The sequence below is a fragment of the Excalfactoria chinensis genome, chromosome Z (assembly GCF_039878825.1).
Source record: "Excalfactoria chinensis isolate bCotChi1 chromosome Z, bCotChi1.hap2, whole genome shotgun sequence".
In the NCBI taxonomy this organism is placed as follows: domain Eukaryota; kingdom Metazoa; phylum Chordata; class Aves; order Galliformes; family Phasianidae; genus Excalfactoria; species Excalfactoria chinensis.
The window spans coordinates 12,612,670-12,756,848 of record NC_092857.1 but is presented as its reverse complement, the minus strand read 5'-3'; the positions used below and the strand labels follow the sequence as shown (position 1 = coordinate 12,756,848).

The 144,179-nt window shown below is 41.0% G+C and overlaps 1 protein-coding gene across 1 annotated transcript; it reads left to right on the top strand.

The window, feature by feature from the left end:
* Positions 1-39,616: 39,616 nt before the first annotated feature.
* Positions 39,617-131,079, top strand: PLCXD3 (phosphatidylinositol specific phospholipase C X domain containing 3). The gene is made up of 3 exons (XM_072359699.1): positions 39,617-39,816; positions 96,207-96,915; positions 128,046-131,079. The coding sequence occupies exons 1-3, from the start codon at positions 39,714-39,716 to the stop codon at positions 128,200-128,202; spliced, it is 969 nt and encodes a 322-aa protein (XP_072215800.1). The 5' UTR covers positions 39,617-39,713; the 3' UTR covers positions 128,203-131,079.
* The last annotated feature ends 13,100 nt before the right edge of the window (positions 131,080-144,179 follow it).

Here is a 144,179-nt window from a genome sequence, read left to right as displayed (position 1 = left end):
GTAGCTAAACACAGTTCTGTGAGCAGCAGAAAATATGCAGCCATGCTTTCTACTTAAAAAACATTATCTGTATAAACTATATTAAAGATTAAAATAAGTTTTGTTACTTGTATACACTAATCATATTATATACTTTGTGATGGCTGCTACAAGAGCAATGCCTCCTATTTTATTGCATTGGCCCACAACATCAGAGGTGGGTGTTGGTGGTATGGCAGTAGAGATTTAACTTTCCCTCCAGAACCTCATTACATGCTGTAGCTGTGTGACAGACGGCAGCAGAGGGGCAGTCTGACAAAATTACATCTGAATGGAAGTGTGGATGAAGCAAATGCATGTCACTGAATTCCTCCATGCAGAAAAAATAGCACTCATAGACATTCATCAACACTTAGGAACATTTATGGACACCAAACGGTGGATGTAAACAGTGGATGTGAGCATGGTGAGGTGGTGAGTGGTGCATTTCAGCAGTGGTGACAGTGACAGCGGGCCACCTCCACTGGTGCAGGTGTTTACAAGCACAGCATGAAGACTACTGTTCATCTCTGATGAAAACGCATAGCTAATGGTGGTGACTGTGTGGACAAATAGTGTTCTGTAGCTGAGAATTTGCTCTGTCAAGTAGTGTTATTATGCTCTTTATATTTGCTGTAGCTTCATGGAAACATACAAGGCATTACTTTTGGTAGCAACCTTTGTGCATGGGGCCCGAGACAATTCCTGTTCAGTCAGTATGGCCCAGGCAAGACCAAAGGTTGAACACCCATGCTCTAGTTCTCTGTCTTTGTTGAACTGTGAAGCCTAGAACTGGACACAGTATTAGTGATATGGCCACACCCTTGCAGAGAAGAAAGGGAGGAAATCCTCCTTCAACCTGTTGACCACATATTTTAATACACCCCAGAATACTATTGGCCTTCTTGTCCACAAGGGCACAGTTCTGGCTTCTGGCTCATGATCAAGCTGTTGTCCACAAGAACATCCAGGCCTTCCTCTGTAGAATTTCCTTCCAGTAAGTCAGCATGTACTGACTGGTGCATGGATGTCATCCCACCCCACATGCAGAAACCTTCACTTGCCCTTGTTGAAATTCATGGTGTCCTTTTCTGTCCATCTTTCCAGCCTGTCAAGGCTGAATGGTAGCGTAGTCCTCTGGTTAGTCACTCCACCCAATTTGGTGTCATCATCAGGCTTGCTGAGGGCATAGTCTGTGCCTTCATCCAGGTCATTGCTGAAGATATTAAATAAGACCGGGTCCAGTACCAACCCCTGGGGAACATGGTTACCCACAGGCCTCTAACTAGAATCTGTGCTGCAGATCACAACCACCTGAAATCTGTCAGCCAGCCAGTTTTTCAAAGAAAATATTTATTTAAACATAAATGATTGTTCACATTGCTTGAGCATGTAGTAGCTTGAAATACAGAAATTGGAATGGCAGAAAAGACAAATTAAAGAAAAATCTTTAATCACGTGTTGCCTTTTATCACTAATGTGTTCTCTTTGCTTGTGATGTTAAGGAGTTAAACCTTCTTCCATAGTCAGCTGTAGTACCTGTTGGGTGCAAGCTTGTGTCACTAGCTGTTGAAGACTAAATGTAGAACTGGGTGGGTGGGAACTGGATTATCCTATTCTTCAGTAATCTTAAGTGATCCTTCCCCTCTACTCTGCTCTGGTCAGGCCTAACCTGAAGTACTGTGTCCAGTTCTGGGCTCCCTAGTACAAAAAAAGACTGGGATCTTCTGGAGAGAGTCCAGCCACAAAGATGATAAAGGACCTGGAGCAGCTTCTCTGTGGGGAATGTCTGAGTGACCTGAGCCTGTTCAGCCTTGAGAAAAGAAGACTCAGAGGTCATCTTTTAAATGTTTATAAATATCCTAAATGTGGGAGTCAAAGGGACATGGACAACCGCTTTTCAGTGATCTGTGAGGACAGGACAAGAGGAAATGGCCATAAACTTGAGCATAGGAAGTTCTGCACTAATATGTGATGGGACCCTTCTTCATGGTGAGAGTGACAGAGCACTGGAACAGGATGTCCAGGGTTGCTCTGGATTGTTCTTCTCTGGAGATATTCAAGGCCTGCCTGGATGCCTATCTGTGCAGCCTTCTGTAGGGGGACTGCTTTGCAGGGGAATTTGGACTTGATGATCTCTGGAGGTGACTACAATTCAACCCCTACAAGTCTGTGATTCGGCAATTAAAGTGAAGGCAACTGCTATTGGATGTGGAAGTTTGTCATTCTAAAAACAGCAAAGTAAAAGAAAAAAAAAATGTGTCAGTTTTGATAGTGTAATGCGCACATTGGTTCAAGAGTGAATTGTCAGAGGACTGAGATGTTCTGTGAGAGCAGAGTGTGAAATTACTGAGAGGGTGGTCTGCCCTAAAAGAGCAGGTTGGTTCTTTTTGTATCCTCTTACATCACCTGTTCAAATTTTCTCTGAAAACATCATGAATAAACCACCACAGACTGAGCTACATCTACCCAGGTTACAACACCGACAACTTCCAGGACTATGAAGAATCACAGATCAGACAGTTTGTCCATCTTCTTACTCCTCAAGAGACTGTTGCAGCAGTGGTAGAAAGCTGAATGAAATCTTGACTGTGAGCAAAATCATCATGAAGTCATCAGCTCAGTATAGGAACCCCCAGCTGCTTGCTGTCTAGCACTTCCTTGCATCGTAGTACATGTTGGAGCAGAGCAGAGCAGAGCAGAGCATGCAGCATTAGACTCCTGTGATCAGTTACCAGGGGGTGAAAGTGTAAACTAGCTTGTCAGTCACAGAAACTGTATTAGGAAATGTTGAGTCAGATCATGAGTAAGAGCAACTCGTCCAGTGAGGAGACCAGTTCCACTGATCCAAAGTCAGGGGCTGTATGGAAGTGTTTGCAAATATGCATATGGGTACATGAGAACCCAAATCCCTGTGAATAGTGCCCCTTTTTCAGAATAATATTTCCTACTGATGTTGTGTCTGTCAGTAGGGGAGAATATTTTTTGTTTGGAAAGTACAACTTAGAATAATTAGCCTTAATTTACACTATTGTCTGTAAGCACTGTCTTATGAGTTAGTTAATAAAGACATCATGGATACCTTAATAAAGAAATTCAGTGCTTTCAAACACCAGCTACAGGATCCTGGCACGCCTGTCATACTGCCTGTTCATCATTGAAACACCAGATCAATTTGCCCAGAGAGGCTGGAAGCATTTAAGGCCGGGTTGGATGGGGTCCTGGGCAGCTGATGTGGTGAGTGACAGCCATGCTTGTGACAGAGTGGGTGGAAATGGATGATCTTTACGGTTCTTTCCAATCCAAACTGTTCTGTGACTCTTATTCTATTAATTGTCTCTTTCTGCTCATAAGAGGACATGCAGCAGACTTGCACTGTAATGAAAACACCAGTATCAACATTGCCAAAGGGCCTTGGGGTCACAGACAGAAAATAGAAACTTCCCATGACATCCAGGTGGAGTAGGCAGCCCAGTGTTATTTGTTTGTTCTCCAAAATCACCTGTGGTTCATGGCCATCTGCTCTCTCATACAAGTCGTGCATATGCTCTCTGCAGTTTGTGTTTATAAAACATAGAAACATTGGCGGAATGTCAACTTCTCAATCACACCAATACCTGGGTTTTACTGGTATTGAGCACTCCAATGCTTTGTGGAAGTCTATGTAGCAAAAAACACATAATTCCCAATGTCAGGCTGAAGCAGGCTATGGCAATGGTGCCGAGATAATTTTTTTGGTTCTCCAAAAGATGTGACTACAAAAATACTACGTTTGGTGAAAGGAGCTTTAAGAAACACCAACTGGAGTCTACAAAGCTTGACGGATTTACACCAGAAACTGTGGGCATGTAGTTCATTCCTGCCTCAGACAAGGCCTGCTCTGAACTTAATGCCTCCTATTTTATGACGTTGACCCGCAGCATCAGAGTCAGATGTTGGTAGTATGGCAGCAGAATTTGAACCTTCCCACCAATATCCCACTACAGTTTGTTGCCATGTGACAGATGGCAGCAAAGGACAGTCTGACAAAATGGCTTCTGACATGGAAGTGCAGAGGAAGAAAAGATGTGTCATCGAATTCCTCCACAAAGAAAAAATGTTTTTATGGTTTTGTTGTTGTTGTTTGTTTTTAAGAGAATTCTGCAGTATCTGAGAGGTTTCCAAGATAATCTGTTCAGGCATGGGCCATTCTTCCTGTTCTGTGATGTCCTCCTATTGGAAAAAGGTATAGTTGCAGAACATTTTACTACAGAAATATTTTCTATAGGAATATTAATTCAGGCAAAAGTTTTTTTTTTTTTTTTTTTTTTTTTTTTTTTTTTTTTTTTTTTTTAATGTTCATGCCTTATTAATACTGCATGGCTGTATTTCTGGTGGCAAAAATAACGAACTGTGAAAGCAAATCTAAGCCCAGTGTAAGGATGGGAATGAATCACTGACAGACAAAGGATGAAAGCACAGTTCATCAGTGTGACTTGGCATCAGCACCAGGAAAACACTGAGGAAAAATTATACATTTCAGACCGAATATTTTTGCCCACGGCAAAGAAGAGCGAAGCCTGACTGTGCCATCAAGTCCATTCCCCTGCCACACTCTTCTTTCCCATTCACAAGTCTGCCAGGCCCATTATGACACGCAGCTCTGCCCATTGTGCAGGCTGGAGCTCTGTGGTTGGAAGACTCCCTCTTTTTCCTGCCTGATGCTGTTACCCACAGCTTGTGCCTTTTGCTGTGGTACAAACACAAATCTTTGCTGTAACGGACCTTTGCCACGGTGTCTTTATGTGCAGCTGCTGAATTCCAGGAGATAAATCCCAGTGCTCCTCACCCGTGCTTTTGGACACTTGGTGAGGCTGCAAGGCCCAGCCTGCTGCTCTCACCTCTCTTGCTGTCCACCTGCACTAGTCATCGTTCTCCCACAATGAAGACAAATGACTTTTAAAGTATCCATTACATTTAAAAATCAGATTATGCTGACTATTCATTTTTTATATTTTATAATAATGCCATTTAAGATTAGTCACTGGATGAGGTAAGCCCAAGACCTGGGGAGTGCGAGGTCTCAGCACAATCACTCTGACCACCTGAGGAGTATTTCATGGTCCCTTGCAAAGTGGTGCTTGGAGTTTCACTGCAGGAGGGCCCATGGTGGTTTAAGGCACAGAAGTCAGTGCATCTGACTCATGGTGAAATTTCCTCAAGGAAAACCTTGCTGTAGAGCTCTGGGCAATCCTTAGTATCCACGGAGTCTTTCCCAGGCACAGCAGGGACATGAAGTGAGCAAACATGACAGGTAAGGAGAGAGACAGAGTGCTTCCAGGATTTCAGAGTTGGTGCTGTGCCTTCAGCCCTTCCTACAGCTGCTAGACACTGATCCAGCTGCAGCCGGGACCTTTCTGCTGCCTACAGAGTACAAGGAGCTCAACCCATGGCCACCAGCCCTGTGATGGAAGCCCTAGCTGAAGCCACGGCCACCGCAGTGAGGAGTTCTGTTGTGCAGGGCTCTCAGCAGAAGGGAATGTTGCCAAAACAGGATGATGTTTCAGTGCTACCTGGAATGTTTTCTTCAGAAAACACAGAAACAGTATTCCTCAAAATAATACCAGCTTTGCTGACTGCGAGCTCATTCTGCATCTGCTCAAGCTGCTGCTTGTGGCTAATCCTCTTCTCCACTAGGGCTGCCCAAGCAGGATCAGCCGAGCACTGTTTGAAACTTTGATCACTCGACCATCACTTCCCCAGAGGCATAGCTCAGGACTAATTTCCTCAGCCAAAACTGCATGCATTCGAGTCTGTATGTTTGTTTATTCCTCCACATAGATAATTTTGATTTATTGGCATTTAAAAGCTCTCAAAGTTTGCCATTCATCCTGCATTATTCTTGCACACACCCAAATCACTCCTCAATACCATGTCAGAAACATTCATGACAGTCTGGGGGAGGTCTTACTTTTTGTTTTATTTTGCCTTTCTGCTTTATACTGATCACAAATTGGACTGCTTGTTCATTTACTCAAGCCACAGTAGTTTAACAGCATCGCTAGGTACTTTGCAAGTGGATGTGAAATGCAAATGGAGCTGCTCTCTGAGAGGAGTTGTGTTCCCCATGCACAGCACCACTGGCATTAAGGGTGCATGGGTACATCTCTTCTTATTCTGATAAATGTTGTGTGATGGTGCTGTTTCCCGTTGATTGTAAGGAACTCTGTTATTAAGGAAAAACTTGTCTCCTACTTGTTGCAAGCAGAGTCTGTTTCACTGCAGAAGTTCTTTTAACTGCAGCTGCACGCAGACTCAGAGGGAGCCAAGGGTCAGACAATAAATACATCACTGAAAAAAAAGAAGAAAAAAAGTCTAATAATTTTGTTCTTTTTTGTATGGTGTTTCTTCTGTAATTCCGTATCATCTGCCTTGCAGCAGATGGTAATCAAATCACTGTGAACCAAAGTACAAATATGACTTTTTTTTTCTTCTTCCTTTTTTTTTTTTTTTTTTTTAACTGAATGGAACCCTTTTCAGCAATTTTTAGGGAGCTTTCCTTACTAAGAGTACAGAAATTGCTTTTACTTTATCCAATTTCACATCAGGACAAAAAGTAAATTTCATGCTACATGTCATTTTCAGAGGTAGGATATGAAATCATGAGCTACTGAAGAAAGTCATGTACTGTCCCTGTGCTTCGTCTCCTAAAACAACAAAAGAAATCTGAACGCAGAAAGGTAAAGTTTCATAGGAAAAAGACTCCATGGTTTAGGAGCAGTCCTGATGAGCTGAACCCAGTGTGTTCCCTGAAGGGGGATGATCAGTTCCTGCGTGTAGTTTTACTGGAACACAAAATCTTCCTTTCATTCACTGTGCTGACTGGCTGACTAATGGATATTAAGGCTGGAAGATAATGCTAGTTATTTAGTCTGACCCATATGTCATGTGCAATAAAGCTTCACCCTGGCCCGTTGATCTAAGATTTATTTTACAGGAAGATAGCCACTCTTGATTCAGAGAGACCAAGTGACAGCCAAACATCTCTGCTTCTCAATGCTTTGTTCCAGTTGTCAGCACCTTCACCTGTCAGACTCCGTGTCCTTGTATGTCTGAGGTAGAGATGCATTTCATGCTTTCTCATTATTCCTAGTCTGCAACAGGGGTGACTTGTCTTTGCTGACCATTGCATGTCAGCAAGTTGCAAAATGAGTCCTTATTCACCTTCGAAACTTAACATTTCTACAAGGCCTACAGTATTTCATCCCCCACATTGAAACCCGCATGGTAATTTTTAAAATGCTTTATTAATGATATAACCGACAGGTTATCCTGAGACTATCCAGTCATGATCGGAAGTTTGACCCTTGTCTTTGCCTCAGGATTAAATCTCAGAACAGGAAAACAGGAAAGGACATTTCAGATAAACCTGACTTTACTTTGAGAGCCCTGAAACTGTAGTTTGCAGGAAACATACAGACTGATCATTTCCAAACACAGTGGAATAAAATTCTGCAGCTGTCCCTATTGATTGATACGCTGATGAAATGTTCCATAGGTCACTCCCAAAGTAATGCCTCCTATTTATTTCCATGCTAAATACAACAGATACAGACAGCACAATAACAGTATTTGATAGAGCAAACAGCTACAGAACACTGTTTATCATCATAGTCACCACTATTAGCTATGCATTTTTACCAGCAGTGAAAAAGAGACTGCATGCCCACTTGTAAGAATCTGCAACAGTTCAGCAACTGTTCAGCATGTGCCGATGAATGTTAGTGGGTGTCATTTTTTCTTCATGGAAGAATTCAGTGACACATCTTTACTTCATTTGCACTTCCATGTCAGATGCCATTTTGCCAGACTGCCCCTCTGCTGCCATCTGTTACATGGCACCAATGTGTAACAGAATACTTTCAAAGCAGCCCTTGTATATATACACACTCTGCAAGAGGGTTAGGGAATGTGCCAGGCAAGGCAGCAGATGGGGTGACTTCTGATACAGGTGTTTCCCCCAGGCTTTGCTGTGCCTCTCAGCTTCTCTTGCTGGACTTTTGGATCTCTCTGGACTTCGTTGTCTCATTTGTCATTTGATGGCTTGAAATGGTGCTTTGGTCTTTTATCTAAATAAAATAAGAGTATGTTAATGAATGACTGCAAAAGACTGGGATCATATAATGAAGAGAAAAGATAACATTTGTTCTTGACTGTGTGGTCACACATAGATACATTAAACTTAATGCCTAAATACATAGGGTTGTTTGTTGTTCGGGTTTTTTTTAGTTTTCAAAAGATGAGCAAATAAGTAAATTAAAATAGGTTTAATTAAGGCCCTTGGAACAGACTGGGTGAAAGTCATCATAAAATTGCTCATGTTTCCACACAGGTCTGACATGTAGAAGTGTAAACTTTTTTTTTTCTTTTTTTCACTGAAATTCAATTTTTTTTTAAAGGGAAGTTTGATGTCCTTGATACTGTTTGTTACTTAGATGATGAGGCTACTTTTTTCTATGAAAAAGCATGAGTCCCACTTGTTTTCTGCTGAGAAATTACCATGGTAGTGCCATGCTGTGCCTACATGCATGACCAGGCCCCTGCTGCCAGTCTCAATGGATGTTGTATTTAAACCCCAAACAGTAGCTTGATACCACCAATGAAGGAACTGCTTAGCTGAAGAACTGCCCCCTCATGCTGCTTATCACCCCACCATCATGCTTTTGCCACTGAGACAGAAGGATGTGTGTCCTTGAAGGCTTCCATTGCTGCTTGGTGCAGAGCATCACCTGGGGTAAACAGCCCAAGCCTGCCTGGCCACAGGAGTGTGTGCAGGGACAGAGGAAGAGGAATGTGTGAGGCTGCACAGTGCAAGGAGTGAGGCACAACAAAGCCCTTGGGTTTAGTTTTATGTCTAACAGCCTTAGCGGTGAGTTTCAAGTCTGGGGAGAAGTTCAGCTTCTTTTATTTTGTCTTAGAAAATCATATCATAAGAAATTACTTAGTCTAGCTAGGATTTAATACAGCAGCTCTATTACATTTTATGTTGCGGAAAATAATGTTGAAGGAAGAACGTATTCAGTAGGAAAGAGGACGTGCCCTCTCCCAATGGCTGTCTCCCTCAGGACAGAGGACTGATTTTACCATGACTGCCTGTTCCTCCTTTCTCGAGATTCCATGGCTGTTATTGGGCCTTGCTCCTGGGTATGAATGCCAGACCTGAAAGCAACAAAATTCAACTCACTCCTTTCCCTCCTCCTTCTTCAAAGGTTTTGTTATTTTGTGAATTATGGCAATTACTATTTCGATTATGGATATACCTCTAAAATGTTATAAAACAATGTGACAGTGCAAAAATAGCGTGGCAGATAGAAAGTACAGCAGGATTAAATGAAATCAGTCACATTACTAAAGGGAAATCTCCTATGATTATCCAGCGAATAGAAAGTTCAGGGTTTATTCCCAATTAATTTGATGTACATGACATTCATTCCTTTTGCTGTACACACTAACTATTTCTGCATTAGCCAATAAAATTAAGCTATCCATAAAACTGAAGGCTCTGCTCTCATATACGGTTTAATATGCCAATAAGAATAATGCAATTTCCTGAAGATGAATGACTGGGGGCTTGCTGGGAGCTAATGGGACAAGGTGTGCACAGAAACAATCAGACCCTTCTGGTCATTAATCCCCAGGATCAGCATGTTCTGGTTATTACTGTGTAATTAGTTAATAAAGCCCCTTTCAACAGCAAGAGAACTGCTTTCTCTGAGCACAGTGTGCACAGCATATATGATGATTTATTCATTGTGGATGAATCCAGTTCTGGCTTTAGAGGATGTACTCTGCAAACATAACATCTCTACTTTAATATCTCTGTTGTTTTCAACACTGTAAGTTTTAAGGATGAGGATGAGAAGTGGTTATTTTCAACAGAAGCACATTTTTAGAAGGCTAGTCATGTTGGGAACAGTGTTTTGGTTTAGGTGCACAAAGTAGAGCTGAAAGAGTGGAAACCAGACTTCAAAGAGAAATTCACACATGTGCTTTGTCACATGTAACTTGGACAACAAATATTTTCATTTTCTGTTGGCTGGAAATCGAATGAGATTTTATTTACTACCTGATTTACTGTTTGACATATTTTGAAAATAAATGCTTTGTAGAGTAACAAGTCTTCAAAAGGAATAATCTTGGTCTGTTTTCCTTCAGTCTATAGATTTCATAGCATCTAAGTAAGAAATGTCAAGGCAAAGACTTTTGGAATTCAAAACAACACCGATGCTTTCCATGCCAGGTCACAAGGTGAATTCTTTGAAGAGGATATTCACATCATGAAGTCCAAAGAGGCCTTGTAACTAGGGGAAATTCATGTAACAACTTAAATGCATTTTTACAGGTTGGCAGCTTTATTGATGCTGGTTTTGTTTCCTGGCAGCACATGAACAGTCTAACTGGCTGACTTCTCAGTTCAGAAAGCAGAATTTTTCCGTCTCTCTGTGAAATCTTGATGAGTTTAGATCCTGGCCTTCAAGGTGCAGGTGGGGATCAAATCCAGTCAAAACTCTTTCAGTCCCTGATCAGTAGTTACCCAGTCTCTTACATGGTTGATTTTTATATATTTTTTCCTAAGATACATACCGCTGTCTGCAGCCTGAAATGGGAACATGGAACATCTTGCTGATACTGCTTGGCCAATGGAGTTGTTACATATTGATTAAAAAAAAAAAAAAAAAAAAAAAAAAATTAAAAAAAAAAAGAAATCTAAATTTACATGCAAGATCCACACTAGCCTATTTTAATAATAAATCTCTGCTGGAAAAGCAATGAAAATACTTTTATAGCCTTTTGTTGTACTAGTAATCTGAAGAAATGGTTGATTAGATGCAGTGAGTCCACTGGAGGTCCAACAGAACACTCAGATGTTGGAGCACCTGCTATACAAGTGGAGCATGAGGGATGGAGCTGCTTCAGCCTGAAGAAGGGAAGGCTTTGAGGACACTTTAGAATGGTAAGGCACTGGCACAGGCTGCCCAGAGAAGCTGTGGATGCCCAGTCCCTGGAAATAATCAAGGTCAGTTTGGATGGGGCCCTGGACAGCCTGATCTAGTGAATGGCAGTGTTGTCCATGGCAGAGGTTGGAACTGGAGATCCTTAGGGTCTCTTCGCAAACAAACCATTCCATGATTCTAGGATATGATTCTTTTCAAGACTTGGCTAGAAAAAGCCACGAGCTGTGTATTCTGACCTCCTAGGTGCTCTGAGTAGAAGGCTGCTCCAGGGACCTCCCATTACACCTTTTGGGCCAGACTACTTAACTTCTTTAAAGAAAGTCCAGGAACATCTCTGGGCTACACTTATTTGTCTCAGTTATCATGTACTGAGTTTGATGAACTGTACTGTTTCTTCCAGTCCTTTCCTCATAGTTTTTTTGTTTTTTGTTTTTTTGTGGTTTTTTTTTTCAATTTGTCTACTTTTTTCCCTCAAATTCATGTACCTTTTTTATAGTGTTCTGCTGCTGCCACGCACATTTTATGTATTACTGAGTAGGTTTCATGTTATTACTTACTGCTTAGGTTATGAGCAAGCTGCTGTGCTCCAGAAATTATAACTAATGATGTTGGTTGTTTTTTTTTTTTTTTTTTCAAAATTCAGGGAACATTTGTTCTCTATTATCTTGTAAGAAGCATTCCAACTCATTAGACAGTTCATGTGCTTTGAAGATATTTTAGACCACTCATTTTTCAGTCAAGAATACATTCTGAATGTTCAAGACTTCAAGCCAGTTACCCCTAGCCACTCAATAAATTAAATCAGTTGGCTGGTAAGACTTGTTTTCCAGAAAATCACATTGACTCAGGTTAATTATTGTCTTCTAATCCTTTATTGTTCAAACTACTATGATAGATTAGATAGACTCCACCTAACAGCATCCAGTGAAGATTCAATTAATAAGTTGTTTCTATGTCTACAAGTAAAGAGTGTTGGCTCTGGAAAGAGGAAGGATGAAGGCATGAAGCTTAGGAAAGGCAGAAAGCTAGGGGTAAGACCAAGCAGATATTAGCCTTTCGAAATGATCTTGTCCTCTGTAGAACAAAAACCTTCACCGTTTCGGGCAGAATAAAGAGCAGTAGTGGCAAATGTGTTGCTATGGCAGATGTAAGATGGCTCATTTTCTGTGGGCTGAATCTCCTACAGTTGATTATTTGATTTCCCACTATTTTGCCTGAGTTTGCTATCAAATTAACCCACCATCTGTCATCTTGTTTGCTCCTGCTGAAGGGTGGACATTCTTGCAGATTTTCCAGCCACCAGGTATTTTCTCTGGCCACTCCTGAATTTTATTCTTTAGAGAAAATCAACTGACAAGAATCTTTCCCAATAAACCTAATTCATGATTTGTGAAATTATCTGGCCCCATTGTTCCAAATGTTCATCCCTATATGTAGCTAGCTTGGTGTGCCTCCTTGGTTTTTTGCTGACCTGTGAAACATTTTATCACATCAGTTCATCTGCATCTTGCCCTTTTCCAGATACAGAGCAATAATCAATTACAGAAGGGATTAAATGGAAGGTCTTTATTCTTTTCTCTGCCTCCCATGGATTTTTATCTACCATTTTAAACTTTATTTCTATGTTTTCCTATACTACAAGTTAGATATTATTTATTTTACCCTTTCCTCCTTGTTTCTTTATTGTAAATCTAGTTTCTTTTCTTCATTTATCCAACATGAACTTCTGCTACAAAAAGTTGTCTTGACAGTCAATTTTTGATCATTCAAAACTTTTTTATAAAGACTGCAATGGCTGTACTTATTCCTTCTCTTTTGTCTGATAAGGTTGCATAAAGCTTTCTTCATACACAAGAACATTTTCCTTTTCATCAGTACTGGTACTAATCAAATATTCTTACCTTAAAGGATTCAAAACAAACTGGAACAGGTAAAATTTTTGGACTTTAAAAAATTTACAGGCAGGAATACAATTAATGAAACTGTGGGAAGAACAAAAACAACTGTTCAGTGCTAAAGTAAAATTTATGAAAACAGAAAGTTAGAAATAAAAATCAAAATACCATTTAGCACACTGAAGGAGAAGCAGACAAAGATGAGATCCAACAGCGTACCAAATAGCATCCAAATCAAAGATGAAAATGCCCGTATAGCAAACTGCCTAAGACAACAGTCTTATTGTCTACATATGTACTCTCCTAAACAATATAATGTCTTCAAACTATCCGTATTTGTCAAACATGGGGAAAAAAAGAGAGAAAAAAAGAAAAGCTTACCAACTTGTAAGCTTGTAAATTGTAACCCACCTCTCAAGTTGCTGTCCACTCTTCCGTTTTATTTCTGCTCTGAACTGTGGTTTCAAGTCCCTAAGATGAGCAACCAAAATTATGACACATGGTATAATTGTTCCACCTACCTTTTGCCTGCTTTATTCCTCTTAAACAGGTTATAAGGATTTTTTATTTATTTATTTTTTAACATTCCAGGCATGCACATACACCCACCCAGTTTCTATAATGCTAATTATATTAAATTTCTTCTTGTAAATGAGAAATTTTCAATCCTTATTTCTTCCTGCTGCAAGTCCCAGCAATTGCAATATTATCTTTCTCACAATTTCTGTCATTGTAGGTCAATTTATTCATGATTTGCTGGGTTACTATCTGAGTTAAATTTTTCTCCTTTGCATACTCCCCTATATTTTTTCTGAAGTAATAAGTCCATTACTGATCTGCTTGCCTTCTTTTCAATAATTATTGCTGCAGTGCAGGAGGTACTCATCTCTCACTCTTTCAAAAGAAAACCTGCTTCACTTTAATAAAACTATTAACAATGTGTCACAATTATTTTCTTCCTGTTCCTATCTCACTAACAGAGACAAAAAATGGATTTTTTTAATTTTTTTTTCACCTTGATCTGCCTAGTTTTGTTTCATATCACACTGGTCTCATGGCATACCATCAACAGAAGTGATCCTCTGGATGTCTTCGTTATTCTAATTCCTGCAATTGATATAAAAAGCCAAGACTTGTACTTATCTCCTGCAGGGAGACAATATGCACTGTCCTCTTGTTCTTCTACCCATTAGTAAAGGCTTCTTTTACAGAGTGACCTGGAACATCCAGTGGGAGATGGCTATAACCTTGGTATTGACAGTGGTTGTCTTGATCAATCTTAGGTATTGATTATCTTTTATATGCTTGAAGACCTTCTCTTGGTTGTTGCTTACTTCATTGTACAAGGATGCCTACCAGATTATGTCCCACTCAGCCGGGTTTTATTCCTTCATGGGGAGATTTCTTGGCTGCTGACTTGCTGACAGCTGGTAACCATTTGAAGCATCCAGTTGGGTTAAAAACTGTTTCTGTTCCTTATCTTTGACTAGCAGTCTCCAATCTGGACTGCACATGATCACGAATACTGGCGTATATGATAGAATAGTGGCATTTATCCAATCTTGTTGAAAATCCAGAATATCACCAAGAAATAGAAAGGACTTTGCTTCAGAATTCAAATTGATTGGTTTTTGGAAAGGTCATTTGACCTTGCCCAACACTGCCATATGCCTAGCTTTTTAGGGTGAAGGAGATTTTAAAACTGTTAAAAGTCTAAGCTGAAATTTCTTCACTGGCATGGCTCAGGATAAGAAGGTTGTAATTTTCCTACAGCTTGAGAAACATAAGGTGCCAGTGGGGTTCCCGCACAGAAACTTCAGAGCACATCTTTGTTATTTATGCCTAAGAAAACAGGGAGGCTAGCAGAGTCAAAATCATACCATATGAGGCTATGGTGTTATTTTGTCTTTATAGTTTGCCAGTGAATAACCCAGTGCAATAATAGGGATGAAAAATAGTGGAGCTCCATATATTAGCATAATTTGCGTGACTGGAAAATACCCTTCAGAGAAAACGCTTCCTTTAAAGAGTCTTTGCCAATTGCTCTTTAGACACACACAGGGCAGTTTTGCTTTTAGTTAATACGATGCCAGCTTCATGGAATTCCAAGCTGCACATGGGTGTATGAGGAAAGCTTTGGCCAATGATGAATTCACAAGAAAATAGTGATATTTCAGTGCAATCTGCAAGGCATGGCCACGAGCACCATAGGAAAATAGGTGAAAGAGTTGTGCACAAACAATTATAAACCAGTAGGACACCACATTACTTAGAAGATATAAATTTATATGTCAACAAAGCTTGATCATGTTTTGTATTTTGGGTGTTTTCACATGAGGAAAGGGTGTACAAACACCTAATTGCTATGACTCCTCAGATCTCCCTGTTCCCCAGTGCACAAGAGCAACAGCAGGTCCGTTTCCTTGTTGCCTGCATATCTTACGCTTTATGCATTCCTTGGGCAAAACAACTGTAAAAACAATTCTATTGGGAAACAAAAAAACAACAATGGAAATGGGTCCAAGGGAATTTCTGCTTGTTCTTAGCAGTCCGCTGTAAGTAGCAAGCTGGAGGAAGTGTGCCTTGGCGTTGTGATGTGGCTGAGGGGCTGGATATTGATATGAACAAGAGAAAGTCAAGATTAAGAGAAGTTGCTAAGCAACGAGGGGAAATTATTCTTGGAAATGACATTTGGACTGAAAAGGGCCAATGTCTGATCTCAGCCTTCCTGCTGCAGAGGGGTTAACTTAATAAGAGTGCCACACACAGCTATCTGCAGTAGGCTCTCCAATGTCTTAAATGGAAGTTACTTAATAGCAAGAGAACTAATTTAACGATGGAAAAGCTATAACTTGCAGAAGTAAAATGGGCTAAGATAAAACTAAGGGAAAAAGACAGGATAATAACTGCTTGCAATGAGGGAGGTAAAGCCCTGTCATTGCAGCAGTTTGAGTAAAGATAGCACTGTTAAAAAGAGCACATAACTGTTCAGCACACCAACTTGTATGCAGTATATTTACAAGCAGTATGTTAGGTGTTTCTTCTTAAGAATGGGATCTGACAGTAATATACCAGAAAATGTAACATCATGCAAAAAAAGAAATGAATTACAATGGATTGCAACAGCCACTTTTGGATTGGCCTTCTGAATTTGCAGTCGTTGTTAAAGAAAAGTATGTACTTCATTCCCAATGGCTAAGAGTGGGAGTAGTCACCTGATGTTATATATATAACATAATAGCACACTCACATACATGTATACATACATAGATATAGATATATACACTCAAATGTACATATGTATGTGAGTATTATTCAGTGTTTCAGTGTTGCACTGGCAAGAGCAAAGTCTTTGAAGGAACCTAGGGATCAAATGAGATTTTGGCAAACTCCTGCTAATTGCAATAGGAAACTGAGTATATGATATCTCAGGAATGAATTCATGGTTCCTACAATCGGTGAAGAGTCTCATATAGACAATCTCAAGATTACAGATATTAAATGCTTATTTCCAATGACTTTTACAATTAAAATGCATTATGGACAACAGTCCAAATAGCCAATGTCTTTTTTTATTACTATAGCTCATTTCATGGCTCCATGGTGGCAGAATTAGTTTATTCTGGTCAAACAGAAAAGTGTGAGAGAGCTGAGCCAAGTTCTCCTCCTCATCCTGGCAGAAGGATGCTCCAGGAAGTCCCAGAGAGCCAAGAACAGGGTCACACTAAGATCTGTAAAAATCTTCTTTATGCTGTCCTATGCTCCTCCATTCCTGTTTTAACCATCTTGTACTTCACGAGTCATTTAGGCCAAACTAATATATTGACTAAGTAATGTTAATATTTGTTCTAATTGGAACAAAGAATCTGGTTTCTCATCTAACATGGACATGCTGTGATATGAAAAGACTGGAACTTACAGACCATTTCTGTAAATTCATTGGAGAAGGTGACTTTTTTGTTATGAAATCAACACATGACATCAACAAGGAAAAACACATCCTTAAAAAGAAAAGAAGAATATTTTGGTCTTTTAAGTTTGAAGTTGATCTCATGAAATGTTTGTGTCTAAACGGAGTCTTGCCTAAGCATCTTTGCTGTCCCTACTGAAAGACACATTCCTGTGAGCTGGCACCTTTGATTCCTGAATTTCTTGCCAACCTATCTTCTACTTCAACCAACATACATTATACTCTTACATCTCCAATGCACAAACAAAAAACAAAACAAAACAAAACCAAGCTTCCCCCCCAAAAAATAATGCCAAGCAATGCATATCTTCTATCACATTTTCAAAGCATGTCAAAATTCTGAAACAGCACTGGCTATGCAACTGGAAAAAAAGTTGTTTCAAGCAATAAAAAAACAACTTTGAATCGAAAGAGCCTGTTTTGTATCTGCAGAGACCATTTCCCCCAGATAGATCTACCAAAGATTATTCCTCAAAAAAATGGAAATCAGCTGGGAGAAGTAAAAATGGATGGGCTTGTTTTACGTCTTATGGATAAAAAAAATGAAGTGTGGAAGTGAAATCTACTGGATATAAAATCTTGAAGGACATTGTCACCAGGAAAAACTCTATTCTTAATAAAACAGTTTTTAATGCAGAATAAAATTTGACAAGTTTATTTTTCTTTTTCTGTGTCCAGCAAATCCAAGGCAATTTTAAAAATAATATTACTCTTAAATTCTACAGCATGTAATTTAGTTGACTTCAAATTTCCATCTAAATGTTGCTTAGACATATCACAAATGCAAAGTTTCTTAGAAACAGAGTACACAGTGCTTACATTTGTGGAAGCAGCTATGTAATTGTAAGTAAATGGTAGTGCAGCTTAATGTAGTTATTCAGTCTTATTTAATCTTGTGAAGACATTGTACATATCCTTGTGTTACCAAAGTTATGAAGTTTAGTGAAAGAACTGTAGTAGCTGAAAATTCATGTGTAATTATAGCTTTCACAGAGTTAATCAATTTTTCCTTGGGGAAATAAAAAGAGAAGATTAAAATGCATGACAGTGTGAGTTAGGACTTCTTCTGTAGTGTTATGCTGTTCTACTTGAGTTCATCTTGAGAGAACAGTGTAGGTCAAACTTTGAGGTACTTACCACAGTGTGAGCATTATGAGATGCTGGATACTCTGAAGCCAGTTCGGTGGCCTGCATTTTGGCTCCTGCTAAAAGGCAATAAAATGAGCCAGCCCTAGATGCAGCACTGCTGGTTAGGATGTGCCAGCAGCAATACTGCATCTGTCTTCCCCTGAGCTTTAACACCACAGGAGATAACTCAAGACAGGGAGCAGCACCAGCACTGCCTAAATACAAACAGCTGGTAATTTTTACCAACAGAGTGTGCTCTGACCACTCCTGCTGTAGCTGGGAGTCAGATGTAAGTGGCTTAGCAGCGGGGTCAGGGGTCTGGTGCATTAAAGCTGCTGCTCACTCCAGGGAAATCTCCTGCCTCCAGAAGGGCAGCTTTCTGGCCTTTTCTGGCATTAAAGCACTGCTCCGAGTGTAATGGGATTGACCTGAGTTTGATTAGGTGTCTATAGTAACATCTGCAGTCACGAAAACAGACTAAAATGTAGGGGAAGAAAGGAAAAAATAGCAAGCTGCCAGGGTTTCAACTGTATTTTTCTTCCTATCTTTAGTCACTTAAAGCAACACATCTTTCTGGCCAGTTTAGCAGGTGAACACACAAGAGTGCATGTACCCTGCCATGCTGTGGCAATGGCACGGTTTGGCACTGCATGGTAGCCAGCACAGACACAAGGGTACCACTTGAGCCTCTCCATCAAGTCATATTAAATCCATAAAAACTATGAAATTTAGACAGTACAACAAAATTCCTCAGCAAATCTTGGATTTAATACAAGCAGAAACATATTGAAAACATATAGTCCAATAGTTGTTTTGGGTAGTAGTCTCAGAAGACCTAAAAATTTATTCAAAATCAGTTTAAAATGAAAATTAACATTACTATCAGGGATTGTTTATGTGTGAATAATGGGGATTTAAGCTTTTTAAACTGTCATTACAGTTGCATTAGTAGAAGGCTGCAAGCAACTATTTATTTCATCTGACAGCATTTACACTGAAAAGCATAATGAAATAAAATGTGTTTTAGATTGCTGAAGAGCCAGGGTGCCCTTTCTCCATCCTGTGTCCAGATTCCCAGAGCAACAGGCAGACAGCAGCCACAGTGGAGGGGCCCTTTGGAATGAGGATGTTGAACGGATATTTATCTGGCTATGCAAGCAATATTTGCTTCATCTTATCTGTTGGGTTTTTTTGTTTTGGTTTGGTTTGTTGTTTTTTTTTTGTGGGGGGTGGGAGGGGGGGTTGTTTTTGTTTTTGTTTTTGCTGGTGTACATAAACATCATGTCTAGGTGCACACAAGCATCTGCTGTCTGTTTATATGGTGGCAATGGCACTCAAGCAAAGGTTTTGGCTGCTTTTTCCCATGGAGAAGGATATAGAAGAAAAAAATAAAGAAATAAAGACAAAGAAGAAGAAAAGAAGAAGAAATACAGAAAAGAAATGGAAAAACTGGTGTCTGTTAGAGCAGACTCAGGCAGCTATCAACCTGCACAGCAGTTTCTTCACCTTCCTTGAAGGTGATGGAACAGAGGTCGCTGCCCGCCAGCCCTGCCTCTGGAGAAGGGAAGGGTCATCCTGCAGCTGTGCCAGCCAGCTCTTATTTCTGGGTACTGGAGGGGAGAAGTGAGACTGCAGGTCTTGCAGAGAGCATCCTTCTGCCATGTGCCTGCAGGCACAGCACAGCCCTGGTCCCACCCCACTTCCCAGTCACCACGTCCATCACGTTGAGATTCTAGCCACGGAATTTAACCTTTTCAAACTATCAAACAAGGTAATTTTTAATGAAGATTATTATTTTTTCTTTAATACCTTTAATTATTCTTTAAATCACAGTGAGCGCTGCTATGAGCCATAGCTGTGGTTTGGCTGGCTGATCATGGCCTCCTCCATCATAAGCATCTTGTGATAAGCTCTGCAACATGGCTTCCCTCCTCTAGTTTCTGCAAAAGGAACATGAAAAGAAGCTTTCTGCTCTGTTATACAAGTAGAGGTATGTTCGTATATGCCCCTATATGGTCATGTACAGGAAAAAAAATTAAAAAAAATAAAAAAGTCTTAAACCATTCTTTAAAACTCTTTTCAGAAAGAAGAAAAATGTTATAAATCCCAAACAGCTGGAACCTAAGAGGAAGGGAAGTTGCTCAGGCTGTTTAAAATCCTCAGTCTCATTTATGGTCTCTTTTAAAACAGGCCCATTGAATATGTGAGTGTTCTTAGTAATAAATAGATGAAATTTATTCTGCTGTCATATGCTGTCAGATTACCTCGTGGGAAAGATACTAGAATCTTAAAAGCAATCATAATCTGGTTATCAGTTACAAACTCTATTGATTTACTTTTAAAATGAGAGTGTAACTGAGAAGGTACAATATTTGCTTTTAAAAGACGACAGTTGTACTGATTTGTGTGGGCACCCGACAGAAAGCCTGTGGATCTGATTGAAGAATCAAGCAGTAAACGAGTCCTGCTTGTGCTAAAGCACAGACAAACAGCCTGGTGTGCTGTTTGTGATGGCTGTTTGTGTTCTGGGATCACAGAGGAGGCAGGGACTAATAGTGTTTTAGTGCTGTTTAGGGAAAATTTAAATGGAGCCATTGTGTTCCTTTACTGGTTAGAGCCTCATTGGGGAATTTTTTCTTGAGAAATGCATCTGCTAGAGAGCAAGGAAAGAAGCAGAAGCCTCTCACAAATGGGCTTTGCCTGTCAATTGGGCTAACATGAGCTTGTGCTACACAGTGAAGGCACAGGGGGCTACTTCATGAGCCAGGAACCTCCTCTTTAACTCCGGAGGCTTACTCTAAGGCATTTTTTCAAGTCACATAGGCCAGAGAAAAAAAATTGGAAAAGAACATGCACACCATTTAGAGAAATCTGCAAATCTATCACACTGTTCAGAGGCAGCCAAAGGAAAAGCCAAATGGATATACATATGTATAATCACTAAGTCTCAGCTATGTTTCTAGCTTTCTGGAAGAGGTGTACCGTGGCTAAAAACCAATCTCAAAGACATCAAGTGAAGACATTTTACAATGCTTTTCAATTTCTACATGATAAGAAAGGAACTAAAAGTGGAAAGTCCAGGATTCAGGATACAAGAAATCCAACAGTTAGCTTAGATCAGCGTTACAATTAGCTTAAATTAGAGTTGTAGGTATCAGTGAGGCCCATCCTGTGCTTTTCTCCTGAGGAAGTCACTCCATATTTTCAGTGATCCCCTGAAATTCAGTGCTTCCTAGTGAACCCTTAGTTATTCACATAAATTTTACTTTTTGAATTATTATTATTATTTTTTAAATGTGAGCATGTGGTATCTGGGGCTGCCTGCCAAGGGAGAAGATTTTTCTGCTGTCATTCGTTATGGTCTTTCTACTCCAACTGGAGAGGATACAGGACAGGCTCCTTTTCTTATCCTCTTATCCTCTCCTCTTGGGACCAACTGTGCTGTTGTGAACTTGCTGGAAGAAATGGGTTCTTGGTAGACCCTAGTTCTGTTTGAGAGCCTTGAGAAGGAGAAAGGTGAAGATACGGAGAATGCATCCATCAGTCACCAGGTGTTGCTGTCCAACCATGAACTCCAGCATTTCCATACAAACCCCAAGGCTGTCTCTAGGTTTCTTGAGACCCTATCAGACTTCTGAATTGCTGGATTTAGTCTTTATCTTTCTGTAACCATTCACTCATAGACAGGCACTGGTTGGTAGCACTGGGGTGGTTTTGACTGAAAAGCCAGCCCCCGGCTCCTCCAAGGGATGTGTAATTTGCAAACCCACTGATATCTTGTTTCACCTCTGAATTAATTTGTTTTACTAGAACAGATGCAATGCAGTGTTGAAACTGGTCTTTTATTATCCCACAGGATGTCTGTTTCTTGGTGCACTATTAAACATACACTGGAAAACCCTGAACGATCTCATCATTGTGCTGAGGAAATCTGTATTTATGAACAAGTTACAGGGTATGAGATCAAGGTGGGAACTTTTCTCTAACAGTCACAGGCTGCCTGCTTTAATTAAAATAACAAAACTGAATAAAGTCGTGGCACTTAAGAAAAGCTTGCCAGAAGCAAACAAGTGCACATGAAGTGTAATGGCTAATAAAAAGATAGACTGCTGACAAATAACAAAACTTCTAGCACTTAGATCTTATTCATTTCTGTAAGGAAGGAATATCAAAGCCAAAAACAGTTTGGGTACTTTCACTATTTCAGGCATACAGTTCAGGGAGAGCATAACTTACAGAGATTTATTTCCAACCTTATATTACAAATAATAGGTAAGCATTAAAGCAACCGGAATGGATTTGTATTTTCCCCATGTCTGGTTCTCCTTTTGCATTGGTTTCATACAACAGAACCCTTATATCTCTTCAGTATACCTGCACACACTGGAAAGAGTTTCAGATTGTTGCTTTTCGTAATGACCAAGCTTGGAAGGGACCACTGTAGGCCATCTGGCCCAGCCACCCTGCACAGGCAGCAAGACAGAACATCTGGCTGTCCTTTCCAGCTTCAACCATGCTGCAACTCCAGAAGGACTGAAGACCTTTGTTGTTCATTTCAGAGAAAGCCATAAAGCACTTCCTTCAGTTTTAAGAGGGATCACCTTCCCCTTTTAAACACCTCATGCCTCACGTAGGAAGGCAACATGCAGATAGCAACAGGCAAAAGCATGTGAATAGGAATTTGTATCCCAAATTCAAGAAGATGCACAAGTCTAGTCTGCTGATACCATTAAGTGCACAATTAATTCCATGAATTTGGTGTTATTGTTCATGTGAATGAAGTTCTTCTGTGACTCAAAAAGAAAGCAGATGTGTACTTAGCTGTTTTGATGCTACAGGGTAAGCTAGCATTTCTTGTGGCTCGGGGGGCTTTCTCTTTGATGCAAAAATTTGTACTTTATTATGTTTGGTTAAAACAGGGAAATAGAAGAACATGCCTAATATGGTACTGTTTGCCCTCAAAGACAGAATCATAGAATCATCGAATCATCATAGAATTATAGAATGGTCTGGTCTGAAAAGGACCACAGAGATCATCTAGTTTCAATCCTGCTGCTGTGTGCAGGATTGCCAACCACCAGACCAGGCTGCCCAGAGCCAGAGCCTCCTCCAGCCTGGCCTTGAATGCCTCCAGGGATGGGGTATCCACAACCTCCTTGGGCAACCTGTTCCAGTGTGTCAGCACCTTCTGTGTGAAAAACTTCCTTCTAATATCTAACCGAAACCTCCCCTGTCTCAGTTTAAAACCATTCCCCTTTGTCCCATCACTATCCACCTTTGTAAACAGCCATCACCCCTCAGGTTTATACACTCCCTACAAGTACTGGAAGGCCACAATAAGGTCTCCCCACAGCCTTCTCTTCTCCAAGCTATACAAGCCCAGTTCCCTCAACCTTTCCTCACGGGAGAGGTGCTCCAGCCCTCTGATCATCTTAGTGGCCCTCCTCTGGACCTGCTCCAAGAGCTCTGTGTCTTTCTTGTGCTGTGGGTCCCAGGCCTGGACGCAGTACTGCAGGTGGGGCCTCACAAGAGCTGAGCAGAGGGGGACAATCACTTCCCTCTCCCTGCTGGCCACCACTCTGTTAATGCAGCCCAGAACACAGTTGGCCTTCTGGGCTGCAAGCACACTGCTGGCTCATCCAGCTTCTTGTCCACCAGGACCCCCAAGTCCTTCCCCGCAGGGCTGCTCTCAAGGAGGTCTTTGCCCATTTTGTATAAGCACCCATGATTGCTGCGGCACAAATATAAACTGTATTTATTTATTTGTTTTTTGTTGTTGTTGTTGTCAGTGAGACCTCAGCTACAGCAGCAATGTCAACAGGAGTGTATAGCTGGAGTCTGGTAAATTCTAAATGCTTTTTTCATTCACTGTTTAACTAAATCCAGGCTTTTACCACTGCAAGCATTTACCACTTTATGAAGGACAAGTACATGCACACAATCTCAGCTGTTTTACATTCTTTTTAAATTAAGGATCAGCTGCTAATAATGAGAATTTCAGTAGCTAATAATAAAGAAATCTAAGTGGAAGCTCTCCTAGGAAAGCCTTACAAAACATCACAGGATCATGGGATTGTCTAAGGTGGAAAAAAAATGTCAGTATCATCAAATTCAACTATCAACTGAACCTACTGGCTCATCTTTGAAACTCCTCTAGGGATGGCAACTTCACCACTTCCCTAGGCAGCCTGTTCCAATGCTTGAAATATGTTACATCTGGAACAAAAAATCTACCAAGTGTACTAAAACACATAACTGAACAGTAACTAAACTACTCCACTGCTTGGCACTTCAAGTTCAGGAGTAAAATATGAGGTAAAGGGTAAGCTCCTAGTGAAAAGACGATGTTCTGCAGGAAGGTTTCACTGGTATATTTCACAAAGGATGAAATGCAAAATGAAATGAAATGAAATGAAATGAAATGAAATGAAATGAAATAAAATAAAATAAAATAAAATAAAATAAAATAAAATAAAATAAAATAATATAAAATAAAATAAAATAGTGATAGGTGGCAACTGTTGAGTACATACTTAGGCAAGTAGAGGAAAAAAACAAATGATCTGTGAGCTGTTGCAGCTACTGCTGTGGGACTGAAATTCAGCAGGTTGGCTTTGGAGTGCAACCACTTAGGCAGAGTGATTTGACAGATGAGAAGATGAAATCTTACTGGGTGATAGTAAGTGTGTGGCAATTTGGTAATGGCACTGTGGTTTGCCAGGCTGGAATAAAACCCTGATTAAGAAAGCCCAGGGAAGACCTGGTAGCAGACTCCTAGTACCATAATGGATCTACAGGAAAGTTAGAGAGGGGCTCTTCATCAGGGAGTGTAGTGATAGGACAAGCTGTAATGGTTTCAAACTAAAAGAAGAGAAAACGAGATACTAGGAAGAATTCTTTCCTCAGAGAATGGTGAGGCAGTAAAACAGGCTGCTCAGAGAAGCTGTGGATTTCTTTTTCCTGGAGGTATTCAAGGCCAGGCTGGATGAGGCCTAGGGCAATCTAATCTAATGGGTTTCATCCCTGTCCATGGCAGTAGTTGGAAGTAGACAGTTTTTGAGCTCCCTTCCAACTCAAACCACACTGTCATTCATTGATGCTACCAGGAGAAGCAGCATGAGCCTGATGCCACTGACCTGGCTCTGGAGTCTTCTGTGTGCCTACATCACCTAGTTTTGAAGCCCTCGCTACAAGAAAGACATCAAGGCCCTGGAGTGTGCTCAGAGAAGGGCAACAAAGCTGGTGTGGTGTCTGGAGCACAAGTCTTATGAGGAGCAGTCAAGGGAGCTGGGATTGTTTGGTCTGGAGAAGAGGAGGCACAGGGGTGACCCTGTCATGCTCTGTAGCTACCTGAAGGGAGGTTGTGGTGAGGTGGGTGTCACCTCTTTTCCCAAATAGCTAGCAGCAGGACTAGAGGGAATGGCTTCAAGTTGCACCAGGGGAGATTCATATGGGACAATAGGAAATACTTCTCCAAGAGGGTGGTCAGGCACTGGAACAGGTTGCCCAGGGAATTGGTGGAGTCACCATCCCTGGAGGTGTTCAAGGAATGTTTAGATGTTGTACTGAGGAACATGGTTTAATGAGAAATACTGGTGATAGGTGGATGGTTGGAATTAATGATCCTAAAGGACTTTTCCAATCTTGGAAATTCTGTGATTCTATGATTCTGTCATCCTTTCAATTTCAGAGCCTAATCCCCATGCAAAGTGGGGATCAGCCCATACACCTTTGCTCCATCCAGTATTTCTGGGCTGTAATAAACACCACTGTGTTTTCAGCAGTGGAATGAAAGCTGATATTTTGGAGGAGTTTATGGCTCTCTAGTAAGTGTAAATTAGGGATGAAGGATAGGTGTTGACTCAACGGAGCGTTTACTTGTTCTTTTTTGTAACACACAGGTGTTAGCATCGCACCTAAGAAGTGGCTCAGAGTCTCTTTCATAAACACCAGTTTTCACTTGCTGAAACTCAGCTTTCAAAGCAAATTTCACCTTAACTAAACCATTTTTTTTTTTATTTTTTTTTCCTTTTTTCCCCCGGGAAAACAGCACTATCTGTTCTGCTTGCACTTGGCAAGCCTCGGTAGTTTTATGGTTGTTATTTAGAAACGTGGTGTTTGCCAACACGATAACCATCATATATGCAAGTCTCTTTATTTCAAAGAGGAAATAACTTTCAAATGGCAAATTAAGTTTGGCAAATTGTGGCAACTACTGTAACAGTGAATCGTGGCTATAAATATTTTTTGCTGTGCCATTACTTTGTTTTCCATGAGAATCCCTGCTAAGCCAGCCCAGGGACAGTAGGCACCATGATCCCATGGTTGTGTCTTGAGGCAAAGCCTCCATAATGTACCAACACACACGTACCCCTGGCACCTGAACAACTTGAATATCTGCATCATTTTATTGATTTCCACTTCTCTGACATTATCTGGTCTGGTGTCCTGCTTGCTACTGGTGTGTGTTGGGTCAGGGAGCTCTTCCTCACAACACAGAGACAACCATAGGAATGTAGAGTGGCACAGGTCACTGCTGGCTCTGTTGCCAGGGAAATAAGAACATATCCTGCTCTTCCACCAGACATTGCTATCTGAGAGACAAACAAAATCTGTGCTCAGGATATTTAAAATATTGCTTTAATTTAACCAAAGTGATAAGGAAGCTACCCAATGTACATCTGCAGCAGCTTTCCTGGGGAAAAAGTACTTTTTTTTCTTTTGAAGGTGAAGGCTGGAAGTGCAGGATTACAACACTTTCTGTGATGGAGGAGAATAATTAGCCACAATCTGGATTTAGAGCATAAAAGCATCATAAACTGTCTGGAGGGTTATTAAACTTGCAGAGCAGTGCCTTCTGTTCACCCAAGTGTTGATGGAGTTTTGAAGAAAAACACACAAAGAATTCGCTACCAAAAGGTTGACTGTAAAAGGGAAGACTGGTCTTGAAAAGTTGTTATTTTCTTTGTGTTTGAACAGAGCCAGTGCCAGCAGCACAGGGCAGTGGTCATCCTATCTTCTGAGCTTTTCCTACTCTGAATGAAATCAGGTACAAACAGACAAACAGGTAGCTGCTCTTCTATAAACAAGGCTTTGCAGTGTGCAGCATGAGTTCTGCTTAAAAAAACAAACAAACAAACAAAAACAACACAAAAACCAAAAAACCAGAAAACAACAACAATAAAAAACACTTTCATGTATTTCATCTTTTGTAGAATGCATGTAAGTTGCTAATCAACACAGCATACCAAACATATGGGTTACACAGTGTTAAAGTTCATCACAACAGAGTTAAAACATTCATTGGAAAAACTTGTGTTGAGTTATTAATAAGCCTAGAGTTATCTAAACATTTAAAACCCATTGCCAGTACTGGCCAGTACTGCATTACATTAGTGAGGAGAGGTCCTTATTACCATGTCAGTGGAGAAACACTGAGCTAAAGAATTTATTATAGTAGAAAAATCAATGTCGGCCAATGGGTGAGTTGCAAGGAGAGGAAAAGGCAAGGGAGCAGTGAGGCAATTCTGGTCTGGATAGGCTGCCATGCACCTGTCTAGCCATGGCACGATGTTTTGTGGGTGCTGTGCTGCAAGTGGATTGAAAGGAGAATTTAAAAGAAATTACTGTTCTTTCTCCTTTCTCATTTCCTCTTATCTCCCAGAGACAGAGGCACTTTTAGCAAAGATTCATTGCCTTTTCAAACTTCTACTTTTAAATGCTTTCTTTATGAATTATGTGTACATGAAGTGCCAGAACTTCCTTCTATATCTAGCAAGACTTCCTTTTTTACAAGCAGTGGATGCACAGTAAAAGGATGTTCAGATTATTCCAATGTACTTTTGTGAAGATATTTTTTTCCAAAGGTATTGTTTCTTGGTCAGCAAACCATTTATCCACTGCCGGCAGACACTCAGCTGCTGAAATCCTTTCCTCTCACATTATTCTTAATTATTCTTCTTCATTGTCCTACTACCCACCTCTGTGCAGCAGAAAGGAGGTAGCACTTCAGTCCAGTCTCAGCTGAACTTTCTGTAACTTCCTGAAAGTGCTCAGAGAGCTTCTCCTAATAAAGGAAACTTCCAGAAGATTTTATAGTGAAAAGAGGTGGAGAAACGAGTCAGTGATGACACATCATGTCCCAGATGGACTCCTGTGTGCATGTATGAAAATGTGTGTGCATGGAACCTATTGCTCAAAATTCCTTTGCTTACTCTGAAGGCAGATTCAAAGCACTGCATTTGCCCTTTGGGATCCCTTTGGGTTTAGGAGGTTGAGGTTATCTGTGTACAAACAGGTCAAGAAAAATTTCAATCTAGGATCCCACGGTTGTTTTCAGGGAAGAGGAGAAATGCAGAAGATCAATGCATATTCCTGGCTCTCATTTGCAATGGAAAAAGTAGCTCATGCTTTTCCTTTTACTTCCACAACCCTGTGGCTGTTTAGCCAACAGTGTGACTTGCAAAGCTCTTGCTACATTCAAGGAAAGCGAAAACTGATGGTGAAGTCTGGCTCCCTCACATTTGGAGCCAAACCTCCTATTGACTTCAAAGGGACAAGAATTTTACTCGCTGCATCTCTTCTGTGTGCCACTCAAGCTGCTTATCACCCCAAACATTCACAAACCTCCCACTGTCATTTCTCTTTCAGCAATGGAAAACTCTTCCAGAAATGAAATTCTAAAAATGAGACTGAGTTTTGCTAGCTTTTTCACTTCATATGGCTGGTGGAATAACACATCTACACTCCTTCTTTTCAAATGGCATATGCTTAACACAACAGCAAGGAAATGTTGTTAGGCTATCTTCACCATGTAGCTACTGATGAATATGCTGCATCATTTCAACACAGAGATTTTCAACAAACTACTTATGCTGAGAATCAGTATGCACTTTCTCCCATTCATAAAAATGTATTGTTTGATCTTAACATACTTATATATAGACTTGCATCAATTTGTTGATGTTTGAGAAGATAATGGAACAGGATCTCCTGGAAGACACATGGAAATGTAAATACGCAAATAAGGAGATGGTCCTAGACAGTCAACACAGCTTCATCAAGGGCAGATCATGACTGACCAATCTGGTAGCCTTCTACGATGGAGTGACAGCATTGGTAGACAAAGGAAGGGCAACTGAAATTGTCTACCTGAATTTGTGCAAGACCTTTTGCATGGTCCAACATCACATCAGTACCTCTAAATTGGAGAAACATACATTTGAAAGGTGAACTATGGATAAAGCATTTGTTGGATATTGTCAGTAGCTCTATGTCTGGGTGGACACTGGTGATGAATAATGTCCCCTAGGGGTCTTTCTTAGGACCAGTGCTTATCAACATCCTTAGTAACAACTTGGACAGTGAGATTTCATAACTGTTCATAAATGTCTAAAGTGCAGGAGTCGAGTCAATTGGGATGGACTCTTTCAGTGGCATGCATCAGTAGTACAGGGGGCAATGGGCACAAACTGGAACACAGAAAGTTCCGTAACTCCCATGAGGAAGAACTTCTTTACTGTCAGAGTAACAGAGCACTGAAACAATAGAGAGTTTGGGGAATCTACTTTGCATAGAGTCCAATCTGGTCACCTACTTGTGCAACCTACTACAGGGAACCTGCTTCAGAATAGGTGTTGGACTTTATGATCTCCAGAGGTCCCTTCCAACCCCTACATGTCATTAGTGATCACATGCTCTCTCCTCAAGTTTGTTGATGACAGTAAGCAGAGTGGTGCAGTTGATATGATGGAAGGAATGGAAACCATCCAGGGGAAACTGGACAACTTGAACTTGTACCAATGAGAACCTAATGAGGTTCAACAAGACCAGGTGAAAGATGCCACACACAGGCTGGTGCAAGTCTTTATGAGAACAGACTGAGAGGAGAAATTATTGATAGCATCCTCCCCAATTGACTGTGCCCATGCTGCTGGTGGTGGCTGCCCTCATATCTGCTGTGGACAACACTGATCTCTTCCCAGAGTTTTCCAGTCTGGGGCTCCACTTCTGAGCTGTAGATACTTACATTACCAGCTTCTTTACTGCCATTTGAAGCTATTTTGATTTCATCCTAGGGTCAGTGGTATTTCACATTCACAAAGCTATAATTACCATGTGGAAATTACCAAGGATCTCTTACAGGGTGCAAATACAGCATGAGTACAAGCCAGGTTAAGTTTCTGATTTGTACAGCAGCAGAAATTGGAAATCTATCACCTTGCACACATATATTTCAGAATATGTCATTAAATTCTGTATGTAGATATAGTAATCAGTGTGGATTTGGGAGGTTGAATTCTTCCCCTTTTTGTTGTCTTGCCCACATGAGCCCACTTCAAAATGAGGAGAAGGAGATAATTCACCTTACACCACTGCCCTGCCCTGCTCTGCTCAGCTCAGCCCTCCTGAAAACCTGTGTTGGAAAGGAAAACAAACAAACAAACAAACAAAACAAAACAAAAAAAACATTCATGGAAATAACATGAAACTCCGAGTGCTGCAAAGGGTTACTTTTCCCCATTCTCCAGAAGAATGATGAGAAGAGCAACCGAGAGATCAGACATCAGAGCTGTACCCTGAGTTCAGGCTAGCAGGTCAAGGAAATGGGCTGTGAAACACTAGGGCTTTATTTCATTGAGCCTGAAAATGAAGTTCCCTAGTTGATCCTTCACTAAGAGCTGTGCTGCCAACCATATCCCATGGAGTCCAAAGGGACTTTGAACACAGCAAGTTGCCAGAGTGGACTTGCTGTAAACTCTTTCTTCAGCTTGATGGTTTATTGCACTTGCAGGTTGCCTAAGGAGAAGTCTCCAATGGCTTCTTTAACCTTGATCTTAACAAGAGTATTAGGCAAGCCTAGCAGCTAAAACATGTGGCTTTAGGTTGGAAATTGTTTTAATCCTAAGGGGATTGTATATTTATTAGGTATTCCTCATATCTTTTATTCACTCCGCATCATACAGATCATTACATTTGCAAACTTAATTATCTTTATAATCCAGAGCTGCACTGCATTTAATGAAACTGTTTTTAACATTTTTTCACTCTGGTAGAAGTCATGAAGCACAGCAATTAGGGCTCCATCCCGTAGGCAGAAAATTACTTTGGAAATTGATGCTTGAATTCCAAGCTTTAAATAGAAACGCTTCTGGCCTTTTGAAATGGTTCATTAGGTACAGGGCCGTCAGGCCATTAAGGTGTTAGGTGTTTAATTTAATTTTGTACATAGGTCAAGGGTGAGAAAGCAATTCAAAGCAGAGAGAAGTGAACTTGAGTCCATGGGTATCAGGAAACTGATGGCAGAGTGATAGGAAAGGTGACACCTGCCCCTTCACTTCATCATCTCAGAGAATGGAGGAGATGGGCAGAAATAACAGAATCACAAAATCATAAGGATTGTAAAGTATCTTAGGAGATCAAAACCTCCTGCTAAAGCAGGTTCCCTACAGTATGTTACACAAAAAAGCATCCAGGCATATTTTGAATATTCCTAGACAAGGAGAATCCACAACCTGTCTGGGCAGCTTGTTCTAGTGCTCCATCACTGACAGTAAAGAATTTTTTCCCTCTGTTAGTCTGGAAACTCCTGTATTTTAATGTGGTCCCACTCTTCCTTGTCCTGTTGTTGGACACAATTGATAAGAGGCTGGTTCCATAGACTTGACTCCTGCCCTTTAGAGACTTGTAGCTGTTGATAAGATTCTCCCTCTGTCTTCTCTCGTCCAAATTGGAGAGTCCCAAATCTCTCAGCCTTTCCTCATAAGAGACGTCTGGGGATCCTAATAGTCTTCATGAATCTCCACTGGACTCTCTAAAAGTTTCCTGCCTTTCTTGAGCTGAGTTGTGCCAAACTGGACACAGTACTCTTGAAGTAGCTTCACCAGGGTTGAGTAGAAGGGGAGAATCACCTCACCTTGACCTGCTGGCTACACTCTTTTTAATGCAACACAGGGTACCATTGGCCTTCTTGGCCACAAGAGCACACTGCTGACTTATGGCCAACCTATTATTCCACAGAACATCCAGGTCTTTCTCTGCGGAGCTCCTTTCCAGCAGGTTATCCCCTTACCTGTACTGATGCATGCAGTCATTCCTCCCCAGGTGTAGGATTCTGCACTTGCCTTTGTTGAACTTCATCAGGTTCCTCTCTGTCCACCTCTCCAGTCAGTGTAGGTCTTACTGAATGGCACAACATAGATCTCTGGTGTATCAGCCACACCTCACAGCTTTGTGTAATCAGAAAACTTGCTGAGGGTGCACTCTATCCCTTCATCCATGTCACCGATTAAATTATCAAACAAGACCAGACTCAGTACTGACACCTGGTGAACACAGTTAGTTACAGGCCTTTAGAGACTGCAGGCTTGATCATAACACTCTGAGCAGTGTCAGTCAGCCTGTTCTCAGTCTACTTCACTGTCCACTCATCTATCTCACACTTCCTGAGCTAACCCGCAAGGATGTTATGAGAGCCAAATTCAAAAGTCATAACATCATAAAAGGCTACCAGGTTGGTTAAGCATGATTTCCCCTTGGTGAATCCATTTTGATTACTCCTGATAATCTTCTTTTCTTCCACTTACTTAGAGATGATATCTAGAAAAAGTTGTTTCATCACCTTTACAGAGGTGGAGGTGATGCTGACAGGCCTGTACTTTCCTACATCCTCCTTCATGCCCTTTTTGAAGACTGAAGTGACATATGTTTCCCCCAACTCTTCAGGCATCTCTTCCATTCTCTATGACCTATCAAAGATGATGGAGGGTCAATCTCTGACCAGATCCTTCTCAACTAAGATAAAGTCTTCCTTTTCCCAGACCTTCTCTCTTCTCCAGGGTCTTACATTCAGTCTTTAATAGTAAGACTAGTTACTCCTTGGACACACTGCCCTTTGTGCTGGAGGATAGAGAACAGAATAGGCCATGCATAATCCATGAAGTGATGGTTTTGGACCTGCTCTGAAAGCTGGACACTCTTAAATCCATGGGTCTGGATGGACTGCACCCTAGAGTGCTGAGGAACTTGGCAGATGTGGTTGTCAAGCCACTTTCCATCATTCTTCGACAGTTGTGGCTAACCAGGGAGGACCCAGTGGACTGGAGACTAGCAAATATGATGTCCATATTCCAAAAGGGCTGGAAAGATGACCCTGGTAGCTACGGATCTATCAGTCTCACCTCAGTGCCAACCTGAGAAATTCTGTGATTCTATGATTCTATTCCTGAGGGGCAGTCTTAGCAGTAAGGACAGAAGAAGGCATTCTGTAACTGTCTTCTCAGTGTCCTCCATTAGCAGCGCACCTCCCTCACTCAGAGATAAGCTCCATGTCTTGGTCTTGTATCTTCAGCACCATTTCTGCAGTGCTCAGTGACTGCCTTCCCACACAGACATGTTATAGACTGCTTGGATCCTCTGGGCAAACTGAATTCATAACCTAGTTACTATTATTTGATTATTTTTGTGAGGAGTTGTGGGCAGTGGTGTTTCATGCTTCTACTGTGGTGCTCTGGCCCCTATCAGTGCCAGTATGACCGTTCCTAAATCAATCCCTTCTGCTACTCCCAAGCTTCAGAATCTGTCAGGCCTGCACTGCACAAAACTTCACTTGACTCTTTATTAAGCAGTTAGAGAAGTCATACTATCATAGAGTTCGTAGAATCAGATAATACGTTGTGCTGGAATGACTCACATGGACTGTAGAGTCCAATTCCTGGTCCCATACAGGATTACCCAACATTCATTACAGATTTCTGAGGACACCTCAGCCTGCCCCAAGGAATTATAATGCAAACTCCACCATCCTCTGCATACTCCACAATCTGTATCTGAAAGCTGTGCTTCCTTATTTGCCTTCTAATTATGTGACTATCTTCACAACATTCTACCAGTTGTTCTACTGAATACCACTTTTCAATGTCTTTTGATGATATACATTTAATTCATAGACTTGCCCACCTAGTTTTGCTTTCTTAGAGTGTCTCCTTGGCCCTGAAGATTTGAAGCACAATCCTGTGCTACATCCCTTTCCAGGAATTACTTAAGTCGAGTCTTCCCTCTAATTAGCCCGGGCTCAGCTGCATGTTTAACTTAATCTGTTGAAGTCTCCATCACATTGTTAGTTGGCTGCAATCAATTAGCCCCACAAACAGGTTAGATGAGATGCATTCGCTCTGTGTTCAGCTGTTAGTTATGGGGCAATTAGCGGAGACAAGTTGTGCTGTGTCTTCCAGATCTGCACGTTACCATGTGTCTAATAAAAGGCACACTTCCCCTAAGGCCATAGCATTCCTCCCTTCACAATATCCAGAGACAAGCAGAACAAGGTGCATAGGATCTGAGTGACCAATGACCTGCACATAAGATCCAGGATTCTTCATCATTTAGACGACATCCAAATCTCTGCTACCAGCTGGTGGAACTCTTGCCAACAGATACTCCTGGAGTCTTCTTTCCTGGGGAACTGGTCAAGACAGTGGCATCTGCCATGCCTTTTATTTATTTATTTATTTATTTATTTATTTATTTATTTATTTATTGCAGTCTTTGTTATATTCACATTGTTGAACCCTGCAATAACCTGAAGTACTGTTGTTTCCATTAGGAACCAAATTTGGATATGAACATTGTCAGTTTCTCATTCTCATTCGACAATTATTTTCTCTCCACTTCTAGCTTCTTTTTTGTTCTCTTGTCCTATTCTTCCTCTCTCACTTCATTCTATTGTGCTGGAAGGGAGAAAGTTTAAGGGAAAATTTTTATGTTGTTGTATAATGTACTCCCTTTAAGCAGTTCCTTAACATCATGCATCAGAGTCAGCCATACAGTGGGAATACTGACTCCCCAGAATTAGTAGTCACCTTTTTTTCTCTAGCATCCATACCTACCTCTTCCTACCTCTTCCTCTAGAGAATCCAGATGCATCACTCATTTCTTTAAGGCTGAAACAGTGCCTTGCATCTTTGTACTACATCATCTGCTAATGTCAAGACAGAGTGACCACATTGTTCATACCAATCATGGGGAGTGTGTAATTAGAAAGGAATATTACCTCTCATCCTCACAGCATGAATGGTCTTCAGCCTGTTAAATGCAGCTAGCATACCGATTCCATTCTAAAATCTCATTAGTCCTGCTTACTATTCCCAACACCACTAGGCAGTGTTTCATTACCATGCAAACAGCAAGAGCCTGTTTGGGAAGCCTCGTCCAGGACATTGAAATGCATCTTTCATAAAAAACAATGCCAGTTGCCAGGAGTGGAAGTGACTACTGTTAACACTCTTCAGATCCTGTTGGGAAGTCTCTGTGTCATCCATCATGGTTTCTATTTAAAAATAGAAAATACTTTTCTTCCCTAGTGGCTTTGGATGTAAGCACAGTGGAAGCATCAGCTATTAACCAAGTCATGGTGGTTCTCCATACAGGGAAACCATATTCCATTGAGTCCAGAGGAGTATTTTCATTATCTTCACTTAATTTTGGTCTATGTTTTCCACTAGCCAATGAAATCAGAATACTTTGTTTATTAGTGCTTGATATTAATTGCATAAGGACCCACTGTAGGTTTATTTGCTTTCTCTCTTTTCTCATTTATCCAAGTTTCCATTTCTTTTAGCCCCTGTTAAATAACATCTACCGCAGAAGATGAATGACTTGACTAATGTTTGCACTTCTAAAAACAATCTTACAACAAACAAATGAGAAGTAAATCATAATGCATGTGTGCTCTTCAGTCACAGTCAAGATCAATTACAAGATGTCATTCAGAATACCTTGATGGTAAAGAAGCAGTTATAGAATTTAAGAATCACCTTTTATAGTACCTTATTTCCATATTTAATTAATATTCCATATTAACAAATAAAAATTTGCTTTATTATTAGGTCATCTATCTAGAAATAGTGTTTTCCTCTTTTCCCTCAGTTGCTAAACACCTTATCATGTAGATCTGAGCTACATCCTAAATGGCCAATACATACAAAATTATTGCATCTTCTGTCCTTAATGGTCTTCTGTAAAATCCTGCAGGTAATCTCATCCATTTCTTTCCTGGTACCTTCACCAATTTTTCTCTGTATAGGTTTATCTTTTCTTACCACAATAGTCCTATAAGCATCATCAATGCAATTTTCTTCATATGTTTCTGTCTTTTAACAGACTTTACTTAGATGTTCCTCTTTTTTTTTCTCTGTTAGCTACAACCCCAAAGATAAAATCCCAGCATCCAGAAAGTCTAAATTCTGATGGAGCCCCATGTATTTTCAGTACTGACTTTAGTTAGACTGGTCAAAAATGTCCATTCATGCAACTTTTTATTCTTCCTTGCTGCTGCTGGAAAGCTTAAGAATCAGGAGTAGGGAGGAAGAAACTGGAGGAGGAGGAGTCTGTCTGCTGCTTTCAGTATTTTTTGATCAAAGGTAGATATTTTCCTACAGGTATTTTCTGATCACCTCAACACAATATTTGGTGGCAACATCAATGCTTTGGTGCTTGCTTCAGCTTTGCCTGTGACCACTCCACTGATAAATTAGCTCAGTTAACTCTTATTTTTGTTAAAGCCCACGTATAATTCTTGAGAATGTGCTGAAATTAATATACTGTTATCCAGCTTATTTTGCCCTGTGAAAACTTAAAAACCATGCAGAGAGCTGTTCATGAGTTTGGGCAGGATATTTTGAAACACTGTCAAGGTTTTTTACAAATGAAAAGCACCATTTCTCTCATCCTTCCCTGCACAGAAGTTGCGTATTATTTGTGTGATCTTATACCACTGTGTAGAAAATAGAATTTTTCAAGCTCTGCCATCACCACCCTCAGTAGTGCCATTACAGTCTTTACAATAATGCTGTTACCAAAACTTGCTTCTTTTTAACCAGATGAAAAAGCAGCCACCACTGATGCATTTTTAAGCAAATATCCGACGTAAGACATATGGTGTGGGATAACATCAAAACAACGTACAAAGTACAATGTACAAAGTACAACATTCTGTACTGCTAGCTGTTTCATTGTTTAAATGGCCTTTCTTAAGCACTAAATAACTCCACATGACAAACTTAGGAAAGAGAAGAGCATAAAACAGAACAAATGCTTTCTTTCAGAAGCCTTAGAAATAATCCTCAGAGAGGGGTAGCTATGGTGAAATTGATTTCTGCCTGCGTGCTGGATGCATGTATTATCACCATCTTCCAGCCTCTTCTTCTCAACTTCCACAATTTGGTTAATTATAGCAAAATACATTTCCATACATGTTGATTCTTTTATTCTATTTTAGCAGTAGATACAAGTATGCATCTTGGACTTTAAAGAAAAAATTTGCGTTAAGACATGCACAATTATTGGGTCCTCTGTGCATTATTGTTAAGTATAATGTACAAGTATAAATACATAAATAGATCATCCCGCATCCAATCCAACCTTGCACACTGAAAGAAAAAAGCAGATACAAAAGCTCTAGCCAATGAGTTTCTCTCCAGTGCAAAGTGGGGCTCTTACAGCTCTCCAGTAAAGTAGGCACCATGGAATGCTATGAAATATTTCTACCATTTTTTATAAGAAGTATAATACACTGAAAAATGACAGGGCTTTCATGTGTACATTTTTATTTTGCTCTGAGTTAGGCCGAAAGCTTTAGAGACTGGAAGAGATCAACAGTAGTTATTAATAACATGCTTAACCTTTCAAAAACCAATATACACTTGTTTTATGTCAGAAAAGATAGAACACACAGTGGCATGGATAAAAAATCAGCTATAGTTTTCCAAGTAACTAGTGCAATCCGTTACTAACTTTGCCACTTACAACAGATTTGATCCAGTCACGTTATTAAAAACACTCATTACTCCTCACTTGAATGATCTTTAGAAATCTGTAATCTTTGTACTATAATTTCATGCTGTTCTTTGGGGATGAATAAAGAAGTACCTTCCATTTCCAGGTCATTAGCATGTTTTATGTTTTCATATCCAAAATCCAGACTTTTTTTTCCCCCAAATTTACTAATACTGGTGATTTTGAAAGGGGCAAATTAGTGTACTAAATGGCATACAAAAATACTGAAAAATTAAACCCATTTACGTGATTGTTTGTGCACTTCTCCTTCTTTTCCATGTGGTATCAATTCACATCCAGCCAACCATCTGTTTGCATTTCTCCATGTAAAACCCACCTTAAGAACTGTTCCTATTGCAATGAGTGAGTCAGCATTTTTCCTTTAAAAAAAAAAAAAAAAAAAAGTCAGAAATATTCATTTCTCAAGAAATCTTTTATTTTGGGATGAAGGAAGAGGCCGTATTGTGTGTGTCTTTTGTTTGTCTGTTTGTTTGTTTTTGTTTCTTCCGCACACTTGGACCAAAAGAGAAATAAGAGTTACTAATAATTGCTCCCTGCATTTTTATTTCCTAAGCCAGCTGCTGTCAAAGATATTGAGGAACAACTCAAACTGCAGGACCACAGCTGGCTCTGCTAGGGCTTCAAGGTGAGGTGATCATCTGCACTGGTTCTTTTCAGGCACTGTTTCTGACAAGTGAACATCTCCAGAATTCCACACACATATCAGCCACTTTAATAAAACATGACCGCTCATGCTGAGGTCAACAGATCAAGACTGTTGTAACAGCTCAAGATGGCTCACAGAGCCTTATTGGCTTCATTAATTCATTGATCTGGAGACAGAAATATAAATGCTTTGCTAGCGCAAACATTTAAGAAGCTGCCTCTCAAAATAAAGACAGGTTGGGAATGAGAATGGATGACACTAATTTATATCTTCTTCAAAGGGCAGTAAGAAATCATAGCCAAAAGAAAACAAATCTCCAGAGTATTCCAGGAAGGAGTGATTTGTGTGTGTGTGTGTGACCAACCCATTGCAGTGATTTTATTATATACGAGTAGAGAAACTTGGAGCAGCCTCCCAAGGCCACAGTCCCAGCATGAAGGGTGTCTAGTCGTATTCTACAATTCTATCACTGATGGAGTGGCTGGGCACTCACCAGACTGCCTAGGGCACTGGTTACAGCCCCAAGCTGCCATAGTAGTAACAGTGTTAGGACAACGTCCTCCATCACACAGTCTGATTTCCAGTGGTTCCATATGGAGCCAGGAGTCGGACTGGGTGATCCTTCCGGGTCCCTTCCAAGTTGAGATATTCTATGACTCTGTGATCGCAGTCAGGGCCAGGGAGGTTATTCGGAGCCCCGGGGCTGCACAGAGAGCGAGGCCGCCGATGTCCCCACTGCCATCCCAGCAGCAGGGTGGGACTTTTGGGCCGAGATCCCGCGTTGGCGCCGAGGGGAGATGGTGACACGGCCCAGCCGGCGGCAAAGGCGAATTCTGGGACCGGAAAGAAGGAGCCGCGGCACGAGGTCTGCCGCCGAGGGCCCGGCCTGCGACCGCACCTCGTCCCTCGAGTTACCTGCGACGGGCCGAGGCTCCCGCCGCCGCCCCCTGCCCTCCGCGGGGACAGCCCGGCCCCGCTGAGCGGCGACGCGCCGGCCGCGCCAGCAGAGCACGGCAACAGAACGGCAACAGAACGGCGCTCCGCCGGCGGTCAGGGCCCGGCCGGGGAGGGGCAGCGGGCGGGGGCGAGGCGGCGAGGCACGGGGCGGCACGGGGCGGCGCCGGGCGGGCGGGGCCGGGCCGGGGCCAGGCGGGCTGGAACGAGCGGTTGCGGCGGCAGAAGGAGAGCGGTCGGGGTACGGCGGCGGCATGGCTTCGTCGCAAGGCAAGAACGAACCGCGGTTCGCCGACTGGATGGCAGCTCTGCCCGACAGCATCCGCAGCACCCCGCTCACCAACCTGGCCATCCCAGGTAGGGCCGCCCCTGCCTTCTCCCCGCTCCGCCGCCGCGAACAGGTGGGCCGCCGCCCGCCCTCTGCCCCTCGCGGCCGCGGGGGGGAAATGGCGGCGGGGCTCGTGGGCGCCGCTGCCTCGGGGGCAGGCCGGGCGGTCCGCGTCCCCCCCGGGCTGGAGCCGGAGCGGGAACCGCCGCCGCGGGGAGCGGCGCCGTGCGGGGCGTTTCGGCAGTGCCGGGCATCCCGGCGGGCGGTGCGGGGCCGTGTCCCGAGCGCTCCGTCCCGGCCGTCATACCACCGGCACGCGGCCCGAGGGTCGGCGGCGCTCCGGCGACGACCTTCTCACTCTCGGACTTTCTGTATTTGATTACTAATATTATTTTCCAGCGAGGTGCAGGCTGCGAGTTGACCTAGGAGAGGCGCTGGGTGGCCCCGGTTGGGTGGGTTGGGTGGCCCTGGTGCTTTGCCCGGCATGCTGGCCCCGCTGCCCGCCGGGCTCCGCAGGCGCTGAGGTTGCGCTCGTGTCTCTCGAGCTCCACCGGGGGAAGCGTCCACTTCTCGCAAGTTTTGCCCAGCAGCTCCTTGTGCTGCAGCGATTTGTAACACCAAAGACCTGTTTAAATCAATCGCGGCAGTTTGCTAGAACGTGTCTTCTGCAGTTATTTTGTTCAGACTTAAGCCTGCTCTTTTTTAAAATAAAGTGCTTTGCTTTCATAGTCTCTTGCGGCTCGTGCAAGCCGTGGCTCATCTTTTATGTGCTACACTGTGTTTTTTGCTGTTGGCTGGATATACTGTACGTAAAACCGCGTTCCCTCATCAGTGTAGGAACCCAGTGTCTGTAATTATTATGTCAAATCCTGTTGGAGTTATTAAAAGCTTTTGGTGTTAATAACTCTTCCTTGCAAGATGCAGAATGTTCTCATAGAATACTGTCTGTGAGAAGAAATGAGTTGGTTTGCAATTCACTGGGTCTTTACAAGTGAAATGTATTGTTTTAGAGTCTTTTTCTTGGTTTTCACGGAACTTGTGTGAAATAGCTTGTGAAGCCGATCGGTGCTCACTGGTTTCTTTGGCTGAGGCTTTTGGGGGCATCTCTTAATATGCACTCACAGTTAACTGTCTCTCATCCCTTTAGTAGAGTACAGGACAGGTTTCCCCAGAGCACTTTTATCAGAGCTTTGGTGTGGATCAGACGTTTTATTAACATGTCTGAATATTTTATGTTTATTTAAATAATCTCCTACAGACCCACTTAATGCTAGCATTAAGCAGTGGGCATGTTCTGCAGCCCTAAAGTGCAAAGTGACCCCTTAAATAGGCAGAAGGGCTTTTTTTTTTCACATAATAGTGAAGTACGCAGTCTTGCTTTTAGTGAAATTATCTTCAAAACTTCTTTAACTTCAGTGATATACAGGGAAGATCTTTGGAATTTGCCTTTCTATTGACATAAATTGGTGTAAACTCTATTTGTTTTTCTGTTTTCTTTCTAAAATGACAGTTTGGGTAAGTAGAGCTGTATGGGGATAGGGGAAATAGATTGGTCTGTCATGGAGCACAGGCACACAGGCTCTGTGGGCATAGCTGTAGGTAAAGTAGACCTGCCTTCTTGTAGTAGATTGTTACCATGTTTAAAATGCAGCACGAAAGTATACAATATTGGGGCAAAAGGGGTGGGATTCTTTTAATCCTTCCAGATGAAATAATGATTTAAACATAGACAAAGTTTTCAAGTTTCTTTCCATATGACCACATCTGAATGTTAGTGTTGTGTGCATGTAATAAGTACTGCTTCCCGAGTTGCTGATGTAAGGAATGTGTAGAATCAGAAATTTATTAAGTCAAATCTCTTAGTTTTAACATAGGACTTTTAAACTGTTTTGCAAACTAATATTTTCAAATTTTCAATTATTGTAGTAATGCAGTCGTATAACAATTTCTGTATTCTGTAAATAGAATTTTCTTTCTTTATTTTTTTCCCCTATAACAAAGGAAATTAACAGTAAATGATTTTATTTTATTTTGAGTAGGATATAAACTTTCCTTGCAGTAGTAGGAATACTGTCACTGAACTTAACTCAGCTGTATGGAATTCAGTTTAGAATCCAATGCACATGTGCAGGAAACCAGCTGTTAGCTTGAGAATGTCAGAATGAGTTTTCCAAATGGATGTATCATCATTGATCCAACACAGAGGATAATCCATTACATTATGGAAAATGATGTTGTTCTACTAGGAGTCATTGGTACGTTCCTCATTGTTTAGAAGGTGTGCCTGGAAGTGAAGTGGTGCACTGTGTCTGTTGCAGAAGAGAGACACAAAATACATAGCATCGTGTCATGATGGTATGTAAGCAGCAGTACTGAAGTGTTCACATAATGTTTAAAAACATGAATGATCTGTTTGTATTTAATGGTCAGTTGTTGAGCTTAAATTCTTGCTTCCATGGGCAGTGCTGGGTTTTGTCAGTATCCTAGCATATTCATTCACTTGTGTTGTTCTCTGCAGCTCAGGCCATGTGTTTTTCTAAAGAGAGGGAATCCAGTAGAGAAGACACAGCTCTCTAGTACAATGTGTGCCAGTTTTGTCAGTCAAACTTTTCCATTTGGATTTCTTCCAAGTATGAGAATGGCTCCTTATACCATGATGTTTTCTTCTTCGTCCCTGCTAGCTTCTATCTGTGTTGTTACATACTGCAAATGGCAGGTTTTCCTCAAGTGCAAAATACCAGTAATAACTGATAGCATACCCTGTGTAGAAACAATAAAATCTCTTATCAACCAGAAAATATTACCATTCATGTTTAATCTTCTATTGCTCTGACAGTTAGAACTGTGAAAGTGTATATTCAGTCTAGGGTTTGTCTGCTAGTGCTTTAAATTCCTTACATTAAAAGATCTGCCTGGCTAAAGGCATAACAGTCTAGTTAAAAAAAAGGTGGAGGACTGTGAGTTGCTGGTTGACTGTTTGACAGAGTCTCTTATGGTACTTATTAAGGTGTAGTTTTCTTGAATGGATGCACTTATTTGACCAGAATAAGAAACTGCTTTCTGTAGATAATTTAGGCTTACAGAACTGAAGTTTTTCAGCCTGCAAACGGTGGATAGAACATGAAGTGTAGAGTGTATTCTGTTGCACTGGTGCTCTCCATTTAATCTTGATTCACGACGTAAGCTGTGTGCAGTGCAGTAAAATAGGCATCAGTAGGCTGCATTTCCTCATGAACTGACCCACTTAGATCAATTAACTTTTTCATATTGGCAGTCCGTAGATAAGCATGTAGTTTTGAGTCTGAGTTTTATATAAATTATGTATATATTACCTTTCCCCCTAGTCCCGATTTTCCAAGCATCTGAGAAAGCCTTTACAAATAATTTAGAATGGAAGAAAGTGCTTTCCTCTCCAAGTAACAAATCTTTCTACCAAAGTTATGGTTAGCCTGCAATCAGTTATATCAGTAATTCTGATGTGCTAGGGACATGTGTAAAATCCTCTGAATGAATCTGACACCCCAAGTACCCTGTGAGTGCTTCATTCTGAGTGCTGAGACTCTGTTGTTTCATGTTTTTGTGCTGTCTTTAAGTAGGTGAAACCTTTGGCTTCAGCATGTGCTCTTGTTGCCTGAAGATTCACTGTAAGCAACAGTAAAAATTATTTTCATGTATTACCAGCTTGGCACCTGTGTTTGCTTAATATAGTTCCTTAGAAGGAATGCACAGGATCTGAATAGCATCTTTTGTTTCTCAGATAGGATTTTTTTTTTTTTTCTCTTTTGACCTATAAAGTTCTTTGTACATTGGCCAGAAAGCAATTACTAGATACAGCAGAGCTAATGTTGGCTCATTTTATATGAAAAGGAGCTTTTGGCAGGTGGAATTCTTTACTTTTTATTCTGCTATCCATATTTGGAAAGAGGCTCGAAGATCTGAAATTTGTATTCCCCACTTTCCCACCACCGTCATACTTAAAAAAAAAAAAAATAAAATAAAATTAAAAAAAAGCAGAACCTCACAGAAAATTACCGTACAGAAAGAGATGGTGTCTGTTGGTGCCAAAGATTTTCAGTAAATGTATATAATGTACAGGAAATGGCACTAAGACACTGGGGTAAAAACATTTTCAGTGTTGTAGTTGCAATATTTTGGCCATTTTCTGAATGACAGCACTGAAGAAGTAACATAATGACTTTTTTCTAGTAATGCTTTAAATTTCTCCCATTGTAATACCTTGCAGATGTTTGAGTGACTACTTCTTGGGCAGACAGTTCTCACTCTAAGCCCTACAGGGAACTTTTTCATCTTTAAATGGGCTAAAAATACTATCCTGTTGGTTACATGCATATGCAGCATTTTCATTTTTAAATGCTATTAGAGACCTCTTTAATTTTGAGTCTGAAAAGCTGATGAATTGGATGTTCTTAGTGTGAAGAGGGATGTATCTAGGAAGTGATTGAAGGCTGCTTCGTGCTTATTTGTCCACCAGTGGTCGAGTACCTTTGCTTTTCTTTCCTGGATCTGTGTTCAAAATAGTTTCCATGTTGTACTGTGAACTGATATTGCAGGTAGACATAAATAAGCTGATAAAGCAGGTTGCCCACCTAGCTTTTAGCCTACATATAAATACCTGAAAGAACTGTTTATTTTTCCAGCACAACCTGGATTCTGTCACTGCACTTCTGCCTGAAATAAGTGTTTTACACTTTATTTTCTGGTCTGAAAATGAATATCTTTATAACTGACATTCCTGACTTTTCCTTTGTTAGCTGATTTCTTAAGTGATGAGCTTCTTTTATCTTACCTACCCATAAAATAACCTCTCACTAGCCTTGCACATGCTAACGTTATTTCCAGTCTTTTCAGAAGTACTTCTCTGACATGTTTTCTGTAGCAATCACCATTACTTCTCCATGCCAGGATGTGTTTCTATCGTTCAGAGACTGAGACTGTGTGGTTTCTCTTACCACTTTGCAATTCAGGTCCTTCAGCTGCTTGCTCATTTAGAGGAATGACTTGAAATCACTTTTTCTTGGTTTTCCCAGTAGGAGCTTCTTATTTAATACAGCATTCTTCATCCCTTGGTCTCTTCTGTGTAGTACCTACAGGGCTGGCTTCTTCTCTTGCCTTCCGAGTATCCCACTACGCTGGCAGGTGCAGCAGGGGAAATGGCTGCATTGCCATCTGGAATTGTTCCCTTTTTTCCACCTCACTGCATTTGTTTCATTTCATCTCTTGGCTGGAAACTTACTGTTCTGTAATTGCATCAGGACAGCCTTTACCCTGTATCAAATTTTAAACTTTGCAAATGTTTTATTTTTGGTAACTTTTGGCAGTTAATACGTTGCAACTTGTACTGTGTCTTCCATGCAAAATGATACTTACTTTACAGGTGCTCAGATGCACTCAAGTACGAAAGTAATTAAAAGCACAAGTTCAAAGCAGGCCATGTTATGAAAACACAACTTTGAGTTGAGGGTTTATCCCTCTTACAACTCTTAATGTTAAGGAAAACTTCAGACTTGTACGGTGCTGCGTATAGAGATTAACTAAAATTTTAGCTATGTAATTACACATTGACTTTTTTATGTCTAATAAATACTTTTGTAATTCAATAAATAGGCTTAGGTTTAACAGTTCTGCTTTTCAAACCATTTCCAGCTGCTGTTTCCAGGGACGGTAACATCTATTCCCATCTGTACTCATTCAGAAGAGCTTTCTCACACTATCCTTCTGGACAAAATATCCAGGTTGAGAGGAGCCTTTTGAGCAGAGAGGCCTTGCAGAGACTGAAGGGCTGGGCAGTCACCAACCACAGGAAGTTCAAGGAAAGCAAGTGCCGGATTCTGTGCCTGAGTCAGGGCAGTTCTGGATATATGTACAGACTGAGGATTGAGACTTTAGAGTGCAGCCCTGTGGGGAGGGATCTGGGCATTCTGGTTGACAGCATGTTGAATCTGAGACAGCAGTGTTCCCTGGCAGCCTAGAAAACCAACCATACCTTGGGGTGCACCATGCCCAGCACTGCTAGTGGGTGAAGGCAGGCCTTGTCCCCTCTGCCTTGCACTGTGCAGCCTTACCTCCAGCACTGGGTGCAGGTTGGGCACCGCAATGTAAGAAGAACATAAAACTAATTGAGAGCATTCAAATGAGATCTATGAAGGTGATGAAGGTTCTAGAGAGTGAGAAGAGTGAAGCACTGCTGAGGTCCCTTGATTTCTTGGGCCCAGAGCAGAGCAGGCTGAGGGGAGACCTCCTGGTAGACTTCAACAGGCAGGTGAGCACAGCCTTCAGCTGCTAGAGTTTAAGAAGTGTCTGTACAGTGCTCTAAGACACAGTTTGGGCAACCTTGGTTTGAGACAGAGTTAGACTTGATCCTTGTGGATCCCTTCCAACTCAGGTTATGGTTCTGTGGTCTTGTCTTGCCTTCAAGGTGGGAACAAATTGAAGTGCTATGTTTGTGACAGCTTGTATGGTCCTTACAGTAAAGTTCGTGAGGAATTGCAAATAATATAATTTGGTAGAAGGTTGATTCAAAATCTGAAAATTTGGATTTCAATTTAAGCTTTTGCAGAGTTGAATGTTTTTTCATTTGATGTGCTGTAGCATGTGTTGGTTACATCTTTTTGTATTATTTTGAACATCTGTAGAGTGAGAAATAATAACTGTAAGGAAGTACTGAAATGCTGGAGTCAATCAATATAAACAGATGCACTGAAACACTTTTTTTGCCTTCTCAAGTAGCCATCAGAAATTGGAATTACTAGTGGTTTCCTCAGAAGTATTTCAGTGATAGACAATTTGCATTTATTTTCATGCATATAAATTGTTTATGTTTGCTCAGCAAGACCAACTGAGGTCGCATTTCACATATTTGTTGCAGGGTTTGGTTTCGTTATGGAGAAGTAATAGTTTTTGCTGAGGACTGGTGGAATAATGTGGAGCTCTGAAATAATTTTTTAAACCATTTTCAGTAAAAATATAAAATTGCAACTGATAATAACAATAATAGTAACCGCTCTCTAAGTTGTCACTTATCCAAAATGCGTGGAGCTGCGGATTTTTTTTCCCTAGGAGATAAGCGTCTGGTTCAAACAGGAGGACCTTAGTGCTGGAAGGTGCTGAGTGCCTCAGCTCCCATAGAATGGAATGGGTCTTCCATCAGCTCATGCCCAATTGTTCTGAAGGGACTGTGGTGTTTCTAATGTAGTAAAATGTCATATCAACTGTTAAAGTTGTTTCTCTTGGGGTGAAATGTAATATATCGTTTTATTTTTTTCCTCTTAAAAAACAGAAAATGTACATATTTATTTATTTATTTATTTTCTGACTGATAAATCTCAGTCATGGTTTTCACTATGATCTGATTTAGCAGAATCACTAGAATAGTTTTCTGATCCATTGCCAACTTTTAAAATGCTTCTGTTTCTATTAAATAATGTTTAATCTTTCATCTGTTAGCTTGCATACCTCATGCTTAAGTGCGTCATTTTAGTGTATCAACTGTCAAATAAAGCATTTCAGAATATCTGGAAAAGGAGAAAGGAAGGGAAGGAAACAACAGGTACCCTTAGCAGTGGTACCAATTTTGGCTCCCCTCTGTCTGTGACACTTAAGATGTCTCAGGTGATTGGAGGTGTATGACATGAGCTTCTGCTATAGAAATGGAAACCTATCAAGGAACTTTATTGGATTATAAATTTTGCTACTGATTTGAAAAAGTCAGGATAAAGGGCAGTAAGCTAACCTGACCTTTAAGTAACTTCTGTAGGCTTTTTCCCCCCAGTTTCTAAATCAAAGTGAAACATATTGAGACAAGTAGTATACATCCTGCTTTACCTTGTTGTGGTGCTGTCATCCAGAATGTATTAATGTTTGTTGTTGGATTATTTTTTTTAATTTTATTAAACATTTGGCAAGTGCTTATATTTTGGCAGGCATGCAACTTGCATTTATAACTATGGAAGGTTACTAAATTGGGACTTAAGTGAGAATATTTAATATGCGAGTTATGTATAGTGCTGTGTGATTGGTCTGTTGGTCTACATCTTAAAAATGTTTTAGTGAGTTTCAGACTTTCCAGAGCTGGATGATGTGGTCAGAAGATGCATCAACCAGAGAACAACAGGAATTGTCTTCTGAGGTTTTATTCATATGTCTACTGTTAAAGGATAGAAAAGAAGCACAAAAATGGTTCATTTTTTTTACTACCTCTGAAGCCACTACAAAGCTGCTCTTTTTCCAGCATAAGCTAGGGCTACTGATCTCAAGACAAACATTGGTATTGAGGCTGGCCTTGTTTTTAGGGGAAGAGATTAATTATGAATAGTCCTCCATGTGATATGGAGTAATTCACTGACCCCCTAGACAATGCTGTGGGAGAAAGGCTGTTTATTTGTTTACTCGCAAACTGCAAATCAGTGCACTGGGGTGATCTGGGGCTGTTCAAAGCTGTTCTTGAAATTCCTCAAGAAGGGGGAGGAGAGAGCCTCGCAGAAGCAAAGCTCTGACTTGGGCATTAAGTAGCAGATGCTGTGGGCTAGGTAGCATTCATCGCCGTCTCCATTTGCACTAAGAAGTGCTGTTTGGGATTTCCAGTGTTGGATCCCCAGAACCAATAATCTGCTGATAAGTTCTAGAAGTGGCCATGATCGCTGCCTGTATGTAATGGATATCTGCCCATAATGCCAGAGTCAGCTATATATTTGTTTGGTCAGCGCATTCAAGTTCAGGACTTTTTAGGCCATATGAGTATGTGAATTTAAATCTGGACTTCTCTGTTTTGTTTTGTTTCTTTTTTTCTTATTAATACTTATTTTTTCTTATTAATACTTATTTTTTTTCTTATTAATACTTTTCTTATTAATACTACAACTTGGGGATGAAATGGAAGCTTTTGCACTGGCATGGAGATACTCAGATTTACAGAACCTCAGAATCAAAGGTGTTGGAAAGGACCTCAAGCGATCATTGAGTACAACCCCTCTGCTATATACAGGTCACACAGGTAGGAGTCCAAATGAGTCCTGAATATCTCCATAGAAAGAGACTCCACAACCTCTCTGGACAGACTTTTCCAGTGCTCCATTGCACTTACTGTAAAGAAGCTTTTTTCACATGGTTTTTATGGAACTTTCTATGTTCAAGCATTAAGCTATTACTCCTTGTCCTCTTGCTGTGCAGCACTGAGAAGAGCCTGGTCTCATCCATTTGCATCCCACTTCCCTTTAGATATTTATAAACATTTATCAGATACCACCTCAGTCTTCTTCTCAAGCTGAACAGAGCCAGGTTACTCAGTCATTCCTCATACAGGAGATGCTCCAGATGCTTTATCATCTTTGTGGCCCTCTTCTGGACTTCTAGGAGATCCCTGTCTTTGTTGAGCTGGGGAGTCAAAAGCTGGACACAGTTGTGTAAATGTGGCCTCACCAGGGCAGAAGAGGAGGATCGCTTCCCTTGACCTGCTGATCATGCTCTTTACAATGCAACCCACTATAGCATTGGCTGTCTTGACTACATGGACATACTGCTAGCTCATCGCTGATCTGATGTCCACTAGGACATCCAGATCCTTCTTTGCAGTACTCCTTTCCAGCAGTTTAGCCCCTAACCTGCACTGATGCATGCAGTTATTCATCCTCAGGTATTAAAACCTCATCAAGTTCCTCCCTGTCCAATTTTCTGGTCTGTCCAGATGTTCTTGAATGGTAGCACAGCCTTCTGGTGTGTTGGCCACTCCCCCCAGCTTTGTATCATGAAGAAACTTGATGACGGTAGATTCTATCCCTTCATCCAGGTCATTGATGAAGATGGTGAACAAGATTGGACCCAGCACCAGCCCAAAGGAACACTGCTAGCTACAGACCTCTAACCAGCCTCTGTGCCACTGATGACAACTTTCTGAGCTCTGCCAGCCAGCCAGTTCTCAATCCACCTCACTGTCTACTCACCTGTCCCATGCTTTGTAAGTTTCATAACAAGGGTGCTATGGGCAGTGGTGTCAAACACCTTGCTGAATTCAAGGTAGACAACATCCCCTGCTGTCTTCCCATCTACCCAGCCAGTGATGACATAATTAAATGCTACTAGGTTGGTCAAGCATGATTTACCCTTGGTGAATCCACTTTGACTACTCCCAATAACCATCTTCCAATTGCTTGGAGAGAGTATCTGGAAGAGGTTGTTCCATCACCTTTCCAAGGACAGAGGTGAGGCTGGCTGGCCTGTAGTTTCCTGGATTCTCCTTGTTGTCCTTTTTGAAGACTGAAGTGACATTGACTATCCTTCAGTCTTCAGGCACCTTTCCCATTCAGCAAGACCTTTCACTGATGATAGAGAGTGAGCCAGGGTCACCTCTGCCAGCTCCCTCAGCACACATGGATGCTTCTGATCAGGTCCCATGGATTTGTTTGCATTGATTTTGCTAGACGGTCTCTTTAGCTCACTTTGATCTGTAAAACATTGCTTGGATGGAGTTTTTACTTAATGCTCTTATGGTGCAGAGTTGATAACCTTTAGTCTTTCCAGTAGGACAGGTTGTCTCAAATGGATCTTGTTTGTGCTAGAAGCAATTAGTGCATGTATTTTAACGTTCCAGTCATACTTCAGGGCTTATCTAGTAGTGCAGGTTTTATAGCAAGAGGGAGTTGGACTTGTGCCTCTAGCTAAGTGTTATTTAGGACATGTGCCTAGTGAGTGTTTTGAGAAACATATTTTATAAGTTGACAATAAATAAGGAGAAACCAAGCCAGCCTCAGTAGTTTTTGGATATAGCTGCCTTAAAGGGGAAACAAGCCAAAGGACACTGTGAAGGACATAAACAGCACACGTACAAATGAATAGTGCTGTTTCTTCTCGGTAAGAAGGAATCCCTTTGAAAATCATAGTGTAGAATATGGGGGGGAAAATAGGTATTTTTAAGCCATTTTCAGATTGGAAACAATCTGAGTTTGAACAATGAATTGTTAGGGAGCTTAGGATGATGTGGTGGTAGTACTGAAGAGGAATGGTTTGTTTTTTATTCAGTTGTGCATGCTAATCCCTTTACATCTTTCTGGTCTGCAGAGATCGGAACAACTAAGACACTCAATCTGGTCCATCTCACAATTTAAATTCCTAGCTTTCTTGTTGTATATTGTGTACACCACAAAATTATTGTTGTTTCCCTACAGACTCCATCCTTTACAAAATCAGGAGGAGTCTCTGTTACTGAAAAGTGACATCAGCGTTAGGGGTGCCTTAAGTGGTGCTACATGGAGAAAAAGCAGGGATTAGACTGATACCACTGTTATGTGGTATGGGATGCAGAGGTGGAAATCTAAGGCTAGGATGAGAGCTGCTCTGTCAAATCATAGAATCATAGAATCACCAAGGTTGAAAGGACCTTAAAGATCATCCAGTCCAACTGTTCACCTATTACTAATAGCTCTCACTAAACCATGTCCCTCAACACAACATCCAGTCGTTCCTTGAACACCCCCAGGGTCGGTGACTCCACCACCTCCCTGGGCAGTCCATTCCAGTGCCTGACCACCCTTTCTGAGAAGTAATATTTCCTAATGTCCAGCCTGAATCTCCCCTGCCGTAGCTTGAAACCATTCCCTCTGGTCCTATCACTAATGACACGAGAGAAGAGGCTGACCCCCAGCTCACTACAACCTCCCTTCAGGAAGTTATGGAGAGCAATAAGGTCTCCCCTGAGCCTCCTCTTCTCCAGGCTGAATATTCCCAGCTCCTTCAGCCTCTCCTCATACAGCCTGTGCTCCAGACCCCTCACCAGCTTTGTTGCCTTCCTTTGAACACGTTCCAGAGCGTCGATGTCTTTCTTGTATTGAAGGGCCAAAAACTGGACACAGTACTCAAGGTGCGGCCTCACCAGTGCTGAGTACAAGGAACAATCACCTCTCTGCTCCTGCTGGCCACACTGTTTCTGATGCAAGCCAGGATGCCATTGGCTTTCTTGGCCACCCGGGCACACTGTCGGTTCATGTTCAGCCGAGTATCAATCAATACCCCCAGGTCCATTTCCTCTACACAGTCTTCCAGCCACTCTGCCCCAAGCCTGCAGCATCAGCTGGGGTTGTTGTAGCCAAAGTGCAGGACCCGGCATCTGGTCTTGTTGAACCTCATCCCATTGGCTTCAGCCCAGCTCTCCAGCCTCAGATCCCTCTGTAGGGCCTCGCTACCCCCAGGCAGATCCACCGTCCCAGCCAATTTGGTGTCATCTGCGAACTTACTGAGGGTGCACTCAATGCTCTCATCCAGGTCATCAATAAAGATATTGAAGAGGACAGGCCCCAGCACTGACCCCTGGGGAACACCACTCATGACCAGTTGCCAGCTGGATTTAACTCCATTCGCCACCACTATGAGTCCAGCCCTCCAGCCAGCTCCTTACCCAGCCAAGAGTGTACTCATCCAAGTCACGGGCTGCCAGCTTCTGCAGGAGAATAGCATGGGAGACAGTGTCAAAGGCTTTGCTGAAGTCTAGGTAGACCGCATCAGCAGACTTTCCCTCATCCACCAGATAGGTCTCTAGATCATAAAAGGAGATCAGGTTGGTCAAACAGGACCTGCCCTTCATGAACCCATGCTGGCTAGGCCTGATCCTCCGGTCATCCCGCACATGCCACATGATCTCCCTCAAGATAATCTGTTCCATAACCTTCCCTGGCACCAAGGTCAGGCTAACAGGCCTGTAGTTCCCCAGATCCTCCTTACAGTGTTTCTTGTAAATGGGAGTCACTTTGGCAAGCCTCCAGTCTTCCAGAACCTCACTGTGCACTGATAGATGATGGAAAGCGGCTTGTCTACCACCTCTGCGAGTTCCCTCAGCACTCTTGGGTGGATCTCATCCAGCCCCATGAACTTGTAGCAGTCCAGTTGGAGTAGTAAGTCTCTGACCATTTCTTCCAGAATCACAGGGGAGTTAGTCTGCTCCCCAGCCGAAACTACCAGGTCAGAGAGAGGAGTACCCTGAGGATAACTGGTCTGACTTTTAAAGACAGAGGCAAAGAAAGCATTCAGGACCTCTGCCTTTTCCTTATCCTCAGTGGTCGCATTCCCAGCCTCATCCAGCAAAGAGAGGATATTCTTCTTTGTCTTCCTCTTATTGTTATTGTATTTATAAAAGAGTTTGTTATTCCTTTTCACCCCAGCGGCCAGGTTAGATTCAAGCTGGGCTTTTGCCTTTCTGATTTCACCTCTACACATCCTAATGACTTCCTTGTATTCATTCTCAGTTGCCCATCCCTCCTTCCACAGGCAGTAGATTCTCTTATTCTCTCGGAGCCTCAAGAATGGCTCCCTATTCATCCACGCCAGTCTTCCTCCCCACCGGCTCATTTTGCAGCTCAGGGGGACCGCCTGCTCCTGCGCCCTTAAGACTTCCTTCTTGAAGAGCAACCAGCTCTCTTGGATCCCTTTGTTCACTAAGACTGAATGCCAGGGGACTCCCCCTACTAGTCTCTTGAACAAATCAAAGTCTGCCCTCCAGAAGTCCAAGGTAGCAGTTTTACTATTCCCCTCCAGGCTCCACCATGAATCGAGAAATGTTTCATGGTCACTCTGTCCAAGGCAGCCCCTAACCTCCACATCTCCCACCAGACCTTTCCGGTATATGAACAGCAGGTCTAGTGGGGCAGTTCCTCTCATGGGCTCTCGACCAGCTGCATCAGGAAGTTATCCTCTGTGCACTCCAGAAACCTCCTAGACTGATTCTTCTATGCTGTGCTGTACTCCCAGCATATGTCAAGGAAGTTGAAGTCCCCCATGAGGACAAGGGCTGACGATTGTGCAGCTTGTGCCAGCTGCTCATAGAATACCTCATCTGTCTCTTCATCCTGGTTTGGAGGTCTATAACAGATGCCCACCAGGATGTCTGCCTTGTCAGCCCTTCCTCTGATCTTTACCAATGATACCAAATATGCAGTTGGCTTAGCGAACTGATTTTGCCATCTTCCATGTGCTTTGCCAGGACAAGGGCTCAGGAAGTTGATGAGGATAAAGGGATATTCCCACCATGCATACGTGTACTTCATTATTCTTCTAACCCGTGGATTTCTTGAACCAGAAGGTTGCATTCAGATTATTATGTTGTATAACCCTTTATGGACTTCTTTATGTCCCTTTAGACTGTAAATAAAGCTAGGTCTGACTCTTTCCCTATTCCCCTCTGCCACTGGAGAATGCCAGTTTTCAGGGCCGTGAGTAGAAGGCAGTGATGGGAGAACTGTCTGAGACAAGACAGGTTTTTTTTTTTTTTTGTTGGTTTTTTGTTGTTGTTGTTGTTGTTGTTTTTCCCTTGCTTCTGGAACTGCCTAGGTTTGTTACACTAAGTAGGTGCTGTATAAAGCAACAGAAGGTGTTATGTTTGTTCTTCCAGTGCTCAGTGTCTTCTGGCTGTCTACAGTTCACATAAATCAGTGTTTCCTTGCTTTCGAGGAGGAATGTATCTTTCTCAATCTCATGCATTCTGCCAACAGCCATGGAGGAACTGATGTGTATGGTGGCCTCTTTCCAGTCCAGTCTGATTCTCAAATAAATCTTCAGGCAAAAATAAGCCTCTGATGTAATGTTCAGAATTGGATTTCATCTTATTTTGCCAATTGTTTCCCCATATGTATCAAGAAAGAATTTCTTAGTCTTCAAGCCATCTTTGTCATTGTGAAATAGCTTGAATTTTATCAGAGAGAGAGAGGACATGATGATGTTTTGTTGTCATTTTAAGTGTTTAATAATAAGTGCTTTCATATTTTGAGAGGTATACAGAAGTGCTGATCAGCAGACTTAATGCATTGAAAACAGCTTCTGAGTTAAGTGAGAAGTAATGCCTTTTCCTTTCAAAACTATAATTGTAGTGAAATTCAGGTTGGACATTCAGAAAAATTGTTTTCTGAAAGAGTCATTGGGTGCTGGAACGGGCTGCCCAGGCAGGTGGTGGAATCACTGCCCCTGGAGGTGTTCAAGAAAGGTTTGGATATTGTACTGAGGGACATTGTTTAGTGAGAAAACACTGGTGGATGATTGGGCTAGATGATCTTGGAGGTCTTTTCCAGCCTTGGCGATTCTGTGATACCAGAGGGAGGTGTGAAATGAGGTTTGTTAAAGAGGTCTTATAGACAAAGACATACTTAAATGTTGTCTGAGAGAAATGCAACCTGGACAGTGTGTCCATCTCTATAGCTTCAGTACTGAACAGACTGTAAGGAATTCATATCCTCTATTATAACAGGGTTTTTTCCACGCTTCTTGGAGTCAGAAAACTAAATGGGTTGCTTGAAATGGAGAACTGAGGCAGTAGCAGGAAATAAACCCACTCATAGATAATGATGTAGTTACTTAGTCTTTGAACGATGCTTTTTTTTTTTTTTTTTTTTTTTTCTTGAGTGTTATATTTTAAAATAGTTGTGTTCTGCTCTGATATTGAACTACAGCTGTATTAGAGGGTAAATTAGGTATCTGAAACTTCTTATTATATCTGGCATGCTGCTGGTGCCTTGTGTGTGAGACTTGTTCGTGCTCTGTCAAATGAGTGAGGACAGGAAATATTTCTGGCAGGAAGCAAGCAGTTCATCAGAGGGCTGGATGACCAACAGAGTGGTGGGGGGGGCACCACCTGTCTCTTAAGGGTCCCTGGAGGAGAAGACCAGCCCCAGGCAAGTAGTTGTAAGCAGGTTGGAGTGTGAGCTGTGAAGCTGAGGTTTCCAGACTCATTTGAAAAGCAAACAAAGCAAAGTAGCCTCAGTGATATGGGAAGTTTGCAAGGAGGGAAATAGCTGTCAAGTCAGCAGTAAGTACTGAAATTCATTAACAGCTCTGCATCCTTCCTATGTGAGTGATGTATACATGCTGCCTGTTTTGGTGTTTCCTGGGGCAATCCAGTAGCACTTCTTTCTCTCAGTAATATCCTTTGATCCCTCATGCAGAGTTTCTGAGCATGGTTTTGTGGAGACAGACTTGAAGAAGTTATTCATCATTTCAGTCTTGAATATATGCTGCTTATTATATGTTGTGGACAAGATGTGAGTGCTCAAAAGCCTCCTATTTGTGTGGTCTGAAGGTTTGAAGGCATGAGTAGTTTCAGTTGTTCATCCAAAACAATACATGAGAAGAGAATAAATTAAATTAAATGGAGAATGAGTATACTGTGGGCTGGAGGGATGAGTACAAAACAACTTAGGTTACTGCAAAGTAGGATTTTTGTTACCCTTTAGTCAGCAGAAATATACCTGGGCAACTTCTCTGGCACAGAATAAGGTAGAAAAAATTTTAATATTCTGATCTCCTTATCTGTAGCACTGATGCTACATGGGTAATGTTAAGCAACTATAAATACTTAGAAACATTTCTCACAGATTTGTAAAGAGAAAGAGGTTATAAAAACAGAGTAGGAAGACTGTCACTGTGCTCACTTGTTAAATTTGTTGTCACAGCCTAGGGTATCATCATGCTCTTTTGCTGAAGCATGATTAAGAAACTGAATTTCTGAGAGTGCTGAGTCCCAATCTGCTCTTGAACCCAAGGGCCTCTGTGCAGATTAGAAAGTGAACTCTGCGAGATACATTTCCATCTTTTCAAAGCTCTGCTTCATAAGGCATCTAGAGCATAACCCAGGAGTGTTTTGCTGATTGATTCTACTTATAAGACTTAAGAAAATGCAAAGGAAAACCTAAGCTTGGAAAGAGAAAGCACAGGCATTACACTGCTATTAGGAAGATCGGTACAATTCATAATAACAAAAACAATGTGTTACTGCTAAATAAGAAGTTGTACCCAGTCACTTCAGCAGCTGCTGAGTTCATATGTGGGCTCTGAAAAGACTGGTTTATTTCTGTCCTTCTTATGTGTGTTCTGAAAATACATATTGTTGTGATATCTCTATCATTTAGAGGTCTTTTGAGCTCTATCATTTAGAGCTACTTTGCAGTATTGAAATATTCCATGTGTGTCAAACTAGGATATATAAACTGAAAGCTACTGAGAGAACATGTTTTTATAGCTGACAAATTTTAATCGGGATATGGAACAGGTGACTGTCTAAAGTGACATTTTCACTAGGACCGTGTCTGCTCGTGAGTGCTTTGCTTGCTACCCTTGACAGTGAATTTTTGTTAACTTTGAAGAAGTAACTTTGAAGTATTTTTGAAAGGTGAGCTGACTTTCAGAAGAAAAAATAAAAAAAAACAAACACAAATTATTATTTATTGTTATTATTAATTTTATTAAAAAAACAAACAAAAAAACTTGGTAGCAATTCTTGCACCCAGTCAATTTGAAATTCTTTTGGGTGAAGACAGCACTAACAGGGTGATGTGAAGTTTTGGGGAGGAATGTTTTTTCATTACTAACATGGTTGGGTGCTCTTCCATTTAATGTGCTTCACTGATAAGCTAGATGAGAACATGCTCATTACTGAAATACATAATAATGTAATAAATGATTGAAATAAAAAAAAAAATATTAGCCCATACTGGACCACAGTAAAATGAACTGCACCTGGGTTAAAAATAAACAAATAAGCTGGGGTTGGACTGCAGAATTATTTGAAAGTTATTTGGCAGAAAGAGACTTAAAATGTGGTAATACTGAAAGAGATCTGGAGGAGAATGATGGCTGCAATTTTAACACATCAAGCAGCTGGGAAGAAATTGCCATTGCAGATCTCACAGTATGTGCTCACAAGTATTGTTTATGATGGAGATGCTAGTACTGTGTCACTGTAAATGTGGCATTGTATTTGTCATTACTAAAAGACAGAAATGGAAGGTGGAAGTGAAGTTACAAAACCATTAGCCATGTGTCAATTTGAGGAATGGGAGCAAAGTGGCAAAATTGCTAGGGTAGCACTCAGATACAGCCCTGGAAATGGAGTTGAAATCAGTGAGAGATGATAACAGCAGATAAATAGATTGATGATGGATTAACATAATATATGACTTGGAAAAAAGAAATGAGATATGATTTCTCTGAACTTCTCAAAGCTTGGATTGGAAGGTCTGCCTTGCTGTAAATAAAGAAAGCTACACATTTCCAGGAGTATGCCCTGCCTAAGGAATGCTCTTTTCCCTTGCTTTACTAATCTTCAGCAAACACAGGTTAAAATGTGTCTTTTATTTTTTTCAAGCAACTTCAGATGAAGAAATGAGCTATCAGTCATGATAGTCCATTTAAAAAAACCTGAGGGCTCCTGGTGGATCAAGCTTATGCAGTCTTCTTGAAGATGCAGCTTGCCATGACTTCACCACCACCTGCAGCTGTCTTCAAACCTCAGTTCTTTACCTGTAGCTTCTGCTTTCAGACTCCTTAACAGAATTGCTCTGCATGTGTTAACAGTCAGGTGGACTCCACTGAACACTGGGCATCAGGAGCTCAGGCGGTTTCTTCTGCAGATTACAGCATGACAGAGATGGTTTACTTCTGAGGACACCTTTTATGGAATATTTTTAGAAAAACATTAAAAGTCTTAATGCTTTCCTTGAGCCTCATTGATTTCCTTCAAATTAAGATCACTTTCTGGCAAAAACGAAACGAAAAACAAAACCTCTGGAGAATAAATTTAGAAAATTTCAGTTAAAGTTGTTCATAGCTTTTGGAGACGTTATACTACATTTAAAGGTTTGCTATTGCATACTGTGGCAGAAATACTCTAACTGATGCTGTATAAACATTGATGCTTCTAGAACCACTGGGAGGTTGTTTTGCCATTCTGTAAAAAAGCCTGGCTGTGTATGGGAAGATTGAATTCTTTTACATGGCTTGACCTGCTCTCTGAGCCCTTCTCTGCAGGGGGCATCTTAGACTGTCAAAAAGTGTGCTCCTTTTTGAGGAAGTTTTATGCTGAGTAGCTCTGTCTGGTAAAGAGCCAAGACTTGTGACCTTGGAACCTCTCTCTAGATGTTTTTGCGTACAGCAGAGCCTGGCCAATTGAATTGCAGCCTAAAAATTACAGAGAAATCACTCCACATCAAGAAGTGAATTTTGAACTCTTATTCCAGTGATTTATTCTTTTGTTTTGTTTTGTTTTGTTTTTGTTTTTGTTTTTTTGAACAGCCCCTCTGGTAGGCCTACTTACACTCTTAAAAAGCAACCCTGACAAACCAGAGGGCAGCATCCACCACTGAGCCTTAACTAGCTGTTGCTTCATGCTCTGCTGAGTCAAAGTGCATTCTGTTCTACGGAATATAAAGCAGGGCAAGTGTGTGGAAATACACTAGCAGTTAAATGCTGTGCTTCTTTCTAAGTGTTATGTTAATGCTTGTAGGTTAGCAGTCCCTAAGCCTTGAGGAACATGTGAATGAACACTGTACCATGCTGCATGTAGATTTATGTCACTCTTGAGCTAGGCAGTCTGCATGATTAGTTCTGGCTTCTGTCTGTGCTGTCCTTACAGCTCTGCCAGCACTTCACCCTTAAGCACATGGTAGAACCTCTGAGTGGTCCAGTCAGGGAGAAAAGGCAGCCTTTCAATGTGTGGCTCTGGGGTGCAAGTCATGTCCTATGTTGCAGAACTGCTTCCATGGGACAAAGACAAACCAGAAGTTACATGTTACTAGAAGAGTAATAGTGTTTTCCTTTCTAAATTTGTTTGTATATTTAAAAACATTCAATGTCAGTCTCCACAAGGCTATGAGATCTAGCTGTAGATGTCCCTATTCATTGCAGGGGAGTTGATGACCTTTAATGGTCCCTTCTAACTCAAATCATTCTATGATATATTTTTAAGTATATCTATGGATATATATGATCCATGTATGCATGTATGTATCTATAAAATATATTTCTACAATTCCTGAAATGTGTGCATTATAATGCTTGTTATGTGCAGCGAACCTGCATGTTATCAAACTTTACCCTTTTCTTTTTTGGAGGGTGGTATCAATTTCCTGATCAGTTTGTGAATTTGCCAAAAAAATAAAAGAAGTATCAAAGCAAACACTAAGTGATCACCGCAGTATTTGTCTGTTCATATGACCTAAGCAGCTCTTACATCCATAAATAGCTCTTATTTTATCTTTGTAAAGACATGATGCCTTCATAGTTTAGGTTTGTATGTGTGGCAGTGCTATCCTCTATAAATGAAGGCATTTCTTAACTGGGTTTTGCTCCATTAGTCACAGTACTCTGGTTGTGTAAGAGGGTGTATTCCTGCATAGTCTGTTGCAGCAGTTTCAAAGCCTCAAGAAGAGCAAGTGTTGAGGAATTGCTTACCCTGGACACAGGGAGAAGGGGGGACTTGTGACGTAATAAGAAGTTGGAAACCTTGCTGCTCCTTTGCCCTTCAACTCTGGTACAATGGGTGTTTAGATGAAGAGGAAGTCCTGTAAATTACTGCATGAGCTGCCCTTTTACAGCTCTTCATGGTGCATTTTATTATGATACTAGGAATGATGAAGTCTGGAGGAGGCCATTTGCTGCGTCAGGACCATGAAGAAGATTGGTGGTAGAGATCCTGTGAGATTCATGTTTTTGATGGAACTACAGAGTACAAAAATGTTTCTGAGTCTGATTGTGGAACATTATAAATGTTTGTTTTGTTTTTTAGAACATCGCTCTGATAGGGGCATAACTATCACAGCATGCCTTGAAGGTATTCAAGAAGGGAAATATAAATTCTGTTTGTATTCCGCATATATTCAGCTTGGAGTTAAATTGTGCGCTTTGACCAATGAGGCTGCTATCACAACCAGTGGATTGAGAAATAAAACTTGTTAAAGCAAGATTAGACTTCTTTCCAGAAAAAAACAAAAAACAAACAAACAACCACTCAAGGTTTCACAGCTGCTGTAAAGTCTATCAAATGGAATAATTCTGTGGCCTGAACTGATTTAATCTGTTCTTTGCAATAGTCCAGCATAAGTAATGCACACTATCTACAGTGGCTTTAGAGATCTGCAAAGAGACCCTAATCTGAAATCCCTGAAGACTGTAATCTTTTTTCCGGTGAATTCTGTATTGTCATGAAGACAGCTCTGGAAGTAACAGATGCCTTTTTTTTTCATTAACAGATGAAAACACCAGAGAGAAAGGAATAATTTATTTGCAGTGGAAAAGTACATATTTTCTGATTTAAAACAAAAAGTTCTTCCTCAGGCCTAAGCCAGCTTGAATGTATGAATTCAGTAATAGTCATATATATCAAATATAAAGAACTTGTTTCACCAAGGCTCTGTTAAAAGCACCATATAGTAGATACATGTATTGCCATCTTTCCGTTTCCTTGCCTTTCACCAGTGTCTATTATGCAGAGTACTAGGGAGGAGCAAAAACAGACACAAGCAGATCTGCTACTTCCCTTGTATGTGCAGCTTTCAGCTACTGAAAATGGCCCAAGCTTTTCTTTATTTCACTGAATTGCTTGTTCTTCAAAATCTCATGGTATACTGGATGGAGATTGCATATTTTTTTCAAGATTTTAGGAGGTCCAGCTACTTCTGTTCAGAAAGTTTCTAATGTTGAAGTAGCTCTTTATTCTGTGACTTGTTCTAGTTCTTGAGGGGTTTCTGTCTTCTGGGTTATCTCACAAATAGGACATTTCCTGGAGAGGATTAATTAACAGGGAGCTGAATGCCCCTGCATGAAATGTTGTACTCCACTGAAACTTTCCAGGGTAAGCTCCTATTTTAAAGCCGTTTATAACTGAACAAATTTCTGGTTGAAAAATTCCTCTTCAGGGATATCTGTAATGAAGATTCAGGGGAAAAAAAGAAAAAAGAAAAAAGCAAAAACAACTTGATAGACTCATAGAATAAGCTTAAGTTGGAAGGAACCTTAAAGATCTTTGAACTCCAGCCCACTAGATCAGGCTGTTCGGGGCTCCATCCAGCCTGGCCTTGTGGACCTAGATAAGAGTCAGGACTTGCAGGATGGAGGGTCTTGAGAGTGCCAAGATGAGCTTTGTGTACCCAAGAACTATGTATTTCTGCATTCAGTGCTTATAGTCCACTTCTCTGTTATAGTTGGTTCAGGCTGTTTGTGTCAAGCAGCTTTTATCATTTTATTGTATAGTTTTGCTGTGAATCTCCAGAGATGGCTTGTTAATTCCCTCAGATATTTCTGTTCCATGGACCATCCATGGAGAACTGCTTTCCTCCAAAATAGTGACCTGAAGGCATTCTTGAACAAGAAAATGTCTAATCTTTGATGGATGGGGATCACACATAAAATAAAAATTAAAAAATACCTGATTTGTTCCTGCTTTGGCAGGAGGATCAGACTTGATGATCTTTCAGGGTCCCTTCCAATCCTGGACAGTCTGTGAAAAATAATTAATGAAATGGGCAACATATTTTGTTAGGTTAGGATCAATGGACTAGCAGAAGTAATTGTTTTCCCATTATCTTCAAGACCTGGAAATGCTGCTAATATCATCACTTTGCAGAGAACTTCTGTGAGATATCTGTCAGAAACAAAACCACTATCACTTATTTTTACTCGTTTAAAAAATAAGAACAAGCAGAAGAAAGCCTGCTAAAGGCAAAGGGTGCTCCTGACGTTGTTGTCAGTTTTGCACTTTCCCTGAGCAGGACTTGTACCTGAATGATTAAATGACTTAACGAAATGACTGATTTGCTTGTTTGTGCCCTGCAGTGAGTCTTCTTGAATCTTCAAGGAGCAAACGTTTGGTTTTTCAGGAGCCAGAAATAGGCAGCGATTTCTGAAAATACTCAAATAATATCTGTGGGCTGAAACAATTTTATTTTTTATTTTTTTCTCTCCAGATTGACCAAGGAGTAAAAGTTGTCAATAGAAGTTATTTGGTTGTGGATTCAAGAATTGCTTATAAGCAGATCATTTTTCACTTTTTTGGCTTCCTTCATACTCCCTAGATTTATTAGTTTGATTTACACAACAGATACTTACTCACATTGATTTATTTTGTTCTGACATTATTTTTGAAAGTTTCATCTGCCACCTTTTAAAAATCAGACTATTATTTTTTATTATGAGGATCAGGTAAGTTTGTTTTGTCTTGGAGGGAGAGGGGGGGTGAGGCAGGAAAAATAATGTTTGGATGTTTTTCCTTGCAGCAGACTAACATCTCAAATATGATAGTTTAGGATGAATTTTAAAACATTGACTGTCTTTGGGTAGACTAGGGCTGGACACTGCAGAGTGTAGCAGTGAAAAACACGTTTTCAACTGTAGTTCAGTTTTTCTGGATGAAGTATAGTCCTTCTGCAGCTCCCCTATGCTATGTCTTGTCTAATTCTAAAAGCCTATTTCTGTCCTTAACAGACAAAAGGTGAGAATATGTATGTGACTGTGATCCTGGTTCAGCAAGTTGCAAGACTGGTATATGCTGAAGTAAAATGTGAGAAGGTGTGTTTTGAACAGAGTGACTAGTGAACTTTCCTGAGCACTCATCTGGCTTTTCTTATGAAAAGCAATTATGGGTGTGAAACTAATCTGAAGTAGTTTACTTGCTACTGTGTGCTCTAAGGACTGCTCATAGGAGAGTGGCTTGATGAATCTGACTGATAAAGAGGCTGCAGAAGTCAGACTGTTATTAGCCACGGCCAAGTCCATTCTTTTAAAGCAGACTGCGAACTAAACTATATAATGGGCAGAGTAAGTTAAATTTCAGAGTCTGTTAAGTGTAAAGACTAGAAGCATAAACAGCTGAGCTGCAAAAGATGTTATAGGTAGGTTGCTCTGAAAGTAATGCCTCCTGTTTAGTTCCATGGATAGCACAACAGAGAAAAAGAGCACAAAAACATTGTTTGATAGAGCACATTCTCAGACTACGAAACACCATTTTTCAACAGTCATCACCTTTAGCTGTGCGTTTTTGCTTAAAGGCTGCGTTCTTAAGCAGTCTGCACAGCTGAAGTACACTGCTGAAAAGCACTGCATGTTGCCTCACTGTGCTCACTGCTTGGTCTCCGTAAATGGTCATCAAGCATCAGTGAGCATCAACGGGGGCAGTTTTTTGTGCATGGAGGAATTTAGCAACACACCTTTGCTCCATCTGCGCTCACATCAGATGCCATTTTTTCAGGCTGCCCTTCTGCGCCTGTCACACGGCAGCAACATCTAACAGAATATTGGTGGGAAGGTTCAGCCTCTACTGCTGTACCCCAACATAATCAGATAGGAGGCATTACTTTCAGAGCAGTTCTTATATGCCATGCAACTGTAGTGAACCCTTTTCCAGGTGATCAGCAAAAAGAAGAGGTAGGATATAAAGCAGTTTTAATTCCTGGGTGATTTGAAAGGTAGTTATTAAAAATTCCTGAAAGACTCAATACCGTCCGATACCGTAAGCAGCTGAGCTTTGTAACTAACCTTCCTGGAGAAATGCTGTGAAAGCAGTAGCATTGCTCGTGTCAGAACTTAAGGGGTGTTGGCTCACTTTTCTTCCAGGGATATGCTTTAGCAGCCAGGGTTTCTTTCCTAAATTCTGTTAGTTAAGTCTTTGAAACCCAGAGTTAGAAGTGTCCTCTCAGGGGCATGTAGGTCCAACCTATGCCTCTTCCTGCTATGAACAAAGGACAGGAAGATTAAAGAGAGCCTGGCTTTGCTCTGCACTGTACTTGGGCACAGACCTCACATGCTGAAGCAAGTAGTCTGGAGATGTGCTATTTTGAAGTCTTGTTGAATTTCTGCAGTTAGATGATGAAAGGCTTAATAGAAAGCAGCACAATGTTGCTTCTGTGAGTCAGAAGCTCATTAGAGCAGCCCTCTAAGTAGGGGTGCTGAGGGCCTCCCTGGCAGTAGCTCCACTTCTTGCACTGGGAATAGTTACGCAGAACCAACACAAACATGAACAAGGATTTTAAAAAACTATTTTTCTCTCTTCTGAAGGTATCCGCCAGTAGTGCTGTGCAGCACTGTGTTCTTCATCCCTTGCTCTTTTTTATTTACCCACCTGTTGTCATAGGTTGTATGATGGCCAGGGCACAGGGTAGCCATGGATTAGCATCCTGAGTTCTGCATAGGGGTAACCCTAGTCAACTCTTGAATTCTTTAGAAAAGAGCAGGGTAAAAAAATCACACTTGGTGTGTCCTCTTTTTTTTGGGGGTGAGTGGTTGAGAGCTGCGATGTCAAAAACCAGAAAGCTGTCCCGAGCCAAATTTGACTGATCTGAAGTCATGGCAAAACTTTTTCTCACTGGGCAGGTAGATAAATTCTTCCTTTAAAGGCTTGTGTGCTAGGTTTTGCATTGTGCTAGAAAACTCAACTGGTTGAATACATATTAATATATTAATAATTGCATTGACTCCTTGTGTGCCTTTGTTTTTACATATTTATATATTTCTGTTTGGTCGTTCTGGTGGCAGCACTCTGTTGAAACTTTGTAAGAGATGAAGTTAGAACTTACATTGCAACCTATACTAGGTATGGATGGGATAAACAGTGATAGAAGAGATAGCAAGCTAGAAGAGCTTTTAGGAGGTAAGTCTGCTCTTACATTTTTGTTTGTAGTGAACTCTAAAATGCTGAATGATCTGGTTTTCAGGTAAAATATTGTAACATTCTGTTCACCTGTTTTTCATGTGTTGCGCTGTTGAGCACATGAGGATGTTGATCATGCAGCAAGCAAGTGCTGCACAAATCGCTGAGCACCGATACCTGTTTTTCTCTGACATGAATCCACATGGAAACTCTGAGAAGAACATACCTACACAGGTACATCATAAGAAGGGATTGCTGTGCTGTTAGGCAAAGCAAAATGTGTATTTATCAAAGCAAAGTGTTTGTATTTACTAGGAAGTTAAACCGTACTTCTTGTAAATGAAAGTATCCTGGAGGTGGTTAGGTTCAGTTACCAGAACTTTGCATTGACGTTGCACTGTAGTATCAGGACATGTCTGTGGTATTTATTATTTCAATTGTTTCTTTTACCTCGATTCATTTTCCCTCCAATACCTTTACATTATCTAGCTGAGAAACAGAGAATTGACAGAATTGGGCTGATGCAGGGTGGTTTAATGCCACAGCTCCTCTGTGTATGAATTCTGCAACTTACCATCCTATTGCAGGGCAGCTTTAGTAGATCCATTCTTTGACCTTCCTTTTTTAAAAATTATTATTATTATTTTATTTTTTTGTAAGATTGCACTTAAGATCACTTACTCTGTCTTGAGGGCATGCTTCCTACAATTAACTCAGTGTTGACACTTCCTCTTAGGTTAGGAAATGCTAGAATTTAGGGCAGTGGGGTCAAATACCATCTCTACTTCAGAGCCTTTATAGTAGCTAAAGCTTTCCTTCTCCAGAGTGCTATCTGTGTGTGGACTCTGGCATGGGATCTGCTCCTTTGAAATGGGTCATTAGCACCAACTTTGCAAAGCTTCCATGGAATGTTTTGCCTAAACTGTGGGTGATCTGAGGCAAAATAACAAAAACAAGCGTAAAGCTTCTCTTTATGTCTTTGGTTCTGCTGAAAATCTCCTGCACTGCAGGCAAGGTTATTATGACTCTGTTTTTATTTCTGTCATCTTCTACAGCCTTTTCTTAAGTTCTTGTCTCTTCTGCTATAGAAGATCTGTTTTGCTGCATTGTCTCTTCCTTTCCTTTCTTGTTCTCCCCCACATCCCCCCATTTTCTGTTTAAGTTGTGACTTTCAGTATTTACTCTCTTTTACCTCCCTTCCTTTGTGGCTCCTGAATATTTGTGTTTGATACAGTGTTTAATACCCATTAGAAAAGCAGTCCTCTTCTGCGAGGAGTCATCATTGCTCAGGGTCAGTAATGGTCAGTAATGACTATCTAAACAGATGGGTGTTTCATTTCCCTTCTTGGGAAGAAGAAGCATGATGAGAATCTGAATCAAAAGTTAAAAGCAATTCAGAGAATTGCTACAGTGAGATATGTAATTTGAAGCTGATGTTGTCAGATGAGCCACATTACTCAGTGCTACAGTTTGTTTCCATTTCTGGTGTTGTTGTGGTTTTGAAAGGCTTTAGAAGTTGTGACGGTTGTGGGGAGAACAGTTACCAATCCAGGGACAATATTATGAAGAATATGGAGTAGGTTGTAAGTCCACAAATGATAAATTGTTCACATTTTTCCCTCGTGAGATCAAGCTGAAATCAGTGTCATCTGTAGCTGAAGGCAGAAGAAAATGGACAGACGGGCTCTGCCAGAATTTGTTAGAGAAAAGAAATCTTTGCAAAGTCTAGAATAAAAATGTAGAACTATGCTTCTTGGCAGTGAAATGTACAGTGGTTTTGGAATCGGTGTATGAAGAGGACTTGAGGTAAACCTGATGTCCTTGTATGTTCTTCAGTTAAATATCTGTCATCCTCTCCTGCTTTGCTGTAATTGTTCTATGAGACACTCTTGGATGCATGCTAAGGACGTTCTCTACTCAATGGAAACTGATAGAGCTTTGAAATATTGATGAATATGAGGTTAATTTTTAATTCTTTGTCAGTCTGAGCTAACTAAAACTCTGTGTGCTTTTGTCTCAAATACAGTCTTAGAAAGTATGACCTGAAGACTGCTCACTTTAATATAAATAGAACTACAGAACTGTACCGCAAGGGAGGTCAAGATGAGCAGTTTAACAGAACAAAGTGTGTTTGCATGCTTCTATTTATGGTTATACACCAGTTTGCCAAATTCAGCTCTTGCATATTCTTTGGCTGTCATCATGCCATTCAACTTTCATTGAGCTAATCCAGCCATGACATCTTCAAGAATTCATGCCGTAGATTAAATACAAATCATAAAATCGTAGAATGGCTTACATTGGAAGGGACCTCAAAGATCATCTAATTCCAGCCCCCCAGTAAGTTCATAGTGAGCCTATTTGAATGATATTAGTATCATAAATCTTTTTGATACGTACTTACGAGTTTCTTAGCTGTAATGTTTGCCGCTATACCTTCAGTCATGAATGCCTGCTTTTGTGTTTATGGTGTGGAAGGCCTAGGCCAGCTTCAGCTTTATTTATTCTGTCCTCATTCATCTTCTGATTGCCTGCTTCACCTAAATAAAATATAAATATTCCTATTATACATTCATACTTAAAAATATAGAACAGTGCCACAAATCCTGATTCTCATTAATGAGACAGAATTTGCTAAGGTATAGTGGGAAAGAATGTTAGTCCCTGTATGTCTTAGTCAAATGTTGCTTTGTTTGAAATGGGTTTAATACATCTGATAGTCTCTTTATGCTGCCATAAAGGGGCTAATACTACTGTGAGCAAGAGCAGCAAAGAACTGAAGAATATGAGGAATTATCCTTGTGCGCCAGGAAAATGCATTATTCAGTAACTGCCGCTGTGATATGTGTGTGGCTGAGCCCAAACTCAACATTGTTGGTGGTCATATTGTTTCCTTTTGAGTGAAATGAACTGTGCTTGTGTAAGCAACAGCCATGCAATAGGTACAGCTCTAAGTGGACATGACTGATGGCGAGTCATTGAAATACCTTTTTGTTTGGCAGTTTTCCAAAAAGATCAGCACTGTTTGTGTATTTCCCATTTAAACACTGATATGATGCTATCTCTGGTGCAAGGACTTTAGCTACTCCACTGCCAGAGAAGATAAACTTGGGCTTTTTGCTTTTGCCTGTTTTTTGGTTTTTTTTTTTTTTTTTTTTTTTTTCCTGCAAAACTGGCAAAATGACTGCTGGTATATGCACAGTAATAAAACTTGTCAGACACAGCCAGCCAGAATTCTTCAGAATTCACATTTAATTTATTCACAGCACAGCATGCAGCAGAGCTGATGGCTGCAAGTTAATGTGCTGCACTCTAATGAGATAACCGTTTGCCTCCCAGGTTCTAAGGCGTATGGTAGTTTTATTTGTCAACCTGGCCAAAGCTAGAGCCATAAGAAATTGCCATTCTGCTCTAAAATATTTTATTTACTTAGCATATACTTTTTGCAGGAAAGAAATCAGTGAAGTAATTAAATGGTTTTTCTTCTATTTTTGCATGGGAATTATTTTATTTTACTTTTGGAGCCTGCAGTTTGCAGTGTCTTTGTAAGTGTGCAGGCTCACAAGTGTTACCTAGATAAAAATACTCCATTCACAATTTCGCTGCACTTTTGGAATTAAATTTCCACCTGTGTCTGACAGCTGATCCTCTCATTTCCTTTAGATGTATGCATTTCTGGGGAGGAGAAATGCAGGAGCACAGCAATGTCAAGTACAAATACAGAAACATCAGTGTGACAGAGCTGCAAAGTCTACCCTTAAATAGCTGATTATATAGCTCCAGTCAGATTCTGAAATCCAGATGATGCCCATCTAGTCTTTGGATATAACTCGATCTTTTAAAGCAGAAGTTACTTTTGGTTAACTAATTAGGGCATCCATAATGAGAGGATGACCCTTCCTCAGGAAAAACCCTTTTCCCCACTGGACCCCCTGCTGGGTATGCTGCCGTAGGCTGTCCTTGTCCTGCTCTGTCTCAGTAGGTTTTGAAACAGGTCCGGCAGCACACTGCACACATACTGTGCCTCTTTCAAACCAGCTTCTAGCAGTCTTGCAGTCCATACTGCTGAAATAAGTGTGAGTGTCCTCAGAGAGGCTTGCATTGATATATCTAAAGCCAGTTAAAATCACATTTTAAGTCTTACTCATACTCATGCAGAAAAATTGTTTTTGTACACAAAGGAGCGTTAGAGTTGGAGGCAACATCTTTTGTATGTGTTAACCTTTAATGTCTAAAACCTGTCAAAGTGAAGGTCACACTGACCTTTCACTTCAGCCATTATACTCTACTGTTATGTTTTCTGCAAGAACCGAGGCTGTTAGACCTCCCACCTTAACACAGTAGGAATGCACACACACTGAGAAAACAGGTAGTTCTCTGTCAGTTTTGCTCACCATTTGCAACACAAAAGATCATCCACTTAGATGAGAATACATATATAGACCGTCATTAGTGAATAACTGATAGATTAGTGGGAGCAATTTTACAATAGGTTTCAACTGACACATACCTGATGTTGACTATAGTCTCCTCTTGTTTCTTCGCTGTTAACAGAAGGTTGGGAGAAACAGAAAGAGGAGGGTGTGCAGAGGAAGGAATGTGCCACTGAATGTAACTGGTTCAGAACAGGGATGACCAAATTTGTGTTCATCTTGCCAGGAGACTCCATTAAAAAGATATGCAGGTACTATATTCAAGAATACTAAACTGTATTCTACAATAGTGACATGATGCAGCTTTTAAGAAAACACCTAGAGATGACTTTCAAACAAATAAAAAAAAACTTTGTTTCTAGCACTGAGCCGGTAGGAAGAAGCACAAAGACCAATTACAGGCACATTTGCCATTGCCAATACCAAATCCTTTTTAGGTACAGGCATCTTTCCTCACTTGTAAGCAACAAGCTACTTGCTGATGTTTAGCTCTTCCTCAGATGTGTACTGCGCATCAAAAGGGAAAATCATGCACATACACAAGGAGAGGTTTTGCCTTCAAAGAAGTGCCTCTCTTATGGCAAGATGGTTCATACAGTTTCTGGGGTGTCTTTCTATCCGTAATGATGGCGCTCTAGATAATGGAGCAGTCTGAGATTAATAGCACGTCCTTGGCAGAGGAAGAGGTAAATCACAGCTGTGAGTATCCCAGTGCAGTTTCCTGTGTCATTAGGAGCTAGCAGCTAAGTTTGTTACCTGTTGATCAGGAGTTAATGAGATAATCTTAATGAAGAAACTTGAGGTTCAGAAAATTATTTAAAAGCTTAAGAGATCTGAGTTTTTAATAGCCTCCTGCAGTGAAAGAAATAAAATCTTTTTTTGGGATTTTGCTCCAAATCTGTGTCCACAAGTGCCCAACCTGATGTTACTGTTATTTTTCTTGAAGCTCTCACAGGGTTTCCAGGTCAGTTTGTTGTTTGTGATGAGTGTTTTCATCATGTTAATGAGACTTCATATTTTCCTTGTTTTGTCTGTTACCAAATTATTTTGGCAGCCTTTTAGAGTTTGATGTATAATGGTTGTTTTAGTTTCAGGTGTGTTTTAGTCTGATTGAGCACATTTCTTGTTTCAGTTATTTCCTGTTGCATTGAATAGCTGAGTACAGGAGATGACTTTTCAGTGCTGTTGCCATTTTCTACCTAGTAGTATGGTGTAGTAGTTAAAAAATGAGTAATGCTTAAAGGATTAAGGGTAGTAGTAGGTCTTCTGAGGACAGTGTGTAAATTTGAGAATTAAATGGTAATGTGGCTTCATTTTTCTTCCTTTTAGGCAATGTCTGCTTTCAGATACCAAATTCAGTGTCTTTCTATATTGCAGTAATTTCCTCTTGGCTGTGATAGTCCAAGAATATCAAGAACCAGGCATGCAGAAATTGTAATATCTTTTGAGGACCAGTGGCTGTAATTGGGGAAAAAATTGGATAAATTTTCAGGTATAGAAGCCTTTCTCTAAGCTTGAAATGGAAGCAGTGTACTTCAAACTAAGTACAAAAATACAGCCTGACACTAATCTAATGCTAGTGCCATCTGAGAATAAACACAGCTTGAGTAGCTCAGTCTGTGAAACATGAAACTGTCTCTGTCTGGGTATCAAGCAGAGTCTGGCTTGGGTTGTGCTGCAAGTACCCCAAGGGCTCTTTTCCTTGATGCTCCAGCAACTGGTTGTCTAAGCAGTCCTTACACAGGAAAGGGGGAAAATAGCAGGAGGTTTGGCGTCATTGTAATTATGCCTTTGTAATGCATAGAGGTAACTAAGGCAAGGAAAAATGTTTTTAAAAATTCGATTGCTTTGATATTGTGGGTAGGAAGACGGTTGTTAAAACATTGCATTTCTGTTCAAGGTTTAGTATGTAATGCAGGGAGAAGTACTACCAAATGTGGTCAAGAGAAGCAAATCTTCAAAATTAGCAAATACTCGAATTAAGACTGCTTGTGCAGTATTAGTTTCTTTCCATTTTGTGTGTGAGTTTTTGTGAGTGCAAAGTGTTAGAGGATGGTATATTGTTTCTCAATGTCGAATGTCTGTCTCACTGCTTCCAGGGGCTGCTCAGGTCGGTACTTGGGTTCTCTTTGGGTTGTGGATCCATACCTTACTGCAGGAATATGCACATAGGATGGTTCATTTTCCCACAGATCTTTCTGCTGAACTCATATGACTGAGTCTGATTTTGCTTGTTCGTCTTTCCTTTTCCAGGTACCCTTGCCAGTCAGACTGAACATAAAATACTCATCCTTGGTTTCAGATTCTGATCATAGCTCAGCACAACCTATGTACTGGCTGCTGTGGAGATTGGTTCTTTGTTATTTCAGTAACAAAGCCCCTTCTCTTGACTGACAGCATTTTCTACTGGCACCATCACCTTCTCTTTTACACTTTCTTTTGCGTGTCTGGAAGGAGAGGAATACTGTTCCAGACTGGGAGTCTTGTTCCCATCATTTTCTGAAATTGAGATCTACCATGATACAAAATATGAAGCACTTAGAAAGCGATTAATGAGCTGTGACTTTTTTTTTTTTTATTTTGTTCATAATCGTCTGTTTATTTTAGCTTTTCTCTTTGGGCGGTTATTTCCTACTTCATGGATATCTTTTTATCTTTAAATTTTTAGGTCTTTGCAGAAGAACAGGCTGTCTGTGATGTCTCTGTTATCTAGAGCAACGCAGCAATGCTCAGTGAAGAGGATTTTTTTAAGCTATCCCAATATAGCTGTTGCTGCTATAGTTGTACTTCAGTGAGACAGAAAAGAAATGAAGGTATGACTGAATATGAGAGAGTATGTTAGGCAGGAAAAACAACAACAAAAAAACCCCACACAACTTCTGGTTCTCAATTTGAAACATTGTGGGCCTGGATTTCCAGGCTCTTGCACTACCAACAGTTGTCATTCTCCTTGCCTCAAGCACATGCACCTTAGCCTTCAACCTGCTTCTTTCTCTGGACTGTGTGGACTGATGTCTGGAGTTACAGAGCACCTTCAGGGCTGTTTTATGTTCTTGGGTGTGCTCAGAGCTTGGTTTCTAAACAAGAACTTAGGGCAAAGAGACCTTCAGTTTCTGGTTCCAGGCAGGATTTATGCTTTTGGGTACTGAGCTGTTCAGCTATGAGACTGACTCACTTCTATGCAACTCATGGGCTTGAGAAATGCTGTGGTAAGATCTTGTCACGTATAGTCAAGTAGTATGAGGTGGTTTTTAGGGCCCTAGTTTTAGACTTGATACCTCAAAATTCCACCTAGAAGGTTTTTAACTAATTAGGACCTGAAATACATATGCTCGGGTTCATCCCATGTAACTTTATCTGTCTGAAGTGAGCTGTTTGTCTCATCTAAAGAGTGGAGGAAAGGACTGTCTGCAAAGGTGGATCATTCTCACTTGCATTAAACATTGGGACAAGCATGAAAACCAATCACAAGTCCCTCTGTCTTCCTCTGTCTCTACAGGACTTTATCTGATCAGTTTATATGAGAGGCTACAGTTGGGTGAGGTGTTTGGGTTGAAAAACATGGACCACCTGTGCGGATGTCCATTAGTGTGATGGCATTTACTATGCAAAGAATTGCTGTTCCTGCAAATAGCTACTGTTCTTCTGGGGGCAGTTCTGCTGCTAGAACTGCTTAGAGGTCTTGCACAATTTTTAATGTTTGGCGCTGACAATTCAAATCCACATTGCCAAAATTCTGGAAATCTTCTCTCAATATCTCCTAATGGTTGCAGGAGTGAAGTGGTGAAAATGTTTTTCTCCTCTGGCTTGGTTTCAAATAAGGTGGTGTAATTTTTATCAGCCTGCTTCTACTAGTGCTTTAATTCAGCAAACAGATTGATAAGTAAGATTCCTTTTCCAGACAAAACATCAGTCAGAACTGCCTGCTCCCCAGGCTACTGTACACATTAACATTTTAACATCACTATTGTAGTAATTATTCTGAGCATCTTTCTTTTATGACACTCACAAGAAAAAGGATGACTTTTTACTGAGTTTCTAGACCCTAATTTTCTCCCTAAGTAAGTATGCTCTGCTGACATCTCTTTCCTTTCTGGCTCTGCAGTGTTTCTTCACTGCTGGTACCCAGCTGGGAGCTTCGTGTCTTTGTTATTGAGCTGCCACAATAGAGGGCAGGAAGGATTCAAACAGCCTTTGTGCCTGTGAACAGGTGGTTTGAATGTTCAGAGGAGCTGATGAATAGACAAACATATGATCTCCTCTGCTAGGGAGATGATTTGATAGCAAACAAAAGGTCACATACTGGCAAAACTGTTTTACTGGTGGTATGAGGGTGGGGACTGCTCTGCTCGCTATTCATTTTCCTCCTACACTGAGGGATGGATTCTGCTTTTACTGCAGCTACTTGCAGCGCAAGAGAAGAGTGTTTTTTGGGTGGCATAGAGCAGGACTTGCCCTTGCACAATCATGGAATGTACAGCAAGCAGGGGTGGATTTCAGCAGGGGTTGATGGCTGTTTATCTCATAGAATCATGGAATTGCTAAGGCTGGAATCTTCTTTGCGGACTCTTATTTTTTTGTATTGTACATGAAGATGTGCCTGACACCTGCATTTGTGCTTGCCTTGTCAACCTTGATAGCTTCATTTACTGTTCAGACCTCGGTGCCCTTGTGTGCCTCTTTGTGTCTGCTTGACCGGCGAAAGTGAATCAGTGCTAGGAAGTCTGGTTTTCTGTAGGCAAATAATGAAATTGCCATGTTTCTAGAATTCTTCAAAGATGCAAAGTTGTTCACTCTTGGAGGAAGGAAGCAATATTTAATATGGATTTGTATTCCTGTGCAGACAAATTCCTGTTCCTTCCTTCCTTCCTTCCTTCCTTCCTTCCTTCCTTCCTTCCTTCCTTCCTTCCTTCCTTCCTTCCTTCCTTCCTTCCTTCCTTCCTTCCCTTCCCTTCCCTTCCCTTCCCTTCCCTTCCCTTCCCTTCCCTTCCCTTCCCTTCCCTTCCCTTCCCTTCCCTTCCCTTCCCTTCCCTTCCCTTCCCTTCCCTTCCCTTCCCTTCCCTTCCCTTCCCTTCCCTTCCCTTCCCTTCCCTTCCCTTCCCTTCCCTTCCCTTCCCTTCCCTTCCCTTCTCCTCTCTTTCTCTCTTTCTCTCTTTCTCTCTTTCTCTCTTTCTCTCTTTCTCTCTTTCTCTCTTTCTCTCTTTCTCTCTTTCTCTCTTTCTCTCTTTCTCTCTTTCTCTCTTTCTTGATGGCTTGGGACCTGGTGTGAGAAACACCTGTACTTGAAGTGCATTGCAGAAAATGAAGAAGCTGTTGTATTTTCTGTATGTTCTCACACAGAATAGCTTGCAAATTCGAAAATATTCTTCCTAAGGTTTTATGCTGGTTTTCCACTTGGCTTTCATTCACCTGCACCTACAGTTCTGCTTTTTATTCTTACCTCTTAGAAGAAGTTATGATTCACTCAGTAGATCCATCAAATTATTAAAACCTTGCACTTGATGAGTGGGCTGCATTTAATCTGCCTGGAACAATGCTAGGAAATACAGTGCTGATATCAGTTGTTGATTTTGAAGAACTGCCTAGTAATGAGGTCTGAACATCAGCAACACCAACAACTATCTCACTATTATAAACAGTGGCAATTTTGAATTTCAGCTTTAAGCCCTGTCTCTTCAATTGCAGTGACATTGTATGTTACAGTTAAGCACTGCCAGGCTAAAACAGCATGCATCTCACTCAAAAAAATAAAAAATAAAAAATAAAAAATAAAAAATAAAAAATAAAAAATAAAAAATAAAAAAATGGATGCCACTGACTCCCAGCAACAGTCAGATTCTGTCAAGTCATTTTCAAAGGTTTTTGGGAACAGAAAGGTACAAGTATATGCTCTGAGAGTTTTTCAAAAGAACTGAAGCAGATTAGTTGAGATATGCTTAAAAATATATTTGTCACTGTAACAAAGGAATGATTTCTTCCCTTTTTCTTGTTGTACTCAATGAAAAGAGATTTTAGTACTTTTGGCTATGAGCTTGGAAGTGCCTTTCAAAAGCTGGAGAGGAAGACGGTATTTAATGGGAAGACAGAAATATAATAAATGTGAATTCATGATACAAAAAGTGCTCTTTTCTGTTGCATTAGTGATTCTATAACATTAAAACAACTGTGTGTTAATAAAGATGCACAACAAGTGGATCACAAATTTTCTAGACAGTGATTGCAATGTGTGAATTAGAGCTAATTAAAGTATGTCACTAACGTAATGTACAAAATGGCTAATTGCCAGAAGAGGAGCAGAATTGGGGACTTCCTGCAAATTTTAATTTTTAATGAATGTGTTTAGATTTCAAAACACACTCTGATATGCTTATTCTTTGTTTATGTGTCAGAGCTGTTGTTAGCAACAGAAGATTGCAGAGTAGGTGTTTGTCATAGGTGAGAAATATCTTGCCAGGTGATTATTTTGATACTTCCTTCATCAAATCTTAAACATGTTCACTGTATGTAAGATTGGATATTTTGCTGTTGTGAGCATGACACAATCTACTAGATCCACCTTCTGCAAAGAAACTTCTTTTGTTGTAGGCTGGAGAGGAGAACTGTAGCCTCTGCACAGCACCATTTACCTCTGGTGATGATATGCAGCCTCTGTGGCTGCTGCAATGCAAGCTCTGTCCAGCTTGCTGTGCTTGTGGTGTTGCTATGCTCCTCCATGGCTCCTGGCAGGTTTGCAGTATGCTGGGAGCCAAAGGAGCAAGGTGACCCATCTCATGAGTACAAGAAATATCATTATGAGCTATGGCAAGCAATGATATTCATACTACCGTTCAGCTGTTGGTTGAATGTCTGTTTGATCTAGGTATTGCCACAACTGAAAATACACCAGCACCTCGTTCCTGTGCTGCACTTGTTATTAGGAGACTTAATGAAAGGCAGAGTATTAATATCCCTTTTTTTACAGAAAAGAAAACCACGTGGTGAAGAAGTTTTCCCTGAAGTGCTAAATGTGTTTCCCAGATAGGTCTGAACACCGACCTTTGTGTCACAGCAGTGTTTTGCAAGGACAGGGGCTCCCAGGAACTCTGTCCCCAGGTGCTCCCCAGATTCAGCAGTGTTCTGACTGGAAGGCTACTTTGTATCTGATAGGATCTTAAAAAGCTTTTTAAACAGTTAGGAGCGCAAGTCTAGGTCTCTGTCAATTTCGATCCGCTTTTAAGTTGCTGCAGGTGGCTTCTGGATTATTTGTTTGTTTGTTTTGTTTTGTTTTTCCAATACAGCTACTTCCAAAAGCAGTAATAAGGATTTTATTTTTCAGAAGACCTGTTACTCAAAATTTGTCAAAGTCCTGTGTTAATACTTATTTCTATAACTGGAGGGAAAAAAAACCAAAAACCAAAAAACAAAAAATCCAGAGTTTAAAAAAAAAAAAAAAAAAAAAAAAAAAAAGCCACTGTCTGATATAGACTCTGCTTTGACAGTCTCATTGAAAAATGACAATAATAGAAGTATGGAACAGCTGCTATTATGTTTGGTTGCAGAGTGGGACGGAAGAACTGAAATGCTGTCTGCCAGCACCAATTTATTAAGTAATAACTTAATAGTTTAAAGCAAAAGCAAAGGGTCTCTTTTCATACAAACCACTCATGTCCTCCAAACAGATGGATCAGAAATGGACCATCTGGAGCAAGTCCTTGAAAATGTCCAGAAATAAATATTTGGGATGGCATGAAGCTGGACAATAAAGGGGATGGTTTGCAATTTGATTCTTGTGCTTGAATAACTAGGGCAATCTCTGCCCCAGCACAAACCAGTTTCTACAGAGTAAAAGGGTGACACAGAAGTTATTTGGGAATTCAAAGGAAACATGAAAGAAGTTGTACTGGAATCATCACTATATTCTAAGTGCCAGTTTTACAAACATCGTCAGATTTACTTTAGGATTATTGTGGATAACAATATTTTGACTTGTAAGCTGAGGAAGTGTCATGTTAAAGCCAAAATGCAGTCACCAGAGTGTGCTGCTTTCAGTGCCATGTTCCAAGAAAACATTATTTTTGGGGCGCTTTCAAGACTAAAAGCACTTGATGCTCTGATGCTTTCAAAAGTCCTTCAAATGTGCTTAGTAATTTGTAAATTTGATTGCATCAAAGTTAACTTCTGAACCAGAGGGATGAAAAGAGCTGAGATGACCCAGGAGGCTGAGGTTAGTCTCCAGTTTCATGTTAGGAAATTAATATGAAATGTTTTACTTACGTAGTGTTAGTATGAAACAGCTAAACTAATTATTGTTTTTAAATACTTGAATGTATCCAGTGTAAATTAGATGTATTCAGAGCCTGGACAAAGTGCAGATCATCTGACTGTTCATTTAGTTAATCAATAATTCAGCCTGTGTTTTTTCATTGATTTCTTGATGCTAAATGGTAAACGCTAGCGGCCAGATCTGCAGCAGGCTAAATTGGCATAATGGGTCATTAGGGCTACACCAATAAATACCAACTGGGAATCTGGTATGGACTGGAAATTTAGGAAATGGAACAGTTATAAAATAACTTGCTTCATTCATTTCTTACAGTCCTCTGTATTGTATAGTGGCTTATTTGATTGCTGTATTGAATCAAGCAGAGAAACCGTTTGCAAGAAATAAGGCAAGAGGAGCTGAAATTGAATTGCTGGGCATAGCATGTTTGGCAGGACTCCAGGTTGATTGATTGCGCAGGGCTTTTAAATTGCCTGTTCAGTGATGGTAAAGGAGATGAGTAAAAGCCAGGCATTAACAGTTTGGTTCCTCTGTATTCCATGAGTCTTTACTTTCTGCCGTTCTGTTTGCAAAATGAAAGTATTAGTCTCTTTATGTTTCCAGACCAGGAGGATATGCACAGGTAGTGTAGCTGGTAAACTCATTTCAGAGTCCTAGCCAAGACTGATCCAGCAGTAGCTCTGGTAATACTTACCTGTAATACAATGTGATTTTTTAAACTTATTATTATTTGACCTACCATCTGAAGTAGCAACAAATTGAGTCCTGTTTCTGGGATATTTGTAAAGATTGAGATCTATCTTTCCATCTTTGGTGTCTGGCTGTGTTTTCTCTTTTGTTCTTTTATGTTCCTAGTCCCCAGAAATAAAAAATGAAAGTAGTCAGTGATGTGGACAGAGACATTTATTCAGAGTCACCTCTCTGTCTGTACTTCATGTTCAAAAGATAAAAATGCTGATTACATTTGCTTATTCTTACATTCGCTACGGACCAAATACATTTATTTAAACTTTTTTCTTTGGATTCTGCTTTTCCAGTTGCATGCTTCTTTCCACTGTTCTCTTCTGTAAGGTCCCCATCCATTGTCTTCATGTCTAGGTGTCATCTCATTGCAACTGGCTGTTCTTTTGAATTCATCTGATGTTCTGCAGGTGTCAGATTGCTTTTCTTCACACAGTATGTATATATCCAGACCTTTTTTCCTTCTGTGTGGTGCAAGAAGATGGTGAAATTGGAGGGTAATGTTGGCTGCTAGGAGGTTATGCAAGATCAGAATAATCAGCATCTGACAGTTGATGGTATCTTAGGTGGATTTCTGATGAAAGCCACAGCCATCTTGAGCTCTCACATGCAAAGTCTTTCAGATTACTTTCCTTACCCCGCAGCTGGATGTTTAAGTCTGATAATGAACATGTGGAGACAAGGGAGCCTCCTGGAATGACTTTTTTCCTCTGTAGTGTTTTCACAGAGAGAAATTTTGTTAAGCATGGGTTTTAGATACTAAAACAAAGCTGTCCTGTATTTGCAGGCCTTTGACATGGGATCTGAGAGGCAGCATTCATTCTCAGGAGTTATGTCTCGTGTAAAGCTCCACGGCTAAGGCAGTTTTGTTTGCAGCTGTGTTTGTCAAGTGTGCCAGAAAATACAAGAATGTCCAGCATGAAGACCATAGCATCATAGAATCACCAAGTTTGGTAAAGACCTCAAAGATCATCCAGTGCAGCTGTTTATCTACATTTCCCACAAAACCGTGTCCTTTACTACAATATCTAAATGTTTCTTGAACACTTCCAGGGATGGGGACTAGACCTCCTGTTAGGTGGTCTAGTCAACCTGGGCAGCCCATTCGAGCACCAAACTTCTCTTTCAGACAGTAAATTTTTCCTAATGTACAACCTGAATTTCCCCTAACACAGCCTGGGGCCATTCCATCCAGTCCTGTTGCTAGTTAGTTAGAACAGGCTGAGCCCCACCTCACCACAGTATGCCCTCAGATAGCTGTAGAGAGTGATAAGGGGTCCGCTGAGCATTCTCTTCTGCAGAGTAAATAATCTTTATTCCTTCAGCCACTCCTCATGAGATTTAGGCTCCAGACACATCACCACATCACCCTTTTCTGGGCACACTCTACGGCCTCGATGTCTTTCTTGTTGTGAGGGACCCAAAACTGAACACAAAGTGAGGCCTCACCAGGGCTGAGTACAGAGAGATGATCACTTCCCTGCTTCTACTTGTGACATTATTTCTTATTCAAGCCAGGGTGCCATTGGCCTTCTTGGCCACCTGGGCTTACTGCTGGCTCATGATCAGCCATGCATTGACCAACAGCCCCGTCTCTGTTTCCTCCACACAATCTTCCAGCCACTCTACCCCAAGCCTATAGGGTTGCCTGGTGTTGTTGGGGCCAAATGTAGGACCTGGCTCTTGGACTTGTTGAACCCATTGGCCTCAGGCCAACTATCCAGCATGTCCAGATCTCTCTGTAGGGCCATTCTACTCCCAGGTAAATTGATACTTCCTGCCGACTTGGGTCATCTGTGGATTTACTGAGGGTACACAGAATATCCTCATCTAGGTCATCAATAAAAATATCAAACAGGACCGGCTCCAGGTCCTTTTTTAGGGACTTTCAGGGATACCACTTGTGATCACTCACTGGCTGGTTTATCTTCTCTCACCATCACTCTGAGCCTGGCCATCCAGCCATTTCTTTACTCAGCCAGGAGAGTACCTGTGCAGGCTGTGGGCTGCCACCTTTTCCAGGAGAATACTGTGGGAGGAAGCATCAGAGGCTTTGCTGAGTTCCAAAGCAACCTGACTCTGGGCCCCTAGGCCCAGCATGCAGGGCATTCAGTACTAGCCTCACACTGTCTGCAGGCTGGGCTTTGATCAGAAGGACTTTGACCCCCTGAGAGTGGTGCTGGGGATGGGGGCTTCTGTACACTGTACCTCCTGTAAGCCACTGCAGGGCAGGGATTCAGTGCTGGGCTGAATCAAATAAATAAATGGCGAGAGAAGGTGCAAAGCAAGGAGAGTGGTCAAAATATTGCAACTTATATGCTTTTCCTCTCATTCCTTTGCGGTATTTTGCTATTTGTTTTTATCTCCTAGTTGCGGTGGGGTTGGTCAGCTATGTTTATGTGAAAAGCTTTTAAAAGTGATCTTTTTAAAAAGGTTGATGTGTGAAAGCCTTTGCCAGCTGATTCAGAAGAGGGAACAGCATTTCTCCCACTCACCTTCTCAGCTTTCCTCGAGAAGAATAAGATAACTCCTCAGATTTGTCCCAGCTTTTCAAGCTCAGTGACTGAGAAAATGAAAATGAATCAAGCCTAGATTTCTTGCATGGTGATAGGAAACCACCAATAGCATCTTTGGGAAAGCCCATCCTGGAGTGCTGATAAGCCGTCTGTCTGTGCAGCCATTAAGGTACAAGTGGAATCCTTGTTCTCTGCTTCATAGGTGTCATTGTGGCAGAGTTTGGTGCTTGTACATACAGCTGAAAATTTCTGCCTTCAGAGTTCCTGTGGAGGTGCATCTCTAACTGCATCAGATTTCTTGTAGAATCTCTGAACTCCATGAAAACTTGTTTTATGGCATTGCTCATCCACAACTGATGCAAATGCAACCTCAGTTTGAACAACTGCATCTCAGTTTTCCTTTTCTTGGCCTTAAAATATTGGCTGGAGATGAAGAAACCGTACATGCTGTGCAAGAGTTTTTCCAGCTAAAGAAACGCTAGAATTGTTCATTATTGATATTCAGATTTTCTAGCAAGTATTTGGTTTAAATACAAACAAAACCAATAAAGTACAAGTAGTAGTGAGGCTAATACAATCTGTCAGTGCAGTGATAAGTTAGGAAAGGGCTACCCAATGAATCATAGAATCATAGAAAATACCAAACTGGAAGGGATCCATGAAGATAATTAAGGAAAACCTCTGGATCCACGCAGGATCACACAGAATCCAAACTCTGTGTCCAAATGCCACTTTCAACTCCAGCAGCTCCAGCCGGTGCCCACCACCTGAACCCCCGTCCCTCCCCTGGCACAGCTCCATGCCATTCCCTCAGGCCCTGTCGCTGTCACACAGAGCAGAGCTCAGTGCTGCCCTCTGCTCCCTGTGAGGAGCTGCAGCTGCCATGAGGGCCTCCCCTTGTCCTGCTCTGCTCCGGGCCCAATAAACTGAGGGCTCTTTGCTGCTCCTCACACACCTTGTCCTCCAGACCCTTCACCATCTATTGTGGCCCTCCTTTAGACTCTCCTTAAAAGTTTTATATCCTTCTCAGTTTTTGGTGCACAACCTAAACACCCCAGGTGAGGCCGCACTGCACAGAGCAGAGGGGACAATCCCCCTGCCTGGAGCACTACTGGGTCTGATGCACCCTAGGGCGCAATTGGGGTCCATATGGCTGCTAGGACACAGAGGCAAATATGTCAGAGGGAAAATCAATTAGATGAAAGAAGAGGGGAGAGGCAAGAGAAGATGGCAATGCAAAATTCAGAATGCTACGCTGCACTGAAAAGTTGCAATACCTGGCAAGAGAAAGGTTTGTGTCAGCAGAAGCAATTATTTCAAGGAGAATTTCTTGTGTTAGCAAGAGTATTAAAGGCTGTTTTTCATGAAAAGAAATCATGTACAGAAAAGCACGAGAAGCAGAGGTGTCCTGATTTGATGCTGTTTTCGAGTGTGAACATTGCATTACTTGTGGCTATACATAATAAGTAGTGCTTTATGTTCCTGTGTGCGTGGAGAGGAAGAGATATGAACAGATCAACAACAGCCTGTTCTCTTTTTATAAGCCTCCTCAGCTGCATACTGCCCTTGAAGGCTATCTTGTCAATGGTAACACTAGGGTTATGAACAAGAATTATGATCGGAAGGCAGCCACTGTGAGGAGATGCCATTTTACATGCTGAGCAGAGCTGCCTGGGGTCACTGTAGCTTCTTGCCAGTTCCAGAGCTGCTGGCTCACAATGCATGTGTTGCTGATCGCCCCCAAGAGATATGACTTGGATACTGATGAAACACTCAGCCAGACTGTGCTGGTGCTGGAATAAATATACCCCAGACTATTCCTAGCACATTAATTTTATGCTTAGAACCAGATATACCTTTTGCATTCTGAAATGTCCATCTTCTTATGCTATTCCACGAATTATGAGAAAAATAGCTAACGTGATAATTCTAAGACTAGTGTTAAACTGACAGTTGTGATAAAAATCTCAGATGCATCTGAACAAGCACCAGTGAGCTTCCAGAGCAAAAAAATGAAAGATGTCATAGTAGATGTGTTTGTTCAATTCTCATTTGTAGAACTGTGATGACAGACATGACCTAGGATTCTGTCCTCAAGGATCTCATTTCCAAGTAATCAGTCTTCAGGTTATAGCTGTGCATGAAATAATGTCTGTTGTGCTCACTGATTTGGTATAAAATAATATTATTCAGTCCTCAGACATGTGGTTGAAGTTCATAAGTGAGGCCATAGTTGTCCACCTATCATGGCACTTGACCATGGAAAGCAAAGAGCTGTATCTGCTCTACTGTCAAAGGTGTAACCTCTTGTCATCCTAGACTTTATGTGTTCAGGTGGGTGCGGTCAGTTTAGATTCCTTAAAATAAATAAATAAAACAGTGGTTACTCTTGCTGTGTCAGAAACAGAATATTTGCTTTTTTAGGTTTGAGTTGAAGCTCTTCCATTAATTCTGCAAAGTGTTAGCCCAATAGATGAATTGAGCCTTCTTTTTTTATTAAGTAGTATGTTCTCAGTCTTCCTTCAAAACATCATGAAGTCATCCTTGCATTTCATTTGAATAAATAAAAATAGCTTCTTTAGCGGCTAATTTTAGGCCAGACTTTAAAAGTTTAAAGTAATTCCTACATCTTTTAACATTTTCAGTGCAGTGCACAGATGTCAAACTGTGTTTATACATTTGGCATGCACATAGGCAATATTACCGTCTTCCTCCTCCACCTTTCTTCTGCTTGCAGCTGAGACATTTAAGATCACATTTAGGGGGGGAAAAAAAAAAGGAAAAAAAAAAAAGGAGGAAGCAACACCAACTGATTCTTTCAATCCTTGATATGATCAATTCTGTGTATATGTACTTAACACAAAAAATATTCCCTGTGCTGTTTGAATTCAGGTGTCTGCAGGGACTCACCTGGTAGCCTGGTTGATGTTCTGCAGTAAATCTGGAGACACCCCCTATGGCAATGAAGGTGGAGAGACGCTGTGAGCAGTGCTGCTGCCGAGAGCTTGCCACACTGTACAAGGTCTTCACTGAGCTGAATAAAACTTGGAACCAGGCTCTTTGTTCTGTGCTATGGCCTGATCCTGTAGCCTTTTTCAGGGTTCTTCTGATGTTAGTGTTGCATTTGTCTGAGTTTAGAACTTAGATCTTGTTTAGAACTTACGTGTGATGAAACTATTAATTCACTTTATGTTGGACTTTGAGTGCAGAAATCTGGAACTCTCAAAGAGCCCATGCTGTTCAAGCGCTGCTCCATCATGCAGTCTTCTCTGTGGACTGTATGCATGAAGTCCTTGCTAAAATATATCTGGGGGTGGTTTCACTGGGAAGAGGTGGGAGGCTGTTTACACTTAAGTGTCTCAGAAAACATTAAAACACCTCCCCCTACGCAAATTATTAAAGGACAGTAAAGATGTTAGCAAGTGAGAATGGAAACTTGCTCTCAGGAGGGCAACATGCTAATTTTCTGTTTAAGAACAGTTTCCTTAGCAGAAGTTGCCTTGTGATATCCATAGTTGTGACATATGCTCATAGTGTTTGGAGAGCTAGAAATAAAATTACAGCTTGCTTTTTTTATATCTTTGCTTTTCAACACAGCACTGGGAAATTAAAGTATGATATTAACTGACACGTGCTCTAAGGAACAAGGGAACTGATCCTTTCATTTTGTGAGCATGAGCTGCAGGAGACTAAATGTGGGTACTTTGTATGTATGATACACATGCTAGGGTGCTTCTTAGTGAGGATGGAGTGCAAGTTCTTTGTGATTATGGAGATTAAAGGCAATGTCAACAAAGAGTGCCTTTGAAGGCATTTTTAGCTGTGTTCAAAAGCACAAACCAAAACATGGTCTCGGGAGTATTTCAGTTGATGAGATGCTAGTAGAACAAGAGTAATAGTTGCTGAAATTACTTCTTGTGTATGAAGATTTGTTTTTTGTGTAGTGAGATCAGAAACAATTCTGGTTCTGAAAGTTGGTCACTTGGAATGGAATGTCAACTTCAGATAGAGGGATTACTGGCTCGTCTTTCTCCCCATCTAAGTACTAGATTCATACGAGTCTTTTTGAGTGATATTCAGTGATTTGTAGTGATCTGTCAAAACATTTTTCTGCCTTCCACTTCATTCTCTTTAGATACAGGAGAAGGGCAGTTAGCACAGATGACCTCCAGAAGCCTCTTTCCAACCCCAACTATTCCGCGATTCTCTGAAGGATAGAGCTCTCTATTATGTGTTATGTGGATCAAAGATACTTCTCTGTGCTGGGTATTAAATGTTTTGTGCTTTACCACATGTAGCTCTAGGCTGTGACCGCTGATAGAGTAGTTGGTATCTGTTGTCCTGTGGTACTGTTGTGGTTTAACCTGTCAGGTGGTTAAGCATCACACAGTAGTTCACTAACTACCCCTCCTTCCCAGTGGGATGGAAAGGGAATTGGGAAAAAGAAGTAGAACTTGTGGGTTGAGATAAAAACTATTTACTAAAATAGAGCAAGGGAAGAGTTATGAAAATTATATATCTGAATATATTCATTCATATATATTACATATATATATATAACTGTGTATGAATGTGTTTGTATGTATACGTATGTGTGTATATATACATACGTGTATATGTGTATGTATACCATAGAATTATAGAATGGCATGGGTTAGAAGGCACCTCGAGGGTCAAGTTCCAACCCCTCTGTCACAGGTAGAAGTTTTCAGCTGCTAGATGAAGCATTAAAGAAAATTGCCCAGGCCTCCATCCAACCTGGTCTTCAATAATTCCAGAAATGGGGCATCCACAACCTCTCTGGGCAACCTGTTTGAGCATGAAACCCATCTTAGTAAAAAAATTCCCCCTGACATCTAATCCAAATTGCCCTTCCTTTAGTTTAAAACTGCTCCCCCTTTTCCTATCACTATCTACCCATGTAAAAAGTGAATTTCCCTCACATTTATAAACTCCCTTTAAATATTGGAAAGCCTCAATGAAGTCTCCCTGCAGCCTTCTCTTTTCCTGGCTCTCTTTTCCCTGTTCCTGCAGCCTGTCTTCATAGAAGAGATGCTTCATCCCTTGGATCATCATTTCAGGCCCTCTCTCAGGCCTCCCAGGCCCTCTCCAACTGCTCCCACATCACTTAGAATCATAGAATCATAGAATCACAAGGTTGGAAAGGACCTACAAGATCATCTCGTCCAACTGTTTTCCCATCACCGTAGCTACAACAATCCACTAAAACATATCTTGTAGCTCCTCATCCAGATGCCACTTAAACACTGCCAGGGATGGTGACTCCACCACCTCCCTGGGCAGCCATTCCAGTCTCTGAGAGAAAAAGTTCTTTCTCATGTCTAGTTTAAACCTCTACTGGTACAACTTGTGGCCATTTCATTGAGTCTTATTTGTTGCCTGGGAGAAGAGGTCAAACCGCTCCTCATCACAACCTCCCTTTGGGAAGTTGTAGAGTGTAATGAGGTCACCCCTGAGCCTCCTCCAGCCTAAACAATTCCAGCTACTTCATAAGACCCCTCCTCCAGACCCCTCACCAATTTCACTGCACTTCTCTGGATATGTTTTCTCTTGTAGGGAGGAGCCCAAAACTGAACACAATACTTGAGTTGTGTCCTCATCAGTGCTGAGTACAGGGGGATGATTACCTCTCTGCTCCTACTGGTCACACTATTTCTTATACAGGCCAGGATACCATTGGCTTTCTTGGCCACCCGGGCACACTGTTGGCTCATGTTCAGCCGAGCATCAATCAACACCCCCAGGTCCCTTTCCTCTTCACAGTCATCCAGCCACTCTGCCCCAAGCCTATAGCACTGCATGGGGTTATTGTGGCCAAAGTGCAGGACCCGGCACTTGCCCTTGTTGAACCTCATCCCATTAACCTCAGCCCAGCGATTCAGCCTATCCATATCCCTCTGTAGGGCCTCCCTACCCTCAGGCAGATCAACACCACCTCCCAGCTTGGTGTCATCTGCAAACTTACTGAGTGTACACACTCAGTCCCCTCATCTAGGTCATCAATGAAGATATTAAACAAGATGGGCCCTAGAACTGACCACTGGGGAATACCACTTGTCCCACAGGTCGCCAGATGGACTTAACTCCATTAACCACTACCCACTGGGCATGGCCCTCTAGGCAGTTCCTTACCTAAAGGAGGGTATACCTGTCTGGGCCACAGGCAACCAGTTTCCTCAGGAGAATACTGTGAGAGACTGTGTCAAAGGCTTTGCTGATGTCTAGATAGACTACATCAACAGCCTTTCCCTCATCTACCAGTATGGTAACCCAGTCGTAGAAGGAAATGAAGTTGGTCAAGCATGACCTGCCCTTTATGAACCCATTTTTGTGTTGGGGACCCCACACCTAGATGCAGTACTTCTGATGAAGCCTCACAAGGGCAGAATAGAGGGAGCCAGTCACTTCCCTCACCCTGCTGGCCACCCCTCTTCTGATGGAACCCATAATACCATTGGACTTCCAGGTTGAAAGTGCACACTACTGGCTCATCTTAAGTTTTTTGTCAACTGGGGCCCCAAAGTCCTTCTCAGTGGGGCTGCTCTCGAGGAGTTCTCCAAGTTTGTATATATATCTGGGATTACCCCATCCCAAATACCGATATATGTATATGTGTGTGCATATATATATACACACACACATATATATACACACATACATACATATTTATATATTATATATCCTATATGTAGGATAAGATATATTGTAATTGTGACACATATATGTGTATATATGTGTGCATGTGTGGGTATATGTATATATATATATATGTATGTATATCTATATATCACAAGCAGTTGTGCACAACCCACCAATTGATTGCCCAGGAAGTCTCCAAGTAGTGGTAGCCTGCCTAATGAACTCCCCCCATTTTCAGTCTTTTGTTCTGCACGATGTTATATGGTACAGTATATCCCTTTGGCCAGTTCAGCTGTCCTGATTCTTTACCCTCACAGCATCTTATTCTCCTCCCAGCTACCTTGCTGGCAAAACAGTGGGAGAAGCTGAGCAAACTGAAATGTCCTTGGCTTTTTACTGTATCACTCAGCAACAGCTAAAAACATCAGTGTGTTATCAACATTGTTTTTCTCCTAAAACCAAAATATAGCATCATTGCAGTCTCTATGAGAAAAACAACTCTGTCCCAGCTGAAACCAGAGTGCAGTGTTCCAGTTGAGTAATGTGGAGAGGAATCTGCCCATGGCTGAAGTAGTGTTAGAAACAATGTCTAGCTCAACAAACCATGACTTCTGAAGTGTTTTCAGACACAAAATAAATTTATTCAGACTTGCCAACAAACCGTGTCAAAATATCAGTTGCACTAATTACTGAGCACCTGTCTGATTTCTTGGATTGTTGACATGTAGCTTACCTGTAGTAACAGTCCAGATGAAGCAGTGTGGCACAGACTTATCATGTCATGTCCGCAGATGTTTGAGTGAGGTCAGAGTTATGGTTATGTGGAATTATTGTGGCTGATACTTCTCTGGTGGAGGATAAAGAGTGCAACCTTTTATCATCTGCTGCAGGAGAATGGTGGGTAAATGAAAGGCTTCCAGTTCCAGTAGGAACTGAGGCTGGGTGGAAGCAAACACTTCCTTTACTTTTCTCACATGGTAAGTCTTCAAAGAAGGGGAAGTCTTCAGATAAGAAGGTCTTGGTTACAAGAGGAGGAAGGGAGGCATTTGTTGGTGCTGATAGAGCTGGCGCAGAGGATGTGGGCAAACTGTGGAATGGATTTCTGATGGGGAAATTGTTATTGTTCTGTATTTGCAACAGCATCCAAACTCTTGCAGATTTAATATGAGTCTAACAAGTTTTACTTTAACAGCTTCATTCTCTGTCTCTCCTGTCACCTTTTTTGCTTAGCAGAATACATTTTCTCCTTTGTCACTGCATGCCTCTTCTTGCTCCCCAATATTCAAAGACTTCAGTTTAGCTGGTGTTGCATGAAACTCCAATGCAATTTGGAATTCTGTTATTCTGAAAGTAGCTAAAAGAGAATTGAGCGCTTTCCTGCAGACATTTGAGCACATAATTAAAGGCATTCCAACAGTGGAGTGTGCTTAGAACTGGTCTCTGGGCTTGTACTTTATTTGTAATCTCCCACTGAAAATCAAGGTTAATTCATCCCTGTAGTTACACATTGAAATAATTAAAATTCTTATTTCACAGGTTAAAACCGATGACTTGCAAAGACTTGACTATCTGCATATAAGGTTGTTAGTGCCGTATGACCTGGAAAAAAATTTAATTGTCAACAGTGAATTTATGTTCGTGTTACCTCATAGGTATTTCAAGTTTAATTGGTTTATTTTTAAAATGTTTTCACTTCATTTTTCATTTTTCAGTAGTAACTAGAGGGCATTATACACAAAAAGTAAAAATAGCTCTTCTGTTTTCACCACTTGAATTAGGTGACTCAGGTTGATTTTTGCATGTGCTAGCTCACCACTTGAAAAATGCAGACTTTTAAAATACCTTTTTCTTATTATCTGATCAGGTAATTCATTTGAATAAAATCCAGGTATTGTTAGTTATTTAAAGATACCATTCTCTTTAAAAGAAAAGTCTGACTTAATACCAGTTTCCATGCTGAGACTGAGGTACTAGAATACGTTATTGTTTGGCTTGCCAGCGCTCTTGGGCAGGGTGAAAAGGCTTTCTCTTGAGAGGTTTTCCTGAACCTTTAGGCTGGGTGTAAGCCTGATGGTGCTGCAGGAAAGCTTTTCTGAAAGCCTTGGCATACTTATGGACAGTACTGGAGTTGCTTACAGACAGGGAGCTGCAGAAATTCCAGAGGACTGTTTGACACTGAGGTGCAGAAACAAGATCTTGGGTGAGCCTTGCTAGGTACATTTGCCTTCAGCTAACCATGGCCGTTTGACTGGCTGTGGCTGTGGGCTTTGGGTGAATGATAGCTAGAGGTTACCAGTTCCATCTCTTCAGGCTTCTTGATACCGGTACAAAACAAAACAAGGGTGTTGGGGTTTGCATGGGGAAAGCCTCCGTGGTCCCACTGCAGAAGACCAATTTTAGACTTCTCAGCTCTTCTTCAAATCCAAATTGACTTGCACAGGGCTGTCTGTGCATCTTTACCTGGTTTCCTGGGATCAGCAGAATAGTCTTGGAAAACTCATCTGTTTCTCCTTGTGTTTTGACTGGGTTTATGAAACTTGTCTGGAGGGCCACAGGTAGCTAGCTGAAGGTTGTCTGGATGCATGATAACTTAATGTGATTAGAGTGCAGCCACTAGGCTTACATACAGAGAGTAGGCCATGTATTCTGTTGTCTGGATTTTTTGCATTACAATGAAGTACTTTAAGCCCTGTGACCTGCAGTTGTTGTCAGGGGATCATAACTGTTGAACACTGGGAGAAAACCACACAATTACTTGTGGGAATCACTGCATAATCTATATTTAGTTATTTATTTATTTACTCAGTTGTTCTGGTTTTGCTTGGGTAATCTTTCTTACCAAACCAAGCTGGTTTCACCCAAGCAATTTCATGTAAAAGGTGGCTGGATTATGAAGTCTGAATTGCATTACAACATCCTGAAACATGTTGTGGTTTCAACTGAGAAAATAGTGAATGCTCAGCCACCTTAGAAAGAGAGTGGGACACAGCATTAAAGTGCAGGAAGTCTAGAGTTCATATATTAGTACAGCTCAGATTGACAGGCCTTTTTTTTCCTTGCATGAATGTTTTTAAGGACAGGTGGGATGGTGAGAACAGACCGAGTGAAACAGGAACGTCACCTGCTTTGGTCACCTTTGGTACCAGCTGTCAAGGATTGCTGCCCTCTGCAGCTTCTGAGGAACATGTTATGATCTGGTGTCTGTCACTGTAGAGCTGTCATTGGCATGGATGTCTTCAAAAGGATTAGACTGTGCCACTTGTGAAGCTTCAGGGATAGTCACCAAGGGATCTCATCTTCTAAATATAGAAAAATAGCATCAGGCAAAGCTTTTAATGACACTCAAAAGGACTGTAAAGGGTTCCACTTCCAGCAGTCATTGGGTAACTCCCACTCCAGAGACAGAAGGAGCTTGAAATCCATGGGAGATGGATGAAATGTGTCCTAACCTGTGAAAAGAAAACACCAGTTTTGCTGTGACTTGCTGGTCTGCTGCTGTCAGGAACAAGTTGGTCAGTGCTGTTTGAATCAGTCATTTCTTTTAGGTGCTGTTTACTAAGCTCTTGTTAAGAAAGTTGTCCAGAGCCCCCAGTGAGGCAAGAGGAGGGCAGAGTGAGATATAGCAGCACCTTGCCTCTTTATGAATGGTATATTGAAGCTCAGCCACCAAAAATGGTGGCTTTACTAAACCTGTCAGTAAATCTCTAGTGTGGCTGAAGAAGCAGTTCTGAACTGAATCACACTCTCCCTGGGGGACTCTTCAGCACTGAGCCCAATTATTTTTTAAATGAGGAGGGAGTTAGCCCTCTGGGAAAGCCATAAATATTTCCATAGCTGAGCAATAGTGGGTTGTATATTCCCAATTGTCCTATTAAGGGAATTCACTAAAGAAAACAGACCATTCTTGTACTCTAGATGATGCTGCACATTTTACCCATAAATGTCTGAATAGTGTTTAGCTTACATCTAAGTTAGTAGAATTTTAGTGTCACAGTGTTGGAAACTGGGCAGTTTTATTTTTTGCATCACAGATTATCCAAGCATTTTCAGTGTCTCCTGATAGTTGCTTCAGAGGTTGACAGAGAAGAAGTGTAGCTGTTGTCTCTTGGGGGAGCAGGGGGATGAAGAGATGCAGAATAATTTAGGTTGAAAAGGAGCTCATGCAGTCATCTGGTCCAACCACTGTTCAGTTACTTCAGCAGTTTCCTTGTCCAGCATAATGAGATCTTCTGCCCCATTCAGTAGTGGAGCAGCATTTTCCTTTTTCCTTTCTCTTTCTTCTGGTCTTTCTGCAGGAGATCTGTGTTGCCTTTTGGATCCTTTCCAAATTTTAACTTCAGCCAAGCTTTGCATTTCTTAACTCCCCTTGTCTCCTTCCTCTATTCCTCACAGAGAGCTGTCCCTGCTTACGCTTTCTATATGGTGTTTTGTGTTTGATTATCTCCTTGATTTTTTGCACACTAGGGTGGATTGTTCATATGCTCTAGGAGGTTGCCTTTCAAGTACAACCATTTCTCCTCAGTCCCTTGGCACTTAAAATAGTTGAATGAGCAAAAGCTACTACTTTGAAATACAGAGCCTTTGTTCTGCAATTTACCTTTCTTGCTTCCCTTTAATTTTAATTTTTTTTTCATCACCTTATAGTCAGTTTACAGCTGTCATCCTTCATGTCCCTAACTGTTTCTCCTTTATTCATTCCAAGCCCAGCAGTCTACTAGGAAGAGTGCCTCCAGGAAAGAAAAAATTTCTTTGAACCTCTCCAGATTCTCTGTGCCCTGATGTTTTGCTATTCCAGCAAGTATCAAAATAGTTGGAGTTTTCCATGAAAACAGGGTAGTCAAAGCTTCTTATGAAAATAGTCCATGATGCTTTTTCCATATGGTGAAAGAAGGCTTTGTCCACTTTCTCTTCATAAATCAGCAGTCTGTGACTTATCCAAACCATACTTATGCCTTGTTTGTCAACCATGTGATCTTAATCTGTGACCCTTCATCTTTGACTGCATGAATCATTGTCTGTTGTGTTGCTGAAATAGTGAGAAAATGCTACCTAATACTTCTGGAAAGTGCTACGCGATTAGTAAACTGGTGAGAAGAGAGTGAAGAAGAGAGTATCAGTTTACTCTACTTCCTCGTGTGATTTGGGTTAAATGATTTCCCTTGACCTTGCTTCTTCACATCTCAAGTTATGGAGTCAAGTTATGTGTAGTAGGGACTGCCACTCATGCAATGTAGGTGCAGCTCCCATTCATCAAGTGTGAGCATATTCTGGGGTTTGCAGGTCTGCTTCCCTTCTGTTGTAAAAAAAACAACTGATGTGTGAACACTGCTGCCTTCTGAAGACTTAAAGTGTCATTGCATTAGTATTTCTGAATGTACTCTTCTTGTGTTGTAACTCTGGTCGGCAGCTCAGCACCACATGGCCACTCATTCACTGTCCCTAGATGGGGTGAAGGATGGAATCAGGTAAAAGTGAGAGAACCCCTGGGCTGAGAAAAGGGCAGTTTACCGGACTGAACAGAAGCCAAGCGCACAAGCAAAGGGTAGTGAGGAATTTGTTGGCTGCTTCCTATCAGCAAGTAGGTGTTCAGCCACTGCCAGGACAACAGGGCTCAGCATGCATGATCACTTCTTGATAAGATAAATGTAATCACTCTGAAAGCCCTTCCTTCCTTCTTCCAGCTTTGCTGTTCAGGATGATGCCATGTAGTATGGGATGCAGTATTGGGCAGTTTGTGCCAGCTGTTCTGATTCTGTTCCCTCCCAGCATCTTGTGCATCCCCAGCCCCTCGCTGGCCGGGCAGTGTGAGAGAGTGCAGTGTCTGTGGCTCTGTGTAAACACTGCTCAGCAACTGGTAACACAGCATTGGGTAATCAACTGTATTCTTATTCTAAGTCTAAAGCACAGCATTGTACTCTTAATTTTCTATGCCAAGTTCCAGGATTCTGAATTTCACAGAGTTAAATGTGTAAGCTGATGATGTGAAATATAGATAGTGTGTGATGAGGATAAACATTAGATGACCTGCTCAAACTACTTACACATGTGGAAAGCCAAAAACTTTTATTTTTATGTTTATGTTTTTTAGTCAGAAAGAGCCTTTATATACTTTGGAATAACTCACATCAGATCCTTTCACTGTCAACCAAAATAAGTCAAACTTTTCTCTTTTTAGAACGGAATGGGTCCTTTCTGTTCTGGTTACAAAATGTGGATTTTTTAGTGCCCTCCTCTTTATACCTTTTACACAGGATACCTTTTACACATAATTTTTAGGTTCAAATATGTGCCTTAAGAGCTTAATTAAGAAAAACAAAATTCTGTACTATCCTGCTTGCAGTGGTCAGTAGCTCCTAACCATGATATTCCTTTCTTTCCTTCTCTGTTCTGCATGATGGCTAAAGGCTACTTGCTAACAAGTTGTTTGCTGTAGTTTTCAACAGTGAGAGTTTTGTGGCCTCTTGTGACTTCATTGTTTTAAAGTAGGGCTTGGCACTCTGTTGTGTATTGGCTGTGGTGATCAAGCTTAACTACCTCTTCTGCAATTCCCAGAGGCTATAGATCTGACAGTAAAAGGCAAATAGTTAAATTAATCTTACTATGATTTTGGGCCCACTGCTGCAATCAGTTAATCTTGTTTGTCCATATATACATCAGAAATAAAATCCTACTGAAATCAAAGGAACTTGCAAAGGGTTTGCAAGATCCATCTTTAATAATATCAGTAACTATTCCTTGTTTTTAACAAGACTGGATTTACTTTGATTTTTAGATTAGTGCAGGTTTCATTGAGCAGAACATTTAATGTATCACATTGATTTTTCCCTGTGATGCTGTTGAAACACAAGTTACTGCTCTAATCATTTTTACCATTAAAATTCTGTATGCAGATCTGGTCCCCTGGGATATCAGTGTGTAACAAGATACTCTATGATCTAATCATGCTCTGCAAAGAATACAGTATTGCTTCAGCACTCAGCAGTAGCAAGCTTCATCAAAATGGAGAATTTGTCTAATACTGAAAGTGAAATGCTCTTTGAGGAGACAACTGTGAAAAGCAGGAGTGTGTAATACTTAAGGACTTTTCTAAGATTAAACAAAGCCAAATTCGAGCCAGAGTTTAAGATGATTTGCATGACTCCACTTATTGTTAAAGAAAATTTTACAGCTGTCACTTCAGTATATAGGGTTTGTTGCAGCTCAGTTAAAATAGCATCACCATCAGAAATGACTGAGTAGCAGGATTTAATTAATGTGAAACTTATTTGCTACAGCTGGTGTGCCCTGGAAGATAATTTTGAAAAGTACCTACAAAAGCATAAATTGCAGAAGGCATGACTTGTGCTTTGATGCTTTAAGTTGGATCTCTGGGGGCTTAATGCTATGATCTATTTTGGAGTTTCAAGTCTTGCTGACCTGAAGGAGTTCTGTTGGTGTTATGGCACAGCCTGAGGATCAGAACTCCTTGCTGTGGTGAATGTGACCAGCATCCCTGACCAGAGGAACAGTGGCTCTGCCTGCAGTCAGACAGTCTGTGCAAACTGCAAAAAAGTTAATGGTAGACAAGTATGATAAACATCTCCTAGAGTGAGCATTTCTTTCCTTAAAGCAAGACAGAATTCTAGCTAGGAGAATTATCATGTGTTTGCAGATGTCCTTAGCATCATCAGATGCTTTCATATAAAGATCTAAAGGCTTGGCAAAATAAATGTGTGGGTATTTTTATACCATGTTGTACCTTGACACAACCAGAATTTTGCAAAGCAGTTTTTCTTAGACAATTCTGTACAACCGTGTTGTTTTGTAGAAAATGATAGCTTCTTTACATAGGTGTTTAATAGTAGCCCTGTTCTTGTCAAAAGTACACAGTGGAGTTTCTGTGTTTTAATGGAGGAACATAATGCTACCGTAGCTCTATTTTATTTATGTAGCATGGCAAAAATAATTTAGAGGCATGTTTAAGGGGGAAAACAGCACTTAGTAACCTTTCTGATGATGCAAACTTGAAGAAAAGGTCAGAAAGCTTACATGTCTTTGACATTTGTATACTCATGCAAAGATGTGCAGCTTGTTGTGCAAAGCAGACAGTGCACTATTCAGAGTACAGGACCAGATTCTCATCTTTGCATTGGCTCTGGGGATATGTTTTGTGTCTGACTTTGCCGAAGTTTTACCAGGTTTGTTTTGACATTCAGAGCCTCTGACTTAAGTAGTACAAAAAAGGGTCAGTAAGAGCTGAAAGAGTGAGAGAGCACCCAGACAAGCTGTAAAACAGATTACTTCTTTTCATTCAAGTTCCTGTGGAGAGCTGGTGGAAAAACGTTGACAGACATCAGAAAGAAAGAACCATTAATATCTTCTATCGCATACAGCCAATATTGATTGTTCTTCTTTGTTGTGTTTTTAGGCTCCCATGACTCCTTTAGTTTCTACATTGATGAAGCCTCTCCAGTTGGGCCTGAACAGCCGGAAACGGTCCAGAACTTTGTGTCTGTTTTTGGGACAGTGGCTAAAAAGTTGATGAGGAAGTGGTTGGCTACACAGACCATGAACTTCACCAGCCAGTTGGGTGCAGGTATACGGTATTTTGACCTTAGGATTTCTACCAAGCCCAGAGACCCAGACAACGAACTCTACTTTGCTCATGGCTTATTCAGTGCCAAAGTCAAGGAAGGCCTGGAAGAGATCAATGCATTCCTTGCTGACCATCCAAAAGAAGTGGTTTTCTTGGACTTCAATCATTTCTATGGAATGCAGAAATACCATCATGAAAAGCTTGTCCAGATGCTCAAGGACACATACGGAAACAAAATGTGTCCTGCAATATTTGCTCATGAAGTAAGCCTCCAGTACCTGTGGGAAAAGGAACACCAAGTTCTGGTCTTTTATCACAGCCCAGTGGCTCTTGAGGTACCATTTCTTTGGCCCGGCCAGATGATGCCAGCTCCATGGGCAAACACAACAGATCCAGAAAAACTGATTCAGTTCCTCCAGGCATCAATCACTGAAAGAAGAAAGAAGGGCTCCTTTTTTATATCTCAAGTAGTGCTGACGCCAAAGGCTAGTACAGTGGTGAAAGGTGTTGCAAGTGGTCTCAGAGAAACAATAACAGAGAGGTAAGTTTTTTTAGGTAACTGGAGCAGATTGTACTGACTGTGTGTCAAATGCTGCTTTTCTAATCCCTTTTTACAGAAACTCCAGCAGATGTGTTTCTGCTATGCTACTGTGGCTAAGATTCAGAACTTTAGCATAATCCTAAAATATTTAGAGTGCAACAGATTTAAGGAGGAACTGTCGTACCTTGAAAGAAACTCGCATAAAAGCCTCATGAAATCATATGTGATTAGATTGGCTTCTTTTTTTCCCCCTGAATGCAGGCTTTTTCATATCTTTTCAAGTGTGCTTTCTTACCTTGTATTTCCTCACACACTTGTTTGCATAGAATAGTTCAGTTGTGAGGGACCTACAAAGACCATTGAGTGTGACTGCCTGACCACTTTGGGGCTAATAAAAAGTTAAGCATGTTATTGAAGACATTGTCCAAATGCTTCTTAAACACTTGACAGACCATGGGGCATCAGCCACCTCTCCAGGAAGCCTGATGGTTTGACCACCATCACAATCTCTGTGCCATTCCTATACTACCATTAATTCCCAGGAATGGAGCATGGCACCTCCTTCTCCTTCTGCTTCTCCTGCTCAGGGAGCTGCAGAAAGAAGCGAGGTCACCTCTCAGCCTCCTCTTCTGCAGACTGGAAAACCCAGTTATCCATGCCTTCTCCTCAAAAGACATACCTTCTGGCTGTGTTATGAGCTCTTTTGCCTCCTTTAGGCTCATTCAAGTATCCTAACATCATTTTTATATTGTGGAGCCCACAGTGTTCAAATTGAGACTGCACCGAGATCATTTAAGTTTTGATTTATATATTGGGCTTCAAGTACTAAATAATAATTTATTATTTTTTTTTTCATTTGGGCTCATCAGCAAAGTTCTGATAACACAGAATTTTGCATCCTTGCCTACTTTTACTGATCTTAAAGATATACGATGTCTTCCCACATACTGTCACACACAATATCATAGTTGTTTGGATTCAGTTGGAGTGATTTTGCCTCCTAACAGCCCTTCATTTATCATATTAAAAAATTTGAGGGAAGAAATTCTGTAAACCATTGTAGAGGTTGTGTATTTGGAATGCTGTGTTGACAGGCCATTAGTTCTTACATTACAAAAAAATGTTGTCATTGCAAGACATGCATTATTTATACCTTTCTGACTTTGATAAATCACAGCCAATTTTCAGCTTAAAGGCAAGTATGTGTGAATGTGTTGTTGACAACTCACTAGTAAACCTGAAATTCAATACCAAGCCGTAAGATTTCTGGTTTAAAAAAATAAAAAAATAAAAAATTTCAGAGTAGAATAATTTATAATGGGGAAGAACAGAGAACAACCTGTTAATGTTCTGGTCTCTGTATGGTTGCTCCTGTGCTAGGAAGGTCCACTGGGAGCACTGCCTCTTCTCTGTGATGAATAGCACAATGTTTGTGATACTATACCCTCTGAAGAAAACATGCATCACTTTTGAGAAGAATTGAAACGTTTTTCATGACAGCTTTCCTTAGTGACTGTTTAGTAGGAAAAACTGGGACAAATGTTACCTGACACAACAAAACAGTGACACAGAAGCTTTTATAAAAAGTTTAATATGATTCTCTAATGTTTGTACAATTGTACTTGCAATCGTTTGTTTATCCACAGTGTGTATTTTTATAGTTTCCTTTGGGCAGGGTACCGCTCTTACTGGTGAGTCTGAAGTGCACTTCTCAGTACTGAAATCCTACTTTGCTGATGGCTTTTAAACCCTCACCTTGGCGTTCAGGCATTTGTTTTCTCTGGTAAACATCCTTCTGTGTGTTCTTTAGAACATGAAGTAGCACAGCTGAGAAACTACCAGCTTACTCTTAAAACTTGCTTCATTAACAAAATAGCGAGTTAAAAAAAAAAAAGCTTTGTCTACAGGAGATTCTGAGATCACAAACAAATTACTTGAAATGCGAGTAATCGGTTGGGCAGGACTGCCTGACTGTTGTTTTTCCAAATTTGGACTGAGATGTTCACTGAATTGTAGGGCTTGGAAGGAACCTGCTGAAGTACATTCCATAGAGTAGGAATACACGGGAAAGCACACAGGCAGGTTTTGAATATTTCCTGAGGAGACTCCACAACTCCTCTGGAAAGCTTGTTCCAGTGTTCTGTCACCCTCCCAGTAAAGTTCCTCATGTTCATATGGAACTTCTTTGTTTGTGTCCATTACTTCCTGTTCTGTCTCTTGCTACCATTAGAAACATGCTGGCATAGATTGTTCTCAAAGTAATGTCTCCTATTTATTTCCATGGAAACTACAAAAGGTACAAAGAGCACAGTAGCACTATTTAATAAAGCACATTCTCAGGCTACAAAACATGTTTTTTCAGCATAGTCACCACCATCAGCTATGTATTGTCACCACTGTGAACAGGAGCCTACAGGCCACGCTCTTAAAAAAAAAAAACGTGCACCAGCTGAAGTGACACACTTTGCCACTGCTGAAATGCACCACTCACCATCTCACGGTGCTCACATCCACTGTTTGTTCTCCATAAACATTCAACAACCATCAGTGGGTACAACTTTCTCTTCATGGATGGAATTCACTGCCTTTACTGCATACACACTTCCATGTTAGACACCATTTTGTCAGGCTGCCCCTCTGCTGCCATCTGTCATGCAGCAACAAAATATAATGAAATAATGATGGGAAGGTTCAACCTCTACTGTCAAACCACCAATGTCTGCTTCTGATATCCTGGGCCAGCATAAGAAAATGGGAGCCATTTCTCTAGGAGCACACTTCATATAAATATTGATAAGATTCTCCCTCAGTTTTCTCTTCTGCAGGCTGAACAGTCACAGGTCTCTCAGCCTTTCCTCAGGTGGGAAATGCTCCCTGCCCTTAATCATTTTTGTGGCCCTTTGCCAGATGCTCTCTTGAAATTCTCTATGAAATTGACACAGTGCATTGCACTCCTGATATGGCCTCAGCAGAGCAGACAGAGGGTGAGGATCACCTCACCTCAACCTGCTGGCTACACACTCTTCCTAATGCTCCCCAGTATACCTCTGGTCTTCTTGACCACAAGTGCACTCATGGTCAACCTGTTGTCTACCAGACACTCGGGTTTTTCTCTGTGGAGCTCCTTTCCAACTGGTCAGGCACTAACCTGTATAATGCATGGGGTTATTCTTCCCAGGTGTAAGACATTATACTTAGCCTTGTTGAACCTCAGAAGGTTCCTCTTTGCACGACTCTTCAGCCTGTCCAGGTGTTGCTGAATGTCAGCACGGACTTATGATGTATCAGCCACTCCTGCCAGCTTTCTGTTATCAGCAGATTTGCTCAGGTACACTCTATCTCTTCATCCAGATTGCTGATGAAGATATGAAAGAAGACTAGATCTATTACCAACCTCTGGGGAACACAGTTAGCTACAGGCCTCTAACTAGGCTCTGTGCTGCTGATTACAACCCTCTGTGTTCTGCCTGTCAGCCTCAGTTCTCTGTCTGCCTCACTGTCCACCCCTCTGTCACCCAACTTCTAAGCTTACCAGCAACAATGTTATGGGAGCCAGTGTCAAAATCCTTGCTGAAGTCAAGGCAGACAACATTAAGTGCTCTTATATACCTACCCTGTCATAACATCATAAAAGGCTACCAGGTTCATTGAGCATGATTTCACCTTGGTGAATCCACATTGACTACCTTCTTTTCTTCCACTTGTTTAGAAATGACATCCAGGAGAAGTTGTTCCATGACCTTCACAGGGGTGGAGGTGAGGCTGACTGGCCTGTAGTTTCCCACATCCTCCTTGCCCATTTTGAAGTAACACTGGCTTTCTGCTAGCCTTCAGGCACCTCTCCCATTCTCCATGACCTATCAAAGTTGATAAAGTGACTTGGAAGTCACTTCTGCCAACTCCCTCAGCACTTGTGTGTGCATTCCATCTGGTTCCATAGCAGACATGCTTAAAAGAAACCTTTCTTCTTCCCTTGCCCGAAGTCTCTCCTCCCTTGCCAAATTTAATTCCAAGTCTGCCTTAGCCTTCCTTGTTGCATTGCTGCATGTCCTGACACTGTTTGTATAATCCTCCAGGCAGCCAGATTCCTTTTCTGCATTTTGTAGACTTTCTTTTTCCATTGGAGTTTTTCCATGAGCTTCTAAGTGTCTTAAGTGTGGGAGTCAAAGGAACATGGTCAACCTCTTTTCAGTGGTCTGTGGGAACAGGACAAGGGGAAATGGCCATAAACTGGAGCATAGGAAGTTCTGCACCAACATGCGAAGGAACTTCTTCACAGTGAGGGTGATGGAGCACTGGAACAGGCTGCCCAGCGGTGGGTTGTGGAGTCTCCTTCTCTGGATATATTCAAGACCCACCTGGATGCCTACCTGTGCAGTTTCATTTTTGCAGGGGGATTGGATTCGATGATCTCTGGAGTCCCTTCCAGCCCCTACTGTTCTGTAATTTTGTGATTCTGTGATCTATGCAGAAGTCTTGTCACCTTTGATTTCTCAGGGATGTGCAGATCTTGAGCTCAGAAGTGGTTCTTGAATATTAACCAACTTTCTTGGGTCTCCTTACCTTGCAAAGCTGTAACCCATGGAATGCTTCCATGTATGTCCTTCAAGAGGTCAGCATTGGTTCTCTTGAAGTCCAGGGTTAACAGTCCGACTTATTGCCCATTTTTCTTCCATGTAAGATCCCAAGCTTCTCACTCCTGTGGTCAGTTCGTCCAAAGTTGTCCCCAGCCTTCACATCCCCAACTAGTCCATCCTCGTTAATATGAACAAGATCAGCCTTGCTTTTCTACTGCCCGTGTCAGAATGCAGGAACCTCTTGGACTGTGTGTACTTTGCAGTGTTGCTTTTCCAGTAAATATCAGGGTAGTTGAAGTCCCTCATGAGAACCAGTGCCTACTACTTTCAGCTGTCTGGAGAACACCTCATCAGCTGCTTCATCCTGATCAGATAGCCAGTAGTAGACACCTATAATGGTGTCGCCCATATTAGCCTGCTCCTTAAGCTTTCCACTCATTCATCATTCTTCCCTAGGCAGAGCTTGATCCATTCCAGTTGCCCTTTCACATAAAGAGCAACTTCACTGCCTTACCTTTCTGCCTGTCTTTCCTAAGAAGTATATAACCACGTGAAGCCTAAGTGTCTACTCCATGTATACTTTTACCCCCTTACTTTGCATAGCTCTTTTAACAGTTTCAAAACAGAAGAAATTTTATAACATCTCCAGAGCTATTATTTTGACTTTCAAGTATGGAAGTTGAAATCCTACTAGTTATTTAAAAAAGTATGCTGCAGGAAGACACAGTCTTGAAATATGTGTTAATTTATACAGAAATTGAGCTCATATATTGAACTAAGTGCTGAAAGTGAAAACCAAGTATACTCAAAACTGCTTCTCATGTGATGATGATCCTGTTAAAAATAAATAGATGAGCAGTTAAAGGGTGGAATACAATTAGTGAAATTGACAGAATTCTCTTCAAATCTCACTGCATTAATATTTCAGTAACTTAAAAGTATATAATCCATACTAAAGGACTTGGGGTATATGTTTCAGCTGCATGGAGCTTGCTACCATCTAATGATAACTTGCAGAAACATTCAACCCTTTTCTGAATGAATGCACACATCAGATTCTATTGTCACATGCAGGTATATTGTGCATGTGATTTTGCTGGCAGCTGCATTTTTTATTTATTTATTTATTCATTTATTTATTTATTTTTCATAAATGAAATACTCTGTTTAGGAAATGTTTCTTTTCAGCATTTTCAAATAAAACCCTTATATGCCTCCGCTTTTCCCCTCTTTTATACAGTGGTCACTGTCACTTATCTACTTAGTTTTGAAAACAGTGCAGTTTGGATCCTTGTGGAACCCATAAGACATATCAGATTGTTAATTATTCATGAGATTATTTAAGATTTCAAGAACAGTGGTCTGAGAGAGAAAATGTGTTTTCTCTTGGTTGCAGCATCCATTAGACTAGGAAAATCACAAGCAGACTGTATGCAGCAATATGTGGTATGAAATATTCCTCCATATCTGATGAGCTGGTGGAGTTGGCAGCTCTTTAGTGTGGCTGCTTGTTGTGGTGCAAGTCCATTTGCTCCAGCTACAGTAGATGCTTTTTCAGAACAAGCAAATATTTTGTTCTGGATACTGTTCCTCACTGCGCCACGACTGAGGTGAAAGATACAGTTTTCTGCTCCCAAGCCTGAAGTCACCAGGATTGGTATTTACTGATAAACTTTCTGTATAGATATTGCTTCTATCATCAGAGATGATAAAACAATGTGAAAGAAATGGAAATTTAAAAGTCTTCCATCTTTCTAGCCTGAGAAAATACAGAAGACAAATGCAGAAGGAAAAGTTTTTACTTGTGAACTCTTCTTACATCAACGGATCACCTTTACAGAGCTTTATACAACAGCTTTTATCTGTTACTTGAATAAGGAGACTCCCACATGTGTGCGTACATTACGTTCTTGGATTTGATGAAAAACTTCGAGGACTAACAATATGTTTTCTGGCGTAATGTTCTGTCAGGCACAGTTTATGTGCCAAGAAAATACTCTTTGATTAGCAAACAGTATGTACTAAATGAATTACATTCCCTCTGCTTATTGAGTTAACTTCACAGTGAGGCAGCTGCCTTTAGTACATCTGAAAGATGGCTGTGAAACAACCTTTTGATGCATGTAGAGCTGTTCCTCATATTAATGTAGTTTGTTTCCTGATTTGTAGTGAAATTACTAATTTTATTTCTGATGGGTAAATGACACTAGAGACAAGCATTATATTCTCTTCGTTGTCTCTGAGGCTGAATAGTACAGAAGAATAACAGATCTCATTTAGAGAAAAGAAAAATCTTGATGTACTTCTAAAGCTTTTGAGGAATGGAAAGTAGACACATACCCAGCCTATTGTCCCTTGATTTCCAAATTAATTGCTAAGGATAATGTTCTGTACAGCTCACACATGACTAAATCATTGACCACCATGGTAAAGCTCTCCCCTTAGCAACCAAAGCAGAAAAATTAAAATAAATAAATAAATAAATCCTGAAATCCTGCAATCCTGCACATGGAAACCTTTGAAGTGAAGGCAAAGCATAGACAGTATTAATAACAGAGGTTGTAAGTAGGACAAGAAGCTGTCTGGAGAAAAGGCATCTCTGGGTGCAGTCATAAACTAAGCAGGGTCATATTTAGCTAGCATAAAGGTGGATATTAAAAGAAAAATAATCCCTGAAATTGCACAAAGTGGGATTTTGTGATCAGCTACAGAGGCTGCCCTCCTCCATCAAGCTATACCTCATCCAGCTTAACTTTTGAGAGTTTCTGTGTTTCTGGAAGAGTGAGATTTTGTTGCTTTCTATCCATATAAAATAATGGCTGATGCCATTTTTAAATGGAATATTTGGAAAACAAATATTAGTGGAAATGGCAATTGTATTTTGCTAATTATGTTAGTGCTCTGACTCCTTATAATCTTGATGTCTATTGCCATTATGGGCTGCAGGAGAGCTGCAATTTCAGCTGAGCTGGCATGGGTTTACCACTCAGCAAACCCATAGCAGCCCATCTTAAGCAGCCAAGAGACAAGAGCAGACCCAGTCTCTCACTTAGGTGTATAGTAGAAGCATGCTTGGCCATCCTTACATTTAACTTTGAAGGCAGTTCTCTCTTTCTTTTTTTTTTACCTTCTTTCTCCAGTCTCTCATTACCAGAGACTTTACAACTGAGCTCTGCAATCCAGACAAATCCTTTGTATTTCTGTTCACAAATTATTCTTCCAGCTGTTCCACAGAAGAGGAAGTCTCTGGGTTGGCACACAGACCTTCATGTCACCTGAAGCGTCTAGAAGCCAAATCACTGGTCCTCTGCTATAAAATCCAGAGTGAGCTGTGCATGCTGTGCATGCTCAACTTGTTTTTACTGGAAGATGTTTTAGAAGCATTTCATTTGGGAACTTTTGTGAGCACTAGAATGTTAGTATAATATTCCCTTGGGAAGTGCTGGGTGATTTTATCTGATGGCTGGCTGATGGTGAAATTGGGATAGTAGTAAAATGCCACAAAATAGAGGAACATGAGATTTTTAATAACTTTATTATGGATTAGTAGAGATCTAAGTGTATATTATTAGCATGTAAGATCTAGTCCAGAAAAGAAGACAACATACAGGTCACCAACTCTGCGACAAACCATATTATTGATGTCTTGACTTGGGTTTTCTGACAGTGGCTGCTCTTCTTTTCTTCATGGAATTTCCTCCATTTGGCCTGCTTGTGACTTATGTTAGGCACCAAAACACCTGTTTGCAGTTACAGTGTATGCTGTGTGACTGCTCTTAAAGATATTTTATGTGATGCTGTCATCACACTCTCTGAGCACAGTCTGACCCTGCATATACAGAAAGCAGCAAGTGTTTTTCAGTATGGAAAGTAAATGTTTATTCTCCAACCCCATCTGCTGTGTGCCTTTGCTAACATGTACTTTCCTGAAAGATTTTGTGCTTCAATCTGTCTCACCGCTGTAGCGAAATTGCAAATGGCTCGTTGATTCAGTTGGGTTTTCTTTCTGACATTACTCAGATAACTATGGAAATGCTACAGCCAAGAGGTGCTAATAAGCGCTGACCCTGAATGAAAATGTGTTTCTTAGTAGAGGGTCAGGGTCAGTCTGCCTGTGCTTTGTACCTCTTTGTGAAGGGAACAGTTTCTTGCTGGGTTGGTCCTTCTCTTCTTTGTTTGTAAGGCACAAAGTGGGCTCAGAGATTTATGCAAACAAGCGCTTCCAGATTTATACGCAGGGTGGCTTCCAAGCTGACAGTGAAGTTTGGTAACAAAAAGGTATTTAATGCAAATTGTAGTGAATAAAAACTCAGCAGGTATCGCAACATTCATGTTTCTATGTAGTATTAGCAGTATGGCGCTGCAAATCATTGCCTTTAGAACAACATAACAATATAGAACAATAGAGGCATCATCGTCACTTTTTAAACAGAGAAAGGGACAATTCTAGACTAGACAACATGTAGTTACTATGTATTTGAAGTCTGAGGTGTCCTTGTACCTGCTTAGTGTTCCTGGAGTTGTAGGATGTGGATGGAAACTTGTCAGAAACTTTCCATCAGCTCTTAAACTCCTGTTACACATGCTGTATAATTCCACATGCATTTGGTAATGGTAAATTCTCAGCATCCTCCAAGGCAATAGAGGAGAATTTTCAAGTGTAATCTACAGGGAATGCATCCACACTCTCCCTAGAGAGGTCACTTGTGTATCTGCCTTCTATAATGGCTATTTCTGAACTTGCTTGGTAGGCTAAGGGGCCTTCAGCTGTGGAAACCCTCCTTGATCCATTATCAGTCCTTGGTATGCATTCTGTTATGATAGGGGAGAAAGGAGAGATGGGATCTGAAGGGGTGGTCTGACAGGATGTACTATCAAATCAACATGGGCACTGATCATAGAATCATAGAATGGCCTGGGTTGAAAAGGACCAAAATGATTTAGTTTCAACCCCATTGCTACGTGCAGGGTCACCAACCACCAGACCAGGCTGCCCAGAGCCACATCCAGCCTGGCCTTGAGTGCCTCCAGGGATGGGGCATCCACAACCTCCTTGAGCAACCCATTCCAGAGCATCACCAATCTCTGTGTGAAAAACTTCCTCCTCATATCTGACCTAAACCTCCCCTGTCTCAGTTTAAAACTGACCTCTAGCAATAACACTGTCAGAAGATACTGGCACTTTTTAAAATGTCTGAACTTTTTTTTTTGAGGTTAGAAGGGGAAGAGTTCAGGGTTTTCCTCACCAGAAAACAGCTGTAGATGACTAGAATGCCTAGAATCTGTGAAGTAAACTGCCTGTATGGTCAAAGTTTTATTGAACATGTTCCAAGCCTGAAATTAATTTTATTAAATGCTTCCCCACACTTACAAACAAATAGACTTTGTGGACTGCATGAGTAATTAGGTGTACAGGATATAGGCCAAGCTGGTACAAAACTTACAGGGAAAGCAGTAAGAGATCATGGTAACCTGATGACTTACACAAAATAAATGGTTGAAACAGAGTGAGTGGAAAAAGACTTGATAATTAGAGAAGTCAGCCAGGTAGAAGGTCTTGGTGACATGCTACATTGTGTATGATGCAGAATATGCGTAGGCTTGGAAAATATTTTTCTTCTGTGGAAACTGAAGTAAAAGTCTCTGCCCCTAAGAGATTCATTAATGTCCGTGGAGTGAAGTGCAATTCTTTATTAAGGAGCCACGATCCTTTTGAAAGATACTGCCTTGATAAAATATAGAGCTTATTTGATTTTTTTTCCATGAGCTTGGAAATGTTCATTTTGTCAAACTTCTTGTCTAGACTTTGCTGCTAGGCAAAAACATCATTATTCCATTTTCTTCCTTCAGACTGGTGGGTTTTTTTGTTTGTTTTGATGTTTTTTGTGGCTAAGGTACAAACTATACGTAATAGGAGATTATAGAATCATGGAATCATAGAATCTTTAAGGTTGGAAAAGACCACTAAGATCATCTAGTCCAACTGTTAGCCCATCACTACCATGCCTTCTAACCCACATCCCTCAGAGCCACATCCACATGTATTTGAAAACCTCCCTGTACAGCCTGTTCCACTACCTCACTACTCTTTCTGATAAGTTTTTCCTAATATCCAACCTGAACCTCTCCTGGAGCAGCATAGGGCCATTACCCCTTATCCTCTCACTAATTACCTGGGAGAAGAGGCCAACCCCTACTTCCCTACAACTTTTTTTCAGGAGTATGTATAATTTTAATGATATCGTTGTACATATTGTTCCATGCTGTACGGTTGCTTCAGCAGAACGCTAGCTATTATAGTAAAATGTCTTTCAGTATTTATCTTAGATGCTAAAGAAAATAATAAAAGATATGTCTTTAAAACAGTGAATGATCATCGATGGGACCTGACCTTTGGAAAAATTTTAATTTTGAAGCTGTTGATCCAGGAGGCTTTGTAACTAAGCAACTGTCATCCAGAATGTATTATGTCATAAAACAGTATTAAGATATGGAGGAGATTGAGAGGTTCAAGTCAGAGCCATGGTGACATTCAATTACATTCACAGTGATTTTTTTTTTTGTTGTTTTCTGAGCTGTAGCACAAAGGAGGAACTCTGCCATCATTTGTTTCTTAGTAGGGTTTTAAACCCTGCTTAGCTTTATCTTTCAGGTAGTGCTGTGGTGCTCTCAGCTGTGCCAGCAAGTACTATTATGTAAGAAAGCAAGAATCAAGAACTGATCTGGACCTTGGGTGATGCAGCTTCTTGATTTTGCTGCTGGTGAGTGATATTGGACCACAGTAGCCCTCTGCCCTCCCCATCTGGATTTACACATTTTAGTGTCAAAAGCTTGCTTCTCTCCTCTTACAGTGGGAGCCATTGAAATCAAGAGTTCCTAGGCGACGCTTTAATTCAAAATATGTGTTCATCATTTTATCCAGGGCATTCAGTGTCCTGTTTGCTTTGGTTTTGCTGTCTACTATGGCTTCCTAGAAGGAAAACAAGCATGGCAACCCTTCTGGTTAAGGAGGATGCCTTGAAAAGTGGGTGTCCAAACCAACAGGTGGAGGCAGGATGTGGGCTCCTTAGCTGCAAACCGAAGAAGTGACCCCTGAGTGGATCTGCCTTGAGGGACCTTCTCTCACTGCCTTCACGGGAAACAGGTTGAAAGTGGCCTATTGACATCCACCCCTGCTCAGGACCATCCTTTCTTTGGCCACGTTTCACCATTTTCCTGCTTCCACATGCACAATTTTTGCTTTGTTTAATTTCTTCCTCTTGACAGTTGCAAGCAGTCAGTCCAAGAAGATTCATTTCTGCTTCTGTTGCTTGTATGAAAATGATAAGGATTTGGTCAATTAAGACAAAATAATTAAATCTGAAACCAGAGGGTTAACATCAGCTTTTAAAGGGGGAATACATCACTAGAGATCTTTCAGGCTATTGTCAGAATCCAGGCAGGCAGTTCTGCAGGTAACTGTGGTGAATGCGTGTGGAGACTAATGGTGTTTCTCTGAAGAGCATCACCACATGGCACAGCAAGATTCAATCAGCTGAATTCAGTTCAGTGACCTTCTGCAGTAGTTCAAGGGCAGGACTTATCTGACAGGGATGAGCAAGATCATTGCCAAAGCCTTGCAAATGAAGTGTTCTGTTTCACACTCCCTTGTTCTTGCTTAGTGCCATCCTGCTGCTGATCTCAGATCAGAAAGCATTTGGATGGTAATGATCTCTGTCGCTCATGGCGTTTGCTGCTGGCTCCTTCTTTCCCTCACACAATGTTTTGTGATATTTGTGTCTGGCTGTGCTAAAACAGAAAAGACATAAATGCAGCTGAATGGTCACCTCTTGGTAGAAGACTCCTTTCTTTGTACACTGCAGCCTGAGGAGCATTTGTGGGAGTAGTATCCCCCGTGATGATCATCTGTTGTTTTTTCCTTGTAAGCTGTTTCTCATGAGAGTTATACAGAGGCTGCTTCTTAGAAAAATGTTTTCCAGATCAGGCAGGACTTTTCTTTATTCTATAGTAGCAGGAAATGCACTGTGTGGACCAACCACTGGCCCACTTAATATAATTCCCTCTCAGTAATCTTTTGGGATGCTCTCCTGCCTGCAGCAATAAGCTTTACAGCCAGCACTGACCATACTGTCTGCCTGCTCCTGCGCTTCTCAGAGTATGTCTCTTCTGTGGTGCAGACTCACAGCAGCTGGCGGGGAAATTTCTGCCTATTGATTTAGCTGTTGTTTGTTTATTTGTTGTTCATTTGCATTTTTGTTTCTGCTGTGTGCAGCTGGGTCTGTATGTCGCAAGAGCATGAGCCAATGCAGTAACCCTGCATTTGTGTGGCTGACGTGACAAATCTGCTTGTCATCTGCTGGTGGAGCACGACTAACACTCTGAAGGAGAAGAGGATGACCTCTCTGTTGTGGTGTCTCTCTACCCTGGCTTTACTCCGATTTTAGTTTATTGTTCGTGTGTCCTCTGAAATCCTTTGTTGCAAATTTATAAGCGGTATAATGCTGATTTTGGTCTGCCTTTACTGTGATGGTCTGTGGTGTGGCTTGTTTCATTTCTGTTATAGAAACCCTAGTTCATCAGCGTGGACTTTTCATTAAATAAAATATGAGCTCAGTTCAGAAATTACCAGTATTACTGGGAACTTGAGACTTTTCACAGTGTCGGGTTCTTTTTATTGTGAATCAGAACCAGAGGAGTTCTCCAGATCATCATTTGCACTTGAAAAACCTTGGTCACTTCTGCTTTAAAAGCTAATTTGAGATCACATTCATCCTGCATTAGTAAATATTTTATTTCCTCCTTTTAATATTTTGGTCTACAGTTGTTAGTTTTGTAGAATGTGGCAGTAGGTGCGTGTTTTTGTTGAGTTGTTTCAACCTAGCGATTACAAAACAATTTGTTCGTTTTGCCATTGGTGCAGCTTTGTATTGAAAACTGCAGATATCTTAGCCTACTCTGGACTGCATGTTTCAGTGTTTTTCTTCAGGGAGAAGTCTACTTTTGCAAAACAGTTTATGTCAAAACATTTCAACTTCGCTCTTCTATTATTTCCAGCTTGTCTTCAGATTTATGTTACAGTGTTAATTGTATCAGTTAATGCTGTTGCTATATCCACAGCTTTCATTTTTGTATTCAGGAATAGATTTTGAACTTTATATAATGGGAAAGGCCAACACTATATTTGCTTTCTAATTTGAAATAGAAGCACGTTTTGAAATACTGGAGTTTCTCACAGAACAGAAGTTCTTGATCTCATGCCAGAACTATGTCATATCACAAAGGATGTCTAGCACTGAAATTCCCAGCCTTTGCCTTCCCCTGAATATTATACTTTGTCAAATGACAGTCTACAGACTCTAGCATATTTTTTTCTCATTTCTACTCTTCATTTTCCTTTTGCTCATGACTGTTGTGAATTATAGTCTTACCCATTAGCTACTGGCCAAGCAAAACAGCATTATTGTTAACAATAGTAATTTACCTGGTACACTTGATAATAAATGATGTAGAAGGATAGAGTTCTTCAGGGGGAGTCTACCATGGAAATGAGGCACATTTCCAGGACCTTACTTTCTCACAGGAAAAAAAAATAATCAAAACCTGCTTATAGTTAAAAGTTTAGCCTCATTACTTTGTCTAAGAGTAAAATGGACCAGCTGCCCATTTTAATATTTACGATGACTTGAAACCAAGTCAGACAGCCTAATGGTAGGTGTAATACAGAGTCAGTAATATGAAGTGTGAAAGAGTATAATGAAGATGACTTAGCTTTGTGAGAAAGCTGAATTTTGCTGTTGATCACATTATGTTGCCAATGATTGCATCATCACTAATCCATTTCAAGACTGTTAGCTGCAAGGCCAAATTATAAGAAAAAACGACTGTTAGCATTTTGTTATAAAATCTGTCAGTAACACATATTAGAAAAAATGGCTCAAAGCTCAGCAAAAATACTTACCAGACTGGCATAAATAGATTTAATGCCATCCAGTGGATTCCACAGCCCAGTGCAGTACATAAACTGTACCACCATTACTTCAGCAATAGGCCTTTTTGAGTTGGCTAAAATTAACAGAACTAACCATGGTTATCTTCATGTTAAGATCTGCTTTGTTTATTCACTGTGCAGCTTGGAAGACAGTTTTTTTAATCCAGTAGCTAGTAAAAAACAAAAGTAATGCGAAAATATTTTCTCCTGTTTTTCAGCCTTACATATTTCCACATGTAATATGACGTGTAATACAAAAATAAACTTCAATATCAAAAATAAGACCTGTCAGTATTAACAAGATTTCTGTGCTGAATGATCTGTCTGCATTTGTGCAACTTAGGGGCTGATATACTGGAAAGGGCTCTATAAAGAAGGAGCTGAGTGTCCTTGTGGACAGCAGGTTGACCATGGGCCAGAAGAGTGTGTCCAAGGACAAATGGTGTCCTGGGCTGTATTAGGAACAGTGTGTGGCAGGCAGATTGAGACAGGTGATCCACTCCTGTTTTTTTCTTGGAGGCCACACCTGGAGTAGAATTCAGTTCTTGGCTTCTCAGTTCAAGAAAAATGGGGGTCTTCAAGTCTAGCAGAGATGATTAGGGTCCTGGAACATCTTCCTTAAGATGAGGGGCTGGGGCTGTCTAGCCTGGAGGAGAAAAGTCTGAGGGGGATCGTATCACTGTTTATAAATACTGAAAGCGCAGGAATCAAATGAATGTGACCAGGGTTTTTTCGGTGGCGCCCAGCAAAAGGACACAAACTGAAACATAGGAAGGTCCATCCAAACATGAGGAAAAACGTCTTAACTATGAGGGTAACAGAGCACTAGAACAGCCCAGGGGTTGTGAAGTCTTCATCTCAAGAAGTATTCAAAACTCACCTGGTATTTCTTTTGTAACCTACCCTAAGGAACATTCTTTAGTAGAGCAGTTGGACTAGATGATCCCCAGAGGTCCCTTCCAACCCCCAGGATTCTGTTTCTAGGTTTACACAATCTTTTACAAAAAGGGCTCTGAACAACTAGTTGAATTCCTACTCTGTAAGGCCAAAAGCCTGGGACATGACATGAGCCATACTGCAGCCTGAGTTACCACTGTCTTAACTATCAGGATTCCTCTTGCAGTCTTCTTAGAGTTGGGGTAAACATCTTAGAAAAGCTGAACACAGCTAAAGAGGAGAGTGAACTGTATGGTATAATTGCTAAATGCATAAGCATTGCACGTAGTGAAAGAGATCTATGAAAGTAATGTTTTATAGTGGAGAACAGCAAATGTAGCATACCTATGTAAAATTGGTAGGGAAATGAAGCCTCTGTAAGCCTTTGAGAGAAGGTTAGACTGTGGAGCTTAACTAGAAAGATGTGATAATTAAAGATAGAAAGATTAATGGAAAGTTCGATAAATGTTAATGAGATTTTTGAGGTGGATTGCAGCAAACTTTCTTGATTCATTTTTGTAACTAATTTTGTGAAAATTTTACAGGAAAACTGGATTGCTGCATTTCAGTAATGCAGCTAGTAAAGTATAAAATAGGTTATTATCAAGCAAAATGGAATTTAAAAATCAGAAATGGAATTGCAATTGGTTGGAGATACCAGATGGAAGAGAGGGTAATGGGACTTAAAGAGACTGCTGATCTGTAGTACTTCCAGAACAGACTCTAGATTCAACTATGGGAGAGTGCTAATGGAATTTGCTGTTAACACATTTTGGTTGTCATCGTGGTAGAAGAGTAACATACAGAAAGAATTGCATGACCTTAGAACCTGCAGAATTTAGAAATGATCTGGAATTGGTATGTGCTCTGGTAAGGTGGACTATAACCAGCTGGGGAAGCAGGCAAAGTCTAGTGTCACCTATGGCTGGATAAAACTAAGTCCTCAGTGGAAAGTGTCTGGGAAAATGAGCTGCATCATCTTGATTTGCACTAAGGCATTTCCAGTGCTCATAAAAAGGCTGCAATGATGTTGCCTGAGGTGCTGGTAAGATATCTTTGGATATCCTGTGCAGTTCCCTGTGCTAGGAGTAGATAAAACCTGGAACAGGTGCAAGAGGGACTATTCAGATAGCTGGGAATGAATTGCTGAAGACACGGGAGAGCTTGTCTTGTTTATCCTTGCACAATGAAGCCTGAGAGGCTATGTGATTACTGTCTATAAATATCACAGGAGAATAAATACCAGGGAGGAAAAAGAACAGTTTAGGCTAAAGGCCAGTGTTCTCACAAGAGAAACAGCTATAAAATGACTAAACAAATTTGGGCTGGAAGTAAGAGAAGGGCTTCCTGCCATCAGATCAGTGAAGTTTTACAACAATCTCAGAGAAGCGGGAGTAAGAAAGCTGTCTGCTTATAAGATTAGCTTTATCGGCCTTTGAAAGAGGAACTGGCACATTCCTCCCAGCTTTTTTGTTTACATGAACAGCATGGCTTCTAACCTGAACTTGCAGAGGCAACTGTGCATTTTATTGTGCATGTAAACTTATTCTTCACCAAAGGTGGAAGGGCAAGACAGCATGGTGCATCCTCTTTCTGACTGGAGTGCTTGTGTCTGGTCTCTTGAGACCTGCCAGAAGGAAACAGGCACACTTGCAGTATTAATTCACAGCCCCACTGGTTACTGAGAAGTTGGGGCCAGACCTGCCTGCATCAGGAGGTGAAACTTGACAGCTTGGAAACACGTTGTCAGGAAGCACCTCAAGAGTATGTGTCCCCACCTGGGACCAGAGCAATCACTTCTTGTTGTGGAAGAGCAGTTGCTTTTATGTTTTATCTTCTGGATACTGTCTGGCATTATTGCAGTTGACAGCTGAGATGCAACAGGGAAGGGATGCTATCCAGAGGGACCTGGACAGGAATTAGATGTGGCCCTATGCCAACTTCATGAAGTGCAACAAGGCTAGGTAGTCTAGTGGGAGATGTCCCCACCTCTAGCAGTGGGTTGGAACTAAATGATCTTAATGGTCCCTTCCAGCCTAAACCATTCTATGATACAGCACTTGAGGGTTTATTCTGTGAATGCTTTTAGCTTGTTAGTAACAGATTATAAGGAAAACAAACAAAAGGAATAAGGCTATCCATAACTAGAGATGGGAGTAGAGGGAATGGCCTCAAGTCGCACCTGGGGAGGTTCAGGTTGTATATTAGGAAAGGTTTCTGCTCCAAGAGTAGTCAGGTACTGGAAGGGCTGCCGAGGGAGGTGGTTGAGTCACCATCCCTGGAGGTGTTCCAGAAGCATTAAGATGGTACTAAGGGACATGGTTTAGTGGGGAAATATTGGATTGGAGTTGGACTAGATGAGGCATGTTCAACTTGCATGTTCAACTTTCAGGCCACATGCAGCCCACCACAGCTCTCAATGCAGCCCATCCTTTCTCTGCGATTTAAGGGCACTTTCTTTTCTCTGCTGAGCAGCTCCAGGCATGCATCCATTGCTCAGCAACAGCCAGTTAGTGCATTTTTAACTCTGTGTTAGTGCAGAGCAAGCCACAGGGAGGACAGTGATGTGCAGTCCTGACTCAAGTGATGGCAAATAACTGTATGCATGTTGATATATTGACTAAACACAAGACTCTGAACATCAAAGAATATGTATATGAGTTTTCTATTTTGATAAAGGAATCTGAAAACAGAATCACAGAATCATAGAATCCTTAGAGTTAGAAGGAATCTTTAAAGGTCATTAAATTGAACTCCCACGCAATGAACAGGGACATCCATAGCTCATTAAGGTGCTGAGAGCCTGATCCAGCTTGGCTTTGAAAATTTCCAGGCTTCCACCACGTGTCTGAGCAACCAATTCCAGTGCCTCACCACCTTCACTATGAAAGACTTTTTCTTTGTACAGATGAACACCTTTAAACCTTACTAAGAATTGTAGCTACTGCCATCAAACCAGACTGGTGTGTTAATTTCACAGAAACAAGGTGAAATATCCTATTTGTTTTATGTTTTTTTTGTTCTACTTTCTTACAGTTCAAATTAAAATGTTTCATTACTTACATTAACAATATTGTACATTTTGCAAGGGTTGCTCTGGAAGTCATGCCTCCTGTTTCTCTATGTTGGCCCTGATGACAGAGGTAGAAATTGGTGGAGCAGCAGTAGAGGCTGATCCTTCCCACCAATATCACTTTCTGTGTTGTTGCTATGTGACAGATGGAGGCAGAGGGGCAGCCTGATGTAATGGTGTCTGATATGGAAGCACGTATGAAGCAAAGGTGTGTCACTGAATTCCTCCATGCAGAAAAATTGTACCCATTGACATTCACTGACACTTACTTAATTGGTATTGAGACCAAACTGTGAATGTGAGCACAGTGAAGCTGCTGTGTTTCAGCAGTGATGACAGTGGGTCAGACTGTTATGAGCAAAGTGTGCATGCTCTTATTCCTTGCTAGAGAAAATGTTTAACTTGTGGTGGCTGTGTTGAAAAACAGCTGAGAATTTGCTCTATTGAATAGTGTTACTGTGCTCCTTGTATCAATTGTTGTTGCCATGGAAATAATTGAGAGGCATTACTTTTGGAGCGACCTAAGTATATGCAGTGCAAAACAATTTCTACTTGCTAAATGCAGTCCAGGCAAGACAGCAGGTTGGACACCCACGGGTTAGATGATCTTGGAGTCTTTTCCACCTTCCGTGAGTTTCTATGAAAGCTGCTGCTGCTAAATGCTTAACAGCTATGTTAAGGATACTGTTTAGTGGATATTGCCCCTGGGAACTAGTTGATTAATAAAGCTGATTTTGCTATGTGAAGCCAGAGGTAGAAGCCAGCAAAATGTATAATGGATAATAAGTTTCCTCCTGTGAGATTAAGCAGTTGTTGCAGCAGAGAGAATCGGTGTTTGAAGGTCCTGGACTTGCACAGCCTGGTCTGGCCGCTGGCCTGGCCTTTGCTATGACTTTTTTCTGTTCTAACTATTTAGCGGCCACTCTGCACTCACTCTGCACTTAAAGCTGCTGTATACTATTCACCAGTCTCACAGAAAGACTAGTTATAATTGCTAACTCAGATCAGATGCTTTCTAGACATCAGTGGAACAGCATCAACCAGAGTGAACATGGAAGCTAAAGTCCAAAGCAAAGACAGCGGTGTAATAGGAGTTTAGTGCTGTGTGTCTGTTTGATACAAAATAATAAAACTAGTTTTGGACATAAAGATTGGTGGAGAAGAAAATGGAGGACTTTCAGTGCATGTGAGAGGTCAATTGTTCATATAAAGAAAAAGCAGTGGGAAGCAGACAAGGCGGTATCTCTGATGAAGAGACGTACAACATTGATGCTAAATAGAAATTTGCTGGAAAAAAGCAGTTTTGGATGCTTTTTTTTGAACTTAGGTCCTGAGTGATAAGTAACTGAAATTGAAGAAAATAAGTAGGAAAACATTTTTTTTTCTCAATATTTTCTAATTTAATATTTTAGAAATATTGAAATGTTTTGACAAACTCAAAATAGCTCTTTTAAAATGTCTCATTAAAGATGATATGAATTTAAAAAGCGCAAAAAGTTAGAGAACACTGTTTAAGTGGCTGTGCTGAACATTAGATGCTTGATTTTTTTCAGTTAACTGAAGAACTGTGTATGTTCCTACATGATTTTGTCCCCTACTATGGTAATTCCTGTTTGTTTTTTATTCGTTCAAATCAGAGCTGTAGTTATTCCCAATTTCTGTTATTTGGATGTGCTTCTTCTGGAAAAATGGCTATTTCCCCATGCTTTTTTTCAAAGGTAGTAATTTTTGTAACAATCTTCCATTTCATCTTTTTTGGGTGGATTGCTTCATTGTGATTGGTATGTCTGTCTGTGGGTTATGCATTGTGTGAAATACCGGGCAAGGTGCTGTGGCAAACAGCTGAGTGCAGTTTTGTATACTTTGCTTGTCTGTTCTTTGCCCCTGCAGACTCCTTATAATATCGCTTGATAGAACAAAAAAATTAGAACCACTTAGAGCAGCTTGATTTGAAAGGAAATGGAAATTGCTTTGTTCTGTATTCAGCAGCAAAAAATTCAAACAGAGGTGAGATTTAATTTAATTTTGAAGCACCTGCAGGTAGAGGGGAAAAAAAGGCATTAATTTTTCAGGCTACATAAATTTAAAAAAAATCTACATTTTATCTTTTTCATTACATAATTTGGATTTATTGTAGTATCTGTTTCAGTGGAAACAGTAATGTTATGCAGATTTCTGTTACAGGTCATGCAGTAAAGTGATGTTGCTGGCAGCTAGGAGTGCCTTAATTATTGTGCCTTCCTACTAGCTGCTCTGCTTTCTCTGGGAGTGATGTGTACCTTTTTGCTCATTTTTTTTCTAGTTACTCAAAAAGAGTTTTTGTTCAGAACTGCTTTGTTATTTCACTCATGTTGCAGGGTTGTGAACAGGGTTAAATATTAGTGAAAATCTCCCTGAGCAGACTCAGTTTTGTTGTTCTCTATGTCTGATTTCAGGACATTTCTTCCACGCACAGCTGGGTTTTTTTTGGTTGTTTTTTTTTTTTGTGTGTGTGTGTGTGTTTGCTCTTTTATTTATTGGTGTTCATTGCCATTTAGTCTCATCTTTCTTGCATCGTTCAAATATTACATGCTCTAGAACTTGAGTTTTGTAGCATGGGGCTGAGCCATCAGTAGCAAGCAAAAACATCAACTGGAGAGTAACCGCCAACTCTGAACCTGGAGGGGAGCTCTTTGGAAGGTCCCAGGTATCGCATGATGGCAAATCTTGGCTGAGTCTGGTTGGGGAAATGTTGACTGTGAAGAGTCTAACACTGAAAACAACTTATTTTCAGGTGAATCTCAGCAATTGCTTCCTATCCTAGGTGTACATCACTGATCAGAAAGTCTCTTTTTCCTGTGTGCTTTCTGCTCTTGCATGTGTCAGTAGAACTTCTGAAAGCAGATTCTGTGTGCCCTTGGAGGAAGTCAGTCTCTTAATTTATCTTCCTGGGCTTTTGGTGGGAACTGAGAGCCTCATGGAGCCATGAGGTATATTAGTTATTCCATGTTTATCCATACTGTGTGTGATAGGTATTAGTAGTTGAATTCCAGCTAAGAGCATTATCCAAGACTGTCAAAATTTGGTATTGGATTGGGATGAGTATGTGTGCAAGGTGTGGGAGAGATAAGCTAACATGAATGAAATGAAAACAGTCTGATGGTGACTGGTTTCAGGTTGAGGGGCAGAAATCAAAGAGATGAGATACAGATGACAAAAGTTCTTGGGGTCCTTTCCCCAACACAGTGCAGGACCCAAGGTTGTGGAGCCCTGCTGAGGTGCCTTCATTTGGTTCCTTGGCGTCAAAGTGATAGAAGTTTCAGCTCAGCTGGCTTGGCAGATGGCCAAAGTTAGAAAAAGTTGTCCTTTTATCTTATGGTGAAGCCAGTGCATTTTATATTTTCGTGCTTGCATGTACACATGCTTTCTTCCTTCATTTCAAGAATTAAACCATTTGCATCTGTAATTGCTTGTTTCTTTGAATGTGAATATTGAGTACAGCTGCGCTAACTATAACATGCTTTTATACTGTTCTGTGGGGTTGTTCATTATATTAAAGTTTTAAAAAACTCACTGAAACCATAATGGCATCCAATTTTTTCTTCTATTTTGAATATTTTTTTTCTATTTTTATTATAGTATTTAGGATATCAAATGATTAATAAAGATAGCCAAATTAAATAAATTGGAATTCTGAATGGAAATGAACACGATAGTAAAAATTAATCGTTGAAGTTTTTTCAGTTATCTTATTATTTGTTTTCTTTTATTATTCCTTTTCCCTGGATTGTTTCCATAACTTCAGAGCAAAAAGGATTCTCACATGCTGTGATTCCAGGCAGTGGGGTTGTAAGACAAATGCCATCTGTCATAAGACCTGTAAGAAAATATGGTAGTTAGCCACTGATGGCAGGCTGGAAAATCATTGCAAAACTTTTAGAGCTTAGTACAAGATGCTGCAGTTCCTTCCTGTTTCCCTTGTTAGCAAGGGGAGGAGGTCAGAGTATTTCTACTCTGTTGGAGTATTTCTACTCTGTTGGAGTAGTTCAAGACAGCAGTTTTAAAACATGCACTGTCTTTTAGTGAGATATTTTTTAATTTGTCCTCTTGAGGTCTGCATTGGCCATGACCATGAGGTAGGATCCATTCTCACATTGTTCTGCTCTACTCATCTGTCTGACTTCCAGTTTCTTATGTGGTTGCTGTGTTAGAGACTGCTACTGGATGTCCAAGGATTGTATGATTCTTCACAGGCATGTATGGATTCAGATTCCAGAGTCCAATAGCTCTCATGTCACCTGTTTGATTCACTATGGTTGTTTTGATCTTGTTCTCAACTTTCTGCTGAATGTTCTGACATAGAACATTCAGAGCATCTTGATGCTTTGCTGCCTGCTGGCAAAAGGCTGAACACATACGCACTATGCTTTGGAGAGGAAGAAAAGGATGTGCAGTGCACAAAGCTCCTTACATGCAGGGAGATGATAGCTGCCTGCAGCTGTGCCCCCTCAGGCACTTGTCAGATCAGCTCAGCAAGTCTGGTCCACACTATACCTGTAAGTTGCTGCAGATGCCTGGGAGCAGAGCTCTGCTGTGGGCAGCACAGGTAACATGTTCAGGGCACACGCACAGGAGGCTGTGAGTAACTGGAGTTGCCAGACGGCAGGAACGGAGAGCCCCAAGCTTACTGTCTGCCGGAGGCTTTCTCCTTGGTGGTGTTCAGAACATGACATCAGTGTAGCATAAAAAAGCTTAGGCAATCTGTCTTCAGGAGATAGGAGTGTAACTGTAAAGTATGATAATGACAAGTAAGTTGTAGCCTTTGTAAGTGACAGAATTTTTAATGAAATAGTCATGTATTAATAGTACAGGTAGCTTTATCTTAATTTGTGTGATTACCCACAGGCCACAGGTAGTAAGAAATTACATCCCAGCTACCACCACTGATGAAGATGTATGTTACTTATGAGGGATTTTTTTTGGAAGATGCCTCAAAGCTTCCTGGCCCAAATCATTTGCCTTTACATCACACAGCATGACTCCTGCCAGTACAGATAGCTCACTGAGCTATAGGTTTGGGCAAGAGAACCAGACTGAAAAAATGTGTCAAACAAAAGCAGATTAATGATGAGTGAAGATCTGATGAATGGTGATTTGCCACTGATGGCAATGCTGGTTTATTTTGCTGTATGATATTTATACATGTAAGGTTCTGTAATGGTGTGGTTACTTGTTTACATTTGTACAAATGAGGTCTGTCAGAGCCATATTTCTTGCAACTTGGAAAGTGTGAGAGAGGTATTCATGATGCAGTGTTTGTAGGGATCAGAATCAGCTGACAGTTTCTGTTTGGTTCCATCAGTTCCGTAGGTGGGTGCTGCAGAACAGTAAAATAGAAATGTTTGCTGAATTTAAAACAGATAATTCTGTATGACAATAGAAAAATGTGTAACTCCATGCAGTGGGAATTATGTGACTTGTAAGGAGAAAAAAAAAAAATCCCACAATACTAGCTTCACTCAGGAAATGCTTGACAACACAGATCATGACATGATAGAGAGCACAGGGAGTGTCAAATGTCAAGAAAAATTTTGGGGATACAAAGCAGAAAAAGTCTTTGATGGATTATTGCATGACTTGAGTAGCTTTAATACAATGAATCAAACATAAGGAGTAAATAACCTACAACTTTTTTTTTTTCCCCCTTTTTTCTTTTTTTCTTTTAAGTAACTTTTAAGATGAGAAGGGGAAAAAAAAAAAAAAAGTTTTAGCTTTTTCTTTCATTGGTGACAGACATTTTCGTACAAAAAGTAGAGGCTTTGTGTTTAGCAGGCAATGGAATAAGGTCCAGTTCTTATTTCTGTAGTCCATTCCCACTATCATTGCTTTGGATTTCTCAGTTTGTTGCACAGCCAGATTTCTGGTTGGAAAGGGCTCCAAAACCAACTGCCACAAGCAGTTAGACTCTAGCAACCTGCCTGTGTTTGAGTAAATGAGGATTCAGCCTCATCTCTCTTTGGCCCACAAAAGGTTGAACTGAATGATGCCTATGCAGCACTTGGACTGATTAGGAAGCAGTGGCAGTTTTATTCCCCTCTATTTTCCCCTCTATTACATCTGTTACAAGACCTTCTCTAGTCATGACATGGTCCTGCCCCTCTACTCTGCACTACTGAGACCTCACCTGGAGTACAGAGTCCAGACGCACAGTCCTCAGTACAAGAGATGTGGACTTCCTGAAGTGTATCCAGAGGAGGGCCACAGAAATGATCCAAGGGATGAAACGGCTTTTCTACAAGGACAGGCTGAGAGATCTGGGGCTGTTTAGACTGGAGTAAGCTCTGGGAGACCTGATAGAGGCCTTTCAGTATCTAAAGAGAAGCTATAAGAAGGAAGACAGACTCTTTCACCATGTCTGTTGTGATAGGACAAGAGGGTAGGGTTTCAGTCTAAAAGAAGGGAGATTTAGATTTGATGTAAGGAAGAAGGTTTTAATAACAAAGGTGGTGAGGAAGTGGAACTGAAAGCCCTGTCCTTGGAGCCATTCAGTGTCAGGCTGGATCAGGCTCTGAGCAACCATGTCTGGGTGCAAATGTCCCTGTTCATTGTAGGGGAGTTAGACTAGATGACCTTAAAGGGTCCATTCTGACACAAAAAATTCTATGATCTGTGACATGACAACTTTGGATTATAGCGGTTCAGATTCTCTGTTCTGTTCTTCTCCCACTTCCATTCCCCACCACACTGACCAAGACAATAGCCAAAATCCTAGTGTTGCTTTGTTAGTGAGACCTTTGATAATACCGGAGCCACTGAAGCTTTTACCAGCTGATGTCTTCCCTGTACTATGTTAATGTTCTGAGGGCAATGGCTAAAAACATAACAAGGATAAAAATAGGATGTTGAATATTAATCACCTTCTGAACCGTTGCACTTGCTGCTATTAAATATCCCATTAATTTTTTGTATGAGCATAGAAGTGTAGATTCAATAAATACAGATAAAATGTCCTTTAAATGGAGGTTAGGAAAGGTCTCTTTTGAGCTTGTTTCTGCTTCCTCTTTAAAATGAAACTCAGAAGCCCAGCAACAGCTCAATAGAGGAGTGAAGACATCTGGTCCCGTATGATTCTGCGGAGTACTTGTGCTATGATCAGTAACTAAAATATTCATCAGGCCATGATGTCATCTGATTAGATGCATTTCCAAACTGTATAAAGCAATTGGAGATGACTGAGTAATAGAAAAGCATTTCAGAAGAACAAATATAGAACTGTTGGGTGTTAACATACGTTGTACCTGCAACATGACAGCTCGTGGGCTGTGTAATATGTCCATTCAGGATCCTGGCAAATGAATTCCCACCTGTGTTCTTTTGAGTCTATGAATAGTAAAATTCGTTTTTTTTCACCCAACACTGCCCAGATTTTCTGATTGTAATCAGTAATGCCAGTGTTAAGAGCACATGACTGCTGGCTTGAGAGCATCTGAGAACTGAGAATCAAATTGAAGGAGTGATCAAGTTGAAGGAGTTCTTCCCCAGCCAGTCCATGCTTGTGCTTCAGTTCATTTGTTCCTTTGTTGTTCTAATTCAAAAGTTTGTAAGGTCCTGTTATAAATCAACTCTCCTCAGTCTTTCAGGGCCATCTGGGACAAGGCAAGACTAAAAATGTTTGATTTATTTATTTCAGTCCAGAATGCTTCCACTTGCTGCTTTTCATTTTGTCACAACAGATACATTAGCACCGAGAGAATGGTAAATTGTAATCTGGAGGCAGAAACAAATGGCTGGTATGGAATAGAAAAATAAACCTTTTAAAATTGTTTTGTCACAAAAGAAAATCACAGTAGAGTGAAGTACTGTGGAATGTTTCATGTTTTGCATGGAAGCATTTTTGCTGATAAACAGTTGATCTTAATTAGACATGACAAACACTTGAATAATATACCTTAATATCAGTGCTTTTGGTGGCATCTACTTTTGACTGCTCCCTCTGGCATTAACAAGAATGTGTAAGGATATCTGTGTAGGAATACTATCAATATAGAGAAAGGTTTTGCAGTCTTCATCACTAGAGGACTGTAAGAACAGAATAAGCTTAATGTTTGCCAGGATTGGTTTGTGCATTTGATCATAGGGTAACTGATCCTGCCTCAGACTGGGCTGGATGTACTTGAGCAACTTTCCAAGGTTTTTGTAGTCATGATTTTTATGATTCAGTGACACATGAGACACCAACAGCTCACACTGGAGCGATGAATTCTCAGCATCCTTGAAAAGCCAAAGTCAGCATGTGCTGACTTACGGCTCCAGAATCAATCAGCGTTCTTCCAAATATGATTAAAAGTGAATGGAGGAGGAGGGAAAGAGTGTAAGGATTCAATTCTGGCTCATATATGTACATCCTCCTGCAGAGGAGTGTTGGTTTTTTTTTTTTGTTTTGTTGTTTGTTTTTTGTTTGTTTTGTTTTTTTGTTTTGTTTTGTTTTTTTAACAGTAACACCTATTTGCAAATGTCTGTATAATTTGCTGGAGAGGGAAGAAATGCTAAATGGTACTTTTGTCTTGAGCAAGCAGTACCACTTCAGTTCTCTCTGGTGTTGCCAGTAATAGCCATTTAATGCTAGAATTTGCAGTATGGAAATGAGACCAGTATACCTGCATGGGTTACCAGTTTCTTAAATTCCAAGAGCAAATCTGTTATCTGCTGTTTAGCGCTCAGTCTCTGACTAAACAGTGAAGAGCCCTTTTGCTTTGTACTCACAGACTTCCTTCTCCTCCTCCTCTCTTGAAAGCTCTGTGCAGAGGAACGGCTTTTTCACCACATGAGGTCCTGTCGTGGAGTGCTGCTGCCATTAATGTTCTGTCACGTTGTCAGACTGTGATGACTCAGACATGTAAAAAAAAAATCCAAACTTCTTGCTCAACTAAAATAGCCTAGGAACAAATTTCTTTTTAAGCAAATTCTAATGCAATTAGTTACATCATGTTTTCTTTTTGAAAGCTATAATGAATCTCTCACTTTTGAACTGAAGCTTCTTGAATGTGTTGCAGTTCTTTAAATAAAGTTTAGTTCTGTTGGAGTCCACCTGAGATCTTTCACAGATGGGGAAAAACAGAAAAGTCATCAGTAGCTTTGATAGGGCTATGCATGTCTTTAAGCAGGCTGCCCCGAAGTTGTAGAGGCGGAGGCAGTGGGCTGGGGTGCTCATGGGATCAGAGGTCAAGGCTCCTCACTTTTTTCTTGCTTAGATTTGCTGACTGGCTGGCCTCTCTCCTGCACAGTTCTGAGCTAAGGCAAGCGGCACTCTTCTGTGTCCTAGGTTAAGAGTCTTGCAATGTATTGCACAGCTCTGGGGGTTATAAACCTTTCCTGCTGAAAGATTTCATTCTGGCTTTGAGGGCTTGGTTTCATAGCTGTGGGATACGAGTTTACATCTGTTCTGAAGGGCCAACTGCCTTCTGCATGCTCAGGTTTTCTGGCTGCCTGGCTCATAGTTTGTAGCATGTTGATATGAGACTTTTCATCTCAGTTTATTCATAGCGTAGAAGTCTCAAAACACTCTTTGCAGACCAGCTAGACTTTTGATTCACTCCCTAAGCTCTCACTGCATCCTTTGCAGCAAAAGCAGTTGGGATGCGGGAAGGTGAGGAGACTGAAGGTTGCATGGTGCTGCAAGGAGAGATGGAGAGTGAACTGCTGAAGTGTCAACATTGGCATCAATGGCACTGCCTCCATTGTGATTCTGTTAGATTATTGAGACCGTGTTGCACTAATACGGAGTGGAAGTGGGTGTGGTTACAGCATGACTGCATGGCTTCAATTAGTAGAACTGTTTTTGCTTAGCAGCAGAGATGGCTAACCATTAGTATCTACAGGTGTGGCACATGCTTATGTTCCTGGGCTGCTGCCAGTGCTTGCAAGGCTGGGATCAGAACCATTGGCACCAGATACCCAGAAAGACCATTAAACATGGATAACAGCAGCGTCCATGAGAGAGCCATGCCCTAGTCACCAGAGTGGTGCTGCCAGGATTGAGTTGCAAGCTGAGAAGCTGGCACATCCTCACGCTCTGTCATTTTTGTCAAAACTGCAACAAAATCCACTAAGACTGGTATGCACTGGGTTTCTGTGAGCACAGTCATGTAGGTGGTTGCCACGCAGCATGGTTTGTGTTCCTCTTAGTAAAACCCTTAATGAGAATAATTATTAGTTTGAGGCATGCAGAGACTGGAAATTACAAGGGAGGGTGAACAAGGTTTGTGCTGCTATCACAAAGACACCCTGAGGAATGTAAAAGCGGGCTTATTCTAGTAATTACTGTGTGCATGTGAGATATTTGTGTACAGCTGAGCAACGTGTGGTTTCATGCAGTCATTGATGTAGATCCTCTTTAAAGATGGCACTGTGGGAGGAACAGGAGAAAAGGTATGGGATTTTCTGTGAATTTCTATCACAATCAGAGCTACATGTGATAAGGTCAGTGAAATCTTTTTTTCAGGTATGTATTTTCACAGAGATGTGTTCTTTGTTTTTTCTAAGAAAGCAAGCCTTTTGTTGGATAATCTGATTCAGTTTTGACGTACGCTTAAATGCTTGTTAGTTTCTTAAACAAAAGATATCTGTGACTTTATCTGCAAATTTGCGTACAGACAAGGGTCGTGCAACTGAGCTCTGTTTGAAATATCAGTGAAGTGTAAACAACTCATTTCTACTACTAAGCCTACTTGGAAATGAAGTGGCAGGAAAAAAATTAAAGTAGAGCCCTTATCAAAGGGAATGTGACTACCCGCAAAGGACTGGAATAATAACAAAACAGTAGGAAAAATTAAGAGGTATTTTAGGGTATACAGCTGAGTGTGTAGGCAGGAGGCTCTATGGTCAAAAGATAAATTACGTCAGATCAGATTCAGAACAAATAAAGGACGCTTGAAGAGGTAATTATGTGTCATAGGGGAGTAAAATAACAAGGGTATCAATTTATGCAGAAAGGAAAAATCTGTGCCTGCCAACAATCAATCAGTTCATCTCTAAACCTAGAATTCATGGAGCCTCAACAGGGTGTTGAAGACAAAGGCATCTGCCATCTTATTAATGGTTCCACATGTCTTCCTCCAGTGTTCAGCAATTCCAGCTTTCCATGGCAGCATCAATCTAAATATACTGGTTAGTTTTTTTCACAGCATAGTGCTTAAGCTCAGCTTTACAAGCTGGTACATATGCATGCCTGTGCTTCAGTCCTGGTGAATCAGTGTGTGACATAAAACCCTCTTCTGGTCCTAAATGTGTTACCTTAAAATGCATTTAAGCACACAGACAAATGTGCTTTGCTGAAGCAAAATGTTTGTTTTCTGTGTTCTCCTGTAAAATCATGGAGGGGTCTAACTTTAACCTTGTGTGTGTGTGTTTTATTAATTTTGTCTTCTTTTGTTTTGTTTTAAACACTGATTCCAGCCCCAACACTACATTCTGTGCCCACTAATAGTTCTAATGGTTCTATTTTCTGCAGCTCTGTTTTCCTAAAGCTTTTGAGATTTAAACTGCTGTCAGACCAGTGTTTTATATGTACCTTTCCTGTGCAGCATGTTGGCTGAGGGGAAAGTATCGATCTCTAGATTTTGGAGCAAAGGGAGATGACTGCACCCTTATCCAGGCCACAGATTCTGACGTTTAACTCCATAGCTGGAGCTTGACAAGGAGTGTATTTTTAGGATAGCACCCAGGCTTGACTTGAAGACTCCAAATGCTGCAGAACTTATCACAATGTTTGGGAATTATCAATTACCTTTTCTTTCAGAAATCTGTTATTTCCTTTGTTTGAACTTACCAACTTCTGAACACTGGATATTTTTTCTTGACTACAGCTGTAGAACCATGGAGCCCTTTCATTTCCCCTAGTATTTCCAATGATCATTAGTTTATATTTTTGTGGAATCAGAAGAATTATTTGTACTTCAGTTAGGCAGATACCTTTTACACATATCTCAGCACTAGGGGTCTGACTTAATAAAAATATGCTGTTTAAGAAAAGGGACTGTGGTGCTTTTTAGTTCAGTTACTAAACATTTGTTTATGATGAAATACAGTTCATGGTAGGGATATTAATACTAGACAAGAAAGGGTATTAAGTATAGTTTGTATTTATGCTGTATTTATAGTGTAGAAATCATGGTGGTATTTCATTGGTATTTCCTTGAACACATCAAACGCGCATTGCAAATGGTGTTGAGTTCTCTCTTACTCTACTTTCATAAGCAGTTCTCTTGTAGTCATAGATTCAGATGATATCAAAAAGTGTCTGGTTGATTCCCATGACCCTATGCAAGGTAAGTAATCGGTATAAGTCTGTATGACCCTCCTTTTATTCTTTTCTTCTGAGAAGCTGAATACAATCAAACATACTATATCCAGAGAATAAAAATTATAAAGAGTAGAATTTTCTGAAAGCCTGAGCAGTAACCCGTGTGTATCCCTTAGAAACCAATTGAGATCAATGGGAGTCGCTACTAGAAAATCCTGCCTCAATGCATGTTTTTCACTGCTTAATGAGTAATTATTGTTCCTGTTTTCTCTTTAGGGCTCTTCCTGCAATGATGCAGTGGGTTCGAACTCAGAAACCAGGAGAAAGTGGTGTGAATATTATCACTGCAGATTTTGTAGAACTCGGTGACTTTATCAGCACTGTTATAAAGCTCAACTATGCCCTGGATGAAGGTGAAGATGACACTACTTGATAGTACTGCAATATGTTTGTTGTTGCGCTATTTAGAATTTAAAAAAAAAAAAAAGAAAAGAAAAAAAGAAAAAAAAGTTTAAAAAAAAAAAAAAAAAAAAAAAAAAAGAGAAGATTGCATTTTAAAAAAGAATTATTGTGTAAAACACTGATCTTCCTAAAACACATTGAAGTGTTTAGGGCTTTAGTGGCTGAGCTTAGGGGAAATATTTTAATCAGTTATGATCATTTTTTACATTTGTGTTTTGTGTGAAGAGCAAAACTAACCATGTTTATAGTGTTTGATATAGGAAGACCATTTACATGTTTTCCATGAGATACCAAATGCAATTCTTGTGTTCTGTGGTTATGAGCAGTGCCAAGAAATTTGCTGCTTTCAGCACAGTGGGATATGTGTTACCCTTTGACTGCCCACAGCAGGATTCCCAAAGGTGTGAACATTACACCAGGTGTCTAAGGACAGTATATATGGCCCTAAAATTTTAAGCCACTACACTTCATCTGTTAGGTGATTTAATGGATTGTATTTATTGATAGCTACAGGTTTAAAAGCCTTTGTGAAGTAAATACAAAGTCATGGCTCCAACTCATGTATATTCCCTGGACAGTAAACACAATGCATTACTCAGCTTGCACAGAGCATTGACTAAATCCTGCTTGCTTTTCAAATCCTGCTTGCTTTTCATTCTCAAAACGGAGTTTTTTCAGTGTCTCTGCCCCAAGTTAAGTAAGTCAGCAGTTACGTAGTGATGGGCTAAGTCTGTACAAGGTGCTGCCAATGTGTATTTTCCATGGCTTTAGCAGGTATAGCCATTTTCTATGGCTCTATTTAGGACAGCTTGGAGCACCACTCCTCCCCAGGACCAGTCTCATGTAAGAGTCTGATCCAACATCCATTGAATTTAATAGAGAAGTTTACTGTGTTTAGCATAGACTGGGCATGGAATCAATGAGCAGGATTTTGTCCTATAGTAGAAATATGCTTTCTGCAGGACTAAAAATGTAGTTTAGAAAAAAATAGGTGCAGTCTGAGCGTCTTTTTGGAGTACCTGTAAATATCACACCTCTCCTGATTAAAAAATAAATAAAAAAATCAGTGCCAATTTCACAGTGAAAAACTGCTGTACTAAAGAGTGTAGTAGTTCAATATCTAGCAAAAAACCAATATGCTATAGTCCTTACATTGTATGTGGGAAATAATGCAGCATAACACAGGTTTAGAAGTCTGTTGAATGGCACTGTTCTAGCAGTGGAATCTGATCACTGTGCTTTTAACAAAGCATTTACAATTCAAATATATTGAAAAGTTAGGAAGTTATAAAATAAGAGCATTGACACTATGTAACACCTAACTGGATGTAGTGCCATCAGTCAGATGTCCTGATTACATCAAGGCATATACACTCAGCTTTGGAAAGCAAAACATTTCATTTGTGTAAACCAGTAGATGCTACATTGTCATAAAAGGAAAATGCTCTTTGAAATGTTGCAGTGCTTTATAGGGTAAGAGTAGGGTCAAGTTTCCATTGGAACTGCTGGAACTTTCCACTGAGTGATAAGGGAGAAAACGTCATACAGTACTAAGCTATTTTCTGTCAGATAGTAATGACTACCATCTATCATCAGATTCTGTCAAAACAAAAATGGTCTCATTGAACAGGTGAGTTATGGGGGATTTGTTGGTTGGTTTTGTTGTGGTTTTTTGTTGTTGTTGTTGTAGTTTTGTGGGGTTTTTTTGTTGGTTTTTTTTTTTGTTTGTTTGTTTGTTTGCTTGTTTTTAATCATTTTATGAAGAAGTGGGTAAAAAATGAACACTTGCTGCTATTTTGTATTGAGAGAGGGTGCCTTGGAAAATGTGTGTGTGTGTGTGTGTGTGTGTATGTGTACAGCAGAGAAACATTTAAGTGTATCTGTGCTTTGTAGATAAATTATAAACATACGTATACAATACAGAGGCATCCATGCACACTTCCATAGTGCTATTCTGGAGGAATCATATAAATTTGCTTGAAGAAAACTGCAAGTGTTAGGAAGTTATGATGCCTCCTGGACTAGCAGTTTTGTCTGTGTTAAGAGTGTAAAAATCATCCTTAGTGAAATGTGTGATCTAAGCCAGTTAGGATTTGTACAGCATTAACATTTGACTCAAATTGATCTAAAATATTTACCAAGAGCCACAGCCCATCTTTCCATTGAATGAGGGGTAGAGCTTGGTGCTTTCATCCAGGACTACACAAGATATCAGGTGGGTTGGTACACATTGTCAGTCTCCACAGCTTCGTCAAGTAAAATTAATGTAATGGACACATACAGTAAAACCTGAGCATGTGTGTTCAGGAAGCCTGTGCAAACTGAAAACTTGTTTGTTTTACTTAGTTCGTAATGCGTTTCCTTTTCTTCCATGTGGAGTGTGTCATAGAGAAACATGAAAATGTTTGCTGATTTATTCAACACGTGGTGTGAAGTGCTCCTTTTATCCTTTTGTGTAGCTGGATTTACTTGCTTCCAGATTCTTCCTGTCATTCTTTATCTACTTAGTACATCCTAAACTATCCTTCTAACGCTGTAAAACAGTCAGGATCTTTGGATGGAGCAAAAACTGGGTTTGTTCTTTTGGATTCTGGCTGACAGTCTGTTGGATCTAAGAGCACCAACACCGAGTTCCTCCTGGGACCCCCGGCTCAGATACACACCAGGCGTCTCGCTTACACAAGGGTGTACTCAAAGCAAAATTTCTGCTTGTTGAAGAAAATGTGTGTGTGTGTGTGTGCCTATATATATGAATAAATATAAATCTATATCATATCTTCTGCTTATTGATGTTGTTATGAAATGTTTGCTTAGCATCATTGTATTTGAATTGTCATTTGGGTGCTGGAAAATAAAAGCAAAAGCAAAAAATAAAAAGAAAAAAGAAAAAAAGAAAAATAAGACCAATCCTCTGACAAGAAGGATAATAGACAAATCACATAGTTTCTCCATTAATTGGGGAAAATGTTAAATTTTGGTCAGAAAATTTGTTTTCATTTTGCTGTCGATCTCCTTTCTGTTGGAGAAGCACAGTACCTTATGATGGGGACAGGTAAACAAACTTGCCTTAATTACTAAAATAAAAGAAGTGGAGGTGGGGGGGAGCATGCCCCCCTCTCTTTCCTGGCGATTTCATCTGTAAGGCACCAAAACTGTAATCAAACTGTCTTGATGGGGATACACTCCCAGCTGGATATCACCTGGGAGATCTCGCCAGAAAAGAACAAGCCAGAAAAGACTATGCAACACAACTGGACCACTCTAGAGGCCCGTGTTGCCATCCATATGCAGCTAAAACTTTTTAATTTCATCCAGAAACGTGCTTGCAAAAGAACTGCAGGACTGGGTTGGACTAGTTGTCTGACCTCATTCATTTGGGAAGTTTGTACCCGTGTGTTATGAGGGATCCTGCGTGGAAAGTTAGATGACTGTAATCAGACTATCAGAGGAAAAATACCTGTCTACACTATTGATCGCCATGAGCATCCTTTTTATTTAAAATATGATGTCACTTGCTGTCAAAGCATTTTCCTGTGTCTGTTTTTCCTCTTGCTATGTTCACTGGGTGCACATGAAGCAGGATTGCTTTCTGACCCTTTTGTTTGATTACTTACACTTTCTTTCAGTGATGGAGAGTTACAACTGCTTCATACAACTCAAGATGAAAGGCAGCGGAGCAGTTTCTTAGCAAGTGTAAAGCTAAGTGTCTCCATCTTTCAGTTTGTGCTGGCTGAGGGTCTCTTTGTTTGATGTTGGCATAACTTGAGTTGATGGGAAACATTACAGTAGCTGGTTCCAGGAGTATGAGTCCAGCCTTTGGCAAAGACTCAGAATCAGACCAAAGGAGCCTAGTTTTAAAATCAGGAGGCTAACCACTTGCTGTTGGTTGTGTTTCTAGTTGTGTAGGTTCTGCCATTCCAAGCCATTCTTTTAAACATACATATATGTGTGTGTATGTATTTGCACACGAGTGTGAGGGAATGTATGATTCTGTATGCTGGGCTGAGTCCTTCTGTCATACTGATACAAATCTAGGCCATTTCTAGTAACTTCAAAGCATTTGCTAATGTTTTACCCTGGGATGAGAGGGAGCATATAGTCATTGACTAGTAAGTGTTGCAAAGGATGTAAAAAATCTGGGGTTTTAACTCCTCTAGATTGAAGAAGTGGAGTGCCCTGAAAATATAGTTCTAGTGCTGTTTATGCTGAGTATAGTATATGGAGCATTAGGTGTTAGCAACTGAGCAGACTATTTGGTGACTTCAGGAGTTCAGTTAACACCATTTTAAACTTCTAAACTCTTTTTCAGTGAAGTAAAAGCTAATCGCGTATATGATGTATTTGCCATATCTCAGTGGTAGCTTCTGTGTGACATACAGTCAACGTTATTCTGAATCGTATATGTTTACCAATGATGAGGTTAAAATATGCTCTATAGTATGTGCAATGTATTGATTATAGGTATGTTGGAGTTCGGTGATGTATTAATTTTAACTGTGTTGCTGTTCTGTAGATACGTGTGTGTATGGAAGTATGGATTGTCTACATTGTATGAGGAAATAATAATTAATCCTAAAGGAAAAGGGCAGTTATGTAACCTGCCTTAATGCGTTTGCATAATCTTGTTTAAAGCCCATAATTACAAGTTCTGATTTCAGACATTACTGGGGATTGACTTTAGGGCTGACTCCCTCACTTCTCTGCATTAAGGAGTTAAACTTGAAGTTACCTGGAGCTCACTTACGTATTGACAGACAGAGAAGAGCACATTTGCACAAACTTGATTGTGCGTGGTGGCAAAGATGTGGCTTCCTGCGTGCTACAGAGCAAATCACTTCCACACACACGCAGCTCCTGTTGATGCCAGCAGGAATCGTGTCCATGCAATTGAAAGGTGTGAAATTCCTCTTCTGGGATGCAGATATGACATTAAGGTTGTGGTACCCTGGCTTTATGGAAGTGCCTGGATGCTGTGCAGTACTGCTCATGTCCCATATTGGAATTTAGCTGTTAGTTTGAAGTAAGAGCTTTGAACTCTGTTCCAGTCCAGATAGCACTGTAAAATCCATATGTAAAAAGGATGAATATCTGAGGCTAAGCAGCCTGGCCTGGCATATCCACCTACAGCATTCTGCTTTCAGGAGCCTTGACAGCTTAAATTAAGATGGTTGTAGTAAATTCCTGGAGGCTGACAGGGCCTAGTGCTCTAGGAAGGGGAATGTAAATCTCTCCACTGCCCACAGGTATGACCTCCCCCCTCACCATTCCGACAGCTAAATCTAGCTCTCCTTTCATGGTTTCTTGTGAGAGATGCCTCTGCTTGATTCTAAGGGTGATGCTGAAAGACCTGAAGAGCAAAGGGCATGCCTCATGCCTAGCTGGTTGGATAGCAGTAGGCAGAGCATTCTTGCTTGGCAAGAAGTCAGCCTCAGCGAGACTTGAGCAGTGACAGAAGGGAGGCAGAAGTCTGCCTCAAGTCCCTCTTCTGTTATTTTTGTTCAGCTACAGTGCAGCATCTTTCCAGTTTTCTCCTTTGTCTCCATTCAGTGCTCTTCATCTCAGGTTCTGCATTCTCATCCCTTAACTACTCATGGTGAACAACACTGTGCTCAAAGGGAGTAGTAGAGGTTTGTCATCCTCACTAGACCATCACAGTTCACAAGTTCTTACAAAGTATGCTGCTAAAAGATGGCACTGTCTGATATCTGATGGTTATCTCCACACTACAGATGACACACACACATCCTCTTTGAAGGACCTCACCTTGTCTGGTGAGAAGTCAATCATGCACTTTCTCTCTCCAAATTAAAAGCAAACTGGATGATAAGCCAATGAGGATCACCTGATTTTTGGGTGAAGTTAAGCTTTTTTCCTGCAGTGAAATAACAAAGACTAGTCTCTTCCCTTGGTTTTAGGTTCTGCCAAAGTCACTTTGATCAGCAAATGCCTAGAGTGAGTTGAATGCTTGAACTGGAAAATCAGTTTTGCTGTGAAGCTGGGATCCTTAAAGCAGAATCCTGAGCTCTGTGTGTAAGTATTATTATTGAAAATGATGATAGAAGCTTAAAATTATAACTTTAAAAGGAATAGAAAGGCTTGTCAGGACAGATGTTAAGTTTTTTGCCTGTCTCAGACATGAATAGCTTTAGGATCACGCAAAGTGATAATTAGGATGTTATTGCCACACTGCCTCCTGATGATGTACAGGGTCTCTGTACAGAAGCCTTATTATTCCAAATGGGCGTTAATGCATTTGAATGACTTTCTCCATTTCTGTGGGAAGAATGAATGTGTAACGTTAAGGACATGGAGCTCCATGTGTGTTGTGCCCACAAAGGTTCACAGAGCTGCACCTTCTCTTTTTAGGATCTACTTAATGGTACTCTAATAAATGTTGTGTAAAAAATGCCTACAGTTCTGTATAGCAAATGTGAATTTTTATGAGAAGAGTGTGTATTAATGTATAAATAAATAAATACTGTTTCTTTGTATCCAGTGAAACATCTAATAAAGTTCTGGTACCTGTGTTCTTGGTTTACGGCTTCATTGCTGCATTCCAGGTGTTCTGTATGAGAGGCTTCTTAAACACTGTCTTTAAGGTGGTCTCAAATCAGCCGTTAAACTCAAGCTGTGCTACCATGTCAGAGGCATGCAGAGACTGCTCTGTGAGGGCACTGTGGTTACTGTGCAACCATTGAGCACCACAGGACACTGGGGTGCATTTGTGTCATGGGAATACAGCTGGCTCTGTGGTTCTTCTTCCACCTGCCAGGGCTTTCCACCTCCAGTGTGCCTCTGCCACTAAGCCCTAGGGCCCCTCTCTGTAGCCTGGAAGAGCCCATGCAGCTGTGTCTTGTACCAAGCAGGGGGATGGAAAGCAAGGAATCAGCTTCCAACAGTGGGTTGTTTCTGTCTTGGTTTGTGCAGCAGTCTGATGATAGAGAGTTGTAAAATCCTTAGTGTTGGAAGGGACTTCAGATGTCTTCAGCTCCCCTTCAGTGAACACGAGCATCCACAGATAGATCAGGTTGCTCAGAGTTTGAACAAGCCTGGCCTTGAAAGTCTCCAGGGATGGAGTGGGGCATCCACCACATCTCTGGACAGCCAGTGCTGTTCCAGTGCTTCACCACTCTCACTATAGAAGACATTTTGGTTGTATGCAACCTAATTCTACCCTCTTCAAGCTCGAAACAATTTCCCGTTGTTCTGTCACCGCAGACCCTGCTAAAGAGTCTGTCCCCTTCTTTCCTGTAGCTCCCCTTCAAATACTGAAAGGCTGTTATCAGGTCACCTTGCAACCTTCTCCAGGCTGATAAGCCCCAGATGTCTCAGACTGTCATTGTAGGAGAGCTGTTCCATCCCTTGGGTCATTTTTGAGGCCATTCTCTGGATGCACTCCAAGAGGTCCATGTCTCTCCTGTACTGAGGACTACACATCTGGATGCAGTGCTCCAGGTGAGGTTTCACCAGTACAGAGTAGAGGGGCAGGATCACCTCCCTCACCCTGCTGGCCATGCTTCTTTTGATGCAGCCCAGAATATGGTTGCCTTTCTGGGCTGTGAAGCACAGAATCACAGAATTGTAGGGGTTGGAAGGGACCTCTAGAGATCATCGAGTCCAACCCCCCTGCCAAAGCAGGCACCCTACACCACGTCGCACAGGTAGGCGTCCAGGCGGGTCTTGAATATCTCCAGAGAAGGAGACTCCACCACCTCCCTGGGCAGCCTGTTCCAGTGCTCCGTCACCCTCACTGTAAAGAAGTTCTTGCACACATTCGTGCGGAACTTCCTATGCTGAAGTTTCAGCCCATTTCCCCTAGTCCTGTCCCTATGCACTACTGAAAAGAGACCAGCCTCACCAATATGGCTCCCACACATCAGGTATTTATAAACCTGGATCAAGTCCCCTCTCAGCCTTCTTTTCTCAAGGCTAAACAGACCCAGTTCACTTAGTCTCTCCTCGTAGGGGAGATGCTCCAGGCCCTTCACCATCTTTGTGGCCCTCCGCTGGACTCTTTCCAAGAGATCCCCGTCTTTTTTGTACTGGGGAGCCCAGAACTGGACACAGTATTCCAGATGAATGAACATTGCTGGCCCATGTCCAGCTTGCCATCCAACAGTACTCTCACATTTGGCAAGGCTGCTCTCAGTCCTTTCGTTCCCCGGCATGTATTGGTAGTGGGTGTTGCCTTGACCCAGATGCAAGACCTTGCAATTAAATTTATTGAACTTCATGAGACTCACCTGGGCCAACTGCTTAAGCCTGTCTGTGATGTCATTGATGAAGGTATTAAAGAGTATTAGTTCCAGCACTGACCCACCTGTCACTGATCTCCATCCAGACATTGGGCCATTGATCACCACCCCCTGGACTCGATCTTGCAGCCAGATATGTGAGAATACAGTCAGTTGGGATGATGTTACCTTTAAGAGGGTACTCATAACACCAAGGCAAAATAGGTGTTTACCAAAGTGTTTTGATTCCAGGAAGTGGTGGTGTACTTCAGCCTCTGAATCTGAGAGAAAAGTAAAAGAATGCTTTACATGTGGATGTTTTTAACATGATAAGCAAGTGCAATTAAAATGCAACTATTCTCTTGGAAGATCAATTCTAAATAGACTTTATGGAAATAAGCAATTTGTGGGCATAGGCACATTGTAAGTGATAAATATGAATTCCACGTTTTTGGCCTAGTTTTGTTCCTTGGTGCCCCAGCTGCAGCTTCTGGTATTTTCATTTATTTTTCTCCTGGCAGCTAGGAGATGGCCGAGGAAAAATTAATTGCAACTAAGTGTATTGACTGAAATCAAAGTAACTTAAATAACTGGTCTTAAATGAGCTTAAATCTTCAAGTGCAAAACACTGATAGGAATAATGAATTTTAGACTTGATTTGCCTCCTTTTTTTTCTCTTTGTTGTTGTTGTTGTTCATAGTTCCTGCTTTCCAGAAACCAAACCTGGCTTAGCAAGTAAATACAACAGCACATTACATTTGTTTGCCAAACAGCAGGCTAAGCTATGCGTATGCATAAACAGGATTTTACTTTAACATACATTCCTGAGCGTTCCTCTAATTGTGTTATGGAACTTCACATGGCATTTCTTACTTACACATTTCCATTTTTGAGTTCTTTTTTTATGGTGTCTCCTGTAGATGATTAAGTGAATTAACATATACAAAATCTACACTGATAACATTAGTAAATAAATTTGAGATCCCAAAGTAAACTTTTGACTGAATTCTATGGAAAGTGATTTTCTTTTTAATTATTATTTTTTTTTAATAAAATAGTTCATGATTTAATGGGATTTTTCTAGTACTTCTCTTATCTTTTTTAAGACTAGAGATCCACAAAAGCTCATACTGTACATGTACTAAAAGAGAACATATCTTGCTGGTCTGTGCTGCCCCAGTCCCAGCTGCCACAGGTCGAACTCTCCAAGAGTCTCTATGCCCAGGCTCTTAGCTGGGGACCTCACTCATTCCACTTTTTTCTTTTTTTTTTTAACAATTTCACATGTTTCAAGGTCAGCAAAGTGGCAATTATTTTACAGTGTTCCGTAGTGAATGTAAGCTTTAACTTGGATCAGTATCAGTCAACTCTTCCAACACTTTCAGATTAAGGCCCTTGCACTATATACACAGTGAGCAACTCAATTATCAATAAAAATCAGATGCCAACAAAATTATTCCCAATTTAAATGTTTTCAATCAGTGAGAAAATTGGATGCCCAGTCCACCTGGAGACTGGAACATAGCTGTTTTTTGACAGAAAATGAGTATGAACTACTTCCTCTTCACCCAGTGCTGTCTTCTCCCTCCACGTGTATGCTGCTGATGGATCTCAAAAAATACTTGTGTTCTCATTCAGCTGGCAAACTGAATACCACATTCCTTGGGGTAAGCAAAAAATAAAGCACTGTGTTGGTCTTTGCACATGTGGAGATGATATTACTCTACAATGAAACCCAGCAAGCTGCACTTCCCTTTTTTTTTACCACAATCTCGTTAGAAGAAATGTTTCAAATGCATTTTAAGTGTGTGAACACAATAACAGCATACTGAAATGCTTTGAATGCTGTAATACATTAGGCAATTGAGGGAGAAGAAAAACATACGCCTTCACCTATTCTGGCTCTTAAGGTTACACAGTCCTAAAACACTTCATTTGACACAGATATTTTCTAGTCTCATTCACCGTTACTTACATAGCCAATGTATAAAGCAAATTTCTGAAGAACTGACAACTTAAAAGTATCCCCAAAACCTTGGTAAGTTTGTATTAGATATCTCTATGAAAGAAAGAAAGGCAATACAGTTCACTCTGCGCATCACAGCTCTGAGAAAAACAGATTAAAGGAACTCAGGGCAGGGATGGAGGGCCCAGGGTGACTCCAGTAAAGGGCTGTGCTGCAAGGAGAACTGTGCTTTGGGAAGGGCTGATGCAAAGATGGGAAAACAGACTGGGGCAGATCTGTCTGTAGGCATTGCACAGGGTGGGGATGGGTTTGCTTCTTGGTAAGACACAACAGTAAATGCTCTGGGTAGCTGGTCTAGCTGGGAGACACCGTTGTAAATATGTAATCTATGCAAACATAGTGTTTCCTTGTTCCCACAAGGTCTGCAGAGTCCAAGAAGGATATTCCTTATTATCTTTAAGTATTATTAACTATTTTCTTACCAAACTGCTTCCCATTCCTGAGTATCCAAACCGTCACACTTCTGAATCTCCTAAATACCTCAATATTAAACTTGTACATTTTGCAAAGGAGCAGTGGGACAAACGAGCTGGTGTGTTTTGGATGCATCTAGCAAAAAGTGAGCGAGACATCCTGAATGGATCCCTCGGAGGGCACATGAGCCCTTGATGGTGAACCAGTTGTTTGAGTCCTCTGAGCTCTCCTGGCAATGTCAGAGAAAACAAGAAGCCGATCTCTTGGCTTATGTTCAAATCCAGGCAGACAGTGCATTGCATTCCTGACAATAAACAAATGTGATGCTTATCCAGAGCACCCAGCTCCTGCCCACCTGTGTGCAGATCTGGCCTGCATTTAGCTGAGAGCAGGGAGAAGATATTTCTCATCTTGTATGCTGCTGCAACACAAAACCCAAAGGGAAGACAAGAGAAGACATTTTCTGCAGCTTTTTTCTGTCTAGGTGGTCAGTGTTTGTCACTTATGTGAGAATGGGGCCAGACACAGCCTCAGACTGCTGGGGCGTGCAGATGGGGATGACAATGGGGCAGGGGCTCATGGCTGTAGAGGAGCTGAGTTGGGGTTCTGGGCCCATAGCAGCTCAGCACATAGTGTTGGTGTATACAAGTAATGGAATAAATCACTATTCCCTTGCAGTAACATGAAGTTACATCCACTCACTGAAACACTTCTCATATGACCCCAAATCTGAGCAAACTCCTTTTCCTCTCTCTGCTGATACCTCGTATATCTGCTAGCTCACACAGTTCACCTCTCTCTTCCTCCAATTACAGCATTCTAAAAAAAGAAGCGTGGGAAACCAGAATATAGCATAGTGGACTGTACTCCTGTGTACTCAAGTCTTGTAATCATGCAGGGTCATACAAACTCCCATAGTGGCTGATGCATTTTAACAAGTTGATTGCTATTGGCCTGTTTAAAAAATCATAGAATCACAGAATGGCCTGGGCTGAAAAGGACAATAATGATCATCTAGTTTCATCCCCCCTGCTATGTGCAGGGTCGTCAACCACCAGACCAGGCTGCCCAGAGCCACATCCAGCCTGGCCTCGAATGCCTCCAGGGATGGGGCATCCACAACCTCCTTGGGCAACCTGTTCCAGTGCGTCACCACCCTCCATGTGAAAAGCTTCCTCCTAATATCTAAGATAAGATAAACTTTCTCTGTCTCAGTTTAAAATCATTCCCCCTTGTCCTATCACTGTCCAGCCTTGTAAACAGCCATCCCCCCTCCAGTTTAAATGCTCCTTTCAAATACTGGAAGGCCACAGTGAGGTCTCCCTGGAGCCTTCTCCTCTCCAAGCTAAACAAGCCCAGTTCCCTCAACCTTTCCTCATAGTAGAGGTGCTCCAGCCCTCTGATTATCTTAGTGGCCCTCCTCTGGACCTGCTCCAAGAGCTCCGCATCCTTCCTGTGCTGGGGGCCCCAGGCCTGGATGCAGAACTGCAGATGGGGCCTCACAAGAGCTGAGCAGAGGGGTACAATCACCTCCCTCTTCCTCCCACTTAGAAACAAGTGTCAGATTTTGTTTTCTAACTGAAAATAAATATTTGCTTCAACCAAATTAGCAGTGAGGACAGCAAACAGTTATAGCTTATCCCCTAGGTTAAGAAATGTATTTGTCATCTCCCTGCCTTTCATTTCTGCAATCACCATTACATCACTGAAATAAACTGCAAGTAATCGAGCAAAAAAGTTCATATACTTAGGTGTTTGAAAAAGAGGATCACAGCTGGTGTCATAAGGAAAGAAACAGAAAAACAAAGCACACTGTTAGGCGCTGTGTTCACCTAATCATCTTGGGTACAGAGGGTAGTTTCATTACCCCTTCTTTAGGAGGATGTGACAGCTCTGCAAAAGACTCGGAGAAGAGCAACAAGCATGAGTGGTGCTGTGGTTGGCTACCACTTCAGGTAAGTCTAACATACGACTCTTCAGGCTGGAAAAACTGATATGAGGGTGACAGAGGCCTAAGGATATGGTTAGTGATGGTACCTGGTAGGTCATGTTGATGGTTGGATTTGGTGATCTTGAAGGTGTTGTGTTTTCCAAACTATCGGTTCTTTACAGAAAGGGTGGTTAAGCACTGGAAAGGCCTCCCTGGGGAGGTGGTTGAGTCACCATCCCTGGATGTGTTTAAAAACCATTTGGATGTGGTGCTCAGGGACATGATTTGGCAGAGAGCTGTTCGAATTAGGGTAGTATGGTTAGGTTGTGGTTGGACTTGATGATCTTTAAGGTCTTTTCCAATCTGAGCAATCCTATGACTCTATGATTCTATAAGATTCTGTGGTTCTATGAAACCATGAATGACATGGAAGGGTTTGACTGCAACTGCTGTACCAACACGAGCAAGAAGCCTCACTGGAATCTTGCCAAAGGCGTGTTCATAATGAAAGCAGGTGGATTCTCACCCGTGCTATACTGAGAAGCTACTTGCCCCAGGATGCTGGGGTGCTCAGTGCTTTCAGAAGCTCAAAAGCTTAACAGACAGACTCATGAAAAATAAATTTATTGGTGGTTGCTTAATATACAGAGGCTGGATTAATCTCAGGGAGTCAGTCCCACATCTGTAAATGGTTAGCGGATGGGAAGGTACTTAGGAGCTGCTGTTTCATAACAGAAAGGAAAGTTATTGCTGTCAACTCATAAAATCAGAGTAATCTTTCACACAAATCAAAATTCAATAGAGCTACAGTTTGATAAATTGGAAAAAAGTTAATTTATGTTATACTGATGTGAAGGTAAACTCTGCTTGGATCGCTCACCACTGAGCACTCCTCTGATTTATTATCATAGGATGACAGAAGAATTCAGGCTCCTCTGTTTCCATACTTAATCCTTTTTAATACCCTTGGCTAGATAGGATGATCAGATGTTTAAAACATTATCTTGGGGGAAAAGATCCTGTTATGCCTTCATTTGTCTATTTGATGTAGAGATTTTCATAAAGCTGTCTCTGGCTGCTTGTCCAATGTGTGTTTGGGTAATAGTATTCTGTGGGCTGAAGATTTCTGCGTATGATTTACAGCAATGTGGAGCACCAGGAGCACTTCATTAGCTGTAGAGCTTATCACAAGGCTTGGTGTCCAGCTGGCTCACATCTCTTCTCCATAGCCCAATCTAACAAGCTATCTGTTGTGTCTTCATGGTGTTTGTTCAGTGAAATAAAGACCACCATGGCCTTTTCCAGATGAAAAGCATGCAGGCACACTGAAGTGCTTTGGGATGATTAACTACCTAGTTGCACAAATAGGTAATCATACCCACAAATCATGGATTCACACAAAATAGCAGTGTCCCAGCTAATCAAACATTTTAGAGGGGAGTTTGTTGCTTGCATGAATCACTGCATTACTAAAGCTCTAATATAGTCAGATCAGGTGCTTTTTTGTAATACAAGGACTGTTACTCTGTACAAGAAAATCAGGTAGTCTGTATTCTTCTCCTTACCAGGGCAGCTAAAAGTACAAGCTAACCTTGACTGAGCCTTGCTGTCTGTGTGCAGTAATGAGCCTGCAGGTGAGGGCCAGGAGGAGCATGGCAGCAGGCACTCACATAGCCTGGCAGCACCAATGAAGTCTGTGCAGCCCAAGCCCTGTGTTTGCTTTGGTATGGCAAGAGGTTAGGTGAAAGAAAGGGAAGGGCTGGGAGGCTGAGCTGCTGAAATACAGCAAGGGTCAGTGCGGTCTTCCATGCATCTGCAACTGATGCATCCCACCATTCTGTCCAGTAGCAAGCATGCCAGAAGGACCTCAGCCCCTCAGGGCTCAAATACGTGCTCCTGGCTGCATAAAAGCTGGGCTGCTATTTATCCCAATGATATGATGTTGGCCATTTAAAACCAGAAATAGGAGCAATGGAATGCAAGCGCATGCCCCCCTTCCTGGAACCAGGTAAGACGGGTCTGATTGCTGGAGAAGGGAGTAAACATGGCTCTTCTGCCCTTGATGTTTGTCATCTTCCCTCAGCTTTCTTTTTAATAAAGCTGAAGTCTTAAATTGGAGATTGCTAAAAGGACTTGACAAAGAAAAATGCAAATTAACAATTTATGATAAAGCTGCTTTTCAACATTCAGAGCTGCTCTTTCTGAGCATTGAAAGTGTCAGTTGTGCAAAGGCTGCAGTTAACAAATATGTGTGAAGTGTGTTAATTTGCCTGTAATCATAATGTTTAACACAATAGAGCTCCAAGGAGCTTTTCCCTTGACATTCTCTCTCGGCTGCTTTCTTTTTGCAGCTATGATTAGATTTTCAATTAAATAAGTACAATTTTTTAATGCAAAAAAACTCAGTTTAAATGACCAAGATACCAGTGAGAGAATTCAGGTATATGTTACTAAATTATTGCTCAGTGAACCTTTTGCTTTTTTTTTTTAATTTTATTTTTTATTTATTTATTTTATTTTATTTTTATTTTTTCTTATTTGCCCTTTTCTCAGACATACAGAAAAAATGAGGTTAAAATTCTGGAAAAATTAAATGACTTGGAGAGTCACACTGACAGTCATGCTTGTTAGCCCCTGGTGCACAGAGAGGAGGGGCTTGGCCTGGAAGGTCTCATCTCCTATCAAACCAAAGCTGGTTCAGGACTTGTGGCAAGGAAGCTGGAAGAATGTGCTTAGGGGGGTCTGAGGTTGTCATCTCCTTGGCTTCACAGTGATGGCTGCATCACCAGCGAGGTGTCCCCAAAGGCTGGGGTGGCCAGCACGAAGGCAGAGCCAGCCTGACTATGTGGTGTCTGTGTCACGTTAGCCAGCATCTGCAGGTTGCGGCCATGGGGACACCGGCTGGTTGCTGCCTCCATTGGATCAGGTGAAGAACCCTCATGGAAGGAGAACATCCATGGTAACATCCATGGTAACTTTCGGTGTCCTGTGGGACCCAGTGCACACTCACTGCTGATAAATGTGAATGGGATCTATTTTCAGGTCTGTGCCAGCACTCTCTTGCTTCAAAGAAGTGGATGCCAACGCTGCATTGGGTAAAAGCTGCAGTGTTGAAGCTTCTCATGCTACTCTGATGCATTTAGCATTTATAATATCACGTCAGTTTTACTGAAAGGCCATATGAAGGAGCTAGGCCAAACTATGTTTACAAAGTTTTGCTAGTAAATTTAAATCTTGTTCTCTTCCAAAAAAAAAAAAAAAAAAAAAAAAAGCCCAAAAACCTGAAGCAGCGATTGAGCCCTGCAAACATCATGTGTACACACGTGAACAATTGCATGCTAGTA

Bases quoted from the DNA above. Each gene is read 5' to 3' on its own strand.
- PLCXD3 (XM_072359699.1), top strand. From the start codon at position 39,714: ATGGCTTCGTCGCAAGGCAAGAACGAACCGCGGTTCGCCGACTGGATG. The intron at 39,817-96,206 runs GTAGGGCCGCCC...TTGTGTTTTTAG, and splicing joins CACCAACCTGGCCATCCCAG to GCTCCCATGACTCCTTTAGT. The intron at 96,916-128,045 runs GTAAGTTTTTTT...TTTTCTCTTTAG, and splicing joins AGAGAAACAATAACAGAGAG to GGCTCTTCCTGCAATGATGC.